This window comes from Podarcis raffonei, chromosome 5 (genome assembly GCF_027172205.1).
Source record: "Podarcis raffonei isolate rPodRaf1 chromosome 5, rPodRaf1.pri, whole genome shotgun sequence".
NCBI lineage: Eukaryota > Metazoa > Chordata > Lepidosauria > Squamata > Lacertidae > Podarcis > Podarcis raffonei.
In genome coordinates, this window is record NC_070606.1 from 65,892,205 (window position 1) to 66,033,966 (window position 141,762).

Below are 141,762 nucleotides of genomic sequence, written 5' to 3' on the forward strand. Positions count from 1 at the left end.
ACATTTTTAGCCTGTTCTTTGTTGCAGGAGACAATTTCATGGCAGCTCACAAGTAAAATATAATTTAACCATACATACATCACACTCAACTAGACAACTATCTAGAGCAGGCATCCCCAAACTCAGCCCTCCAGATGTTTTGGGACTACAACACCCATCATCCCTCGTTAACAGGACCAGTGGTCAGGGATGATGGGAATTGTAGTCCCAAACATCTGGAGGCCTGAGTTTGGGCATGCCTGGTCTAGTGGAACCCCAGACAATGGCAATGCCATGGCAATCTCATTCAGAACTGGCAATCTGCCTGATGCCCAGACCTGAGAACTACCCAACCACAGGACTGCCATCTTGTCAGGGTTCAATTTCAACTTATTGACCCCCACTTAACCCACAATTGCTTCTAAACATCAGGATCTGCGTAGCTTCACTTGGCATAGATAGTTCAAACTGGGGGTCATAAGCATATTGTGCATATCGAAATCACATCCTTGGACTTCTTAGGATGATGTGAACATTCTATTTCAATTTAATGATCTTACAAAAATATGCATGAAGAATGACGCTGTGTTATCACATGCAGAGCTGGCTGGAGAACTTGTAAGAAACCTGGGAGAGTACGCATTCATTTCATCATGTGATGTTTGCTGGTTCCTAACTATAATAGTGCCCCAGGGGAACTAGCAAAGGCATTATTCCCCATTAGTAGTGCTTCATTAATAATGTGGCAAATTCCAGGCAGCTCCTGGTTAATGCCAACAGAAGGCAAGCCCTTCTCGTAATAAAAAAAAACAAAAAAACAATTCTGCATATATTACCTGCAGACAAAGTAGGTGGGACTATCCATACACACGTCTCTAAGAAGAAAAGAAAAGTACCGGTATATTTGCTTTATACTTTTGCCCATCTCAGAGCAGCCTGGGTTGATTTCAGTGAAGAAGGTACTGTTTCTGTGCTCCATAAACCAAACCATGTGCAAACTTACAAGAACCTGGATCAGGTAAGTGACTTTACCTTAAATTTTATTGCTGAAAAAAACAATCTAACTATGGGGAAGGAGTAAACTTGAGCCATATGGCTCTGACACAAAGTGCTGTTGTGTCGCATGCTGGTGGTAGAGAGAAACTCGGCCCCAAGCTATAAGAAAGATTGGGGGGGGGGGTTGAACTGGAAACATTTTAGAGTGATTTCTCACTGCAAGGGAGAAAATCTAGGAAGACTGTGAACAAATAAGGCCCAATAGGCTGTTGATGATAGAGCTATTTCTCTGGATACATTTTTTTACAAGCACAGTGAATCTTCCTTTTGGTTTATGCCCTCTGTTTCATTGATGAAAACCTCATCTTCATCATAGACGCTCTAGGTTTTCCTTTAAACGTTTTTAAAAATAATTAATTATTAATATGCAAGGTGGGCAGAGAAAATAGATTATGGTTACTACCTAGTTCCAGCTACTTACCGGAATTCTTACAAAGAAGAAAAGAGCTGGATCTGACTAGATGCCACAAAGCATTTCTTTCACATTTTAAGCAAAATGCATTCACATGATTCAGTGTGTGTTAACTATGAAAATATATTGTGTATGCACACACATTATTTGAAAATTAAAAACATGTCATTGAGATTCTAGTGGTAGGAAAAGTAGAACACACAACCAACCAAGTAGAACATACAACCAGAATGGGGTGTAGGGCAGAGCTTTCCAAACTTTTCATGTTGGTGACACAGTGATTCAGTTTTACTAGCAAACCGGAGGTTAAGCTAACCCCTTTCCAACCCTGGGAGGAGCGCAGAGAGCATTCATTTGACACACATACACACGGCAGTCGACACACTAACATGTTGTGACACACAGTTTGTAAAGCTCTGGTGCGGGGTGTTCTCTACAAAAGAATTGGTTCTCTCATTAAAAAGAGTTTTACAGGGCACAGTAGGAGATCTTATTGCTGTTTCCTCCTGATTTCTGCAAGTTATCCTTCCCTCAGCCTGTCTGTCAGTTATTATTTTTATTCTGTTCTGTTTAAGGTATTTGTACACGGATTTTCAGACAGAACTCACAGGTTTACATAAAATTATTGAAACAATAAGCATCGAACTGTTGTTGAAGAAGCTTCATCTGCTCTTTAAGAAGATCATCAGATGGCTTCTGTGAGAGGGAGGAGCCACAGCTAGGAGCTTGATCAGGCATAGGCAAACTCAGCCCTCCAGATCTTTTGGGACTACAACTCCCATCATCGCTATCTTAACAGGACCAGTGGTCAGGGATGATGGGAGTTGCAATCCCAAAACATCTGGAGGGCCAAGTCTGCCTATGCCTGAGCTAGATAGTGGTTGCTCAGCAAGCTATTTCTCCTCTTCTCTAACAAAATGGTTAGCGATTTACAGCACAATCCTATACAGTGGTACCTCAGGTTAAGAACTTAATTCGTTCTGGAGGTCTGTTCTTAACCTGAAACTGTTCTTAACCTGAGGTACCACTTAAGCTAATGGGATCTACCACTGCTGCCGTGCCACCACCGCACGATTTCTGTTCTCATCCTGAAGCAAAGTTCTTCAACCGAGGTACTATTTCTGGGTTAGCGGAGTCTGTAACCTGAAGCGTCTGTAACCTGAAGCGTCTGTAACCCGAGGTACCACTGTATACATGTCCAGTAATTTTGTGTGAGAGAGTCAGTACTCATGGGTAAGGAATACCATCACCTCTCTCTCTCTCTCTCTCTCTCTCTCTCTCTCTCTCTTGCTGTCCATGGAGCCATTTTGTGCTGGCACCCACAACACTTTTTATGAAGATATGAGTACTGCATTAGTAGTGGATTTACAGTGGACAGTGTGCACATCATCACACTTTTTAAGTTGTTTTGTGATGCTTCTTCAATGCTGTGGCATCATTGCTGTCAGGAGGGGCACTATGGCGCAAGAAAAGCAGGAGTGGGGAGACCCCAGAACACTGGTGATATGAAAAGTTACAAGATTTATTTTTTTACAGAAAACTATTGTACACCAAGCAGTGTGACTGCCCCCACAACTTGTGCAGACGCAAATGGCATGATTGCATATAACTGCCCCAGCAACATAATGACCCGAAATCACGATGGGTGCTCAATAAAAGGGACATCTGGAAATCTGAAGGCTGCTACAGCAGCAGAGAAAGATGGTTCACTATGAAGTCATATAGTCCTGGTACACTGGGAAACTAAAGTTGAGCTTCTATGTTGGAAGAAGTTCAGAAAACGCCCACTGACGGATTCTGCCAGCGACTGACACAGCCATGGAGAAAGGGCTGTCCAGCCAGGGAAAGGTTTAGCCAGGCAACGTTGCCTAGAGCTGCAGCACCCTTTACGCACAAGCAACCCCCAATTCCCTTTACACTTATCATGCTTATATCTTGCCCTTCCTCCAACGAAAGCACAGAGCATAGAAAATACAGTAGGAATTAGAGCTGAGGGAGAAATTTGATTCAGTTCATGTTTCAAGGTGAAACTATATTATTTGCAGTTTCCAGACCAAACCACAGCTGTGATTCAAAATTTACACTTCTCCGATTTTTGCAGCCAAGCAATATGTGTATAATAGCTATGCATATAGGTGTTAAAATAACATACAAAAATGCATGATATTGCAAAAAAAAGCTTTGCAAAATATAAATATGAGACAAAAATGCACACAAAAATGTGTATATTAGAATAGATTTACACTGAATGATTATGCATTTTCATGACAATTTAAAATAAGCCAATGGATGTATAAAGGTGGAGAATTGAATTTAAGCCTGGAAAAATGAGAGACAAATTTACATATTTGCCCATTCCTAGTTTAATCATGTGCTCTGCCACTGAGCTGATGTCCTTATCCCACAGTCATGCAATCTGCAAAGGAGCCCTGGGAAGACACAGAAGCACAACCTCTCATGCTGTCTTCTTTGTTTTCGTTTTATGGTTTTGCTACCCCAGGCAGCATGTCTTGGGCCAGCCCTGGGTGCAATTCTTTCCCAGGCAGAAAACCTAACTTGAGGCTATTATCATTCTCTCAGATGCTTTCCCAACTCTGTTTCAAAAAGCAAATTGAAATATGCACACTTAACTTTTATTTAAACAGGCAAACAAAACTGCTTATTGAAATGTGAGATTAGGGTGCTAATATTTCAGTTACAGATGATTCAGAGCCAATGCACACAATCCTTGTTGTAAAGGATGAGCTTCATTTAAGAAACAACTTAAATGCAATTCAAGCACAAAAAGTGTGTTCATCTGAGCAGTTCATCCCAAGCACGAGACACAGTTTTGTATAACTACAAATCTTCATCCTCCCACAAACGTCTTATCTTCACTACAGCACAACACAATGTTCAGGACTATGGTGTACCTTACCCTATGTATATATCTATCTGTATCTATCTATCTATTTATAATCTTAAAAATAAAGTTTTTTATTCAACTAACTGCTACTCAGAGTAGACACACTGAAATTAACTTCAGTGGGTCCACTGAGTAGGACTTGCATTGGATACAATTGAAAAATTATGCAACTTATTAAAGGTTGCAGGGGCTGATGGGAGTTGTAGTTTGAAACATCTGAAAGGTGCTAAGTGGGTGAAGGCAACCTTAAAGACTAGCATATGTATCATCACATAAGCATTTGTAGACTAAAGTCCACTTCATCCAATACAGAATTTTCTGGTGGGTGGAACTTGCTGCCTGTAGAAAAACACAGTAAGGACCCAAAACACATACGGGCGGGGACTAGAAAGGCCTGGGACTTTCTTGCTAATGCAAATTGCGGCTGTTATCATAGGACAAAAATCCATCGTCCTTGACTGTGTGTAAACAGGGGTTCCCTTCTCTGAGTGTGACCTTCTGCTTACAGAAAGTGCATGAAAAGAAACCCAACCTAAGCCTGCTTGACATTTGCTCTAAGTCCTGTCATCTTAACTTAAACTTGTGCCCATTACATAAAATGCAATTTCTTTAAAAAATCAAAAGCCCAGATTATTAGGCTGATGTTTTTCCTTCTCTGCAGGAAATGGAAACTTTCATGTAACAGCCAGCTGGGAAGACTCTGGGTTGCCCTTTTGCTCCTCTTCCTCCTCTGTCTCATACTCCAAGTCGCAGAGAGGTTCCAGTGTATCAGGTAGGCTCAGTGGGCCCTGCACAGGATAGCAAATGCTGTATACATATTTTTTCCAGGAATACAGACATGGAGCTGCCCAGATACTAATGCTTGCTTGCTTCAATCGGCCACCAGTTCAGTTTCATTGGTGGCACTATCAGTGCTGGTTGGATAACTCCCTTCCAGTGAAGAGAGCAACTTCAGTCTAAAGGTGTCAATTTTGTCAGAAACACAGCAAGGGAGTAAATGGTTTACTCTCCCCCAACCCTGTTGCAAATTTAAAAGCTTATGCCATAATAAATTGGTTAGTCTTTGACGTGCCACAAGACCTTTTATCAGAATAAATGTAGACATTAAAATACCTGTCATTATACAAAACTAGTGTCAGTGTATGAGAGAGGGAGGACTCCTTAGCTCTTGTCAAAAACTGATATCCAGGAAGAAATTTAAATGTTCAGGGGAAATTGCATTGGTGACATCTGAAAAAAAGAATTATTATAAATAAATTACATTGCCTTAATTTAGAGGGCCCATGGATTTTGCAGTTGTATGGTGGGGGAAGTCCCTACTGAACGTAAGAGTTGGCACAGAATTACTGCAATGGGTTATACATAGGGCTACCTCTGAAGACAAACAGACTCGGAAACTTCAGCTGGTGCAGAATTCAGCAGCCAGGTTGCTCAACAGAGCAAGACGGTCTGAGCATATTACACTGATCCTGGCCCAACTGCACTGGCTACCAATTAGTTTCTGGGCCCAATTCAAAATTTTGACCTATAAAGCCTTAAACAGCTCAGGACCGCAATACCTCAAGGACCGCCTCTTTCCATATGAACCTTCCCAGACCCTGAGATCACCTTCTGAGCCCCTTCTTCATGTGCCTCCTCCTCAAGAGGTCCGGAGGGTGGCAACACAAGAACAGACCTTCTCTGCAGTGGCTCCCTGTCTGTGGAATGCTCTCCCCAGGGAAGTTCGCCTAGTGCCTTCATTATACACCTTTAGGCACCAGTCAAAAACATTCCTTTTTAACCAGCCCTTTGGTTGACCTGATCAACATCCTATACCCTTTTAAAATGTGGCTCTTTGGGGGGCAGTATTATTGGCTTATTGTTTTTATTTTTTATATATATATTGTGATCCTTTTTGTGAACCGCCCTGAGACCTTTGGGTATAGGGTGGCATATAAATTCTAATAATAATAATAATAGTAGAATTTCATGCCAGCAATTATTCAAAATCACGCCCAGATGTGGGTAGCAAATGGGAAGGGAAGGCAGCCATCAGGAGCATAGTCCGGTGTCCCAGGGCTCCCATGCAGTGGCAATGCTGTCTGTCCTTTAGCCCCTTGTTCCTTCTCACAATCTTGTTTTGCCTGTACACTGAGCCCCTTCACACCCAGCAACTCACAAGCCCAAAGCACACAGGGTGCTTCCTTTAAAAGAAAACAACCAAGTTTCACAGATCATTTACAAAATGCAAATAGCAGCCATGAGTGGTGGAGGTGGGGGAGACATCAGGTATAGAGAGGACCATGGGAAAAGGTAGTTTAATCCTTCTTCTCCCACCCCACCATCCAGCTGCCATAGTGCTGACTTAACGCCCCCCCTCCCCGCCCAAGCTGCTATTTGCATTGGGAGGGCAGCATCCTGTGTATCTTGGCTCACAGACAGTGGACAAAAACATTTGTATGTCAAGGAACACTGGAGAAGCTGTCTAGATTTGTTTATAATAGGGGTGGGTGATGCAAGAGAAGTATGGCAGATGATGGGACCAAAGAGTTCTGTCTATATGGGGAGAATTATAATGTTACTGTGTGTACATACAGTAACAACCATGCTATTTTATTTTTAGATTTAAAGAATGGAACACTTACCTGCAGTAGTGACAATAGAGTCCATATAGAAAGGAAATGCATGTGAATTGGGTGGAGTGGAAGGGATCCAGGGAAATCAAGCAATAGGTAGTGGTTTTTGGAAAGTGGACACAGAGCACAGGAGATGTCATTTTCAACCCCATCTGAAGGATCTGATGTTTTTTCCATAGCAATTGTAGATGCGATTTCAAACAGAATCAGCTTCCCCTTGAAGAAAACAGAGCCGGTGAGAATTCCATCCAGGTTCAAAGGAGCCCAACTTATGCTCAACTTCTGCAGAAAAGCACCGCACAAAAGGAGACCAGGTCCAACCCTGCAGAGAAAAAGAGGCTAGCCACAAAACTGAACACAGCCTTCAACAAAACCAAACTGCTGGCTGCCAGCTTCGGCAGCGAAGAAGAATTCTGGCAAAACCCATTTGTGGAGGGTGATGAGAGGGTGCAGGCTCAGCATACAGCAAAAAGACTGAGGAACTGGTGGAAACACGGCACCCCAAAAGATCCCGGAGGAATCCAAGTAGCGGTGAACTTTGCTGATGATCAGACATCTGCTGCTGCAACAAAGGTTGGAAGTTCCCTGATCAAGGTGGCAGAACCCACAACAAAGATTTCTGCAGAGGATCAGACAGCACATGTCAAAGACCCCGAAAGACGCCCCTTTCCGAAGCACACAACAATGACTCAGTCAGAGGCCTTCAGTGCTGCAGGAGACAGAAGAACAGTTGGGATGGTGTCAGCAAAACCACCAACCATGAAACTACCTCCACCAGAAAAAAATATTCTTCCCAAATTTGGAACAGCAAAGGAGAGAGGGAGCACTTCCAGCCCCTCTCAAGGTTCAACATGCATGCCCAAGACCCACGTTGTTTTCCTCAAAGTGCACAAGAGTGCCAGCAGCACCGTCATGAACATCTTGTTTCGCTTTGGCGATACTCGCAACCTTTCCTTTGCCTTGCCAAGCAATGGTGGCAGTCAATTGTTCTATCCTTATTATTTCACGGCAGCAGCTGTGCAGGGGTTTTCTCCCAAAAAAGACCCCCAGTTCCACATTATGTGTCATCATATGAGGTTCTTTAAACCAGAGGTAAGAGCTGAGCAGCTTTTTTCCTCTAAAATTATGGGCAGGAAACTGGTTCTTTCTAGAGGTGAACAAGAATAGATTTTGTAAGGAGTGGGAAGGGAAGCTCAGTGGGGCAAGGGAGGGATGCTGGAAGTCATGAGTGGGTGAGAAGAAGGACTAGGAGTGCGGCCACTTAGGTGCAGAATATGCATCTTTCAATTTATGAAAATTTGACCAGCCTTATTCTACACTGAACAGGATGCCATCATTGCAATGTAAAGTGTTAAAGGCCATCAGTCTCTGTTAGAAAAGACTGGTGATAAGGTAACAAGATCATACTGAGTCCCATGCTGATTACAGGGGGGGATCAACAAGGTGAAACACGCAAGCATCTGTAGGATAGCAGGCAAATTCCTTAGAGCAGGGGTGAGCAGAAGCTAGATCAAGATGCAATGGAAAATCTCTGGGTGCTTTGTAGTAGGTTAACAAGGATTTCCAAATCCTAATTGTTCCACAACAGCAACAACAAAATGACACACACCTCTGATCTAGTGGCATATTTTGAAGTGCAGAATCTCATCATGACAGCCCTGATATTCACAGCTGCAAGGAGAGTTTGAAATGCATAAATCACACCCACACATCAAAGAACTTAGTTCTGACTGCATAGGTTCAACTTGGAGTTTATGGGGTGTTAGATGAGGGGTAGTACCTCTGGTAAGGGGAAAAGTTGTGTTCCTTCTGGGGTAGGTTGTCCACCTTTGGTCCCCACCTTGCACTCAGCTCTCACCTGTGGCTCCTAGAAGCTGTCAACACTCTGGGAATGGCCTTGACTGGCAAGCTAAACCAGTCAAAGATAGTCGATGGGCCTCAAACCCTTGGTGAGTTAGAGACTGCATGTGAAGACTGGCAGGTTGAGCGGACAAGACCAATAGTTGGTTCAAAAGGTCAGGAAGGCAGTTTCCACACATGCTGAAGGGGCTTGTCATCCTGTCAAGGTAGCCCATATAAGAGAAGGAAAACTCTGGTCCTAAATCTCCGCTGTCTTGCAAGATATCTTCAGGAGAATAAAAAGCTAAGGAGTAACACTATACAAATCTGGAGAGGCGTCTCTAAGAAGGTTGAATGGCACCATGTATTCCTCCTTCCAGAAACTCCTGCAGCCAAGCTGGTGCCAAACAAATTGCTCTGCTTTCTTTTGCATCCACATCAGGGAGGCCAAGAGTGGGGGTCTTGTTGTCTGGGCAGCCCAGGACCCCCATACACACTGCCCAAGCTTGCGCCCCAACACTTTGGTGTTGCTAACACAGTGTTTTGACTTCACCCCCGAAGGCACACTCCATTGTCTCTCGAGACAGATGGATGCCAACAATTAGGTTCAACTTGTAAAACACATTGAGCTCGCTCAAATGCAACCTTCAACTTTTAATTGGAAACACAAACAATCTTGCAAGGAGTTCTTACCATTTAAACTGCTAGCAAGAAGAACTCTGGGCCCCTCCAGACATGCTTTTTATTGCACATTCTTGATGATTTGTGTTCATGATGCTATTGGAACAGTCACATGCAATCCTGTTTTCAGTACTGTTTATTATTTTATTTTCATTCTTCATTCTTCATTTCATTTCTATACCACTTTATATTTTTAAGCGGGAAAATCTCAAAGTGGTTTACAGCCTACATTAAATAAAACAATCCAGAAAAACATATTACAGGAACAAATCAAATATTAAGTATACATTCAAAGCAACATCATTAACAGGAAACTAAAATACTGTCTTAAAGATTTCAAAATAAAACATTACAAATGAGGTCAAGTCCCTATGATGTCTGAGCCTGGAGAATGGTTTGTTTATTAACTAGCTAGTCAGCACAAGTCAGCATCTGAGAAAACAGTTTGTTTAATTAATTTTGTGGGAATCAAGCAACAGTTTCTGAGTTCAGGTATCATAAGGGGAAATGTGGTTAGTGTAAAACTGGGAACAGACAACCTTGGTTTCCTCTTCTGGTGTACAAAAGAGAGGGGAAAGGGAAGTATGCAAGGCTGGTGTTCAGTGCAGCTTGTTCACATTGTAGCGGGGAGTCAGTTTTCTGTTATGGCTAAATCAGGCAAATGTAGTTTTTGTTTCCTTGTAGGTATCAGTAGGTCAGCTGGGCATGGGTACTGCCATTACAGTGGTACCTCGGGTTAAGTACTTAATTCATTCCGGAGGTCCGTTCTTAACCTGAAACTGTTCTTAACCTGAAGCACCACTTTAGCTAATGGGGCCTCCTGCTGCTGCCGCGCCACCGGAGCACAATTTCTGTTCTCATTCTGAAGCAAAGTTCTTAACCTGAGGTAATATTTCTGGGTTAGCGGAGTCTGTAACCTGAAGCGTATGTAACCTGAAGCATATGTAACCTGAGGTGCCACTGTATATGCTGAATACCAGGAGTACATACCCTCCACGGGCCACACTCCCATACGAGATCACATCTCCGGAAAAAGCACCTATTGGGGGGCAAGATTGCATGAGATTGTGGCACCCAAAATGGCTGCCATGCTCTCACATGAAAAAACAAGATGTCCCCATTTTATCAGAACAGTTGAGGGCAGGGCTCTCCCCCCCCCCCAGCCGGAACTCGCCGGAACTCAGTTCTGGCACCTCTCAGGTGGGCACCATTGCCTTTATAAGAAAACAAGGAAGGCATTCATGGTGAGTTCCAACACCTCTTTTTCTAGAAAAATGAAACTGGTTTGAGGGGTATGGGAGTAGACAATGTAGTGCCCTCCAGATGCCACAAGACTAAAACTCCCAGAATCCCTGACCATTTGCTATGCTGGCTGGGGCTTCTGTTGTTTGTTCCTGCAAATGTGTCAGGGTGGTCACACTGCTTCATTTCCAGTGTGCTTATGCTGTAACCTCCTGCTGAAATCCAACACATTTTTATACCACAACTACTGTGGTTTACTTTTTTGTACTGCTTTTCTTGCACTGTAGCCCTTCCAAACAGCAATCATGTGGCAGCATTGGGGAAGCTTCACAGAACAAGGTAAAGCAGAATAAATTCACCACTGATGCACAATTATTGTATCAGGATCAATAATAAGTTGCACAACACACCACCATTAAAGCAGCCTGGCATATGGGGACCAAGGAGCTGTGACAAAAGTTCAATGAAAAACGTGATTTGGATTATTTTTAATATTTTAAAAAATGTTTCCTCTGCTTGCAATCCCAGGTTGCTCGAGTCATGCCAAACACAAGCTTTTACTTTTCTATCCTCCGGAATCCCATTCATCTCATGGAATCATCCTTCGCCTACTACAAAGGGTCCTCTGCCTTTGCCAAAGCCAAGAGCTTAGAGGAGTTTCTCAACGACACCTCCAAGTTTTACAGTGCCTCAACCAGTGACAGCCAGTATGCCAAAAACCTAATGACGTTCGATTTTGGCTATAACCACAACGGGAACTTATCCGCAAAGAATGTCCAGCTCATGCTGAGAACCATTGAGGCACAATTTGACCTTCTCCTCATCTCAGAGTACTTTGACGAATCCATGGTGCTGCTGAAGGAGGCCTTGTGCTGGGACCTGGATGATGTGGTCTCTTTCCCTCTCAACAGCAGAGACAACAGCACAAAGTCCCACCTTTCCAAAGACACCATAGAGAAGATAAAAAGCTGGAACAAGTCAGACTGGGAACTCTATGTGCATTTCAACAGGACCTTCTGGGAGAAGATAGACGGGCACATGGGCAGAGAGCACATGCAGCAGGAAGTGAGGGCACTGCAGCAGAAGCGGGAACAGCTGGCCAAGATTTGCCTTCAAGAAGGTGGCAGCGTCGCCCCTATGAAGATCGCAGACCCAGCACTGGCCCCGCTGCAGTATGGCAAAGCAAAAATACTAGGCTATAACATAAAGCCTGGGCTGGATAGGGCAACAAGGCAGATGTGCCAACATCTAGTGACACCTGAGCTTCAGTATAGTAGCCTCCTGTATAGGAAACAGTTTCCCCAGAAAACTTTGACACCCAGAAACCCAGCTCACTTGCCAAATCTATACAACCGCAGGCAGTTTGAGAACAAATCTGTGAGACACCTAAGGACAAGGTTCTGATCACAGTCGACATCAGGACTAAAGCATGGTCTGAAGGATAAAAGGCCAGCTGCAAAATATGATCATGTCTAGCACAAGTCACCTATTACCAGGACCTTTAAAAACGGTATTTTGATCCACATGGGAATCAAAATCCACATAGTCCTGTGCTGCCTCCCACCCTTCATCTGTCCCTACAACTTCCCCTCTTCTAAAGAGCCAGTGTGGTGTTGTGGTTAGAGTACTAGACTAGGGCCTGGGAGACAAGGGTTCAAATCCCCACTTAGGTGGTCTTGAGCCAATCACTGTTTCTCACTGTAACCTATCTCAAAGGGTTGTTTGGGTGGTTAAATGAGGAGGGGGGGAGAACCATGTCAGCCATCTTAAGCTCTTTTGAGAAAAAACTGGGCAATCAATAAGCAAGCTGACTGTAGGAAACCACTATACAAATATAAAAGAATACACAATAAAAATGCTAGAAGTAACCAAGCAATAATTAATTCACATTAAGTTGAACTGAACAAAAATCTATTTTATTAGCAATTGGCTTATCATCAAACATCAAGCACTGCCAATAGAGAAGGAATTTCTAATAGATATAAATAATACCCCCCAGGCCCAAATCCTGACAACCAACTTGAAATTAAGTTTTGTGTGGGTCAGTACGTTAAAGGATTTCTCATCATGTGTGGCCAACTCTACTCTGAAGACTACTTCCCCATCTGCTATTAGAGTATTGGTTCTATTTGACACTTTCAATATGACCACAAGGTCCTTTTAAACTATCACAATCATGTCTCTTGGGGGGGGAGGGGGAGAGAAAGCAGACACAACATGGAAACGGACACTTTTCAAAGGCAAACTGATTTCAAGGACAGAGTTAAGAATGGATTTCCATAGATAATCAGGGCTTACTCCCCCCCCCCAAAAAAAATATGCAAAGCAGGATTGTAGTCTTACAGAACAATCTTCAACATGCTTCATCAGATGCAGAAATGAGCCCTATTGAATTCAGTGGGGCTTCTAGCCAAGTATGTGGAGTTAGGCTTGCAGCCTTAGTGCTTAATTTAGCTGGATCATACTTCTAATTTGTAACGAGGGCAATCGGTTGGCATTTAAGCAATTGAACAAATTGTTTACCTTACTCATTGTTTACAGAGAGAGATGTGCTTTCCCCATTGCAAATGGCTTAATTCAGATCAGCTGATAAGAACACATTGTTAAGAGTTATGCAAGGAATATATTGAATGATTGTGTATTTATTGTCCCTTATGTACTCAAGGGTAGAGAAAGTGAGGGTGCAAAAGGATACAGGGTAAGTTCAAGGTGCAACACAGGTGCAAGGGTCAAATTCCAGATGGAGTGTTGCTTGTGAATCGGGGCTGTTCATTGACTTTCAGCGTTGTCTATGTGATGTCGCCATACCTGTACTCTTCCCCCTGCCCAGATTGAATATGGATTTCCCTTTACCATGAAAAGTCAGTCAATATTAGTTGACAATACAAAAGAAAGAAAAAAGTTTGTAATATGCACTGGTATTTTATGTGGATTCTTTTTGGAAATTTAATAAAAATACTTTTTTTTTAGCCAGTAAGTCAGCTGTTGTACATCTGCTGTCACCGTTGGAAGCTTATTAGCACATTTTGGGGTGGGAGCACTCAGTTCTCTTGACTGTGGTTTGTTTAAACTAATTTAAAGATTGTGTTTTTAAATTGCTGTAACCCACCCTGAGACCTCATGGTAAAGGGTAGGTGAAAAATCTAATGAATAAGCAATTGCACACACAAAAAAGCTGTTGCACACTTCCAGTGCATTACACAAGTGCAAAAAAATACCCAGGGCTTTTTTCAGCCAGAACTCACCAGAACTCAGTTCCAGCAGCTCTCTCATGAAATCATATGATTCATATGACATCAAATATATGATTTAAGTGCCAAACCCTTATTAACACCTATGGAGGAATCCTCACTTACGCAGGAGTTCTGTTCCAGGCCGCGATATGAGTCAGTGGGATGCATGTAAGTCCCTTCTGGTCCGATCTGGTCTATTTTGTCCCCACGCTACCAAATTCTGATCCTATTCTGCCCCCACCAGCTTTCAGCGCCAAAAACGTCACACATGTGTAGGGTCCCTCACGACTTGAATGCATGTGAGTTGCGAGTTGCCTGTACATTCAAGAATGCCAAAGATCCCACCATATTATATAATGGGGCTGGGGAACTTGGACTACAGCTCCCATCATCCTTTCCCACTTTGCCACAGTGGGTGGGGCTGATAGGAGCTTGGGTCCAACAACATACAGAGGGCCACAGGCTCCTCCCTTATTTATCACATATCACAGAACATAAAGATAGCCAGTGCTTTTTTTCTTAGGGGTACTTTCATTTTGACTCAAGAAAATATTTCAAATCGGGGAAAATAAATACAGTAAATGGACAAAAGTACAAAGATTCATAAAATGTTTTGGGGTATGCGTACCCCTGCATACCCATAGGAAAAAAGCACTGAAGATAGCTAACTTTCTCTGGGTGAGGGCCACAAGGTACTACATCATCCCACCCATTCATAAGAATGCTACAGAATGAAAAATATCCAGAACAGGGCACTAAGAAGACAACCTGAATGTATGGAATGTTAAGGGTCTTACTTCTACAGACCTTTGCAAGGACCTAGCTCAACGCAATACACTGGTGATATGGCAGCACATGAGAGATGACTTTTTGTCCCTCTTTCCAGCCAGAATGCACTACAAGCGACCTCAGGAACACAGAGAGATGCTCAAGGTCTTCTTCCTCATGCCAAATAATAACAATCAAAGACTGAAAGGACCCCCAGTGCCACCCACCAATGCCAATCTCTTTCACTCTGTTCTGTCAGATGGTCCTGAGCAGCTGGTCGCCTTCTGTGTTTTTGGCTGTCTTTGTTCAGCACCAGACACTGAAATTGCTTTTCCCTTGGGGATCCTGTATTTGTTCTTTTGACTGTACAGCAGGTTTGTCTGAAAGAGTCGTGGGATGTTCCCCCGATACACGAACAGAGCTACCAGCATCCCTGGAAGAGAGTCAATAACAAGGAAGACTTAATCAGTCTGCACAAAAAGTCTGATCAGCTTATTGCTAGAATAGCCTTATAAAACCTGCAGGGATTGCAACTATTTGTGAAAAGATTCTGAGGCCTTCATACAAGGGCACCTTCACTATAGGCAAGCTTGCTCCAGATTAGAAGAACCTAATAGGGCATCAAACACATCTTATCTTGAATTAGAGAAGAGAAATAAATCTTTCTGAACTGCCATTTTGTCCCCATTCATTTTTTATTTCATTATATTAGTTTGCTTTTGTTTTAGAAAACAGTATGTTGATTTTGTCAAAGACTTTCTAAGACAACATTGCTGGCAATTAAGATAAGAACTATAAACTTGCAAAGACTTTCAAGGCAGAACAGAACAATGCTGTTTATGTTTTGTTGCTGTTGTTGTTTAGTAGTTTAGTCGTGCCCGACTCTTCGTGACCCCATGGACCAGAGCACGCCAGGCACTCCTGTCTTCCACTGCCTCCCACAGCTTGGTCAAACTCATGTTCGTAGCTTCAAGAACACTGTTCAACCATCTCGTTCTCTGTTGTCCCCTTCTCTCCCCTTCTCCTTAATTATAAAAGCAGCATAAAATACGGTATAAAAACATGAATAACAATAAAATTCAAAAATCAATTAGATAATCCCCAGGGCTAACTGAATTGGTCCTACTTGGGCCAGCGAGGCGGCCAGGGGAGAATTAGTTGTGGGGTCTCAGAGTGGGTGATCTTCATAAAAAGGGAGGGGGAGGGAAGAGAAGGGAAATAAAAGATCAGGCTGAATTCAAATTAAAGGCCAGGCAGAATAGCTCTGTCTTACAGGCCCGACGGAAGGAGGTTAAATCCTGAAGGGCCCTAGTCTCATGGGACAGAGCATTCCACCAGGTCGGAGCCATCACTGAAAAGGCCCTGGCCCTGGTGGAGGATAATCTGACTTCCTTAGGGCCTGGGACCTCTATGGTTATTCATGGACCTTAAGGTCCTCTGCGGGGCATACCAAGAGACACGGTCCCGTAGATACGAGGGCCCTAAGCCACAAAGGCATTATTTTAGGCATTATTCGTCTGTACTACAAAATTTTGTCACAGCTGCAACCATAGTTGTATCTTCCACTGTCTTGAAATCTGACTTACCTGCAGTGGGCCCCAACCAATACACTTGCATATACTCTAGTAAGCTGTTCCCAGAACAGGAAAAAGTCACAGCAAATGCCAGGGCAGGGTTAAAAAAGGCTCCTGTGAAAGGTGCAGCTGCAGGAAGAGAAATGCAAACAGTTCAATCCACCTAATCAAACTGGCTTAGACACCAACATGTGCATGATAAGATCTATTAAACTGACATGATGAAAGGTGTTTAGTTTGAAACAAGAACAGAAGAATCTGGGAATTTAATCTGAAGTATTGAGTTGCAACTCTGCTAGGTAGCGACTCAGGAAAGCAATATGCCCTGGGCCAGTGCTGTCTCTCTCTGGGGAGATCCATACCAGACATTTAAGGCACATTCAACCAACCTGAAAGCACATGACATCCCCCAAAGAATCCTGGGAATTGTAGTCCCACCCCCACAGAGCTACAATTCCCAGCACCCTTAAACTACTTTGCCACACCCCATCTCCAATTCCATGTACAGAAGCTGACAACAGTCATACCCTCTAACATTCTTCAGATGAAAATAGGAACATTTCTCACTCCCTGTCCAATTGACCCTCTTCTACCCCACATTTTGTGTATCACCCCTGCCCAAGAGCATTTCTTATCAGGAGAAGTGTAAGTGCCACAAACACTACACCAACAGGACAGCACACACACCCTTCACTGTCCTGAGGAAACCCCGTAATCCTGGTTTTATTTTATTCTTTGGTAGATTTACAAAAAGAAAAATGCACAGCGATAAATAGATTATAGAAAGGGGCAAGACTGGACATGGACACACAAAGCGTTAAAAATAATAATAATCAAGATTCCTTGCGCTCTGCTCCCCCTTTCTTCCCACCCAGGGTGTCCTTGCCCTCTGTCTGCCCCTCAGAGTCAGTGCATTATGTAGGGCTGGCCGGCAGCAGCCTCTCCTCCCACCAGGCGCTGAAGAAGGTTGAGGAATAGAGATAGAAAGCCCTCTACTTTTGAGCACAGAATTCATTCACAGAGACCCAGTGCAGGGTGGAGGGAAAGGAAATTCTAGTTCTACAAGGACCTAGACCTTTGATGAACAAATAGAGAGCAGTAAGACCAGCGATGTTGTATCTTCAGGAAGCCGTGAGTAGAATGGGCACTGTGAAACATCTATCCTCAGCAGCAAGAGATGCTACAGCCTCCCATTCTTCGGTTAGGAGCCGTTTGAGAATCAATGAATCAAAGAGCAAATCCTCCTGGTCCCATTTTTCAGATCCCCTATAACTGTGATTTCTAGCTGCCCAGCTGTCCTCTATCACTGTCAATTTCAAGCACCACCTTAGCTTCTTATTCCCAGCATCTCACCCTTTATACTGCCCTTAGGCATAATGATAATTATTTGAAAATATAGGAGGATATTAAAAGAAACCTACAAATATGGGGTAGAATGAAACTTGCATTGCTGGGTAGAGTGTCGACTATAAAAATGAATGTATTACCAAGAATGTTAGTTTTGCTTCAATCAATACCGGTGACTGGCAAGACAGATTGTTTCAACATATGGCAAAAGACATTTCTAAATATATCGGGCAATGGGAAAAACAGAGAATATGGAGAGATGCAAAAGAGAGGTTTCCCCCTGCTGGATATGAGATTATATTATGAAGGATCTTGTCTTTGCTGGTTGAAGAAATGGTTGATATTAAAGAATCTGCACATTTTAGATTTGAAAAGTCATGATAATATTTTTAGTTGTCACACATATTTGTGGTATGAAAAGGTGAAAGTACATATAGGATTTACAAACCATATAATTAGGAAAAATCTCTATAGGGTATGAGATAAATAAAAAAATCTATTGGAGACCAAAATACCACTCTGGTTTTCACCACTGGAAGCCATAGTGGTGAAGAAGAATATGATGGAAGGTTGGGCAACTTACAGAAATTTATTAAGAGAGGAGGGTGGGAGAATTTAAATTAAAAGAGTTTAAGGATCTATCAGGAATGTTAACAACATGGATACGATACCATCATTTGAATGAAGTATTTAATAAAGATATGAAACATGGGTTTGGGCAACAATTATTACAATTGGAGAGAGACCCATTAGACTGTAATGTTAAAGTGATGTCTAAAATGTGTAATATTATTGGAATGGGAGACAAAAGACAAGCAAGTGAAATCTTCAGTGATACATTAGGCAATAGATATTGGTCATAATATAGAAACACAAGCATGGGAACAATTATGGACTATGGATATAAAATTTACAGCAAGCTATGGTTTAAGAGAAAATTACATAAAAATGTTATATCTAACACCTAGTAGATTGGCAAAAATGTATAAATCAAAATTGAGTAAGTGTTGGAAATGTAAGGACAAAGGCACATTTTTTCATATGTAGTAAGGTTAGGGCTTACTGGGAAATGATACGTAACAAATTGAAAAAGATGGTAGGGTAACATTTATTTTTTTTATTTTTTTAAAAAAGAAAATAGAAGCATTTCTCTTGGATATTATAAGAGTGGAACTACCTAAACAGTATAGAAATTTATTTACGTATGCAATGACAACTGCAAAAATGTTATTTGCCCCAAAATGGAAAGAAGTCCTGACGAAAGAAGAATGGCTACAGAAACTTGGGAAGAATAAGAAATCAAGACAAAAAACTTTTTATAAGGGAATGGAAATGGTTTATTGAATATTTACAAATTGTAAACAGATTAAGACATTGGCAGGATTACTGTAATAACTTGCAGTTTCAAAAGCATATATGAAAACAGATTAATAAAAGAATAAGTTAAGATAATTTGGAATACGTAGGAAATGATGAAAATAAATTTAAGGAACCACAGAAAGAGGAGGAAGTAAGTTGAGATTTGAAATGATAGAATTATTGTTGAACTTTTGTTGAAATGTATATAAATGAAAATTATAAATAAAATTATATTATTTTTTTTAAGTCACACAAGCAAATGACCCTTATTTACCGCATGGCCAATTCCATTTATATACAAAAGCACAGCACAGATTAAATTGTTTGGTTAAGTTTCTGAACATATAACATTGGGAAGGGGAGGAGACTAGCTTTGAATCCTTACCTGTGTAGGCCAAGGCAGTAACAGTGAGTGCAATGACAGGGGCTGTGTACATGGGAGAACTGGATCGGAACCTGAGAATCGCTACGTTGAAAAAAAATGAGCATGTGGCCTCCACAAAGATGCCATGGGAGACAGATGTTCTGAGCGATGAGCTGCAGTCTTGGGCCATTAAGTTTTGAATCATGTGGAAGTCTGTCAGTTCCCTGGACCAATATAGCTTGGTCAAGGCACCAGCTGCCATCATCCCCATAAACTGGACCAAGAGTTTGGCAGCTGTGGCCACAAAAGGAGAATCCAAAGCTAAAAATTCCTGGAGTGAGACGGCAGGGTTGGCAGAAGCTCCATCAAAAGAAGCACCATGAACCAAGAAGAGAAGGAAGAGGAGTGTGAAGCTCACATCTGGGCCAAAGCCACCACCCCATGGACCAATCTCCACAAGCATCTTTAGCTCCAGGCAGCAAGCACACAGCTGGAATGAGCTGGCCAGTTCGCTAGCAAAGCACGAGTACATCTTAGGTGGAAAAATTCTCTTGGAGAGCCTCCTGGTCACCTCACAAAGGGCGACAATGGAGAAGAAAAAGGCTATGGAGACGTTCAAACCAGCCATGCTGGAAGTCACACAGGAGATGGGAGGTGCCCTGTAACGCAAAGATCGGCACTGCTTAAAAGAGGGGGAGGGATAAGGATTAGCCCACACCTGCTGTTCTTCCGCAGAAAGGCATTTTTAAGCAAACGTGGCAAAAGCTGACAGGTCAGTAGGGTCACAGAAATCTCTGGGAAAACCAACACATTTTGACACCATAGTGCAACTGCCTCGGACAGAGCTACTCCCTTAGCACTGCCACATCAGCAATCACCAGGATTTCATTTTGACTCTTCAATGATTACCACCAACCCAGTCAAAACATATTAGCTAGAACACAAAGAAACTGGTTCGGAAAGCAGTAAAACCAGTAAGTAATTTGATATTTCAATCCAGCATCGTGACTCCAGGAGCACATTTGAAATATTTGCTCTTGCAAACAAAGTTAATTTTTTACAGCTGAGGACGATATGCTCCTGGGGCTCATTTACCTTCATTCTTACTGCCCGAGTTATTGGGTAATATCACCAGTTACACATACACACAGCCCAGGCTGTTCAATAGTATTTAGGTTCTTTGGACTGTGGCGTTTATTTTTAGTTTGTCTCTGGTCACCTTCACGATGTTTTCTTCATACCAAACCAATAAGACACACAACTAAGCATGAAGAGTGAATAAAGAGATGAATTATGGACCCACAAAATTCAGGCCCTTGAGTAAACAGGAAGGCAATCTCATGCCATGATTAGAGTGCCTGGCTGAGCAGGAAGATCCAGGTTGAGATACCTACTCCGATATGAAGCTTGTTCTATCTCACACTCTCTCAAGGAACCAACCACAAATGGTTATTTTGGGATTTATGTAGAGGGAACCACATAACAGGACACTAGGCTCCTTGGATAAAAATGAAACACATGGAACAAAAATGAAATATGTAGTAAGAAAGGTGCAGCTCTGTAGAATTCGCCTGAGGGGTGAAGCAAGACTAACTTCTAGTGATTGTTCCTCCACATGATTCCAGCTCCGAAATTCTTCCCCACTTTTCACACTTCATCCTTCTTATCCACCTCATTGGCAATTTATAGGTATTCACAATTTTGGGCACCATAAAGCTGCCCCCTCCAGTGCTTAGTGTATGTTGTAAACTGAGAGAACACCTTGTAAACATGACTAAAAAATAATGAATTGCCAATGCTAAAATCTAGTATTTTATATGGTTTCTACTCTTCATTTCTCCTACCTCGATTAAAGTCAGTGGAAGCGGGTCTATTAGGGCAACAAGGGCTTAGCCCTACCATGTAAATTATCACACAATTTTTAAGACTTTCCATCAAAATCTCAAAGCCACTCTTCTGTGAATCTCCAGTTCTCTGGTCAATCAGTTTTCTGCATCACCCAGATTCTCAAAGCAAAAAAAGCATTGCTATGACCAGGAGGCTCCATCCATTTATCACCAAGCAGGAATAAAACATGATAGTAAATCTGTATAGTAATAATAATAATAGTAGTAGTAGTAGTAGTAGTAGTAGTCGTCCAGTAGCACCTTAGAGACCAACTAAGTTTGTTCTGGGTATAAGCTTTCGTGTGCATGCACACTTCTTCAGATAACTTCAGATACCTGTATGTTAATGGAGCTACTAGCTCTTAGCCCTAATTGTGTAGTTCTCCTGGATCGCAATCCAGCCACATTAGCAGGTTACTTTTCTGGTAGATACAGGAGCCAATGTTCTGAGCATGCTCAGAACTGTTTCCTTAATGGCTACACTTAACACAGTAGCAAAGCTCAGAGAACCCAGATTCCCGTTTGATTCTTTATTGCCCTTTTCAGGATCTTGTTTGTAAAGCAATTAGATTGGTTTGTTATTTTTTACTTATACGTTTTTTTAATGGATGGGGATGGAGATAATTTACTTTTCAAAAAGTGCGTCTGCCACATTTCCTGTAGCAGTTAACCTCATTAGAAGCTGATGACGTTAAGAAGATCACATAATAATGCTAAAAAGAGGGGGAAGAGGATAGAAGGAAAAAGGCAGCAGGCAAGCTTTCTTTCTTTAGGTGCATGGTAGGACTTTTTTTTTTTTTTTAGCTATCACTGGATGCTGTGTGACTTGCATATTTTTTTGTAAAACTTGGACTGGAGCTGCTCTAGGCTCTGGTGAAGTAGAATGCATAAAACACTGGATTCCTATAACATTACACAAATTCCCTTAACATTACAGTGACTACTATCCACTGGTGCTAGAACGACTTGTTTGGGGTTGGTGTCCCATGGCATTTTGGTAAAAGAATGGCAGTAACTCCATGTATCACATGACTGACACAGGCAATGAAGGGTTGTATCTAAAGCAGGTCCTAAGTTAGTCATGTTCAACAATTTCAGTGAGGCTACTGTAAGTAGGATTAGCATTGGATACAACCCAGTGAGTTTATATTGTAGACTGAAGCTACCTGTGGTGGAATCATTTTATTAAATATAAACAGATTCCTCATTGGGAAGGCAAATGCACTCTGGGCATACTTGTTCAATTTATTTCTGAGGGTCAACACTGTAGGAGCCACATCCAAGTGTACAATCTCTACACACTCAATTATGAATCAAGTAATTGGTGTTGGGTTGCAGACCCATCCAGAGTAAATCCAGAAAGGGGACAAAAGTCTAAGCAAGCCTGGGGTAATCACATGGTGCTTTATCTTTTCTGACATCTTGAGCTGGTCCCAGGGTACTAGATACAATGGATACTCCCGATTCTTAACAAATCTGACAGTATCCAGAGGCAAAGGTGTGTGGTTGACTGTGAACCCTAACAACAGGATCATACACAAAACGTTGTAATCAAGTTATAATTTTAAGCACATCTGCAAAATATCTAAGTTGCCAAACAGATGGCTAAAATTCATCTCCATAAAGTATCCATAAGGACTTTTTATACAGATGCCGAAGAACCAATTTGATCCATCAACTTGTATAACAACCTAAACAGCACAAAAAACATGGGAGCGAAATATTCATGGCTGTTTTTACAGAATTGCTTTGAAAACAATGCTTAGTACGGAAAAGTTGCAGCTGCTCGCTGGGTGTTACAAAAGCTTTGAAGACAAATGATAACTAAGCTGCAAGTCTACATCAAATGAACCATCACACTATATAGTACGAAACAAAAATTCTTCTCTGTCCCTATTAACTCAAGTAAGCCTCTCTTTTGGGGGAGGGTGGGAGAGAGAATGAGAACCATCAAGCATTTTAGAAATGTTTATTTCTAGCCCTGAAAGAACAAAGTCATTAAACATAGTCAAATACAGTAGTTAATATTGCAGTAACAATTAAATAACAGAATGGGATTAAATTAAACAAAAGGCAACAAAATCTGAAGACAGGGGAAAAAACCTGAAAGCTTGCACTACTTTCATTTCCATCTGATGAAGTGAGAGAAAGGGAACAAAGAGAAGGAAACAATTTCAAGAAGATGTACTTAATTCCAGCTACAAAGACAAAGAAATTCTGTAACTCTTAACAGCAGAGTTTAATTGACTCCAAACTACTCCAGAGAACACATATGGTGATTGCTTAAGTTAATCAGTTATATTCTCAAGTTGTTAATGTCTCCATTCAAACCAGCAAATGCTAAACTTATTTGTGGTAAGTAGTTGTGTCTATTTCAACTGGATTTTTTTGCTGGGGGGGGGGGGCCGAATTGGGAACTCATCATTCCAGGTAAGCCTGCTTTCATGGAATGAGATACCCTTCTCTATCCTTCTCTCCTCCTTGTAGGTTCACACCAATAACCATAACGTGCCATTGCAAACATGCCCAACACTCAAAGACTGATTCAGCCAAGAACTGGGGGGGGGGGGGCATTTTTTGTAAGCCCAGACTGAGTATTGAAGCTATGAAGTGGTTGCCCTGAACACTTCAATACATGCTCAGCTATGACCATTTCAAACTCTACAAAACAGTCTTTTGCAGCAATGCATTGAATTGGGATCTGGTACGATGCTGGAGTATTCAGGATACTGTTTGAACAGCTTAACATCTAATCTAAGATGACTGTGTGAGTAAGCCGTGAGTAACTATGTGAATCGATCAATATTTACTCACACTGGTGCCTGGATATTTGGTTAAGGCATCTTTAGCAGGAAGAGCAGTTAGGAGTCAATAGCCTATGCAATTTTATGCTGAGTGTTCTTACTCCTGTGCTCATAAGCTATACTTCCGTGCCCAGAGGATACAATCTTGAACATTTAAACCAGACATTAGAGGGGACGGGGAGAAAAAGACTGCCACTTTTCCACTTCTAAACCAAGCTTTAAGACATTGGCAATACATGTTCAGTCCTTGTACCATACAAACCACATGCATCACTGCGCAATAATCAGGAACTTCCCGATGGCTCGCGTTGAACACAGAGTTCCCATTCAGTTCATGTCTGTTTCTATCCCTAACCCTTTATTGCAATAGTGGACAGGGAAATTAGATGAACGCACTGCCGTAGTACAAAGCTGCTATACTTAAGAGCACCCATGCAGACATGCTGTGATAGTCATGATCATGACTGGCACAAGAGTTGCCAGTGGGTCCTGCTTCAGCCAAGTCCTGAGCCAACCCAAATTGTAAGCAACTTTTAAAGGAGGATTTGAGAACCCTCATGATGAGGCAGTCAACTACTCATTTAAGATAATTTTTAATCACCTTAAAAATCAGTAAATGCTGCTTTTTGTTTATTTCAGAAGTGTTACCTTTAATTGCTACCATAAAAACAGCAACATACACTTATCTCACAGCAGGAGTCATGGGTTCCACATATTCCATTGCCAGCAACAGACGACAGCTCAAAGGTAAGAAAAGGTAACTGTAGAGAATCCTTTAAATCTCTTTGTTTGACTCACATAAATCAAATTTAAGAGCATGGCTATTCTATACTTTATAGTAACTGTATTGCAAGTTATGGCCAGAGGAAGAACACCACCTAAAATACCACTCAGACCAGGACACCACATTTCTTGGACTAAACCAAAACACATTCAAAATGCTCTGAAAGCAACTGGGCTGCTTTGTTACAGTTTTCAAATGAATACTTCTCATAGGACACAGGACTGGAGGTTGGAGTATGGCACTGCTTTCATCAGCATTAATAAGGCATTTGTTGGTACAGAGCAGGGTGCAAGAAGCTCCAAGATCTGAGGGAATGGAGCCCTTTGCGATGCAATGACTCAGAACCCAGAATTTTGCAAACCTGTTCATAAAACCCAGCAAAAATTATGCCCTTATGTCAACACATATTAATATTGTTCACAGGTAAGAAACAGGCTTTTCATTGACCATCAGGCATTAAAGGCATTAAAGACTGCCTCTTAGCTAGGGTTTTAAAATGTTCTCCCAAGAATACCACATAGGAATGCGACAAAGCTATAGCACCAAATTAGTAAGTCTGTTATGTTACTGTTTGGCACATCACTTGGCAATTCTTGATAAAGAGCTGCACATAAAACACAGTGCTTCTAGAAGGCTGATGTGACTGAAGAATCCCCACGGTGCACCTGACCACCTCAACCAGAGCTTCAATTCCTCTACAGCTCCAATTACTTTCTTTCATTTAGGGAGGCACTTTATCTTGTGTTTGTCTTCAGCCATAACAGTTGGTAAGTCTTTCAAGAGAACCATGAGAAGGCACGGTTCTGCAGCCACTCACAAGCCAATTCAAATAATGTTGAATCTAGACTACTTTGCCATCTCCAATTGTTTGTCTCCACAGAATAGCACTTTTGGTGTTCAGAAGATTCAGTTGGCTGAATTATACAAAAAGTCTTGGATCTTCTATTTTTGAAAATCTGCTGGGTCTTTGTTAGTAGAAATGGTGAAGATATACATTTTTATACATATAAAAAGGAAGAGAGCTCTAATACTTAATCCTGACAGCTCCAAAGTTGCTTTGGAGGGGAAATGTACAACATATACAAAAGGTACTTAAGACAAAGAAGAGCAATTTAAACATTCAGAAGGCACCAGCATAAAGCCCAAAGCCCAAGTCAGAACATGGATACAACACTTTGCTATAAAACCACACACTTTCAAGACATCCCTTTAAAATGTTACCAATAAGCCTACACAGGCAAGGAAGGAATGGAAGACAAGTCATAGGGATGGAGTTCTCTCCCCGAGCTCACGGGATGGTTTGAACATTAACCAAGAAAAGAAAAGCAACACTTTTTTCCTCTTCCCCACATGTATTCAATCTCCTAAATTCAGAGGCATCTTTCCCTTATGTTAAAAAGTCCACGCAACAAAATTATGAATCAGACGTTGCTGAACCTTCTTCTTCCCCTCAACTCATGTTCTTCTGTCTTTAAGAACAGTCATTGAAAAAAATTACAGTTCCTAGGTAGCTGGGTGGTTAATGCTACAATACAGTTATAGCTAAATTGTATGCTAAGAGATAGGTGAATAAGAGGAATTTTCACATTTCTACCATATCTGCCTTTTAGTAACTCAGATGTTGCAATATTTTGAATGACTGACAAATGGAAGGGGGAGGGGGGGAAGGTCAGCAGATCAAAGTAATGCTTCCCTCCAAAAGCTTGAATCTGTTGTTCAAGTATTGAAAGTGCCCAACAGAGCACAATGAATGGGATCTGGTACAGCAAAGTCATTTAAAAAAACACCTCCCAGGCATAGGAAAATACATCGGAGTTGTCTGCAAAAGTGGTGAAAAGGCCAGTGATTCAGTTCACAACTTCTTCCAGAAGAGTTCACTACTACCACCACCATTTTTTCTTCTCTTGTGTCTTCCAGATGAGATTTTTTTCCCTTTTGCAGACTTTCAACCTCCCTAACAAGAGCAACAATTTATATATTATGAAAAACTTTAAAAACAAAAAAACCAAAATGATGAAGGCCACAGCAGCAATGCTAACGATTACTCTTCATTGCTTCTTTGGCTGCTAGGATCAACGGCGTCAAGCTTGACAAAGGTTTGGCCAGTTTCAGGAAAGGATGCTATCAAAAAAGAAAAGAAACAACCTTTTAATGAAAGAACACTTAAAAGGAAACTTCAGCAGCAGCATTTTGAGTCATACACTTAGCAAACAATGCAAAGGAGAGATGACCAGGGAGACAGGTTACTACTGTGCTAAGGTCATACTGAAATATAATCAGTATTAGTGGGTGGTATTCAGCCAAGTCTTACTCAGAGCAGAGCTATTAAAATTAACTTACCAATGGTCATTGCCTTCAACAAGTCTACTCTGAGTAAAACTTAGCTGAATCCTTAGTCAATATTTTGCAATTATTATTATTATCATTATTACTACTACTACTATATTTTACTACTACTACTACTACTTTCTTTTTAAACGTTGTCCAGGGAACATGCATTGATGAGTGGTCATATAAATCTACTAATAAAATTTTAAGATGTGCAAAGATACTAGGTTGGATTCAGCTATCCTGGTACAGTAACAGAAGCCAGTTAAAAGTAACAGAAGCCAGTTAAAAGAGTCAGGGAACCCCCAGAACAACGTAACAGGGCAAGGAGAAGGGAGATTCTTCCACCTGGCAAAGAGAGAATGCTTGTGCTGACAGAACCACTGTATTAGCATAATGTGGAATTCGACCATTCTTTTTTACCTTTATGTTCCCCGTTCTATCCCATTTTTTTCTGAATTTGTTGATCATATATCAGTCTTCCTTTACAGTAGCTTGACTTGTCAACAGAAAGCACTGCCTACAACTGATGCCATTTGCAAGATACCAGCGGCTTTACCTGTAACAGTTCTTTGGCTGACCCTCTTTTCTCTACATCCATTTCCAAACAACTATTTAGAAAGTCACGAAATATTGGGGACAATTTCTCTGGGTTCTGCAATTCTGGAGTGCCGTTTGTTGCTATTAAATATAATGCCTGCAAGAACGAACGAACAAATAAACAAACATTGGCATTATGAAAAACAAAAAATGTGGTTGTATGAGCACCTGAGTTTAAATCAGAACTGAAAAGGACCTGAAAAATCATTCAAAATTTGTGGGTTTTTACTGTGTTTTGCTATGTTCCAGGAAATCGAGAGTATCTTGAAAACTTATGCCTTACCCTCAAAGGGTTTTCATTGAGATATGGGGGCTCGCCTTCAACCATTTCAATAGCCATGATACCCAGGGACCAGATATCCACTTTGGGGCCATAGGCCTTTCGTGTGACCACTTCAGGAGCCATCCAATAAGGTGTTCCAACCATAGTACTACGTTTGCTCTGTTCTGGAGTAATCTGTGCACAGAAACCAAAATCAGCTACAAAAAAGAAGAGAAGAGTGTAGTTATTGGAAAGTTAAATTAGTAGTAAGTCCTACACTTTGTGTATATCCCTGTTACCCAATTCTGCTTCCAGAAAAAGCTACAGATGTCTCAGTGCTCACACGATGCTTCTTCAACACCCTCCGCCCCCAGAAGGCATCCTTTTAGCAATGGAATCCACCACCAACAGTGGTGCAGTTCATTCTACCACTTATTGAAACACATGTAGCAGAATGAGGTGGCAGAGTGGACTGTACTACTTTAAATTGTGGGTAGCAGATTCCAGATTTGAAATAATCCCCTGCATATTTTTTTTCTTTTAAAGCCTAATACATTAAAGACACAGTAGCAACAACCCAGAAGACAGGTTCTAGCCCAGACCACTCCATGTGTGCTAGTTTTGTACTTGGCAGGATCCTTCACAAAGGGGGACACTCACAAACGTAACCTCCGCACACACCTGCAGTGAGAAATGGTTTGGCCCATTCTACCACTTCATAGATTTACCATCTTATTTATACCTCACACTATTGCACATTCAGCCCAGCCATGTTATTTCTGCTGCTGCTGCAACACGATGCAGTGAAGGAATTCAGAGCTCAATTGATCAACTGTCACAAAAGACATGGGACTTGTGAAAAAGGATCTCATTTTAGTGCAAGCCCCCACCCTCAGTGAAGTTTTAAACTTATAAGACACATTTTTAATGGAATCTGTGGAGTTATTGACTAAGCTCATAAATCTATGATACAGCATATTTGTTTTACTAATCTATTATTGTAGCGCACGAGTTAAAATTACTGAAGGCAGCTGTTGCAGTATTTAATATTCTGTACTTCTGGTTTCTTAATTATCCCAACCTTGAGCCTTAGCTTTTGTACTCAAATCTAATTTTAAACTGAAGCGGAAGAGAAGAATGCTACTGAGTACTCTGGCCAATTGAACAATTTCAAGGTTAGTCTAATCAAGACTGCCATCTGCTGGTTTTAAAAAATGCAAACTTGTGTGCAAAACCAGAGGTCAGCAAACTTTTTCAGCAGGGAGCCGGTCCACTGTCCCTCAAACCTTGTTGGAGGTCAGACTATATTTTTTGGGGGAAAATATTAACAAATTCCTATGCCCCACAAATAACCCAGAGATGCATTTTAAATAAAAGGACACATTCTACTCATTTAAAAACACACTGATTCCCAGACCGTCCGCGGGCCGGATTTAGAAGGCAATCGGGCCGGATCTGGCCCCAAGGCCTTCGTTTGCCTACCCATGTGCTAAACAATGCAGACTGTAATGGTAAGCTGCTTTACATTTGTAAATGGAATCTGTTGTTTAGTTTAAAGGCAAACAGGTACTCTGCCATACCATCTACAGCTTTTACTCTTATCTAAATGACACAAGAAGCCAGGAGTCCATGAAAATGCAATTAAATGCTTCCAAAGCCATATTGTGGGCATTGGGTGGAGGAAGGAGTGTGTAAGCTCATGCATGTGGCACTAAACCATGGTTTAACATTATGTGTGAATCAGTCCATTGTGTCAGTTTCAAAACAAGCCTATTTCAAACCATGGGTTATGAAGCTGGCTTAGTTTAACGTACTTTATACTGCAATCTGATCTATACATGCAAAAATATTTATGTGGCTTCCAAATAATATATTCTCCCTGTCTTCTCAGCCACATAGCCAGTCTAGTGGCAAAGACTTGTTGAGCCCAGAACTATATTTGTCACTGCAGCTATTACACTAAAATTCATACCAGTGAATTTTGCTGTGAAACTTATGTGCAAAGTAACACCACCCAACTGTTCAGCCACATATTTCACATTTTGAAGTAACTGACATGCACTTACTCAGTTTAACTGATCCATCCATTCCCAATAGTACATTGTCACTTTTAATATCTCTGTGGATAACCTGATTGGCATGCAGGAATTCCAATGCCTGCAAACACTGTATGGAAACAATGGAAGGGATATTGTCTAGACATGTTCAAAATTCACATTGGATAGAGACAGTCTAGTAACCTCAAACTATGCTTTACTCACTAGGTAACAAATGATTTGTATAGTCTAGCAATTTTAAAAATTATGTTCCATAGTTACAATCTTAACAAGTTTAATACACACAATATGTCCATGATATAAATCTTCACTCTTTTTTAATATCAAAAGAGTTTCCAGCTAAAAACATCAAACAAAACCATTAATAAACATTGACATAATTAAGGTCAATCCACTGTTTTTCAGTGAAGGTCTTTCATATGCTTACTTCAGAAGGAAGCATGTTTATAGTACAGAAAAATACGGTGCCTTTCCAGTGGTCTATAAAATAATGTGCAATGGGGCACCCTCTATCTCAAAACTTGATTTATGCTGTCTTCCTTCTCTTTATCCAATACACTTCGTTAACTTTTGTCAATTGTGCCATTTGCCAGACTTTGCTTAGTCATTCTCGTCTTTAAAAAGAATGAAAGAACTAATCGCCAGCTGAAATCTCTGCTGAACCTTCTCCATAGTTTTTGCACTTCATTGATCTCACAACAGTAACCTAACAATAGCTGCATCCACCAGAATCATCACCAAACTCTTCAAACTACTAACCTCTGTTTTTATGGAGAGTGCTAATGTATTCAGTATGAGTTAAATCCCTACAACTGGATCAGCAACTACTCTTCTCCAACACTATTCTCTATGTGTTCAAATTTTTTTCTTGTGTGAAGAGCATTTCATTATATAAGCCCTCCCGTGGTCTGAACTGGTACAGACTAGATACGGGGATGCCACCTCAGTGAAAACTAGACAGTGTGTACTCTTAAAATGTTGTGGTTTGTATCTCAGAAGATGAAAAGACTTGCATGGTCACTGCTACTTTACAAGGCTCAAACCCAAATGCTGGGCTACAGGCTTCCAGCTCCCAGCCTTGATAAACCTACCTCAATAATGTAAATGCAATTATAATAAAAGTCAATTAGCTAAGGGAAGCAAATTTTCTCTTTCTTCAATCAATCACCTACCTCTCGACAGACAGCGGCAATCTGTGCCTCATCCATGCAAGTCTCCGTAACGACATCTGTGAGGGATCCACCAGCCAGATATTCCATTATGACAAACAATTCGTCTTCCATTAGGAAACTGAAGGTAGAAATTGATGAAGTTCAAACATAACAAATTATTGAGACAAAATAATTATTACCGTTATTACAACTTTATGTATCACCATGTACAACACAATCTCAATGTGATGGAGAAACAAGCCTCAGAAGCCGTTCGACTTCCAAGGCACGTTCGAAAATGGAAGCATTCACTTCCGGGTTGCCAGTGTTCAAAAGCCGAAACGTTCGACTTCCGAAGTGTTTGCCAACCGAGGTTCCACTGTATATGGAAAAGATCCAAAATTGAAGCAATATTTGAAGCAGGAAGGTCTGTATGCATGTTTCCAGGAACATCAGTCTTGTATCAGACACTTCCCTTGTCTACAAAATATAGGTCTGGTACATGAAGTTATTAATATATAAAATATCTCTATTATCTGGACTTCTTAAGAAGCTGAACTGATAACCCGACTTATGACAACAAATGATACAGGGAATAAGGAGTTATTTCAGGCTATATTACAGAAGTATCAAATATTTAAATGTGTTCTGTACCTCAGGAGAGAGGCCAGTCTACTATGTATTGCATATTTATCCCACCCTTCTTCCAAAGACTCAGAGAAGCATCCTGGTCTCTCAAAATTTGCAAGAGATAGAAAAAAGGCAAAAGCGATTTGTCCAAGGATGTGAACTTCACAACCTAGTAAGGTGTTGAAATTGGGTTTTCACGTCCAAACTTTCTAGCTGCTATAGCATGTGCTTTGTTACCTGTCCAAAAAGTTGACTATGTTTGGGTTCTTCAACTCTTTCATTACCAGGATCTCATTGATAATTAACTCCTTCTTGGGTTGTTTCTGAAGATTTATCTGTTTAATAGCAACCTAAAAGGGTGAAAAGGGATTCAACAGAAGTTTATATTCAAAGAAAGACAATTGTAGTATTAACATTTTCTAATGTTACAATAAAAAGGCAAATGGGTATTTTCTTTACACTCCTTTTCCTGAGATAACCATTTGGTTGCCGTTGACAGATCAACTGATCCAAATAACTAACATAATCCTCAAAGACAAAAGTTGGCAGGACATTTTGGCAGCAAAAGAAATGTTCACTAACAACAAAGTCTGAAACTATGAGAGCCCAGAATGTGCAGGGGTGAACATAAGGTAGCTTTATTGCATTCAGAAGAATGAAATAAAAATAACAGCAACAAGACTACACAATTAAGCCTGATAACGTGTAATGCTGTGGTTGGAAGTGCAATATTTGGAAGAAAGGAAGCATTTATGATGTGTAATGAGCCCAGTACTAAAATTAGCTCTTATGGTTTGAATCTGAAACAAGGGCACCAGACAGCCAAAAAAGAGATATAGTGGTGTGTGTCCATTTTTTCTCATCCCAAAAATGGGGTCTACAGTAGTTGACACCAATTTTGATTCACATTTATTTTCAAGAAACTCAGTTTTCCACATTTTAAAAGTCATTATTTCAGTTCTTACTAATTATGAACTAACAGTGACAGATAAGGCTCTATTGCAAAAGAAAAAAGAAAGCACTAGCTCTCCCACAAACTTGGGAAAGGGGCAGCTCTCACAAACATCATAGTCACAAATGAAGGCAGCATAACAAATTATAAATTATAATTTAACTCTTTAAACAGGAGCAGCTTTCTATGATAAAAACATGGGAGAGTTTAATTAACAACTTAACTTCCTTTTGGAATTTCGAACAGCCTTCCCAAACGTGGTATCCTCCAGATGTTATGGACCATAACTCCATCAGTCCTAGACAGCATTCAGGGATGATGTGAGTTGTAGTCCAGAAGATTTGGAAGCCACTTGGTTGCAGAAGGCTAATTTAGAACCAATTCCATACATCTGATTTTTGCAAAATGTTATTTTAAAATTTATCATCTGATTCTACAGTACAAAGCAATTACTTCTGCACACAGCTATGAGGAATTCACTATTGGGAGATGAGTCTTTTTTTAAAAAAAAAAAACCAAACAAACCAAAGCACAGTAACATTTGATTTGACCACTCTAAAAAGAAAATTCAAGGGTGGTAGAAGGTATATTATTCCTACCTCCTGTCCTGTTGCTACATCAATGGCAATGAAAACTGTACCTGAAGCCCTATGAAAAGAAAATACACAATTCTATTAACATTCACATCTCTAATGCATATGTGCATGAACAGTTAAAGAGGCTGCACTAACTTTCACTGTACTTTGTTTTTATTCCAGTTCTAGGTTAAAAAAAGTCAACAGAATAAAATCAATGCCTATACAGTCATACCTCATGTTACGGACGCTTCAGGTTATGTGTTTCTGGGTTACGGACCACGGGAAACCCGGAAGTACCGGAACGGGTTACTTCTGGGTTTCGCCGCTCACGCATGCACAGAAGAGCTAAACTGCTCTTTGCGCATGCGCAGAAGCACCAAATCGCACCAGCACCTGTGCAGACGCGGCGCTTCAGGATGTGAACGCTGCGGGTTGCGGACGTGCCTCCGACATGGATTATGTCCGCAACCCGAGGTTCCACTGTAAAATAAGGAATAGGAAAAGCAAGACCTTCCTTTTAACAGAGCATTTTGCAATATTATCTAGACACAGACTACTAGTCAGATAACTGATGCTTAAGATAAGTTAATTCCATACTCCACTGCCCCAGTAACAGTCCAAAGATAGACAGCAAATAAATGGCAAGCTGACTGGAATTCTTTTTCAAATGTTCCTCCTCATCCCATAAAGTAAAGGGTAAGTAGCAAAGCACTCAAAATAATTGTTTCAAAATTTCTACTTCTGTTGGAGGTTTGCATCTGGTTGTTGTTATTATGTATACTAATCTATTGTTGATACTTCTGGTTTTGTAAACAGAAACCAAATGCCAAGTAAGACAAAGAAAACGGTACTTCCACTAACTCATTTCATAGTCAGTACTCACCCCTGTCCTATTTTTTCGTATCTTGTATATTTTTTCTTGGGATCTCCTATACTCACAATAGTTCCTAAAAAGAAAATTCCATGTGGAGTATTATAAACCAACTAAGATGCACTATTGACTTTCACTGGAAAGCTAATACATAACATTTCAATCAATAAAACAGTCAACACTAATTCAGTTCCTAAGTTGTTCCTCTGTTCAATTAAAGGGGGCGAGGACTTTCATCAACTCCCTTTTCAACCTGATGCCTCCTGAGCCATCCCATATCCCACATCATATTCCAAGGATACTCCAAACCTCAGGAGCAAACTTTCAGGAGGTACAGGAGGCAACAGAAGGAAGGAGGAAGCAGGAAAACCTTGTTCCATGAATGCAAAGTTCCGTTCACAGAAGGAAAGTTAAGATCCACACCATTTTATCTTCTTCAGTGATGCAGCAGTGATCTAAACCTTTACAAGAACCTCAATTGTACATATCACGCATGGCATATGTTGCTTCATTATGATTAGCAGGTGTAATTATGAGCATTCAGAAGTCAGTTTTTGCTTACTTTACTGCTGACAATGGAAGTAGTATGAGCAACATATACATGCCTAGAAGATATTGAAATGCTGAAACTTCTATAAAATCCCACAACTATTCTCACAAATCAAACCACGCAAGTTATCATTTTAAACAGACAAAGACTCTTCATGATCATCTCAAGCACACTGCTCTAAGCAGCTACCAAATGTAGTGTAACAAAATATTGATAAAAGCCTTTCCATTAAATATTCACACTCTCAAAAGACAACATAATAAGAGTATTCTGGATAATAAAAGCAGTTTTCAACATAGTACAAACAGCCACTTTTTCATTACTTTCTAAAACACTGTCATATCTTGTCCCTATCCTGGATAGGAAGAGCTGTACCTATATAGGTCTATTCATACAAAAGTGTTTGCTTCCTGTGAAAAATAATGTGAGAACAGTGCAAACACAGGATATGCTCCTTAACAATGCATCAGCTATAAGTTCCTGCTTCAGCATTTCCTCAGCTCCTGGATTGCTAGCTAGCAATAACAATGCTCACACCATTCACACAATGCCTCTTTTCAAGAGAATCTGCTCACAATTCCTACATAGGGGTGAAAAGATGTCAAAATAAGGTTAAATACAGTGTGCGACTAGAAGGGTCAATGGCTGATACACCATACAGAATACTCAGTACATATGACTTTGGGCTAATCATATACATATCCCTAGTAAAGAGCTGACTTAGAATTTCAACTTACGCAGCTTTTCCGTGATTTCTTCATCTGACATCTTAACTTTCTTCTTCTGCTTATCTGCTGATTTAGCAACTGTGTCACCCGTGTCACCAGAAGGTGCTGGGATGGGATCTATTACGGATCGCGTATAAATCTGCAAGGAAATATCATCATTATAAAGCCATTATATTACTATTAACAAATCTCTTTTCAGGTTGAAACTGCCACAAATACTTAACATCTCTCATGAAAGATTTATGGCTATCCTTTTAGTCAATGTGGCTCCACGGCTACTACAGCCTATAAGCTGATATGAATATCTAGATGTTTTTGTAGCATTAGGGACTTAATTACAACAACTGACCCAACTGACTACTGTATATTACAGTAGCATACAGTCGTATGAATCCTTTATAGAACTAAGCTCTAAATGGAGTATGGTAGATAATAACTTTCCTGAACAATTTTGGAAATTACAGTAACATTCCCTTGTATACAACTACTAAAACATTCTTTGCAAACTCAGAAACAACTATTCAAGCCAAGCTCTCACTGCACAAGTAATGGTGTTTCAAAGTAAATCCCAGTCGCCCCCTCTAATAGGAAACTCAAGTGGGGAGTACTGACGAGAGATGGAACCAGAGTGGAGGCACTGAACAACAAGAGGCAGGTATCAACATGCTCAGCAAAACAACCCCACCTCCCAGCTCAATGGAAGGAGAGAGGTAGAATGCTCAGTTTGGAGGAAATGGCTGGCTGAAAGCCTCCACAAAGAGTACTGCAATTATGAGAAAGGATTCTACCACTACTTTACATATTTATATAGCATTGGCGCCTCCCTTCAAGAGCTTCACATATACCACATAGGTCAATATTATTTCCAAGCTATAGATTACGACCACTGCTGAAATCTAGGGATCTTTTTTTTTCTGGCTAAAGTGAGATTTGAATACGAGATTCCCAAATCATGTCCCCGTTGTACCTGCAGACTGGTAAGTTATGGACAGAAACTATTAGGTGAAATAAAACGACTCACTGATTTTGTATGATCTGGTCGTGGGGCAATAACAGGAGGAGCCACTTCGTCATCATCTTCCTCTTCAGGTGCTGCAGGCTCTGACCCTTTTGCATTGGGCTAGAAGTTTTGAGTTTTGTTTTTTAAAAGAAAAAAAGAAAAAAGAAAGAAGTAAAAGAAATTAAGCCCTACTATAGAATATTTAGAGAGTTCACTATAAGGAAGTATACAAAACTATAAGATCAGAATAGTTTGGAGTGGGAAACTATTTTTTCTGATGAGGGTTGCATTGCCTCTGAACTAATCTATTGCGGATGGTATACCTGCAGTTGGTGGGGCCAGAGCCACCACTTCTCTCTTTTCTCCATTGCCCAACAGGCTGCTAGGAGAGAGGCAGATCGCTCTTGCCAGGGGTCTGAACTGATTGCTTGCAGAGACCTTTTAAAATTTGTCTAGGAGTTGCATGCAGCCCTATAGCCACAGTTTGTCTATCCCGATAAGAGCATTTCAAGCAGCTCCTCACTGCTACTGCCTTTGAACTCCCTCCACCCACTCCCCAAGTTCTCTGTGGAGTGAATAAAGGATATAATCTCTCCCCCTTCCCTATGGGCTTTTGCAGGAGGCAGTAACAACAGCACACGAAGCCAGCAAAAGCACTGGCCAAAGAAGCCCAACTCAAAAGGACAGAAAATAACCTCTCAACGGTCAAAATGAGGAAGGAAAGGAGAAGCAATGTTTTGATGCACACTGCACCGGGATGGGGGCAGGTCTTGCTATTGGCAAGCAAGAGAGTGGATATATGGAACTTTGGTTTTGATACAACAGCAGCCTCTGAACTTGTCAACCACGTGACAAGTGACGTAATAAATTACAGGAGTGGACCAAGAAAGAATCCCATCTACCGATGTATCCAGCTTTAATTTTTTTTAAAAAAAAAAGTCAGGTGAAGTGTCTCTCTGGTGACTCATACCTCAAACCAGACAATACTCAAAAAAGCAAAGCTTGAAAGCTACTGTATCTCACTAGGCTTGATTCACACCAAGAACTGCAATAGAGCAGTATGAATACTTCTGAGAAATGTAATAAAGCACACTTACTGCTGGTGCTCCTGAGGGGAATCCATCTTTGTCTAAAAAAAGAGAAATTTGAAAATTTAACCAAGAGAAACACCAAAAGATTTTAAGGCATTTTACAATAGGAGTAACAATGCTAAATGAAAAGTATTGGGCTCTTTCTATAGGAGAGATTGAAATGTGAGTTAAGAACTCTATTCTTCTTTCATGCTCTCAGTAGAATAGGTTCACTTTTTTTAAAACCGAGATTTCTAGATAAATGTGGATATAATCGGTGCCTAAAACATTTAGAGCCAGTTTTGTTATATTAAACAAAACCTCTACATAAACAGAAAGTCAATACCAAAACTGTTACATCAAAACTAAGGATAACTTGGAAAAGCAAAGTTTTATACGTGTAGGTAAACTCAAACTTGTTGACCCTTAACTAATGTGAATTCAAACTCCAAATTAAGGGAAGCCAAGTCTTCATCTCGTTTTGGTATTATACGCCTTGTTTGTCTGTTTTTTTAATTTACATGTTCACATTTGATATTAGTTCGCAGTACTTTTGTGAGCCTATGTTAAAATTGTGTGATATCAAATTCATTAGTAATGTGAGAATATTCCAACTATTCTGAAAATCTGTCCTCATCAAATACAGAGAATACCTGAAAGTATCAAGTAGCATATGGGTTCTATCCAACTCAACACACTCAGAGCAGAGTGAAATGCGTAAACTTGACTAACTGCACTGATTTTTATGGGTTAACTTTGAGAATGACTTAGGGTTGTATCCAACTATGTCTGCCTGAAAGCTTAGTTAATGAGCTTTAGAATTTCAAGACCCTTCCCCCTCAATTTTGTACAAGGGCTCACTACAATTCCCCATCCTCCTATTAATGACAACGTATCAATATATACAATGATTCTTGCAAGTTTTTACAGCCCTTCTTCTAAATCTCCATCCTTTGGGAATCAATTGTGTGTAACTCAGTTTAACTTTCTACAAAAAAACAAAAAACGTAAGAATACAAAGATAGGGATCGTAGACTCAAAAATGTTTAAGAAAATGAATGGATATTACTTATTCTTTCATGATCAAGTACTTCAAATAAACTTCTTCTAACTATTTAAACTAAAGGGGCAGTAATGGATCTTATCCATCATTAGAATTTTGGCTTACTGAAAGCTGGTGGCCCACACTGCCATTTCTCCAAAGCACTATAAATTGAAGAGTTTCACTGCACTGCTTCTTCATTTTAGAAGCAAATTCTTTAACGCTTCTCAAGAACAATCTGAGGCTCCCCCTGAATTTTCCCACAGTATTCTAAAGCTTACCTGTAGCAGAAAAACTCAAATATTTCTGTCTTGCTGTGTCTTTAGAATCATAGAACTTCAGCACATCAAGGACAGCCTGAGGATTCTTCTTCTGTTCTAGCTTGGTGATATTTGATGTCTGTAGCAGCCGAGCCCACTGCTCTGGCATTCCCTAGGAAAAGAATACAAAATTACATCTAAAGTAGAAAATCCACAAGTTTAAATAATTCACATGGACACAGGACAAAATCACTATTTCAAGATTCTACAGACAATACAATGAAACAAGTCAGCATAATCAAAATTTCATAAAGAGGTCCAGTTTGTTGTTATAATGAGAAACAGTATTTTGCAATATAACATCTATTTTAAGTTAAATTTACCCCATTTCATTATTTCAGTTTTCTACAGCTTTCCTATTGGTGCAACAGGAGAAAAATGTATTGAGAATGTTTTTCAGTGATGAAATACACTGGTAGCAACAGTGCTTAAAAAGAAAATATTATATTTCTTATCAACCATAAGTTAGTACACACTGAACAGAGAGAAGCTTGGCATACTTACAGTGAATTCTCCTGTAACTGCATCAAAGCCAACATGAATGGTATGTTCAAAGTCTGACGGAGGAGAGATTTCAGGCCTTTCTTTTTCCTTTTTCCTACTCCCTACAAGAACAACAGAATAGTCAGCCTAGGAAAACAGCTGTAAAACAGCTCTTTTAAAATTTAGTAAACCTAGCCAGCAAATATTCTTTAAACATAACTCTTAGGTGCACAAATATGCCCCATGATTCTAGTAACCAGGATGTCTTGAAACAGACATGTAACAAATTTCAGCTAAGTCATGTAGAAGAAAACTCAAACACCCATCCTGGCACTCACTAAGCCGCCCAGCCTCTCTCAAATTTTTATTTTAATTGAGGGCATTTGGTTGTTTGCAGGAGGGGGCTGCCTGCTTTTTTGGGTCTGCATTTCTTGCTTGGTAGCGTGAAGGCATTTTGCCTAGATTTTCCTGCATCTTTGTGTTTGCAATTCAACCTGGAAAATGACCATTTGAAACTAGTTTCTGCATGTTGGCTCTATAACATTGTACTTGTGTGAGCTAAGTACATTTGCAACCTATATTTTTCACCTCAAGTCTAAGCTTACAATTAGGTGAGCAGTTAAAGACTATACCGAAGATTAAGATGTAAGCATTTTCATTTCCCCCGGCCATTTTCTCCAAAACATTTGCCTAATTTTCTCAAATCCTCCAAACTTTCAAAACATTAAAGCTGCACAAGCCTGTAACACAGCTCTACTAATTTTAGTCAAAAGTGGGCTTGGTGAAATTTACAGGACAATCCTAACCATGTCTACTCAGAGGTGAGTCCTGTTAAATTCAACAGGGCTTGCTCCTAGACGAGTGGGATTAGGATTGCAGCTGTCAGTGACAGTAGGAAATACTGCGCTAGATGGGCCCATAGTCTGACTTCAGTTATTAAATTTAACAAAGATGAATCCAGGGAGGATTGCCTCCAGCCAACTAGACAAGAGTGTATGGTATGTTCAGTTGCATTGTAATTCTACAGGCTGCTTCTCTTCCCATTCCCTCGTAAAAAGGAGGGTGATTCTCCATTTCATAGGCTGCATACCAGTCTGTCTCTCTCCGCCTCCCAGAGAAGGGAGAGGAAGAGAAAACATAACTCCAATGTGCTGCCTCCAGGTAGACCTCTGTCACAGGACTCTATTTGGATCTACCCTGGCTGGAATGGCCTGCTTTTGGCCAATCTCTTCCTAGCAGGAAGAGGGACAGAGAGAAAGCCTGCATGTACTCAACCAGATTATTTTCCCCACTCCTAGGGAGAGGGACCGAAAGAAAAAGAACACAAACCCAAGGAGTCCCACTGCATTTGCCCAGCTGAGTAACAGTGAAGCTGGTTGCTACTTTTTTGTGTGCCAGTGCAATCACTGAAATGAGATCCATGTTGCACTGTTCTGTAAGTCTTGTGTTTCCTAGCTAAAAGTATGCATATGGCACAATGGAGTTGCAAAGGGAAGAAGGTCTTGAACCCACACAATGCAGCATCTTACCTTTTTCAGTGCCAGAGAAAATAGAGATGATTTTGTTCCTAGGCTTTTTCTCTTCTGGAACAGAGGGCAGGGGTTTCAAGCTATGATTAGCAGATAATGGATCTTTCCCTCCTGAACTGAAGATAGTGCTGCTCATCCGAACAGGTGGAGCTGGTGGCTTATCTTCGAGTTCTCCGTTGTCAGACATGATACTTAATGGCTAGTCAATGCACTGCAATTAAATAAAACACAGAGTCAGTAAAGATAGAAAAGGCATGTTACACCTTGTTTACTCTTCTTGAATTCCAAGTCTTGCACACATTGTTAATATTCTCTATAGGGGAAAGAGATCTTATTAGAAATGTGCAACAGATTCAAATGAATCCTGAACAGAAGCATGGTGTTTCAGACAGATTCGGGCAAGTAGTATCTTCCTGAGGCATCTTAAACCAAATCAGGGACCTCTGAAGGAATCTGGGGCATCTTGGAAATTCATACATTGAAAAAAGCACTTCAGATAGTACACCTGCAAAAAGTGAAACATTTGTACCCAAGTTTGCACCTAAGAAAAATACTTGGGCAGAGCAGGATAGGGGTGGGGGAGAGATCTCTGTGACTAACAATTCTAGTCTCTAATCAACGATACTGTACTTATTCTATCAGGGTTCTCCAGTCACAGTGTTTTGGGGGTGGGACACTGAAACAAGACATCACCTTGATCTTTTACCAATTCTGCTAGCTTGCTGCTTGTTTGGAAAATGTTGACTCTTCAAGTCCTTCTGCCTCTGTCACATGCCCTCACATCTACTACTGTCAAATCCATTTTGCGCTTAAATTTCTATGCCTTTTGCTGCCAACTGAGCAAAGCATACGCCTGAAGTTCATTTTCTTCCCTTTCACCTTGACTCACCAACCCTTCCACCTACACTTCTGAAATTTTAACATTCTTTTCCTGGTGGCCACTTAATATAGAATTCCATTTTCATACTAACATCACTGCCCACAAAACCACAGAAAGAGAAGAAAATGCCTTTGAGTTCTTCCAGCACCACAAAAGCATCAACTTTAAAGATGCATCAGACAACACACACACACTGAACAGAATCTAGATTTTATTCTTTATGTTGTAACCTCCCAAAGAGATTATTGACACGATACAAAATTTGGGTACCACATTTTTTGGCAATAGAGGTATTTCTCACTGCAGCACTTCATACCTGCAATCCTCCCATAATTCTGCAAAACAGCAGTGAGTAGAAACACACAACTTTGATCATTCTGCAGCAAAAAGGTAATAAGGCAGGAGACTCTGTGAAGCAAACAGAACTGAAAAGAGCCTAGGAAATGGCTTGCAATTAAGTCTCTTTATATTTGCTTGATGGTGGTTTTCCAGTGCTTTGTTTTGGGTGGATGTAACATGACCCCTCCAACAAGGAAAGGTGCTATGTCACCCAATTAACACAGCCCAGGAAATCTTCTTATTCTTTTGTTGTTGTTTTTTAAAATTATCTTGCTAAATGAACATCAGGCTGGATGCAAAATAAATGTGTATATATATTTAATTGTTTCAAACAGGTAATTTGAAAACTGTTTCCAGCATTTGGGTCACTATTCTAAAATGTTTGTTTCAAATATAGAATCTCCCTTGCTGTCATGGGGCTCATTATTTCATTTAACTGCCTAATGGAAGTCACAGGTGCACAAATAATTACTACTCATCAAACAAGACTATTTTGATTAGAAAGGTGACTTAATTCCTGCAACCAAATAGTTACCAGGCAAGTTCAAATCAATGTGAATGAAATTCAGCACTCTGAAACCACCCTGCCATCAAAAACAATAGATGCCAACAACTGGGATATTTCTGATCCTCCCCTCTTCCTGTTACACTCCTGGAAAATAAGCTATGGTCTGGCTTGTTGAATCATGCGACTTAGGTTTGCAATTTGTTTCCTCCAAACTACAAACTTTAAACCAAAGACCAAAACATTGGCTTCTGTTCTGGTTTGTCTAGAGAAAAACCAACCATGAGCCTGAATCTGGATGACATTTCTCAGCAGCACAACAGAAACGGGGATTAAGCTAATTGCCTATTATTCTGGAGTGTGCACCAGCATTTTGCTCATTCACAATAAACCATAGCTTATTTTAACTATGGTTTAATGTGAAGCATGAACCAGGCCATTGGATTAAAGGAGTGTAAATGAAGAACTAATTTGATCATTTCTCAAACGTGAGTAGTTACATTCTACCTAGTAAATATAGGCAATTCAACTTCATTGGATGAAATGGTTATGCCAGTAACCATAAGACTTTTATTTTATTTTATTTATTTTAAACTGCACTGGTTTAAATCCATTAATCAATCTACCTTGCTTGCAACTCCTGCTGAATCCCTCCTGACTTTAGGCCCTATTTATAGTTTTCCCCAAGTCCTTCTAGTTAACCACACAGTTCTGCCTCCCTGCTCTTTGGACTGACCCACATGCAGCTTTAACTCCAATCTATTCTAACTTCTTTCCACAGAAGCTGAACTATAAACCATTTAGTTCACTGATCATTCCATCCCACCACACCACCTAATTCCATATATGCCAGAAGCTTCACTGTCATAAACATATCAGATTTTGTTTATTCACTGTCTAAAGGAGTCGGAACAGATTTAAGTGCTTTAAAATGTCCCCAAATAAGAAATGTCATGACTAAAATACAATTAAATTCTGTGTTCAACTTAGCATTTGTTAAGAGTGCAACTGAAGTGCAATCTAGGCACGTCTACTCTGAAGTCAGTCCCACTGAGCTCAATGGGAGTTTATAACAGGACTGCAGTTTTCCTGTTAACAAAGGAGCAGTTTGTCCCTCCAGGCTACACACCTTTTAGTAATTCCATTCCACTCCTCCCATCTCAACCAGCAAAGAGCCAAGATGAAAGGTTACTTGATATGACGTTCTTCTGAGCTACTTAAAAGGCACTCTGGCTTACAGCAGGAAAGGTATTTCTTTGTTACTGGCACTGGTGAGGATTTACTGAATGATGATACTTGCTTAGCATTATCTTTCTTTCTATTTTAATGCAAACTCATAACAGTTCTTTAGCAAATAATGTACAACTTAATAGCTCCTTTGGTTCCTTTTCTCTCAAGTGTCTCTCCAGTAGATTTAATACGATGCAGCTTACAACTGCCCTGTTGAATTGTTACCTACATGAAAACCAGAAACTTATTACAAATAAATATTAACTGATTAATTGTAATGAATTCTGGTAAAAGCAAGAAGCATATTTTCTTCCATTTCTGGAAGAAATGTGTGAGTAGCAAAGCAGGAATCTTTAAAAAAATTAAAAAATTAATTACCTCCTATTTTAAAGGAAAGGGAGAATACTTTTTAAGATGTTTGCCACCTACAGCTTTTGTAAGTATTTCTGTTAAAAATAAAAAAGTACTACAGTCGTACCTTGGAAGTCGAACGGAATCCATTCCGGAAGTCCGTTCAACTTCCAAAACATTCAAAAAACAAAGCACGGCTTCTGATTGGCTGCAGGAGCTCTCCTGCAGCCAATCAGAAGCTGTGGAAGTCCCGTCCGATGTTCAGCTTCCAAAACAACATTCAAAAACCGGAACAGTCACTTCCGGGTTTCGATTGTTCAGGAGCCAAAACGTTCGAGAACTAGGCTGCTCGACTTCCAAGGTACGACTGTATTTGGGTACTTGACAGCATTTCTCTAGTTGTTGTTTTTTTCAACTAACCAATTAACTGATTAAACATTGCAGCCCTACAGGAAGTACAGATAACCTATATACATTTTAATGACTTACTGTTTGAAAACATCATTCTAAAGTTTAGAGTAAGCAACATTAGAGGTATATTTGCCCGGTTTTGTGCAGTCACAAACAGCCACCCACCACAATATGCTTTAATTTACACCAAGGACTACCAGTTTATTCAGTGTGGCGAGCCTGATCTCTTACCAAGATCCTCCCTCAGTCATATTATTGCTGCTTCAAGGCATCCTCACCAGGGATGGTCCAGCCCTCACTTCACAAAGGATTCTGGCAGGTATTCCTCTCAGTACAAAGCAAAGGGATGCTCCAGAGGCCTCTTGGTTGCAGAAACCTGAGGGTGGTCCATCTCAGGCTATGTTGGGATAGTGGGGTAGGAGAGCTTGGGGGGGGGAATCACATCTGGCAACCAATGCGCCCCTTTGGTTTCAGATAGTACATGGATAGGGGAGTCCAAAAAGCCCAGGACACAACTTTTCATGCCCCTCTTGCAGTTATGGTGGCTCATTTACCAGAAGTAATGTATTTAGAATTAATTCTGAAAGTGTATACTCGATTCTGACCAAACTAAGCCCCACGCTTTTTTTACTGGTGTATCCATGTACTATTTGAAACCAAAGGGAGTACACTGGTTGCCAGTTGTGAAGTATATTGGCATTATTTTCAGCTCTCCAGCCCCACTACGAGAAGTACCAGCTAGCTGCAAGATACACCAGTACTGCCTGGCCGGTAGCCCTCCTGAAGCTTTTCAGGGACAGGTGTCTGCCTGGCCAAAGGGAGAGATGTGCTTCCCTGCTGTAGCACATGCACACAGTACTAACAGGGAGGAAGGAACACAATGAGGACCTTCTTCAAATCAGCAAGTAGAGACAATATATCAGGGATTTCTCCAAATCAGTTGTGGCTCAGCTGGCACTAGAGAAATAGTTTCTGCTTTTATCCAACAATGAGATACATTTAAAAGAGATTCTGAACTTGACCATGCTGACCAAAACACAGGGCAAAATCAAACAAGGCTCCCAGATTCTGTATATGTTTTGATGGAATAATTGTTACTCCATTGACCTCAAACCTTCTCCCTTAAGGATACAAGGAGATCTCCAGTTTGTCTGGATTCAAATTTAATCTGTTCAGAATTGTGCAACTACCCATAGCTTCCAGACATGTTTTGTGCTGAAGAGTCACACTATAAACTGGGGGTTATAGTAACAGCAGCAGTCCTGTAATTTACAAGTAATTATCCAGTGACCAGAACAAACAGACATTGAAACAAAGTGCACTAAATGTTTAACAGAAAGAGAGTCTCTCACATACTTCATACCCAATATGGCACTGTATTTCTGACTCGGCTTTGTGCCTGCAGTGAAATAGCAAATGATAGTTAACATTCATCAGAAAAGCGAGTGGTAATTTGTAGAGAAGGAAAGGGAGCATTTGAGCCCATGGAACCCTCTAAAACCAACCATGTCAACCTAGAATTATACTTCCATTCCAACTTCATTTTTTGAGAACCCATTTACAATGAACCTAGACAAGGCAGAAACTTGGCCTGCTTTGAACAAAGTTATCAGACAGTCTTGTTAAACTTGAGATATTGACTCAGCAAAGCATGTGCAAATTTGTAGTGACATAACCAGAGGCTAAAAAGAATAATCCGGGATTAATTAAAGCAATCTTCACGCCTGGGAAATTAGATGAACAAACTGTGTAGAGCAGGGGTAGGCAACCTAAGGCCCATGGGCTGGATGTGGCCCAATAGCCTTCTCAATCTGGCCTGCAGACGGTCCAGGAATCAGCGAGTTTTTACATAAGTAGAATGTGTCCTTTTATTTAAAATGCATCTCTGGGTTATTTGTGGGGCCTGCCTGATGTTTTTACATGATTAATGTGTGCTTTTATTTAAATTGCATCTCTGGGTTATTTGTGGGGCATAGGAATTCGTTCATTCCCCACCCCCACCCCAAAATATAGTCTGGCCCACCACATGGTCTAAGGGACAGTGGACCAACCCACAGCTGAGAAAGGTTGCTGACCCCTGATACGGTAACTTACACGGAAGCCAAGTTTACATTTAAGGCAGATTCTCATTTAGCTTCAAGCACTTCCAATACACATACCTGAGGTCAATAAAGATTTGGGCCTGGTCAAGCATAAAATATACAGGCATTCTTTTCACCACATTCCTTTAAAAACATACACATAAAGGGGAAATATCCAACTACACAAAGGAGAATCTGAACCATGATTCGGGGGTGGGGGGAAGCAACAACAAAAAGAGGATTGCTCCTCCTATTCAATATTATTGTATAAATGTATAAAAACATTTATTTAACATCCCCTTTGGCATTACTGTAATACACCTCAAGAAGAACATTCAGGCCATAATTGTTCAAATAAACAAAACTGCAATTAGATCAAGTCAACAAACATTAAGGATCTGGTGGAACAAAACTCCCCTAACCGCCCACCTAAAGGACAGCAGCAAGTAGCTGTTCTGTATTGCCGTTTACCTTATGCAAGAAAACTGGCAGGCTATTTCAGGAACTCTAGTTTTCAACTTCTCTGTTAGTCATTGCTTGAGTATCTGTTAGTCACTGCTTAAGTGATTATTCATAGGCAAGCTCTTATTTCAGACGGAAACAGAATGGTCCCTAGTTCCATAAAAATACAGAACAAGGATGCTCTCACTAGGAACACAGTGAAGACACATGTGAATCCAAGTTAGAGAGTTATTCTATGTGCATCTCTGCTCCAAAAACAAGTTCAGAGAACTCAACAACATTAACCATATCCCAGATATATTCCAGGGTTCCAACTAAATTCTGTTTGTAATGGGTACCTACTTTCCCCCCCCCTTTTTGAAAGAACATGGAGAAAACCAGATTTCATGAAGTACCAAAAATCTTAATAAAGTTGTTGGCATCTGTCAGTCTCGAGAGACAATGGAGAAGGGCACCTTTGCAGTCAAAACAGCAAAGTAATCCTAACTCAAATGGGTTCTTCCCTCTTCAATAATTATGCACAGAGCAAGGAAAATGACAAGAAAACCTGAACCAAAAGCATTAAATGCTGAAGTATAATGGCCTATGAGAACTGGCCAGTATAATGGCCTATGAGAGTTTGCCCAGTTCTCATAGGCCAGCTTACCCCCTTCTCCTCCATTTTAGAGATTTCTATAGAGGTGAGCACACACGTGACCAATTCCAGCTACACGTGTCTTTCAGTTTCTCCACTGAACTCTATGGGCTATGTCTCTGGGAATATTTTATAATAGCCTCTCAGTCTCAACCAGAAAGTGAGTGATCTACAATGAGATGGCACTTTCCACTTTTTTCATATCTGTGTGTCTTCTCCTTTCCTTGCCACTACTCCATTCAATTTCCCCTTCTATCCAGTTACCATTTCAGCCCCCCTCAGTCTCACAAGATTTCACGGCATTAAGTTCTTATGTGACTGTTTTGAGTCCCACCACCCAACACCTTTTATACTCCCCCTACAGCTTTAGAGAACGTGAAAACCTTGGGGTGACACTGAATCTACTGATTCCCTCTCTCATGCATGGGTTTTGGCTACTTAAATATGGGCACAAGAACACTTAATGTGGTCCAGTATTAAAAAGAATTATGTTTCTTAAATTAATGAACTTTTAAAGTGCAAGCAGATCTCCCCTAAGGAAGTTTGTGCAGCGGCTACATTAAGAGTACATTATTTACCTCTTTCACTTGAAGCTGTATGGAGAGCTAACTCCTTACTTTTCAGCAAGGACAGTTAAGTAATCTCTATCCATGCTCCGCTTTCACTGTCTAATGGTGCACTGGGAGAAATAGCAACTTCTGCTTCCTGGTTGTCTACACTCTGGTTTCTTTAAAAAGCCTTTAAAAAGCCCTGCATGAAACAAGCCAAACTAACAAAGTGTTTCCCTTTCAGCTGCTAGGTTTGAGATATGAAGGTGTGTGGTCCACCAGTCTCCTTTTATTAAAACAGGAGCCTTAGAGCATTTGTCTTGACTTTTGACAAATTGGAACCCTTGCTTTATGAATGCACTACTCAAGATGTCCTTTACTAAGCTTGTTCATGGTGTAAGAGGAAATCCTCTTTTGTACTTTATAGTCATGTTTAAAACAGGAAGTGAATTACTGCAAGCCATTTCAAAACCAAAATAGAGCTGAATTTTTGCACAAAGCATGGCAGCACTGATTAGGCATACAAACACCAATTAACAACATCTCACAATTATATAATAATAATAATTTATTATTTATACCCCGTCCATCTGACTGGGTTTCCCCAGTCACTCTGGGCGGCTTCCAACAGAATATTAAAATACAATAGTCTATTAAACATTAAAAGTTTCCCTAAACAGGGCTGCCTTCAGATGTCTTCTAAAAGTCTGGTAGTTTTTCTCTTTGACATCTGGTGGGAGGGCGTACCACAGGGCAGGTGCCACTACCGAGAAGACCCTCTGACTGGTTCCCTGTAACTTGGCTTCTCGCAGCGAGGGAACCGCCAGAAGGCCCTCGGCACTGGACCTCAGTGTCCGGGCAGAACGATGGGGGTGGAGACGCTCCTTCAAGTATACAGGACCAAGGCCGTTTAGGGCTTTAAAGGTCAGCACCAACACTTTGAATTGTGCTCGGAAACGTACTGGGAGCCAATGTATGTCTTTCAAGACCGGTGTTATGTGGTCACGGCGGCCGCTCCCAGTCACCAGTCTAGCTGCCGCATTCTGGATTAGTTGTAGTTTCTGGGTCACCTTTAAAGGTAGCCCCACATAGAGCGCATTGCAGTAGTCCAAGTGAGAGATAACTAGAGCATGCACCACTCTGGCGAGACAGTCTGCGGGCAGGTAGGGTCTCAGCTAGCATACCAGATGGAGCTGATAAACAGCTGACCTGGACACAGAATTGACCTGTGCCTCCATGGACAGCTGTGAGTCCAAAATGACTCCCAGGCTGTGCACCTGGTCCTTCAGGGGGACAGTTACCCCATTCAGGACCAGGGAGTCCTCCACATCTGCCCGCCTGTCCCCCAAAAACAGTACTTCTGTCTTGTCAGGATTCAACCTCAACCTGTTAGCCACCATCCATTCTCCATCCGCCTCCAGGCACTCACACAGGATCTTCACTGCCTTCACTGGTTCTGATTTGAAAGAGACGTAGAGCTGAGTATCACCCGCATACTGATGAACACTCAGCCCAAACCCCCTGATGACCTCTCCCAGTGGCTGCATGTAGATGTTGAAAAGCATGGGGGAGAGGACAGAACCCTGAAGCACCCCACAAATTCATGGATATCAATGACGCGTACTATTGAATAGACATACATAGGTTTGTCAGAGACTGTAACACTCCAACAGAGGACTTCCACCAAAAGGTAAACAAATACCAAATCACATATTTCAACAGTCTAGAAATGGGGGGGGGGGTGTTACCACAGATTCATGTAATAAACACACATTCCCAATCAGGCATTGCGACTCATACTCCCTGTTGAAGAACAGCAATGTTTAGGTCAGCAATAGAGCATCCTGGGAGCAAAATGTTCTCCCACTGATAACTGCCATGATATAAAAAGTAAAGGTAAAGGTACCCCTGCCCATACGGGCCAGTCTTGACAGACTCTGGGGTTGTACGCCCATCTCACTCAAGAGGCCGGGGGCCAGTGCTGTCCGCAGACACTTCCGGGTCACGTGGCCAGCGTGACATCACTGCTCTGGCGAGCCAGAGCCGCACACGGAAACGCCATTTACCTTCCCGCTAGTAAGCGGTCCCTATTTATCTACTTGCACCCGGGGGTGCTTTCGAACTGCTAGGTTGGCAGGCGCTGGGACCGAGCAGCGGGAGCACACCCCGCCGCAGGGATTTGAACCGCCGACCTTTCGATCGGCAAGCCCTAGGCGCTGAGGCTTTTACCCACATCGCCACCCGCGTCCCTGCCATGATATAATCATAAACTAACTCTTTTCTGTAGACAATGACTTGTTTCTCATGTATTGATAGTAATAAGAATTATTGGCAGGTACTATCACTTGCTATTTACACTTTTTTCTCCATGACCCATATGTACACATACAGTGGTACCACAGGTTAAGAACTTAATTTGTTCCAGAGGTCGGTTCTTAACCTGAGGCGCGTTTTCACTAATGGGGCCTCCTGCTGCCATTGCGCCACTGCCACGCGATTTCCGTTCTTATCCTGGGGCAAAGTTCTTAACCTGGAGCAACCACTTTCTGGTTAGTGGAGTTTGTAACCCAAAGCATCTGTTACTCAAAGCATCTGTAACCCAAGGTACCACTGTATATACATACCCCTGCAAACAATATATCATAAAGCTTGTTAGTTCATAAGGTGCTAAGAGGTTTTGCAGCAAAAAATCTTAACTAGGCAATTTTGAGACATGTTACTTCAGGAAACTTCAGTCTGGTTTCTTCTAGATGCATTGAAGGTATTCTGTCAACGATAATGTTACACGCACATGTAAAAGATCAAAAAATGTAAAATGTGAATGTGACAGAAATGTGACTGCAAATACACACATATCATGTAGCAGATACATCAAGAAGCAGTAATAAGACAATACACACAATAGGGAGCTTCAATCAATAGCAAGTCATGGTTTACCTGTGTGTAATATATGAAGTAGCATATTTTCATTAGAATATACTTCAGGAAAATTACAAGCAAGTCAAATAATCACAAGAAAGTGTTGCTGTCAATTTTCAAGGCACACAGTCCCATCCTCACCCAAGAAGATCCCTCCATGCAACCCCCATTGAATGTAGAGCACAGGCAACTCCCATTTTGTGTGTGTTCAAGGCATGTGCAACCACTGACATACATGCCATTTTCAGCCCTGTAAGGGGGTGGAATGGGCCAGGCTAATGCGCACTCTGCTGACATACACTATGAGCCGGAAGGCAACCCCTGAGCAAATGGGGAGTTGCCTGTATGTTTCTTTTGCTTTACATAGTGGATAAAGCAAGACCAGCTTGGGGGGGGGGGAGCATCCCTTATATGTTCTCTTTAGGACCACCACAACTGTTCAACAGAAGCCAGAACAAATTACAGTAGATAGAACAGCACTTCCATTTCGTATTCCAAAACGTCCCAACTTAGGTGGCTCAAGGTGGAATATAAAACCTGTTAGCATATTATACACAGAGCACTATTTCCAGCCTGCAGAATAGTTCCCATGATTCCGACAGGAGTCAATTTTAACACAATTATCTTTACTGTTGACTCAACGTAATGTCCAAGCTTCTATGACAAGATTTATCATAGCAACTCTTTATTTGGCCTATTTTGGGTTGTATCCACTGGCACAATGGGACTTCCATTTCCTCCCCTTCCCCTGTATGCCCCCAAAATCTGTTCTGGAGGGTCCCCAAGCCTAGCGAAGAAGAAAAAGCTCTGTTCTGTGGACCAAAGTCCATTGAGTCAGTCCTTTGTTGTTTGAATACAGCCCTTTGTTGTTGCTGTTATTAAACACATGAAGTTGATGCAAGTATGCAAAGCCAACAGAAACCCGTCATCTTGCAAAATACACCATCCACTATTATTCAAGCAATTGTAACTTAAACCTCTTCAGTATTTTAAGTAATAGATTAAAAGGAATTTTAAGCATACCTCCAAAATCATATTGCTATCAAGTGCCTTAACAGAATTCTACCAATGTTTCCAAGTAGTAAATGAATCATCTGGAGATTATTTAACTTATGATCTATGCTTATTTTATGCGCTTCTAAGTCTTTCATCTTTATAAAATTACTGCTTAACTCTAGAGATTTAACTGCAGATATTTTGTTGCTCATGTCTGAAAGGCACTATATTTAGAAGGCTTAAGATAAATATGAGCTAGTTACAATGGCTCCAGACACTAGATAATTAGTACTTAACCTGTATACAGTAACATAAGACTGATGTTTTGATATACAACTAGAAAGGGAAACATTATTATTACACAGTAAGAAGCAACCCAAGATGGCAATGAAAAAGAGAGGTGACTTCTCCCCAACGCTACAGCTACCAAAACGCCATAATATTTTTATGGAAATACTTAGACAAAGCTCTCAGTCATCAGTAGCAAGGGGAAAATTACTTCTACAGTACTTGTCCAAGGCCCCTGAGATGGAGCAGGATACAAATATATTATCAAAGTAGCTTTGAATGCCATTTCTGCTACTGCTACTGCATCCTGCAATACAGTGGTACCTAGGGTTACATACACTTCAGGTTACATACACTTCAGGTTACAGACTCCACTAACCCAGAAATATTACCTTGGGTTAAGAACTTTGCTTCAGAATGAGAACAGAAATTGTGCTCCGGTGGCGCGGCAGCAGCAGGAGACCCCATTAGCTAAAGTGGTGCTTCAGGTTAAGAACAGTTTCAGGTTAAGAACGGACCTCCGGAATGAATTAAGCACTTAACCTGAGGTACCACTGTAATGGCAGTACCCATGCCCAGCTGACCTACTGAGAACAGAAATCATGTTCCGGCAGCGCAGCGGCAGCGGGAGGCTCCATTAGCGGGAGGCCCCATTCGTGGTGCTTCAGGTTAAGAACAGTTTCAGGTTAAGAACGGACCTCCAGAACGAATTAAGTACTTAACCCGAGGTACAACTGTATATGCTACTAATCAGCAGGTAAAATGACACAAACATCATGCCAACATTCAGAAGTGCTTCAGAATGATGTTACCGGAGTGAAACCTAGGGCCGGTCCAATAAATTTTGCTGCCTGAGGTGAAGGACAATATGGATCCTACCCCTCCCCCACACCCCATATAAAGTGGACCCTCAGGTTACGTACCTCTCTGGATATGTAATCTTTGGGTTGCGAAAGCGGCAAACCTGGAAGTATTTTTCCAGGTTTCGCTGCTCATGCCTGCGCAGAAGTGCTCTATCACACCATGCACATGTGCAGAAGCGGCGCCTCTGGTTACAGATTTTTCGGGGTGCGCACGGACCCCTGGAACGAATTAAATCCATATCCAGAGGGTCCACTGTACCGAAGTCAACTGGACTGGTAGCTGAATCTTACTTCAGCACTGGTGACAGGTCAGCATTCTCCACCACAATGAGAGCAGCAGGCTAGCTTAGTGGGTGCAGAGCATGCCAGGTGACACTCACAGCTCTCTTCTCCTGCACTGCACTACTAACCACCCACCCCAGCAACTGTCACCGAAGAAGGCTGCCTCATGCTGTCTAATGGTAGGACTGGCTGTGATGAAGCAACAGAACTGTGTAAAAGAGAGAAAAGATGGGGAATGCTGTGGGGGGTACACTTTACAGTGGCTGGATGGTACAAGGCTGATGCTTCTTTAAAACATACCCACATCCAGCTACTTCCATAGCAGAATGGCATTAACATAGATTTTTACAATATGTTTAAATAAAAATAAAGCACAGAGATGTTGATACAGAAGCAAAAGAGTTAATGTTAAAAAGCACAAGTGGATGTAAGGGAAGAAATTGTCTATGCTTCCTGCTTAATAGTAGCTATTTCAGGAGGGTGTCTATTGCAGGCGGTTGTGAAATAATTTCCCTGGTTTCAGGTTTCTTCTTGCCTGTGGCTTCCTCTGAAGCATACAGTAGCAGTCATTCTTGAAGTAGCACTTGTGACTAAATCAGCTACTGATGATTAAACTATTGTGCCCTATTTAATTTCACATAATAGGTTGCCATGTCAGTCAACTGATTGGTCAAATATTGTCAACTGATCAGCTGCTATCTGATTGTGGTCAAATATTCCAAGACTGTCACAAAGTAGAGGGCAGCTTATTATTCTTTAAAAAGAATAAGTATGCTGTCATTTGTTAGCAAGGGAAGGAGTGAAGACAGCTTTAGCCCCAGCCCTGCAGCAGTGGGGGAAACCCAGTAACGCAGAAGAGCATCTCCATCTGCTATAACTGTAGGCATCTCTAAAATGGAACACAAGCATGCATCAGTTGCAGAGGTCCCTGCCTAGGCAGTAGATAGTCAGACTAGGACCAAAGGTACCCAGGTTGAATTCCTTCTTCAGCTATGAGGTTTACTAGCTGAAATGAAGCCGGTCACATACACTCAGTCCAACCTACCTCAGAATTGATGCAAAGATCAAATGGGTGAAGGGCAAGGAGAAATGTATATTACACTGAGCACCTGGAATTGGGCGAGGAAAGGACCCATTTAAAATGTAATAAAACTAAGAATGAGAGTCAGTGTGGTGCAATGGTTAGAATGTTGGACTAGGCCCTGGGAGACCAGGGTTCAAATCCAAACTCAACTCTGAAGCTCTCTGGCTGACTTTGAGCATGTCACTGTCTCTCAGGCTAATGTACCTCATGGCATAGTTGTGAGGATAAAATGAAGAGGGAGAGAATCATGTGTGCCACCTTGAGTTCCTTGGAGGAAAGGTAGGATATAAATGTATAAATGTCATAAACAAATACTTTATTATTTGACCAGTCAGTTAACCAAATACCTTTTGATAAGTCAAATGCCCATTACTAGGAAACAATCACTTAAAATAAGAATCTCCCAGGTATTTAATGGACTATGATCCAGCTGTGTCAAGGCTGTATGTTAATGTCACTCCAGATTGTTGATAATTATGTAATGATTTGTTGTTAAATGTTGATAGAAAATGGTTAAAAATAACACCTTTGTTTTAAACTTGATTGTAAGTTGCCTGGAAACAATCCAGCATTGTTTCTGATTAAATAATAAATATAGTAACATCAACATTACATGGCAATGCCACACCAATAGTCACCTAATCTCACTGAGATATAGGGGCAGTTCAGATTAATTATTTTAAAATTATTTTACCAATTTACTTCATCATGTCTCCCAATCACAAATTACAGACATGCTATTAAACTTCCAAAGAACTCAAGTTACTTCCATCCCTAATTTACTAGCAAGAAATTAAGGCAATTAGACACTGGTGCATATCTTGTTCAACAACATACTTAACCAGTACAACAAAATAAACCATTATCACAATAATTCAGGGGGTGGGAGGGAAGAGGTGGGTCTTCAGCAGACAATCCAGTCTCAAAGATTAGAAACCAGTGTCATAAAGAATCAATGCATGATAACCAACCAATCTTTTTCACAGCATCAACAAGGCAATTATAAAATAAGCAGGTATGGTGCCATAGACCACAGAAGATATAAAAACAAATTCAGTATGGAAATGATTACAAGCAAGCAACAGTAGGTAATCCTGTAAAGGTTATACAGGAGAGTATGCCATCACCTGTTCTATTCACACATTTTGGGCAATTATCTAACTGTTGCAATCTGTTTGCACAACAGACTTGTGATTGCACAAAGTGGATTTTGTTTTTCCTTCCTCCCCTCTACCTCTTCATGCCACCAAATCTGCCCTAGAGAGTTGAGGGCTCTCTGGAATAGATGGGGGGGGGGCATAGGCAGAGGGAAGGAGACCTTGCGTGCACTGGCACACATTGGATATCTCGCTTTCTGTGCAGGAGAACTTACCCACTTTAACCCATATGAAACATTATGTTAAGTGAAGCAATGTGATGATCTCTTGGAGTTCTCCATCCTGCTTACTAAAGGAAGTAGCCTCTTTCCCTATGACTACGGCATGGTCTAATAATATTCACAAGAGCATTTTACAGCAGCGATATAAAAGAGCCCCTTATTTTACTATCCCCTCACTTCACTCAAAACTTACGAGCAGCACAGCACATTTTGCCTGCAAAAAGAAAAATGTGATTCACCTTCTGTTTCTACATAAATCAGACACCTAATCATTAAAGCTTTCTACACAAAAATGGGTCTTAGGCGACAGTATTTTGCTCTATTCATAAACCAATTCCATCTCCAGAATTTAGATCTAGGCCTGACAAGTGCATGAAACACAGCCAACACTGTGAATGCCTTGTTCTGAGTTCCTTAAAAGGAAGAGCAGTCGGATATGTACTTATTTTATCAGGGGTATTATTTTCTTACATAAAATAGCAAGTAAATACTAGTCCCTCTTTTAAGATCATATCACCATTAAAAAGCCCACAAGCAAATAAAATAAAGGTGACATAAAATAGAGTAAACACATTAATACAAAACAGATAGTACTAAAATTGACAAAAATGTGGAATTATTAAAACATCAAATGCCTTGACAACTGTTATTTATAAATGTAATAAATATCCAATACAGCCTGCAAGCAAGAAAAAGGCCAAGGAAGAGGACTAAAACACTGATAACGGGAAACAAACTGGATGACGGTGTATCTAATGATCTTATTTTAAAATATATATTATCCATAGAGTAAAGATTTTCAAGCTGTGTAATAGGCAATTCTGAGGTCCTCAGAGAAAATAAGTGATGGTGGACAAGTTTTGCTGGAAGAACACTTTACTATGGCTATAGGTCTCTCATCACAATACATAGTCACTGAGGTGTATTCTAGAGCATGACAATAAGACAGACTAATCAGTGCTCTCCCACCACCAGTGATGATGCACCTTACAGCATGCCACCGACTCCTCTGTAATGGGACTGAGAAAGCATGAGTAATCAGGGATAATCTCTCTCTACTACTTCTGCTGGACATCTCAGAAAAGTTGGACCATATCAGAAAGATGAGAACTGACCTGCAGTGTTCCACAAGGATCAGTATTAGCCCCAGATAATGCTCAACATCTCTATGAAGCTGCAGAAAGAAACCATCCAGAGCTTTTGAGTTAGATGCCATCAGTATGCCAAAGACATATTTAACTACCGGTAGTTATGTGTCTAGGAAGAGGCTTCATAAGTCCTGAGCTAGTTAGTGTCTAGCAGTTGTGAGTAAGTGAAACAATCAAACTGAAACTGAATCTAGACAAGGTAAAAATGATGCTACAGAGTAATTGCAATGCACAAGGGAGTTGTTATACCTATTTTAGAGGTAGTGGTATTCACCCCATTGCAACAGCTTAAGAGCCTGGGGGTGCTTTTGTCCCAATAAGCATGTACTGGCAATGGCCAGGAGTGACTTTCTTCAGCCACACTTGTTGAACTGGCTCCATTCTTTTCCAAAGCTGTGAGGTCAAGTCCTATTGATCTATGCTTTTGTAGATTCAAAGATTGGCAAGAAGCCAACTGAGTCGAAGACTCAAAGGGTATAGCCGGCTCAGAATGCCACAGTTCACCTCCTAATGTGTAAGGACGGATGAACATGTACAATTAACTGTTTTAGCAACAGCACAGCTGCCTGTGAATTTCTGGGCCCAATCCAAGGTGCCAGTGCTCATCTTTGAATCACAACACAATTTTGGTTACAGATAGGTAGCCGTGTTGGTCTGCCGTAGTTGAAACAAAATTAAAAATTTCCTTCCAGTAGCACCTTAAAGACCAACTAAGTTTGTTACTGGTGTGAGCTTTCATGTGCATGGTATCTGAAGAAGTGTGCATGCACATGAAAGCTCATACCAATAACAAACTTAGTTGGTCTCTAAGGTGCTACTGGAATGATTTTTTTTTCAAACACAATTTTGATCTATGGGTCACGGGTTGCCGACCCCTGATCTAGAGCTCACATGGAAGAAGCACATGGAGAAGAGTTTCAGACAATAACCACAGGTTCTGGGCCAGTTAATGTGGGAAAATACAGTCCTTGAGGTAGTGGAGTCATGAGCACATATGGCTTTACAGGTCAAAACTAGCACTTTGAATTGAGCCTGGAAATTATCTGGCAGTCAGTGAGTCATGCAAGAATTGGTGATATATGTTTAGACTTTAGAAACTCTCTAACCCTGTATGGAGCCCTACACATCTGCATATTGCAGAAAGCAAGATCAGCAGCAGCTAGAAACAAGGTTTCCTCTACAGTTACCTCAAAACTCTTGAATAATTTCCTGAGAGAGGTCATGAACTGTCTCTCTCGGGGGAATTCTGGAGGGATCCCAATGCTCATTTATTTCCATGGCTTTCAGCAGCCAGGATGAATATGGCCAAAGTATGCAAACTGTACTAGTAGGCTGTTGAATTTAACTGAATCTGAGTGTATATATATATATATATATATATATATATATATATATATTTCAAATGCAAAAACCTTATGCAAACTCCTTTTGTGCTTAGGAAACATTACAATAAAATGTATTAAGTAAAATGGCCAAAAGTCCAATGGTAGGCAAGTGTTGACAGGAAAATTATTATTATTTTTATTAGTTACGTTCCTAACAAAAGTGACCCAAAACAACTTACAGAAACGGTATAAACCAAATTATAAACTGATAATAACAAACACAACCAATAAAAGCCTATAAACACATCTATACAAATAAGAAAAGTCTTACAGATCCTACCCCTCTAAAAGAGGCCACAAATATCTGAGACACTTCAAATTAAGGAAGAAAAGCCCAGATTTTTAAAAAGGAAAACTTTGTTTAGCACCTAAAAACAGATAAAGATGTCACCAGGTGTTTCTCTTTGGGAAAAGCATTTCAGAAGCAGGGAGCCACCACTGAAAAGGGTCACTCTTCTGCTGCAACCATCTAGAGCAGGGGTCAGCAAGGTTTACCTCCCCTGGGCTGGTTCACTCCTGCAGAGATCGCTCCATGGGCCAGATCGCGTCTGCACAGACACGATTTCCAGCGCCGCAGAAGCAAGTCCCCGCTCCGCGCTGCAGCGCGCGGGGATTCACTGTGCAAGCGGCTCGGTTCAGGGGCAGCTCGTGGGCCATTTAAATGTCCCCCACAGGCCGCAGGTTGCTGACCCCTGATCCAGAGCTCACGTGGAAGAAGCACATGGAGAAGAGCTTCAGACAATAACCACAGGTTCTGGGCCAGTTCATGTGGGAAAATACGGTCCTTGAGGTAGTGGGGTCGTGAGCACATATGGCTTTACAGGTCAAAACTAGCACTTTGAATTGAGCCTGGAAATTATCTGTTAGTCAGTGAGTCATGCCAGAATTGGTGCTATATGTTAAGACATATATGTGCTAGGCAACAATTTGGCCACTAAATTCAGTATCAGCTGCAGTTTCCAAATACCGTATTTTTTGCACCATAACACTCACTTTTTTCCTCCTAAAAAGTAAGGGGAAATGTCTGTGCGTGTTATGGAGGGAATGCCTACGGGTGGCATGCCTACGGATTTTCCTCCTCTAAAAACTATGTGCGTGTTATGGTCGGGTGCGTGTTATAGAGCGAAAAATACGGTACCTTTCAAAGGCAGCAGCATGTATAATGCATTGCAGTAATCCAACATAGAGGTTACCAGCACATGGACAACGTAAGTTAGGTTGTCCCTTTGTCTTCTCAATGGAGAAAGTTTACTAGTATAGTGGTACCTCCGGTTACAAACTGAATCCATTCCAGAGGTCTGTTCTTAAGCCGAAACCGTTCTTAACATGAGGAACGCTTTCGCTAACAGGGCCTCCCACTGCTGCCGCACCACCGGCATACAACTTCCGCTCACATCCCAGGGCAAAGTTTGCAACAAGGAGCATCTACTTCCGGGTTAGCGGCACTCGTTACCCGAAGCATTTGTAAAGAGGATGGTACATAACACGAGGTTCTACTGTAGTAAAATGAGGCTTCGAAAAAAATATGCTCTGATTTGTCAGGGCAATCAGGAAGTTGTTAATAACATTTATGGTGCTGGATATATGTTTTCAAACCATAGCAAATGGTTCACATATATTCAGAAACTTTTTGGGGCCAAATATTCTTTTAGGAACTAATTTCTTGTCTGACTTTGCTGCCCAAATTTCTATGCCACTCTTCATCCGAGGATCACAAAGCGGTTTGCAATATAAAAATACAAAAATAAATACCAAAGTAACAAACAAAAACAATACCCCCACAGTTTAAAAGGCCATAGATCGTTTAATTACCAGTGTTTCTCAAACTTGTGTCTCCAGCTGTAGTTGGGACTACAACTCCCATCATCCCTGACCACTGGTTCTCCTAGCTAGGAATTACAGGAATTGTAGTCCAACAACAGCTGGAGACACAAATTTGAGAAACACTTAGCCAAAGGACTGGGAGAAAAGGAAATTTTTTTGCCTGGCATCTAAAGATATGTAACAAAGGAAGTGCCGCCTTGCCCTGTTCAAGCTATACCTGCTGCTGCTGCTGTTTCTCCACCCACCCTGCCACCTCTACAGCTGGCAGAGAAGTGGTGCCAGCACTGGCACTAATTCTGAGCAAGTTCTTACCAAAATCTGCAGATACCAGTGCTGCTTCTGCACCAGCAGCAGGATACTCATGGGGATGCCGGCAAGGGTGCTTCTGTTGCCTGAGGCAGCCACATCAGTCTGCCTAACGGTTGAGCCAGTTCTGCCCAACACACACTGCTAGGGTGTTCAAAATCCAGAGAAGAATACCCTTTCCATTTGATAATCTGAGAGCAAGAGCTGATATGACACTCCCATTCTCTAGTGATAGGCTTTGTAAGCAACACAACAAATTTCAGCAAATGCAATGCAAAATTATGAGCAGTGATCTTATTTTAAGAAATAGGGATACTGCAGATATTTGAATAGGGAAGAACCTCAGCAACATTGCTTTGTGTTGTCCCCGCATTCAGTCCAATACTCATCATGCCACCAAGAGGGCAACAAAGCAGGCAGAGGTAACAGAATGCAAACACACTCTCTATGGGCAGTGTGGTGTGGAGAGAATGATACTGAGAAATATGGAGGGGTCACCCGACATATCAACCTGCAAAGGCATCCTCTTTCTTCTTCATGATACTTCTCTCTGTGACTCCAAGAGGAACAGTGCAGGAACAAAAACTGGTAGTCAGCTGTTCATATAAAGCACAGCCACCTCACCTTCTTGCTCATTTACCTGCACTCTTCCTCTGAACAGTACAATGACAAAGAATACAACCCATCACTTAATACTCCCTACCATGCTAGAATACCCACAGAACAAGGGGAACTAAGCAAGAGGTGGAAGATCCAGCAGTCTTCTTTTCCCTCCTAGCACAGCATGGAAGTTTGGGGAGGTGATGTTCTTCTCTAGAAGCCTCTACTTCCCTGTTAGCCATATTTCTTTCAGCAGAGCGACAAGGAGGATTGGGCCCCATGAGGCTGCAACCACATGTTCTGCTCGCTTGTCCTATATCACACTCACTCTGGATGAGGTAGTAGGAATGATTGAGCTTGCTGGGCCAATCCTTACTACTACACAACCCAAAGAAAGATCACAGAGAATCCAAGCCAGAGGTTGGACAAATGTGCAAACAGCGAATTGCCCACTTGCACGCCTGTGTTGCTGAGAGCGACAAGAGGGGGAGAGAGCAGACAGGAAAGCGAACAGACAAGGGCAGTAGCCCAGGCTTTCTCAACCAGACAGTTAAGAGAGAAGTTCAGCGAGGAGACAGGAGGTACTACTGAGCTCTCTGATTCTTCATAGGCTCTTCCTGGGCAGTAAAACTGGTCACAGTTCTCTGTACTGGGTTTGAGAAGAGAGGGGTTGGGAAGGCAGAAGCAGGAACCGCCCCCACCCCCTCTTGCGCGACCTTTACCCCAACACCTGCTGGAAGGAGCGGGCAGGTGAATAGTTGGAGACAACAGCAGCAGCCCTGTGCCTCACCTGCGCTTGGGGTGGGTGCGGTGGGAGACGGAAAAGCTGCTCTCAAGTGCACAAGCAGGGACACCCAAGCGGCCTGGCCAAGAACTCAAGATCCCCTGTGAAGGAAGCACCAAAGGCCATGAGGAATTTGCCTGCCTGCTTCTGGGTGGAGAGAGAACTGATTAAGAAACATCCTCCTCCCGAGCCCGTTTGAAACCGCGAAAGCTCTAGGAAGGCGTCGCCCCGAACCGGTTTGCGCCTTTTCAACGTTACCGAAGATGTTCCCTGTGCAGAGGCGACCTCTGGGGCGAGCGCCCTTTGTCCGCCAGGTAATGGGGAGCTCCTCCGCGGCCTCCTCGCCCACCTGCTCGCCGCGCCGCAAAGTGCAGTAAAAAAAACAAACCCCTTTGCCTTTCTTCCTCCCCGCGGCCGCTTCTCCACCGCCCCTCGGGCACTTCCTCCTCAGAGCTGTGGTGGGAGCCTCCGGGAAGCGCAGCCTCTGGGCCTGCGGAGCTCGCTCTTCCTCATGCGAAGACGAAGCGCCAAGCGCACTCGCTCGCTCCGTCACACACACACACCACACACACTCGCCTCTCCCCCCCCCCCACTCCGCGCCTGGGTCTCCGCTCCTGCCCACCTCCGGCCAAGAGCTCCCGCAGCCTCCAGGCCGCTTCGCACGCCTCAGGCACCAGCCGAGCTCGTCGCCGCCGCCGCCGCCGCCCCGTTGGCTCGCTGGCTCGAGATCTGCAGGGCAGGGCGCGGCCTCCGACAATGGCGGGGAGGGCCCACCGGGCGGCCAGAGGAGAAGCAAGCGGAACCGCCGCGCGTGGCCACAGCCCGGGAGAGGAAGGGGCGGAGCTGGCCAGGCGGCTCCTGGCGCAGGCGGCGGCGCGAAAGGTGGGCAGGGGCCACCGAGCGGGCGTGGAAAGAACGGCGCTGAGACCACAACTCCCAGCATGCACCGGGACGCAGCGGCGCTCCGCTTCGCCCCCGGGACGCCTGTCTAGAAGCAAGTCTTTGCGCAGAGGAAAAGAAAGCTGGGAGGGGAGATGCGCTTGCCGGTGACTTGGGGGTCCTGGAGGCAGCTTGCGGTTTGGGAAGAGCAGAGTAGCGGGTCTCTTCCCTCAGAGCGTGTGTCTGTTGCTTTTAAACTGTGTTTTCTTTTTTAAAAAATACAGTATTTTTTTTTAAATACCATTTTTAATTTTTATTTATTTATACTTGCTCTTGCCCATTTTAAATTTAGGACATTGCTGGATATTGTTCAGTAAGAATTGCAGTATATTCGGTGTAATTTGTAGTAGGAACTGGTCAGTGTAGTGTTTCCGTTTGGTTCTTGGGGAAAGGGAAGTACAGTATATGGGACGAGTTGGAGAACAGCCTTTACCAAAGGTGTCATGGGCTTTGAAGACACTTGAACTCAGGACGCAAAGGAGAAACGTGCTAAGAGGAAGGCACGCTTGGCAAATCCACACCGTGATCAACTCCCACCCGGAAACCAATGTCCCCACTGTGGAAGGGCGTGTGGATCCAGAACTGGCTTCCACAGTCACTTATGGACTCATTGTTAAAACCGTCTTTATGGAAGACAATCTTACTCAGCTACGAGTGATCGCCAAAGAAGAAGAAAAAGAGGAAGCTCATTAAATTAACTAGAATTTGTGTTCATTACCTAAGTTGCAACTTGAGCTTGTTTTGTAAACTTCCCTAAAAATGTTACTAGGGAAGCAGGCAGGGGAAGCACCTCAACATCAGACTTGTAAGGAACAGCGCTTGCTGAGCAGCTGTTTTTCTTTCAGGCTCTCTCCCTTGGCACAACTCCAGGGCAGCTTTTGATGCAGGGACAACTTTATTAAACTCAACACATACAGTAGACTCCCTCTTGTGTTGACACAGATGACACCATGCCTCCTTGCTCTCACTGAATTGTCTGTATTATTATTAACTGTTCTTGCATCTGGCCCTTCCTCACAGAGCCCAGGATGGATAACAGACATAACATTAAGAACAAAGTTGAAATCATTATCTAAAAAGCAGTAATGTACTTAAAAACATTAAAACCATCGGAAATTAGTTATACCAGTACAGTACTTTCATTCTTACTAGGCACCCAAGGCTTGCACACACACAAAAAGGTCTTGAGCTGTTGCCTCTGCAAAAATGATACGGGATCTGCAGATATCCACAAACCTAGTTCTTGCCTTCTTCCATCCTCCTAGCCCTCTTGCTTCTGATCAGAGCCAGAAACCACCAAACATTCAAGCATTTCCCATGCCCTCCTTACCCATACAGTATAGCATGAAAGACTTATCTTCAAAAATGAACATTCAGTATCACCATTTTTATTTAAAATACATATATGTATCATTTTACCGTCTGTAAAGTCATTCACATCTGCTGAACGGAAAAGTATTAACCATAAAACACAGAAGCCTAAAACAATGCCAACATACCATTAAATTCCAGATAAAATCAGTGATACACTTCAAAAACAATTGCAGCACCCACAATGCCAAAGCAATTACTAAGTGATTGACTCAAACCAGACTGGAAAACAAATTAAACCCAACCCAGATCAACAGGAAAGAATTCCCCTAGTACCTGGAATACAGTCAAGGCAGTGCCAAATCAATCTCCTTTGGGAGGGAGTTCCATAGCAGGATGCAACCAGCTAAAATCTGCCCCCACAAAACAACCAAGTCAGTTTCAGTTCTGGATGAAAAACCAGATTGAAGTGGGTTTACAGTTTCATTCAAAACTCTTAGGATGGTATATGCTAAAGTGCATATGTTCATGTTTACTTAACACTTAGCAGTTCTTGTATCAATACTGAGAAAGTCATGATGGGAAAAATAAAGGCCTAAAACCCTGGCTCAGTCCACATTTGGCATGTTTCTCTGGCCGCTATCACTATATGTACTGATTTCTGCAAGCCAAACCCAAAGAAAGTTAACAATGAATCATCCTCTAGGAATCAGAAAAAGCAGTGGGCACATGCACCCCTCCCTAGTGACTATACAACATGTAACACTAAAAAAACAGAACTCATAATACTGACACTGCAGCGTCTCTTTGCTTATATAAACACCAAGGCCAGGCTGCCATAGAAAAAAACATTTGAGGGTACAAGAAATTTCCCATGGGACAAGCTCTATCTTGTATGATCAGCTAGAAAGAAAAAACAAGCAGAGAGCTTGCTTGCCCATTCAGCATTTCCAGCTCAAGGCACCAGCTAGTGCTGCCAGTGGGACTCTGCAGCAGCATATTATATTCCCCCCCCCAGTTCCTCCTTTTGTGGAAATATTTAAAAAGAAACATCCATTCCATTTTTAATATAAAAAATAAAGGGTCATAAAAATATGCTTGTTTTTATAAATTAAAAGAACACTGGTCCTTGAGAGAAATTTCATAGCTCTTTCTTGAAAAAGAACAGTCTCCTTGCGATAGATGGTATCTGTGAAATCTGAGCCTCAGCTGGACTGACCGTACACTGATGATACATCAAACTGGCTGCAAGCTAACCATCCACCCAATATAGTTATCAATATATACATAATTTAAGTCACCTTCTTCCAAACAGCCCTTTTAATGTTATCACTTTAGTACTGCAATTATGTTTGAGTGGGTGGTGGAGAGAGATGCGCAATAATTGAATGGGAGCCAGAGCAAAGAGTGCAAGCAACAGCTTTATGTCTGTCTTCCAGCTCAATACAGAAATTGATGCTGACAGCTGGAATCCTTCTATTGACCTTTCATGCTATTTACATATCCTGAGGCTTGGGCCTCTCACTTCACCTCCAGTTCCATACAACAGTTGTTATTCCGTTAAACAAAACTAGAATCACCACCAAAAGACAAAGCTATCTGCAAACCCTTAGATATCATTCCTAGATGTCCAGGGACATTCCAGTAAGTCATAGAATCATAGAGTTGGAAGAGACCACAAGGGCCATCGAGTCCAACCCCCTGCCAAGCAGGAAACACCATCAGAGCACTCCTGACATGTAGTTGTCAAGCCTCTGCTTAAAGACCTCCAAAGAAGGAGACTCCACCACACTCCTTGGCAGCAAGTGTAGCAAGTGTAGAAAATAAACTAATTTCCAGTAGGTTTCATCCTGTTAAAATAATGTACACAGTGGATAAGCCAAGCAACTTGCTTGTACACTGTACATGTATTCTCTAGACAGACTCAACACACAAATTCTGCCATTTTTCCAGGACATAAGCTATTATGTGTTGGAAAATGTGCTTGTGATGTACCGTATTTTTCGCACGATAGGACACACCGGACAATAGGATGGACCTTGTTTTAGAGGGGGGAGAACAAGGAAAAAAAATTCTCCCCCTCTCTGCCCAGTGCCCCTTCAGCGAAGCTAAAGAAGCTCCTCCTTTAGCCCCACGCACGCTCTCCCAGCTGGAGTGGTGGCGCGCGGCTAAAGAGGCTGCTGCCATAGCCGCGCTTCACCTCTCCAGCTGGGAGAGGGTCGCAGGGGGCTTCTTTAGCCCCGCGCGCGCTCTCCCGGCTGGAGTGGTGGCGTGTAGCTAAAGAGGCTGCTGCAATAGCCGCGCGTCACCTCTCCAGCTGGGAGAGGGTAAGCGGGGCTTCTTTAGCCCCGCGCGCGCTCTCCCGGCTGGAGTGGTGGCACGCAGCTAAAGAGGCTCCTGCCATAGCCGCGCGTCACCTCTCCAGCCGGGAGAGGGTCGTGGGGCTATGGCTTCTTCGCTCCATAGGACGCACACACATTTCCCCTTCATTTTTGAAGGGGGAAAAGTGTGTCCTATAGAGCAAAAAATATGGTAATGTTGATGCACATTCATATGCTTTTCCTGCTGCAAATTCACAGATCCAACTAGCAAGGTACTGAAGGACCTGTATTGAGAAATATAATTGTGCAGCACTTTTGAAAAATATCTTTTGAATAAATCTATGACTTCATGGAGAACTATCTTCATGCTTTTTCTATACAATTTTGTTAGGCATGCTTCCATTTTGATTTTATCAATATAATTTTTTTCATGGAATTATTTCTATTCCATTATACCTAATGAACAAATCCAGACTTGCAGTTCAAAAGTCTTATGTCTCAAATGCATCTAATCTTACCAAAAGGGGAAACATTTAAACATGTACCTTCTTGATGACATGATCAAGAAGACCAGCTTTGGATCCATAGTATGCAGTATAAAACTGTCAAATTGACATTAAACTAAAAGGAAACAAGGATAAGATAAACAACTGAAGCTCACAGCTGTCCTCCCATTATGTGCTACAGCTGCTCATATATGGAAAGTTGAGAAACAAAAATAACCCATCTGCAATTGTTTTCTACAGTGGCTCCCTTCCCCCAAACAGATGCAGAGCAATCTTCACAGAGAACCTGAGGTAGTAGCTGAAGTATTGCCTCAGCGATCATCATTCAGCACTTTGTACGGGGAGAACAAAAGACCAGTGTTAAAAGCATCTCATCAGCTAGCGAAAGATGCCACAAAACAAGTCTTTGATATAGTTTTAGTGGAGACCCAAAGAAAATTCTTGATAATTCAGAGACAAGACCAGTACAGGTAAGAAACAATCAAATCACGTAAATTCAGCCATAAACTGCAGCTGTACATTAAAAAAGAGGTACCGGTATTTTCTTTTATTTAATTTATGAATTGGTATTTTATGCTGTCCACAAATATGGAAAGTGGCACATCTTTCCCTCTGAACCTGTTTTGCATACTAGTAGATACTTGATGTGTGAAGTTTGTTGACAATAGAAAAGTTAAGAATCTTTGGAGCTGCTCAGTTTTTCCATTAATGAAGCAATTTCCTCCCTGTATTTCCTTGTATTTTCAACGCTAATGATTTACATCCAGTGTTTTCTCAGAACTTGGAATAATTCCACCTGTTCTGTTATCTTCTGAGACATATTTATCCAGTTCATGGTTTAAAAATGAACAGTTTATAAACTTCCTTCCAAAGTATTATTGCCACTTATAATTGTTTCTATTTGTCTGATATCTATGATTCACTACACATGAAAAAAGAATCTGTGTTTGGGTTTTTTAGGGTTCAAAAAATTATCCACACCCCCCCTTTATTGGTGATATCAGAATTGTTAAGTTAGGCAGGTTTCACTATTTCAAAATTTGATTACATGGCAATTTTGAAGGCACATATTTATCTGGTACTAGATCAGCCTATTCAGGAAACATGTACAAAGTTGTGGGGAGGAGACTAGAACAGATCAAAAGCAATGCAGCCAAGCATATGATACCACACAGTCAAGTAAGAGGCACTTGGCCTGCTCCCAGTCTGATGCTGGGCCAATTCTAAACCTTTTCTTCTGTTCCTGTCTCTGGTTTGTCTGGTGTATTTAGACAGTTTTTCCATGATGATTCAATAACCTTGTTTGGTTTTACTGTGAGCTCTGAACAAAGGAGAAGCATCCATGCTTGAATAAAGCTGAAAGGATAAGACTGGAACACAATATTGTGGTAGCAAGAGTCCCTGTGCATACCAACATAAGATGGTGTTTGAGCCCAACTGGTATCTGCAGTTTCAGTTCTTTGGTTACCTACAAAAGAAGATTTGCACGTTAGAAGTCAAATAAGGCCACTTTCATTCAAAATGTATATTCACAATTTAACTGTAATCATTTCTCTTCCTATATTCTTTAATTTAATATGTATTGCAATCCAGCCGTCCCATACTTTTCAGAGCCTGGGGCAGCTGCTCCCTGCTTCCTTCAGAAGCAGAGAACGTACCGGTAACCTTCTTGGTCTTCCTTGTCAGACCAGAGAAGAACTGCTCACATCATAGGGAAGAATAGATAATCCAGCCTACCACTCAATTCCAGTTACTTTATCCACATGAGAAAATATCTGCCTCTTTCCCCTTCCCATGATTCCCTCTGAGGTTTATTAGCCACCAGGAACAGTGTGGAAGTTCCCATCTTCATATCAGTCCCACCCTTATCTACCTACAGCCTATACTGGCTGCTTTCTGGTCAGGTGACTTGCAAGCAAGCAGCTTCTTAGCCTAGCAGTCTGTTTCAGCATCTTAAAAGTTGCCTTGCACCAACCAACTTTACAGCGCAATCCTACACATGACTATTCAGGAGCAAGTTCCAGGAAGTCCAGTGGTGTTTCATCCCATGTGCAGGGAACGGATTGTAGCCTTAAATCATTTTTCCATATAACAATGTGGTGAAAAATTTGAAGATTAGCATTTCCAGCCAAACAGCCTTCTCATCTGGAAACAGGAGCTACAATCTTATGAACGTTTAGGCTACTAAAATCCAAGTGGAGCCTATTTACCAGAACCAAGCAGTGACAAAAAATTAAAACAGATGAATCAAAATTGTTACAGACAGATCTATTTCTAGTAAAACTAAGAGATGTAAGAAGTATGAACACACATCTTTGAACTTCATGCTATCCCAGTGGCATGTGTGTATATTCTTCTGAGAACATGGAGCTTCTATTTCAGTTTCTTTCAAACATTCCAGTGAAAGGAAGACTAAAAGAGAGGGGGAAAACAGAACATAAACTTAATATTCAGGAAAGAGATCACTCATATTTTTCATGAAGTATGTCTCTCAACTCTGTATCTATCTTTACACATCTCCTTAATGCTTCTATAAAAATATAACATTTTATCCCCAAATTTTTAATGATTCTATATTGCCCTGTTTTTATTCTTCTTCCAATTGTTCCCATTCTCATTCCCCAAAGAAGAAAAGTCAGTCTCGCTTACATTTTTGGCAATGCATCAATAGATCTGGACTCTTCAGTACAGTAGAGATTTTCCCATCATTTTCTGCTGGCCGATGATACCGGCAGTGCAGAGGTAATAATGCTCTAAAACAGGAAAAGCATTCAGGGTCAGGTCTCATATAAACGAGGACAGAAACGTCAGCAGCTAAGTACTCAGGAGCTTCCAAATCTATGTTATCTGCCATCATCAATGCCTGTAGAAAAAGTATAACAACATAATTAAAAGCAGGGCATTATTTCAGAATATAATCCCATTATAGGCAGTAGCACCACAGCCATCTTGCAGAGAAGCCCCAAGGCTGGTACCAGTGACTTATTCATGTACAGTACTTGTCTGTTAGTAATGCAGTACAGGTGACTCCTCACTTATGTGGGAGTTACAGTCTGTGAAAATGTTCATAACTGGGAAGCCCAGCGCAGTATCTATAGTTTCCTGCCCAACAGCTGTTGAGTGGGGTAGAGTGGCAGAAGGGGGAGCTCCTGTATGCCATTTTTGAGCCTTTGGAGGCTTTTTTTCTGGACTTCTGGCTCACTGTCGTCCTCTTTGGGCTCTGGGGAAGGTCTCCTTGCGAGCCACAAGGACTTTCCAGCTCTCTCCCACCATTTCAGGTTAGAGTTTGTTTATCTGTCTGTCTGTCTGTCTGTCTGTTTGTTTCTTGGCACTGCACATATATGCAGTTGCACATGAGTCGATTGTGTGTAAGTGAAGGGGGGGATGCTTGTATTGTGAAATAATGTTCTTAACAACAACTTAACAATGCAAGCGAAAATTGTCAGGGGTGTCAGTAAAGTAAAATGGAAGTTAAAAACAACGTGAGTAATAAAGACAACTTCAGAAAGAAGCAGGGGAGACACTGTATTGTTTTTGGCAAATACCCAAAATAGACTTTTGTCTAGCCCCTTATGTGATAAAATCTCATCTCCAATGGTTTCTTAATCGAGTGCCTACTTGTACCTTTAAAACATGAACACAGGAATGTAACATTACAGCTAGCACTTACAATAACAGTTCCAAGGATCCAAAAAGCTATGTAAAGCCAGTATGATTTGGTCTGTCTTTGATTATCAAGCCTTTATGCCATAAGTAGCCAACCTGGTGCCCTCTAGAAGTTGTTGCACTACAACTCCCATCATCCCTGACAATCCTATACACACTTACCAGGAAAAGCAAGTCCCACTGAGTTCAGTGGGGCTACCTTAAGAGGAGGTATGTATAGTATTGATCTGCCACAGATAGAGCAGTTAGGCTTATAACTGTTTGCTTCCAAGAAGGGACAGGTGCTTCTATGCCATTAGAAGCCTAACTTTATGCACATCTAGTTATTTTGTGCCCTATTAGCTTTCCCTGCCCACAAAAGTCATCCCAAAAACCTTACCTCAGTGAGATTGTGCTTTTGTAAAGATGTCAATTCATAGGGATCCACATATAGTCCTTTTGGTAAGTGTACCCTAGTTGCCACCATGCAGCTTCTGAGGCTTTCGTCAGCTGTACTGATATTTACCCGAATCAGCAGATTTCTAACATTTAAAACAAGAAGCTTTTACAACAGAATGCCATCAAAATATACCAATCTCACTTGTGTATAAAGTACTTTAAAAGACTGTGTTACTGTATTTTTTAATCTGCAGATTTTTTTTTCCTATGGCTACAGGGCACCACATACTTGGGTCTGCGGAAACTGAGAATGTTTCTGAGAGATTTATCACTAACATTCAATTTTATTTGTTTTAATTGTTGGTTGTAAGTTGTTTTGTGTTGCCCTGGGCAAGTTAAAGCAATTTACTAACTAACTAGTGTTTTACTTGTAGCTGTGTGTCTTTTTCCATATTTCTGCTCTGAGACCATTTTCTGGTATGTGGCAATAAATAAATGGTAATAACCCCCACTGAAACTCAGAAGAAACTCACAACATATAACTTTTTCATCTTTGTATTACTGGACAGTTGAAGCTGAGAAGTCTCAATCTAATTGGCTCTACATTGCTTTAATTGGAGTAAGATTCAATACAACTAGGTATTGGTCCAAGTCGTCTATGAATCCATGTGACTTAAGATAGACTGCAACTTTTATTAACAATTGTTCAATAGAGTACCAGCATCCCACAGCATCCATAAACATGCCACTAGTACATTTAGTTTAACATATCAGTTCACTTGACTACGTACATAGTGCCATGGTAAACCAGATGCAAAAGAACTCATGTCTTATTAAGACACTAATAACAGAACCACTAACCAATATCTGTTTATCATAAACCCACCTGTGAAAGCCATCCTTCAAAAGCTGTTGCCTGACCTCAGGACACATGTTCTGTGCATCTATAAAAACAGAAAATACATGAGAAACTGACATATTTTCAAGCAATCTAAAACACCATTTCAACACAGTCAGAGTTTGTTCTTCTGTTCTTTAGGAGCGCCTTTTACAGGACAGAGAAACTGAAGTATTTTTGATCAATAAAAAGATTATTCTCTCTTGAAGCCATGGCAGACAACAGACTTTTAATCCAGTCTTGCAATTAGTTGCTGACTAATGGCCTAAATAACCCAGTGGCAACCACACTAGCCCTACCACCAATTCTAGAAGGCACAGCTTACAGCTAAAGAAAAACAAAGGATCTATGTTTGCAGTGAGCCTCCCACCACAAAAAACTGAGCCTTCCAACAACCAGAACACTCCATTGTTTCTGGCAGTGTTCCCTCTATGTCAGAGAGAGGGAAAGACGCTAGCAACAATCAGAAATCATCATTGTGTTTCCCTGGGTAGAGAAGCAATGCATAAATCAATGGCTGCTGATTTCTCCTCAAGGTGGAGGAAGACATTCAAATGCAGCAGAAGAAGGGATGTGCTAGTCGTAGATATCAAAACACTTGTTTCTAATTAGGCAGTTTAAATATTGCCATCTAACCACTCACAATGGTCCTGAGTTACTCCTGTGGACTCAGTGGACTGCTCAACAATGTAAAATGATTTTACATAAAGGAAAAAGACATAACATAAGCTTATTGAATGTGTTAGAATATAGTCAATATGGCAGTGAAGTGGATTTGCATACATATATTAAAAATGCAAACACAGTATCAATAAAGGACAGTTAAGCACTCTGCAACACATATGGAATCCAAGAAAAAGAATAATGTACAACATTTGTTCACCAAATAGCTTCGGGAAAATAACATGGATTTCAACTTACACAAGCATTTTGGTATGCACACACAAAAAATGATCCAAAATGAGTGCATACTGGTCTGAAGAAGCACATTCTTTTCCTGCTGAAACATCTCAGAATAAAACTGCAAGGAAAAACAAACCACATTAAAGAATAGGAGCTTTTGTCCATGGCTTAGAATTTGATTTGTGACAAAACTGTATGGAAGTAACAGTAACAATTAATTCACTCTAAGACAGGGGTTGTCAACTTGGTCCCTACTGCCCACTAGTGGGCGTTTCTGGATTCTAGGTGGGCAGTAGGGGGTTCTACAGCACAAGCTGAATCCTCCTTCCATCGAGCACTGGTGGGCAGTAAGGAAATTTTACTATCAAGAAAGATGAATTAGTGGGTGGTAGGTATAAAAAGGTTGACTACCCCTGCTCTAAGGTAAGTCTTTAAATGGAAATCCCCATGAAAGAAAATAATAAGCAAAGTGAAACATTATTGCTTTTAGGGTATGTGCATTTTTCCAGACCTTCTCAGGATTGTATCACAGCATGCTTTGGCTCAAACTATGAATATTTGTGCCCCAATTACACTGAAAGCCTGAGATAATGTAGAGCTTTACAACAATGAAGGAATATAAGATATACACTGCCATGTCCATATGGGCCTTGCAATTAGCCATCTGAAGGGCATGTTTAAATCAATGCTATCCCTGCTCATATGTCTCTGAAACCCAGTGTCTGTAACAAAATTAACAAAAGTGTAACTTAGAATCACTTAACTCAGTCATGTGAATACTCTGATCATAATTATAAAAAAACCCTCTGCAACCAAGCCTGGAAAGTTAGATGTCTGTATTTAACTTATCTAGCCTACACTGCATTGTTCTAGTTAAAAATTTATTGTGTAGTAAGTGTTCATGATGAGCAATGCACTCCCATCCATATCCTCAGACAAGAAAAGATAATGTGGCAGGTGGGTGGGGAAGTGACTCCTGCTTGGAGGTGGAAATTGGCACTGTGGGAAGATAACCAAGGAGAATCAACACTCTATTCATGTCACTACAACATATACAGGCATATGAAGTTGAAGCGGCACCTAAGCCATCTTGTCACAGAATCAGAGATCACAAGTGTATAGCCTGTGAAGAGAGCTGTGTATTCCCCTTTCTTTCCCTCTTTGGAAGAAAACCAGGGACATAACTACTCCACCCTACAGCCTTATCCATCCACTGTTGTGAATGCTCTTTGAAGATGCCTTGACAGAGATACTGTCCATGTATATAATAATAATAATAATAATAATTTATTATTTATACCCCGCCCATCTGGCTGAGTTTCCCCAGTTTCCCCAGCCACTCTGGGCGGCTCCCAATCAGTGTTAAAAACAGTACAGCGTTACATATTAAAAACTTCCCTGAACAGGGCTGCCTTAAGATGTCTTCTGAATGACAGGTAATTATTTATCTCTTTGACATCTGATGGGAGGGCGTTCCACAGGGTGGGCGCCACTACCGAGAAGGCCCTCTGTCTGGTTCCCTGTAGCCTCACTTCTCGCAATGAGGGAACCGCCAGAAGGCCCTCGGCGCTGGATCTCAGTATGGATTATATGGATTTATAAAGCCTTAATGTGGCCGAACAAATCATATGTATGTATGTATGTTACTTTGTATGTATTATTATGTATGAACTGGCACTTTTACAAGCACCACTTGCAAGAAACCAATACTCCAGTGTGACAGCACCTATTCTATGGAACTCCCTCCCCACTGATATTAGGCAGACACCTTCACTGTATTGCTTTTGGCACCTGCTAGATTTTTTTTTTAGGCAAGCTCACCCATACTTTATTTAATTATGTACATTGTTAACAACTGTTGGTTTTACTTACATTTGCTCTTGACATTCAATTTTATCAATACTTTAATGAATATTTTTGTTCCGTTTATCATTTATTTCACAAAATTTATATACCACTTGATTGTAACCACCTAGGGGTTTTGGATGATTAATCAGTATATAAATTCTGTTAAATAAATAATATAAATAATGTGTTTCCAATCTCATGCCCACTATATATTTATATCATCCATAAAAGAGTGCTCCTGTTTTTGCCAACTATGTTCTCTTGGGAGCTTTTTGCTTCACAGCCAAAAATCCTGCCCGAGCCATCAACAGACTTACAAGGAAATAAGCCCCAGTGAAATAATATATATTTTTCCTCCGCATAGAGCAGGAACCATATATATATATATATATATATATATATATATATATATATGAAGACCCTTCTACTTGTATTAAAGACACTTCTGTCAGCAGTTTGGACTCTTTTAAGCAAATTAAATTATTTTGCAAACTCGCACGAGGCGGGAACATTCAACCTTCCGAGGAATACCTATCTCAAGCATTTGGGGGCACAAAGGGAAAGAGGGGAAAGCAATCCGAAAACTAGTGACGGCGAGTGCAACTTTCTGAAGCAGAAACCACCCGAGGCTCCCCCGGAGAGGAGAAGATCTAGCGGCGCCCCAGGACGCAGCCCTTTCTCTTGGTCTAAATGTCACTCGAGGCGACGCTGCTAGGCGACCATTCCCACGACCCGAAGGCTGGCGCCCGCAGGGCCACTGAGCTCTCCCACCCGCTTCCCGCAAGCACCCAGTCGAGAGTATCCCCTCGGAATATGCTGCCTCCCGGGCTGAAGATACGAGAGCGGAAGGGCCAGCTCTTCCCGCACCTCGAGAGGGCCGCGGGGTCTAAACCCCACGCAGCCCAACGGTGCCCCCTTACTTCATGCACGCGCCGCCTCTTCCGCCCACAACCAAGGTCCTCCCCTCTTCCAGAGCGTCCTCATGGGCGCCTGACTTGGAGAGCATAGTAGGACTGACCTGCACCTAGCCAGGGCCTCCGCCTCCGCCTTTCTCAGGACCATAGGGAGAAGGAAAGGATACGAGGAAAAGCAAAGAGAAGCTCCGCGGAACCTCTGCGAAGACGTCCCTTCGCAGGCACGTTCAAGGACGGCAATGCCGAAGGGGGCCTGATGGAGCCACGGCGGCGGTGGCGGCGCCGAGCCGTTGTCATGGTGACCAGTTGGATGCTGGCGCGCGTGCGCCGCGCTGCGGCTGCAGCCGATGCAGAGGAAAGTAGGAAGCAGTGAGGTCCTTGGGGCCTCGGAAGGAGGGAGGAGGCGCGGTGCGTGCGCAGGCCGGGCAGAGGCCGGGACTCGGTTTCTCCTTCGCCTGCCTTAGTCGCCCTGCTCGCTTTTGGAAAACAAACTGTTTTTAAAAGCTGAGGCGCTGAATGGGGTCTGAGAGGGATCCTCTCCTAGGTGGCGAAATACGAGTCTCGCTATTCAGTGCACAGTGCCACTCAAGGATGCCGTTGTGAAGCCACTGGCAGGTTTTAATATCTGAAGTGGGACCCTGTTTCATAAGCGGTTTTAAACTTCTTGGTCCTTTTAAACACCGCTAACGTGTCTCAATAGCTTATCAAAATAAAAAGTTGGGTTCACTGGGCATGAATGAATGTGGTGTCTTCTGACTGAGCCTACAGCAGGATGTCTTACGTGGCAAAGAAGTGCGGCATCAAATTAAACCCTCCCTCTATTGTTTTAATCTATGAAGATCAGCTCAGGAATAATATACGCAAGCGCATCATGCCTATCCGGAATTTCTCCAAGTTCTCAGGTATAGCATGCTTATTTTTCTAACCTATCGCTGGTCCCTTCCCCAAATAGGCAAGTTCAGATACTGCTGCCACCACAGGAATTTGTCTAGCACAACCTTCACCAAACTGGTGCTGTCCAGATTCTTTGAACTACATTTCCCAGCAGCTCCAATGAGTGGCTGTTGGCTAAGGCTGATGGGAGTTGTAGTCCAAAACTTCTGGAGGGCACCAGGTTGATGAAGCCTGATCTAGCAGCTCAGCATTGGAGATGGTGGACAATCCAATATGCAGGGGGAAAGGAATAATTCCTTAAGCACAGGTGGGAATAGTGGCAGCAATCTGTAAACTACACATTGTTTAGTTATCATTGAATGCACGTGACCACATTCAGGATTGCATTTGAGAAAGATACTGCTTCAGCCATTTAGGTAGTTCTTAAGCTTTTGTGCGTTTTATAGTGGAATTTGGCTTTTCACTCTACAGAAGGCAGCAGGTGTGATATATATATATATATAGTCCGCATCTCCCTCTGTTCCTCACAAATAGGTGGGAAAGAGGTGGGAAATAGTCCTCAGAGACATATATTTCCGGATTAGCTTTAGGAAAAACATTTTTAAATGCATATTTACAAATAAACAAAATTATGATTTTTTTGTTACCTGGACTTTTTGTCTTTTCATTGGTGCAGATTGCAGCAGGGCAGCAGAACAGCTAAAGAATAATCCTCGGCACAAGACTTATTTAGAAGGTGTCTCAATGGAACAGCTACAAAAATTACACAATTTGCTGAGATGCCAGTTGGGGGGACAAAATCTGACTCAGGGTCTGGAGCAAATTCAGCGGGAAGAAACAATTGACCCAGAAGAGGACCTGAACAAACTAGATGACAAGGAGCTAGCCAAAAGGAAAGAAATTATGGATGCATTGTTTGAAAAGAATAGGAAAAAGAAAGATGACCCCGATTTTGTCTACAATGTAGAGGTGAAGTTCCCACAAGAAGAGCTTGAAGCCTGTGAGTGGGATGATGAATCAGATGATGAGTTTTGATCTATAATCAAGCCATGGATTGATGAGTCTTCTCATATTGGGAATATATATCTCATGCCCCTTCATATTTTAGGAACCAAACTTGAGTAATCAGCTGCTACATTTTATACTGTGAAATTAGATCAAGACTTACATTTTTTTTAAAAATGTAAACATGTTAATGAAAAAGTGTTTGGAGGTGCTTGATGAAAAAGATACAACCAGACTCAAAAGAGTTTTATATATATGTATGCTAGTTCTTTGCCGTTGTAAATAAAACAATGGATCTACTTCAGTACTTCACACTGCAGCATTAACTTTGCAAAAAAATTAACTCTGCAAGTAATTGATGTCTTATTTATTGTTTTGCAATGTTGTTTAATTACCAGAGGTACCAGTTTGTTCGTTGAACTTCCAAACTTTCAGTTACCTCTCTAATTTTTTTTTAATTGCATCAGAATATGAGCTGCAATATTTGATAGTTGCAATATTACTGTTTCACACTAAAGTGATACTGTTGTTTTTTTGTTTTTGTTTTTAAAGAATTGCTTTTGGGGAATCACAGTGAAACCATTTATGTTTAAGTATGCAGGGCTGTGTTGAAACTAATGCTCTTAAGTTATTGTTAACATGGGGTTTTTGGGTTGTGATAAATAATGATTTAGAAGTCAAATTAATGAGCAGTCCTAAAGCCAGCTGAGAGGCCATTAGAAACATTAAGCAGCATTCTGCTAGCAAAGAGGGAGTCCTTACAACACTAGCAGAAAGCACTGCTAGCATATAAAAGTAATAGGGGAACAGGCGGGGGGGGAAACTGCTCTCCCCCTTTCTACCTTGATTGGAGTGAAGGAAGTGATTATTCTTTTGCCACAGAATCAAACAGACACTAACTTAGGATTGTTCTGTTTCAGTTAGTCTTTTATGTGGTGCTAATAATGGATGCGTTATTGTGATACTGAAATGATATGCTTTCTGTTTCCATTTTTATGTAGTCAGACCTAAAGAAACAACTGTCCAATAAAGTAATTTTGAAAAACTGAAAGAGTCGGTAATGTTGACAGAATTAAATGATGTCTGATAACAAGAATGACAGGTGTATGAAATCATGGCAACAATAGACTGCTTTTTAGAAAAGGTTATTGAGTCTGCCTAAAGAATGTGTTAGCCACTGTATTTTTTTTTCTAGGGGCCCTGCAGGTGGGCTACTAAATAGTGTAATAAATGTGCACTAGTTTTCCCTTCTCAGTTTCACCTCCATAGCTGGGAGTCCAGCTAAAACAATGTGAAACTGAAAAGGCACTTCTGATGCTTCACCACTGCAGTTCTTTTGTTTATTGATCCTGTTGTGGGTCCCATTCTGTAGAAATTTAACCTAGTTTGGGAATGGGTGTGTGCATGTGAGTTGGGCTCAGATAATATACGAAGACACCACTATATATATATATATATATATATATATATATATATACACACACACACACACACACACACACACACACACACACAAGCAAATTCAAAAATGTACCCCAAGACACATGTATGCAAACTATAAATTTCAAACATATATAAAATTTGGTCTCCAGAGGGCAATGTTTTATTACTTAACTACTCACTTTTGGCAAATTTCTTCACTTTGCAGGAACCTCAGAACATTTAAAAGTATTTCTCCAGGCACAGAGCAGCTTAGGAATAAGTTGTATGACTCCTTGGACACTGTACACTGTCTAGTGTTTGGAAAAGTATTAAAACTGATTAATTGGAATTCATTTATTTTTTAATTTATTTGACAGGAGGCCTTTTTCAGTAAGACATATATGTGTGATAGAAAGTTTTTTGTGAAGTCAATTACATTCTAACTACAACATGATAAAAGAAATGAACACTAGATGCTGGACCTCCTTTTTAATTATAAAAAGAGTACATCTGGGAATGTCAGCTTCCTTCCTATTTTATGAGGCCAAAGTTTAAGTTATATTTAAAATGTCTGATAGCCAAATCAGAAGAAAGACAAAGAGATACAGTATTGTGAAAAATTATTATTATCCCAATGTATGTATTGCCGTTACAGTCTTCAAGGTCATCCCTTGCATGTACTGCATTGAGATCATTTTTCCAAACCCAGATGTTTAAATTTTGGAACACCATCCAATCAGCATGCAGCAATGGTCAGATATGTTCCCACTTGGTCGGCCAGCCACAGAATTGCTAGGCTGCACTCAGATGAGGAATAAATGGAAGTAGGGTGTGAGGATATAGCCTGCTCAGAAAATGATCACCACAAACACAAAATGTGTTAACAAGCTTCTATACCTACAGTGATTGTAGATGTATAATAGGTTACTTTTTATATTAAAAAATTGACTTTTCTGCAGTAAGGGGAAATTAATTGTAAAATATGTGCCAGCTGGCCGTTTGATGATGGTGTGTGGATGCTGCCAAAAAGTGCATGCATAAAGAGTACCAATTTCTCAGTAAGCTGAAATCCATAGACTCCTTTCCCCAAAAATATTTGCAGCACAAATCCCGTTGTTTAGAGTAGGGACCTATGAATCTGCCAGTTTCAGTTGTCTTAAGTTTCCCCTTTTTCCAAACTTAAATTCAGTTCTCTACATTTCCACAGCAGTTTGTGATTTTTTCCTTTAAAAAAAATCTCATGAACACTTACCAGCATTTTAGTGCACGTTTCTCATAATACATGTTTGGAAGCAAATTACCCCTTATATAATGCAATTATATACGTTATTTTAACTCATAAATAGATTTTTTTGTACATTTTCCCCTAATATATGCATTTTTTCCATATTTGGTTGGAGAACTGCATCACAAAATTTGGAGAAGTGTGAATTTCATAAGATAGTCGTGTTTTGCTTTGCATATTGGTTGAAAAGTAGGAATTGGATAGTTTTTCATGAAATTACAAACAAATTCTCCATCAGTTCAGAGGAGCAAGAAACTGACACGAGGGTAGCAATGAAGCAGAAACTGGAGATAAGAGGATGTGGAGTGGAATGGAAGGAGGGATTAAGGAAGCAAGTGGTCCAAATAAGGGATGCTTATAAAACCATCCAAGAGGCCTAGGAATAGGGTGCAGGTACGGTAACAAAAGTCAGAGAGAATGACTGGGAGAAGCAAACTGGGGGCTGTGGGGGTGGAGTTTAACTGTACCTTCCGTTATCCTGACAAAACTATCTTTGCATTTCAAGGGAGGCTCCCATTGCTGCCAATTAATGCATTCACACAATTAACAGGGCATCTAGTTTGGTCCTAAGCCAGCAGGCAAAGGCTGGGATGAAGGAAAGGGAAAGGAGGGAGATCAGAGCTGACTGAGAACACAGAAGGGAAGCTTGGCATTCAACCTACTCACTCCTACAGCCCACATTATTGGCTATATTTCCATATGCATTCCCATCATTTGGTGTGCATTGCACTAGTGGCTAGAGGGTGGGACACAGGCATAAGTATGGAAAAATAATTATTTTAGGAATTGGGTGCTCTATATCACATTACAGAACTATCGAAGGATTTTGTGGAATCCTTATCAATGGGGAGGGGGAAACTAGGCTGATCAAAAGCAGCCACAAATCATTTGGGATAAATCAATCTGTCTGTGAAACAGATGAAATGGAAGGGGATTTGCCAGCTGAGCCACATTCTTTAATGGTATTTTAAACCTATAGATAGATAGATAGATAGATAGATAGATAGATAGATAGATGATAGATAGATATAGTGCACTGCTTTTCCTTGAGGCACTCCAATCTCTGTTCCATGCCCCTCCTCTCACGAAAGATTCTAGAAATGGACCACATAAAACACCAGCAAGCAAACTTGTGGCAGAAAGAAAGTGCAGCAACATCGTGCGGCAGAAGGGAAAAGCCACTGAAAGAGCATGTAAAGAAGCATTGAGGTAAAGGCAGCTGGAGGCTAGCCAAATACACGAGGGTAAGCTCAGCTGGCTGAATATTGTTGTTGCACAAAGCAGGGCAATGCACTGATGTGGCCCACACTGTAGGCTCATGTTGAAAACCTAGACCCCATATCTGGGTTGCATACATGCCAAGCATTTAAAGTGCACAACTCCCCCTCCCAAACTATGTGGGGAACTATAGTTCATTATGGGTGCTGGGAACTGTAGCTCTGTGAGAAGTAAACTACAGTTCCAATAATTATTTTGGGGAAAGTCATGTGCTTTAAAATTATGGGTTATCAGCTGATCATCAGGGCTTATGTGCACAGTGCCGTGCAAGAACAGCTCGCCTGACACCGCTGCAGCATCAAGTGATTGGGAGGTGGGGAAGACAAGGGTGGGACCTGCCAGTTGGATCCAGTCCCGCCCCCGCGATCTAGAGGACTGTAGGAAACTGGAGGTAGTAATATAAAGGCATGTTAAGGCTGTTAAGTAACTCTGTGAGGGGAAAACTACAGTGCCCAGAATTCTTTGAGAAAGAACGAATGTGTTTTGAGTGTACTTTAAAGGTATAGTGTGTACACCTTGAAGTCAAACATGTGGAGCAACTTCACTGAAAAGTGCTGTGTTTGAGGTTAGCAGAAAATTGTACCCGTGGTGGTTGACTGGTGGTGCCTCATTCACACATGAAAGCTTTCAGTGTGCTGACCTCTAGGCTCAAAAAGTTCAAAAGGACTCAAAGGCTAGCCAATCTACACCAACTCCTTGTCAAAAACCTGGGCCATCCCACTCCCTAGCCCCCTCACCCCAGATCAGGGTTTCAGTCTGCGCCACAAGCTTGGGACATGAGCCCAGGCCTTCAGATGATTCAGCTCCTGCCTTCACAGAACTTCTTTTAGCTTTCCTTGTAACTGATGTGGTTTCTCCATCGGTGTACTTTGATCAGATAAAACGCGAAGTTAATTCCTTTTTCTCCCTAACCACCTACCAATTTTCTGTTGGGCAACACCCGATGCCGATTCTGCTAACCACATCCTGAACTGAGTAATTTTTTTCCCTCTAACAAAAGCAGAACCAGTTAATCTTCACTGATCGTACAACAGAGGAAGCTAAGACATCTGCCTAATACAGGAAAAGAGGCACAGTCATTTCTGGCATCTCCCAGCACATAAAAAATAACAGGGCATCTTGTAACACCATACTCAGTTTGGGGAGAGCAACGATGAAAACATTTGGAGGAACAGATGCCAGCAATTACAGTCTATCTTCTTTTCAAGGCACCTTTTGCAGTTTATTAAAAGTTTTAATTAACCTAACCAATCCAACAGTTAAACATCACAACCATCATGTTTCTATATCCAGGAGTCTGACTTGGCTCCCACAAAGCATTTTTTTCCTGGCACTCCCAAGACCCCACCCATTTTTGTAGTGGCAGAAAAATGAGAGGAGAATAAAGTTGGCATGGTGCTGTGCTGGACAAAGACAATTAAATATCTCCAGATGTTTGGTGGGGGGCTGCTTGTCAGACTTTGTGTGTCTGTGTCCTGTATGGTTGCGCATGTGTATGTGCAAGAGTATTCATGCAATCGTGTGGGGTGACTACACCCATCACTGGCATAAGACCACTATTGGTCAAGGCTGAATGTGTCTCTCAGGCCAAAAATATTTAGCCACTCCTGCCTTAGAATTTATTCACTATTTACCCTGCACGTAAAACAAGTAAGTCTCAGTCACAGTAGCCTAGTGGTGCCGCCTTGAAGACTGTGCTAATTATGCATGACTTTTCACAGGAAACAATATTCTTCTTCATGAGGTATGTAAAGTGGATAGCTCTGCACATAATATTTAGGTTGCACTACCTCATGATTGACATGACGTGAAGTGAAACACAAGCATCTGAAACTGTCCTGTTCTTTCATTTGAACTGTGCATTACTTATTGGTAACTGAAACCTGACCCTACGTTTCAGAACGAAAAGTCGACCAAGATGCACCCACACATGTGCAGGGTGTGCAGGCATCAGACTCAGAACACAGCCTGAGGTTTTCGCAGCATGTGGTTTTCCTGCCTGTAAACCTCTACCACAGGGACACCTCAAACAGCTAGCGCTGATCCACATACATACCAAAAACAAGCTGCTTACTAAGAGAATGCCAGTTTCCTCTGGTACAGCAGCCCTGCTCTTGCCCTGTGGCACCCACTTCCATTACATTGTTGTTACTGCTGTGAATCTCAGACCACACATTAGTTGTTGTTTAGTCGTTTAGTCGTGTCCGACTCTTCATGACCCCATGGACCAGAGCATGCCAGGCACTCCTGTCTTCCACCGCCTCCCGCAGTTTGGTCAAACTCATGCTGGTAGCTTCGAGAACACAAATTAGTACAGTTGGTCAAAGGTCTCCTAACAACTTTAGCAGGCCACACATTTTACACAGCAAGTGGGGAATGAACTAGAAACCTTTTAAAAAAAAGAAATTCTGAAAGATCTTCAGATGTTGCCAATCTCTTTGTGAACTGATGCATTTTTGCTATTGACAATGCTATCATAACCACCCTGACATAATGCACTGAGGGCCAAGCCAGACATACAGGGTCACTGTGTCTATGCTGAAATGTGCTTGCCCCACTCACATATCAAATGGGTGTGTCTACTCTACACAAAACGAAATAAGCTCTTACCCCACTGCACTTTGTAGCTCACTTCTGGCTTGAGAGATCAGTCAAAGGGGATGGACCACTGCACTGGAGCACAGCATGGTAAGGGGACGAAGGGGTCCAGATTTTGATCTGTTCTCCCCTTGCCCTTCCTTGTGTTGCAACCATAGCAATTTCAGCTAATGATCAAACAGCTGTCTTGGAGCATGTAGGCAGCAAGATGCTTGCATTGCCACCTGCATCTCTACTCCAACACAACGCTTGGGGGTCAGTTGGAGTAAGAAGTGCCAGGTTGGTAATCATTTCATATAGTCTTCTACATGCCATTCACATCTGCAGTGAAGTTATGGCTTCCTTATGCTGCACCATCTCATTTTATGAATTGCACCGCCTCCACATGTTGAGAAGCTGTGCTGTAGCCAACACTGCTGAGATGGTCTTGGAATGCCCCTCAGTGTTCCCTCCAACATTAGGTCTGTCATATGAGTATTTCAACTGGCATGTGGATAAGGCCCACAAATGGGGGTGGGGGAAGTGTTCCTTCTGAAAGGGAAAAAAATTAGTTAGTGCTTGGCCAAGAAGTTACACCTGTTTGGGAGCTGCATTTATTCAAACATCATGGTTGGTTCCCAGCATCAGTCCCTTTCACTCGTCTTTCATGTTTATAAAGTCCTTTTTCTTCCTATTGTGAACATTAAACAGGATTACTGTCGTGCATTTGTCTCTGCACAGAACTGTGTGCTATGCCATCCCTGCCAACTACATACGAGGACATTTTATTACACACATTGGGTAACTCCATATAAAGCATTGCCACACACTGTGGCTTCCTGGAGCCCCATTCATGGATGCATTATCACCCAATAGAATTTCCCAGCCCTACCTATGCCCATTCTGGAGGGTCCGAGTGGCTGTTTTCTTCACACCATCCCAGAGTCAATAAGGGCTGGACCTTCTGTACCTGCTCTTCACCATTTGAAGAATTCGTTGCCTGAAAGTCAGAAAGATGATAACAAAGGCAACTAGCAGGGCCAAACAGGTAGGAAGAACAAGGACCAGATGCAGCAGAGTCATATCTGCCGTTAGCCACTTGCAATTCTGGATGACTGATTCAGGCAAATTTGCTACACGGATGAACTTAGATGAAAAGTTGCAAGTGACTTGATTCCAGTCTAGAATGCGTACAGTGCCACGGTCATGCAGGACATCCCACCAACCCAGCTGGCAACAGTCATAGGAATTCTGGCTGAGGTAGATCTCATGTAAGCTCTTTCCAAGCTTCTGCATGGCATGCTGAGGTAGGGCATGGAGACAATTTCTCCTTAGATCCAGAATTTGCAGTTCCAGGCCTGCTAAAGATTCAGGGAAGCTAGCCAGAGAATTTTCAGATAGATCTAGGTTTACCAGCTTCTGAAAAGCAGAGAAGTCCATATTTGTCCTTGCAGCAGAAAGTCCAGTGTTCCTAAGATAGAGCACCTGCAGTGATTGTGCAACATCTTTCAGAGGTCCTAAGCCATCAAGTAGTGACCTGGGATTGTCAGAAAGGTCTAAGTGTGCTATAGAAGTCCCCTGAAAGATGTGGGTGTCCAGTATTTCTAGGTCACAGCCAGACAGGAAAAGATTCCTTATGGTGCCAGCATTACTGATATCTATGCAACTGGGACTTCCAGCAGCATGTGAGGCACAAAGCTTTATAGGGTTTTTACTGAGGTCAAGTGTAGTGATCTTTGTTGTGTGAGTAAAGATTTTAGCAGGCAAGCCACGCAGTCTGTTGGTGCTCAGACTCAATGTTCTGAGGTTGGCTAAGCTGCTTCTATGGTCCAAGTTCATCTGCAGATCCTGAAGTTGGTTGTGGCTGAGATCCAAGTCAACGAGAGTGCTTAGCAGGTCACTCTCCTGTATCTGTAATGTCTCTAAGCAGTTGTGGTTGAGGTTCAGATGAGCAAGAGAAGACATGCCTTCAAAAAACCTTTCTGGAAGGTACCAGAGCTGGTTCCAACTCATGTCTAGGAACTGCAGGGAAGAGAGGTTGCTATGATGGTTTTCTGCCCAGAGGTCAAGGGTGGTGATGTTGGTGATGTTGCCATCCAGGAATAACAGCTGCACTGTGCCCTCTGAGTCATTGAAAATATTGTTGTAGAAGTTCAATTGGTTGTGCATCAGCAGCAGAGTTCTCAGTTTATTTTGCTTGGGCAACAGCGGGAAGAAGAGGAGCTGGTTGTAGGAAAGATCTAGTGTTTCTAGTTCAAAGGCATCATCATTCTCTGCAGCCAAGAACCACTCGATTTGATTGTTGCTGGCATTTAGCATCCGGAGTTGGGTCAGGTCAAACTCCACCATGCAAGGAATGTAGTTGTAGGCCAGATTAAGCTGCTGTAGCCATCGCAAACCATCAAAGGCACCAGTCTCAATCTCAAATATGTAGTTCTGCTGCAAATCTAGGTTCTGAAGCCTGGGCAGATTTTTTAAGTGAGAGTCATCCAGCCTCATGATGGAGTTCCGGGCCAAGGACAAAGATTCTAGAGAGGACAAATCCTGGATCAAGGTGGCCATCATAGCTTCATTGAGCAGATTTCCAGATAGGTCCAGCTTCCTCAGGGCAGGCAAAGTCCCCAGAGCAGCTGCTGTTGCAGAACAGTTCACAGAGAGGGCATTGTTGGCCAGAGATAGACTACTGAGGCTCCTGGTGCCAAGGAAAGCCCCAGGCTCAATGAGCTCCAACCCATTCTCACACAGACTGAGGCTCTGCAGGACTTGATACCTTACTAAAGATGCATTCTTTAGGGTCTGTATAACATTTGCATCCAGGAAGAGCTCCATTGTTCCAGGAGGCAGGTCTTGTGAGACAGAGCTCAGCCTCCTGCCTTTGCAGTCTGCAGTTCTCTCTTCCTGCAGCAGAAAAAGAAAGAGATGTATGAGACAAAAAAAGGTGGGCCCAGCTACTAAAGCCATACTGCACTTCAAATGAGCACAGTAAACAAAGGGCTTAACTCAAGCCCTGTAGATTCCAAGTTAAAATGCTAGGGACTGAGCACATATTTGGCATGTAAAAGATCACAGGTTCAGTCCTGGCATATCCTGTGAAGTATCTCAGGGAGCTGGGAGAGATCTTTCCCCGATATCTTGGAGAGTTCCTGCCAGTTGGAGTGGACAATATCGGGCAAAGATAGTTTAATGGATAAAACACTTTGACAGTAAATATTTTCCATAACAATATTTTCAGAGCTGTATGTGCACTGCACTCAAAACAAAACAGAATCTTCATTATGGTAACCCACCCAAGTTTGCACAAAGAAAAACAAATTCTGGGAACTAATATTCATGATACAAATTTGCACATTTAATCTAAAAAGGAAGGAGCTCTGATGTTTGTGGCAACACTGAAACCTGTCTCCTAACCATAGAAAATCTCATTCAAGCCACGCTTCTAGCTTCTGAATTTCTACCAGCCATTACCCACCTTTCAACCCTACATTTCTTTCCCCAAGGGCTAGAAATCTTCTCTTTTAGAAATGAAAGCTGAGAGTCTCAAGTTCTGTAGTCAGAACCATTTCTACCTTTTTTTCTTTGCCCATGCAGAATTTCTGAATACACAACAATCCTGACTTCTGATCTTTTAGAAACATTTCTAAGGATGATCTGGACGAATGCAGAGCCAGTTATAAAGTTTCAAACAATACCACCCGTCATGAACAGCACAAAACAATCTAAGGTATCTGCTTTTTTGTGCCTATGGACAAACTACCAAAGAGAACATTTCTGCTACTTCGTTTATTGTAAACTCTATGGCCCTGTAAGAATTAGATTTTTCTCTCTCATTCTGAATAACCATGCAAGTTTGAATGGTGTGGAAAAAGTGATCAAGCTATTATCAGATTATGGGAAATTTGTAACACTTGCTCTGCTACCAGGGCCGTCTTTAGCATATGCAAAGATCCACCCAGCACCCCTAAATTTAGTTTAGATGCCCCCAGATTTTTTTGGGCGGGGCGAACTCAAAGTTGTTGACCTTTTTCGGGGGAGGAAAATCGCTCATCTGTAACAACAACACAGCAGAAATAAGTACTTTTGTTTCATAACACTACATAGCAACAGAGTGACGGAGCAGGAGGGTAGGGACTTTCGGTCCACTGCTTTTCACTGCCACTGGTGGAGAGGGTCTGGTATATAGTAGGTATACATTTGGCGCGCCCCCGAATACATTTGGTGCCCCCTAGAGTTTGGTGCCCAGGTGCACCTCACCCCTTGCACCCCCGGGTTAAGATGGCCCTGTCTGCTAATGTAGCAGAAGAAATCAGAAGTAGATTCAACCCGGCAATTGAATTTCTTGTGATTCTTAATATTGTTGTGGCTTGGTGGGGGAACAGAGGTTGCCAGGGCAATGCAGACGTGATCTGTGACACATATTTACACCTAGAGCCACCAGAGTGGCTGGGGCAACCTACTCAGATGGGTGGGGTACAAATAATAAAAGTTTTATTCATTATTATTAATTACTGTATTTTTTGCTCTATAAGACGCACCAGACCACAAGACGCACCTAGTTTTTGGAGGAGGAAACCAAGAGAGAGAAAAATCTGAATCTCAGAAGCCAGAACAGCAAGAGGTATCACTGCACACTGAAAGCAGCAATCCCTCTTGCTGTTCTGGCTTCTGGGATAGCAGTGCAGCCTGCATTCGCTCCATAAGACGCACACACATTTCCCCTTACTTTTTAGGATGGAAAAAGTGAGTCTTATAGAGCAAAAAATACGGTAGTTGTTGCTGTTGTTAAAAACATAGAAAGATCTATCATTAAATACAATTAAACATTGATAGAATTAAAACTATATACATATATAAAATCTATAACAATAATTACGATAAAAATAGGATAATATTGGGTTGTATCCAATGAAGTTGTCCAGTTGGCACAAGGACTTCTAGATGCACAACGGGACTTTCTCTCACTGCATGTCCCCCATGCCTCCAAAATCTTCTTGGAGGGTTGGGGAAACCCCCAGAACAGATTTGTGGGATGGGTAGGGGGCATGCAGGGAGAAAAGATGGAGAAGAAGTCCTTTTTGCACAGGTGGAAGCCCTTGTACTAATGGGAGAAGCTTGGTGAATACAACCCAGTGTCATTTGTGGACCCCTGGAGTTGCTGACACATGGTTCAAAATAAACGAAGAAAAGAAAGTTGATAGAAGACAGACTCACCAGTCTGCAAAGGCTGTGGTAGGCTGAAGGTTTGCTTCCCCATCCTGTATCTAGGAAAGCTATCCACACGAAGATACTCAGGGCTATTAGTGCCATTTCAACAGCAGGACTCCTGCAAAGAGACACAAAGCAGGGCAAATATATGTTTTAAAGGGCAGTATTGACAGTTTATTGTATTTTGTATTACAGAAAGAACCAGATGCTTACCAGAAAGCAGACATCCCAAGGCTTCTTCCACGCAATTTATGCCATATGCGTATTTGTTCTCAAACTTTTCATACACCAAAATCTGTTAATTTATTTGTGCAATGCACATGCCTTCCCCACATCTGACCCTCTGCTGTGCAAGCACACTTTTCAGATCACATTGGCTATTCTTAATCAGTTTTTGTGCACAAGTGGGCAGCTGCTTGCTTTGATCAGGAATGACTGCAAAGGCCTTCCTTATAAACCATGAGTTGCCAATGTGGTGCCCACGTCACACAAGCACATGGAAAGACCTTCCCTGGCGCATAGGAGCCCCTACCCTGCCTCTTCTCCTTGGGTTTGAAAGGAATCTTGTATTGTAGCCAGCAGAAGACTTTTTAGAAACCTAATTGCTGGTGGGGAGTGAGTGAGTGAGTGAGTGAGTGAGTGAGTGAGTGAGTGAGTGTTGGTTGCAGTGTGTGTGGAGTTGTGGTATGTGCATGGTGCCCACAGGCCCAGAAAGATTAACCATAAACAGCTTGGGGCTGGAACATTAATTTTAAAGAAGGCTGTATACCCGTTGCGATTTACTTCGGCTCCAGTACACTCCTACTGTTGCCGTTTGAACCCGAGTACACATAACGCTAGCCACAATCCATTTGTCTCCTGTAGCTTCTTGAGAAACACTGTTGTTTTTCCCAAACCAGCTTCCATCAGATTTGAAAACATAAGTTGCGGCTAAGCTAAGGTGTGCACATTTGAGACAGCAAGTGCACATGCACAGGTAAGTGGAAGCTTTGCCAAATAGGAGTTCGGCACGGGGAAACAAATCAGGTAATGTGCATCTGGTGTGTACCACAATGTAAAAAAGCACTAGAAGCACAGCAGGGGAAAATGACCTCACTACATTTTAAGCCGCTAATGTGTGTGTAACCCAAGTTAAAGGTGATTTGAAGGAGCCTTCCCTTCCCAATGTTATGCAGACCAGCATCAACACCCACTGTTCTAAGGCATTTGCTGGGGCGCATGTGCTGCTACCGCCACCAGCAAAGCTTGCAAATATGGGGGGGGGCTGATTGTGGCGGCAGCAGCAGCAGCACCATGCCCACAGGAGGCAGGGTGACATAGCAGCAGGTTCTTGGCAACAGGTCCGGTCAGCACTGGGTGCTACTAAGGGCAGCCTGCCCAGCTTCCCCCCAAATCTGAAGCTGGGTCTGATGTAAGGTAAAGGTAAAGGGACCCCTGACCATTAGGTCCAGTCGTGACCGACTCTGAGGTTGTGGCGCTCATCTCACTTTACTGGCCGAGGGAGCCGTCGTACAGTTTCCGGGTCATGTGGCCAGCATGACTAAGCCGCTTCTGGTGAACCACCGGAGTGGTACCTATTTATCTACTTGCACTTTGACATGCTTTCGAATTGCTAGGTTGGCAGGAGCAGGGACCGAGCAACGGGAGCTCACCCCATCGCAGGAATCCGAACCAGCGACCTTCTGATCGGCAAGTCCTAGGCTCTGTGGTTTAACCCACAGTGCCACCCGCGTCCCTTGGGTCTGATGATGTGCACATATATTTTGTCTAGCCAGCTGTCACTTCTGGTCAAGTGCGTTTTGCAAAACCTGTTTACTAAAGGCAAAAGTGGGGCACATTCTGTGAACGCTTAGCTCTCTGGAAATGATCTTGCCTCCAAGTGGAAGTATAAGGCCAAACCCCATTTGACATTAGAGATCCATGATTGGATTTGACATGTTTAATTTTACTGAAAGGTAGCTGTGGGTGGAGGGGCTGCTTGGTGGAGCAGAGCAGTGCTGCTGAGGGAGGGGGGATTAACCCTTTGTTCTCATCATACCATTTCCTCCATCATATTTGTCCCATTCCTGAAAGTACTCATAGTCCTCTAAGAGGAAAAGCAAGACTGATTTTTTGACCTAGTAAGGAGATTTATTTCTAAGACTATATATTAGTTAGGCATGAAGCTTTTTTAATTTTACAAAGTGTATTGACTGTCAAAGCAGGGATCCCCAGCATACTTTCTCACCTTGCCAATGACTAGCGAAGTTATTGACCCCAAGTTCCTCCCCTGCTTAATGACCTTTTTTCTTTGCCATCACAAAGGCCTTTAAGGACTTCACTCACCATCTGTCCTGCCTTCTCAGTTTGGTCCTTGCGCTCTCGATGCCCTGTAACTCTTCAAAGACGTTGAGTGGCAGATGCCTTGGAGTGAGACTGGAGAGTTCTCAGCTTCCACCTCGCTGCCTTATCTCTCCTTCATATATCTATTTCATGAAGCACCTCTGTATTACAGAAGCCTCCATCGTGTACTCCCAGAACCACACCACATGGAACTGATACACGTTCTTGGTGAGCTCAACCACGCCGCAAAACACCGACTGCCTTTTTGCAGTGTAGGTGTTCAGAATGAAACAGCAGCTGTTGAATGGTTCCTTTTGGTTACCATCACCCACCCACCCCCGCACCCCTTTTTCAGGCAAAGAATGGAGGCAAATCTTGAGGTTCTTACTCACCGGGGGTAGGAGCAATACGCTCAGCTCTGGGATGTTCATTCTGCTCCAGCCCGTGCCCTCTTTTCTTGCTGTATCTCTACAAATAATATTAAAATTAGCTGTTTGCCCTCTCACTTAATATCAGATTATTTTAGAACTTGCGGAAGGAACTAAGCAACGGAAACTGCAGTCACATGGATCACAGAGCCAGTTGCTTCACCCAGCAACCCCCAGCCAGAGCTCAGCAGTTGCACACTGAAAGGTCGAGGCTGTGCAAGCCACTCGAAAATGAGAAGGAGCTGAGAAGAAGGGAAATGAGAGGAAGGAAGCTGTGCAGGGCAAATCTTTGAAGCCATTAGCAACTGCTGCTTTGTTATCGATATAGAAAGAAAAATAAGAGTCCTGTGGCACTTAAAGACTAACAAATTCATTGCGGCATAAGGATTTGTGGACTAGGGACTACTTCTGCAGACCAAATTTTGCTGTAATACATTTTATGGCATAATAATTCATGTGCGAGGGCTACATGCACACCATACATTTAAAGCAGATTTAAAGAACACATGCCCCAATAATCCTAGGAACTGTAATTTGTCATGGGTGCTGAGAATTGTAGCTCTGGGAGGGGTAAATTAGTTCTCAGGATTCTTTTGCGGGAGAGGGTAAATGTTTCTTTCAATATGTGCTGTGTTGCATGCAGCCTTTAAGGTGCAATCAGGCTCTTTGTTGTTTTTGTTCCTATCAGTGTTGATTGGGAGGAGGACAAAAAGTGTTGCCAGAGTTCCAAAAACATCATTAGGTGGTGTCTCCAAGAAGCTGTAAAACCCTGACCAAAAGGAACAGTCCCTGTAATCATACACACCGTAAGTTGAATGTAGCCACTCTTTGAACATCAAGATGATTTCCCTCAGTGTGTATAGTAGAACCTGAAAAGACACTACCTCTTCTTTTATTTTATCCATATTTTGTCCCCAGGGATAAAATACACCAGCTAAGAATAGCACAAGCATTTTTTACAGTAACATTGCCACTCCCCCCCCCTCAGCAAAACCCACAAAAGCAGATTCCTGATCCTTTCCCACTTGCTGCTTCTGTGGATTTTCCCAAGCAAAACGCCATTCTTCATAGTTAAGAAGATTTGCAAGGATGTCCATCCCAGAGTACAAAATGGGAACTGAGATTCAGCCCTCAGAGAGAACGTGCCCATGAGAGAGTGACCTCCACCTACGGCAAGCATGCCTTCAAGACAGATCGAAATCCTAGCACCTCTCATTTAGAAATTAAGTTAGCGGCAGGGCCCACAAAGGAAGGGGGGGTCAAAGGGTGTGAAGTAGTTGTTTCAGAACATACGACCCATCCTAGTAAAGAGAGAAACACATAAACATGACATGTTTGGCAATGCATAGTTTCTGTTTCTTAGCTTGATTAACAGAAGTAACTATTCTTATGAACCTCTAAAGACTCATACCCTCTTCTTGGAATGGTGGCAAAGAGAATTGTGGTGAGGCAGCTGCAAGTACTCTTGAATGACGCAGATTATTTAAAACTGCTCCACTCTGGCTTCAGTCCTGGCCATGGGGCTGAGTTGGGCTTGGTCTCCCTGAGAATGGGACGAGAGGAGTGTGACCTTGCTCCGGGTTCTCCATCTGTTTTGGTACCATTCCCCACGGCATCCTCCTAGACCAGCTCTGCGGAGTTGGAATTAGGGGGCACTGTGTTATAGAGGGCCTGGTCTACCCCGCAGGACAGTGTCCAGACAATAGCACTGGGGTAGTGCTATGGGGCTCTCTAGTGGTTAGTCTAGTGGGATGCTGCAGGATACTATTCTATCCTCAATGTTATTTAATATCTACATGAAGCCGCTGGGAGAGGTCATTAGGAGGAGCTTTGGGGCAAGGTGCCTTGAGTACACTGATGACACTCAGCCAATGCTGGATTTATGTATAAGCTAAACAAGCTATAGCTTAGGGCCCCACTCTCTTGGGGCCCCCCAAATAAATTAAAGGGGGAAAAACTGGATGTACATTTCCAAAATATAAGATAAAAAATAAAATAAAATAAAACCTACATACAGCAACAGTGTTTTGTGTTGTGTAGGCTCCTATGATGTAAGTAATGGGCTCCACCTGCTAGCCTGCTCCCTAAAACATCACTGGTTTGCTCATTTCTACATATAGGGTGCCTACATTCTGCCTGGACTGGTTGCATGGCAACATGTGCAAATGGCTTTAGATACCTATTAGGTCCATAAATTACCATATAGCATATATTCAACACAAAAAACAGCAACAATTTGTTGTTGACAAGGGACAGCTGGACATATAAAGGGCCCCATTACCTTCAGTAGCTTAGGGCCTCATCAAACCTAAATCTGACCCTGCACTGAGCTCTACTCCTCCATAACCTTTGAGTCAAGAAATGCTCTGCGGGCCCTGGGCACCTGGATGCAGTGGTGGGATGGGTGAGAAAAAATAAGCTGAGCTTTAATCCTGGCAAGACAGAGGCACTGTAAATGATTCCAGTGTCTGAGACATCAGTTGATTGCTCAGAGATCTGTGCCATTTGCCTATTTGCTACTGGGCCACATTACCTTGAGGCCAGTTTACACCTTACCCCACACATGCCCACTTGATTGCTTCAATCTGCAGAATGGGCACTGTTTTGGAAGTCACACAATACTTGTTCTGCCCATGTAAAAAACCAATTTCTAAGTGTTGCAGCCCTACATTTTGGAAGCCCCTGCTTATAGGCATCAGGCAGGCATCTTCACTGTAGTCTTTCCAGTGCCTGGTTAAAACATTTTTGTTTAGAAAAGCCTACCCAGACATGCAAAAGTTACATCTTGTTATTTTAGCTACTGTTTATTTTAATAATCTTTTGAATATTTTTAATACCCATTTTAACTGTTTTATTTATAATTTTAATATTTATTTTATGTTATTGTAAATCACTTGCCTTTCTTTTAAACAGGTATATAAATTTTGTCAAACAAATACCACACTATGGAAGTGGTAGACTCACTTTCTACAACACTTTGAGAATTGTGCTTTCTTTAAGTACCATTTACAGAGTAGCTAAACAGGGCTGTTCTGCCTGTAAAGTTGCAATTGGAGATGGCCTGTTTTGAGTTCTCTAGTTGTTTCCTTAAAATTCATTTAAAAATGGTGGAGGATTAAGCCATACTACACATTCATGCAATTTTTTAAGGGAACTCATACTGCATCAGTTGCTGGAAACCACAAGAGGGGAGAGAGTGTTCTTGTGCTGGGGGGGTTTCCCACAGGCATCTGGTTGGCCACTGAGAACAGGATGTTGGACTTGATGGGCCATTGGTCTGATCCAGCAGGCCCTCCTTATGTACATCAAGGTTTTTAAGACATCACACACAAAAATAGCCTTGCTTCTGAGTGCATGTAGTTTTTCCTCTTTCAAAAACTATTCAGCCTCTCAAAAACAGTAGCACTTACTTCCCTAAAACAGAAACAATAATTTTGGTTCATGTTTGTTTTGCAATTAGAATCCTTGCAAGTTATTGACTGCCTGTGAAAAACTCCACCTCCTCCCCTGCCCACCAAAGTAAAGGAGTAACAGTGGTACCTCGGGATACATACACTTCAGGTTACATACGCTTCAGGTTACAGACTCCGCTAACCCAGAAATAGTGCTTCAGGTTAAGAACTTTGCTTCAGGATGAGAACAGAAATTGTGCTCCGGCGGCGCGGCAGCAGCAGGAGGCCCCATTAAAAGTGGTGCTTCAGGTTAAGAACAGTTTCAGGTTAAGAAAGGACCTCCAGAACGAATTAAGTACTTAACCCGAAGTACCACTGTAGTTTTATACGTGGGCTGAGAAAAAATAGCCCATATCCTGCTCAATGGAGCTGACTCAAGAGTATGGACCCACCCGGGTTTGAGCAGCATATTAGACTTCTTTCCATCTGATTTTTTTCCATCCTGCTGTCCCACATTCAATTGAATACCTGTTCAGCCAAACCACCCTCCCTCCCAGCTTAATGAAAAATATTAAAGCTATTTTGCTGAGTGTTCTTACGGAGGCTTGCAACGACTACTCAGTGCTTGAAAGGTACTTTGCACATGGTCAGACGTTATTACTTCATGTTTCCAGAACTGAACCATAAGGCGATGAAAATACATTCTAACAAGTAAGCTCTGTACAAAACTTCGTGCTGCATTCTCATCTTCTAATAGGAGTGCTCTTGTTCAGCGTTCTGGTGGTCAGTAAGTCAGATCCTCTTTCAGCAGGTTTTTCCACCTGTTTCTGTTTTTCATTTCCAACCACCTTTCAACTTTCTATCAGCACGCTCAGTCCTCAGGTGTTACCATGGCTTGTTATTTCTTTATTAAACAAATTATACCACTTTTTATTTACAAGTGTTTATATATCTGCTAATGAAAGATATACCATGCTGCTTAACATTTGAGGATATTTGGTTACTCTGTACTATGCTTAAGGTTTCATTTGGCCTTCCTGCAGCAAACTGCTGTCCCCTGCTGTTAGGAAATTAGGGCTGCTTTCCTTCTTCTCAATATTCACACCCAAAACACATAGTGATTAGCTTTTCTTTCTTCTTCTTTTTACATAGCTGTCGTTAGCACATTTCTCTGGCAGAGGCACACACATTAAATTGCTCCCTTCCAGGAATTCACATCTTCCACCCTAATCCGAGTAGTTTACAAAGAATCACAATTACACAAACAATTTTAAAACATAAACCTTTAAAGCAGCACGATGTAAAAGAACAGTATAAAAAGTACCGTAAGTAACATTAACTCTTTGGAAAAAAGGATAAATTGTTATTCACCTTCACAATTTCAAAAGCTCCAGATGACAAATGAGAGATCACTGCAGACATATTCTATATTTGTAAAACTTGTTTTACTTACAAATATACCACTAAAGCATATTGGAAGCAAACAGGCAAGCAGACACCACAGTTGACAGTCCTGTATCAGTTTTCCAAAGAAAGCTTGTGGACTCCAATGATGCTCCAAACAACACACAGCTCTCTCTACCTTTCCAAGTTTTAGATGTTTCTCCCTGTGCCCATTTCTCCAAGTTGGGAATGTGGGAGAGAGTTGTTGGGTCTGCAATGCCACAGCTCGCAGTGGTTCTCAACCTGTGGGTCCCCAGATGTTGTTAGACTACAACTCCCATCATCCCTGAGCTCTGGCCTTGCTAGCTAGAGGTGGTGGGAGTTGTAGTCCCAAAACATCTGGGGACCCACAGGTTGAGAAAGGCTGGTTAGAGGCTCATGTAGGAGCAAGAGGCACCACACCTTCCCACTCAGGCCCTGATTCAGACAGGTGCTTCCATTTGCTTTTCCCTCCTTCTGAGTAGCCTCGCGTGCAGCTAGGCAAGCACAGCAGCAGTGGCTCTGAAACCAGGCTTCCTCAACCTCGGCCCTCCAGATATTTTTTGGCCTACAACTCCCATGATCCCTAGCTAGGAGGACCAGTGGTCAGGGATGCTGGGGATTGTAGTCTCAAAACATCTGGAGGGCTGAGGTTGAGGAAGCCTGCTCTGAAACTCTTGCCTGCCTCACTATGTATTCTGCTCCTGTGACCCTGGAAGAGATGGGGGAGGGGGATTTCAAAGTTAGCCAGAAGCCCAGGCAGCTCCAGTCATAGGCCAGGGATATCTGGATCAAATGGTTTTTTAGGGTCACTTGCAGTGTGGAAATCTACTGGAGGGTCCTGCTCCCCTTGCTCTTACCTCTGAGAAGACCTCAGGTACAATGTCTGGGCAGGCAGTACCCTGACACATTTACTGGAGGGTGTCATATTTCCAAACTGTGCTGGGTATCACATTCAAAACCAGAACAGAGATTCTCAGGCTGCCAGATGCACATCTCCCGTCATTCACTTTCAGTGAAACATGACTTTAATATAAAAACATAACACAAAGACTTTGTGTGCAGACTCACTAATACAGCCTTTTAACACTCCTACTGAACTGTACAATGGTACCTCGGGTTAAGTACTTAATTCGTTCCGGAGGTCCATTCTTAACCTGAAACTGTTCTTAACCTGAAGCACCACTTTAGCTAATGGGGCCTCCTGCTGTTACTGTGCCGCCGGAGCCCGATTTCTGTTCTTATCCTGAAGCAAAGTTCTTAACCTGAAGCACTATTTCTAGGTTTGCGGAGTCTGTAACCTGAAGCGTATGTAACCTGAAGCATATGTAACCCGAGGTACCACTGTACCTCTCTTGCACTGAAGGTAAAGAGAATGCACAAACATTATATAATCAACACTCCTGAGCATTTACACTGTCAGGATATTCTAGTTCCATGAAGACAATAACTTTATCTCTTGGGTCTGTTCAGTGCCTCTCATGGGACATATGAGGTAGCAGTTCCACCATGTAGAATTGTTTATAATTTTCCTACTTGTTGCCTAACATAGACATTCTACAGCAAATTTAATGGACTTCCACCATCATTTACACCTACTACATTAGGCAGAACACTGAGCGAACTTAGTTTGTGATCAATAGACAAACCTCAGATGAAGCTGGACTCAACTCGAATCTTAGTTAAACGCACATCAGTTCCAATTCTCTTCATGAGGCCTACTCCCCAATCTACTCTAGATTGCAGTATGCCTGCTTACTTCAGTGGAGCTAGGGCTTCAATCCTATCAGCATTTGCGCTGTGGGTTAAACCACTGAGCCTAGGGCTTGCCGATCAGAAGGTCGGCAGTTCAAATCCCTGCGATGGGGTGAGCTCCTGTTGCTCTGTCCCTGCTCCTGCCAACCTAGCGGTTTGAAAGCACGTCAAAGTGCAAATAGATAAATAGGTACCGCTCCGGCGGGAAGGTAAACGGCGTTTCCGTGTGCTGTTCTGGTTCGCCAGAAGCGGCATAGTCATGCTGGCCACATGACCTGGAAGCTGTCTGTGAACTCTGGCTCCCTCGGCCTATAGAGCGAGATGAGCGCAGCAACCCCAGTCGTCCGCGCATGGACCTAACGGTCATGCTATGGCCACACTGCTAATGCAATAAAATCTATTGACCTAACGGTCAGGGATACCTTTACCTTTACAGCCTTTGTGCTAGAGAGTCAGCCTCTCACAACAGAATGCAACTGTAATCCTTTTTGGCAATTTGCTGCCTGCTTGTAATTTGAAGTTGCTGCTTTGTTTTGTTTTTAAACCTAACCTTAATCCACAATTGTTATACATATTACAGTTGGAATTTAATTCTCCTTTCCCTCTCCTGTTTTCATCATGGTCATTGCCCTCACGCAACACGGAATTAGAGACCCATCAGGAATAATGTAAACCTACACTAATACTTCTGTATAAGGGCGCTTGGAACCCTTCTCCTAGTCCGCTAGTGAAATGACGTACAAGCCACTCATATGCATGAAAGGGAAAGACCAGCAACCAGAGCATGATAGCTCTCTGCTCTTAAACTTGCATCATACAACAGTGCTTCTGCTGAAAGAACTCCAAGTGCTTCCTTTCAAGAGAAATCCTGTCCCTATTGCGTGTGGCAGCATATGGAGACTTGATCAGCTGTAGTCACCACATTATAACCTCAGTTGATATTTCCTTTATGAATTACCATGTCTCACCATCCACCCACAGCTGAAGTCGCAAAGCAACTCATTTAGGATGTACAGCATTAATAATAGTAGTTCATTTTCCAAGCATGTACACTTTTACGACAGTAACAACTGCAGTTCCCATGTGCCCTCTGGAAGTATCCAAGCTTCATCTGAAGGCCAGTTCACACACTGAATGTTTAAGGAATACTCTCAAGATGGTTTGTGTCTGCACCTAAAAATATAAAAAATCAATGCAGGTGATGCATGTGTTATACTTATTAGGGAGCTGAAGTTTACTGGTGCATTCTACTGAGTGTGTTCTGTTGGGAAGACGGACAGGATTTGTATCTGTATAGTTTTGTGAAATAGCCCTGCCCAAGTCAGCTGTCTTCAGTTTCTGCTCCACCCCAGAATCTGAGGGCTGAGATCCAGTTAAACACTCCTCACAGACCTTGAACAAACTCCCAGACAGCCTGTCTCTGCAAAAATGCTGAGACATCGTACCTGTGTGAAATGTGTATTTTGCTACAAGGTTTCTACGAAAACAAAGGCTTCTACGAAAACACCACCATTTCCATCAGGGAGAGTTTACATATACAGTAGTCCAGCTTATCAAAGGGGTTTACATATTTATCTCCAGGGAAAGTTCACAATTTGACATTAGTCAATCACATAAATATTGTAAAAAAAATCTGTATTCCAGTCAAAAGAAAATCACCCAGTACTAATAGGACTCAATTATAACACACAATAATACAGATTAGTATATTTATGTTTTAACAATTTATTTCAGTTGTTTGTACAGCTTGGAATTGGTCTTCAGGTAATAAGTTATAAGAGGTTTATATACATATTTGTCCCCTGTGCCCCAAGGAATTTTTGACCACTTGGCACAAGCAGAATGCTATGCCACATGTAAGGGTAAAGCGAGCAAGACATCCTGTATAAATGGAAGTAAAACCTAGCAAAAATTTCCCTGACACAGTTCTTAGGACCAGCTCTCTCTACTCAAAAGTCCATAAATAAGCGCAGAGGGTAATCCATCCGAGACTGCACGGGGAGACTCTATTACTCTAACAAAAGCTTCTTTCCTTTTAGTTTAGCTCATGCCATAGAATCTTGTAGTGATATATTTTATAGCATAGTATACAGTCAACGTTTTCTGGAAGTGATACATCTTTCCAAAATCATTCATTTCTTCATAGTACCAGTGTTGAAATGATTCACTTGCTTAATTTTAGAAAGAGACCAGGAATGAACTTGTTAAGCGGCATACTACACATAGAACAAATATTTTGAAAACATTTATTCACACATGCAGACCTCAAATGCAGTTCTGCGGAATCTGAACATGGAAGGAACGTGAATTGAAGATCTAGGAAAGCCTGAACAGCTGAGAACATGCAACATAGACTCCTCCAGTACAGTCACTGCCCTCTTTTTTGAATCCACATTTTATCCCTCACACTTTCAGCAGCCTCATAAAAGAGCCTCTTTCTGCCTAGTGTGATGCTATTCACTACAGTCCTGTGCCACCAACCAAAGAATACTAGCAGTCCCAAACCATTAATCAACCATAACTTCCTTCTGCAACTTCTACAAGGGAGCAGAGGGGTTTGGAAACAATAGTAAAACAAGATGCATTAGTATGTCAAGATGGTAGGACAGGTAACATGATGGCTAAGCCTACAGCAAGAAGGCTAGGTTGCTGGAAAGGTCATAGCATGACCAATTTTTAAGTATTGAGGACCGATGGCACTACCAAAGATACTGGATTGCCACTTTAAACCTTGCATGCAGCAAGAATGTACTCTTCAGCCTATTAAAAAAAATAAAAACGTAGTGTTTAGCAGCTTTCCCTGGCTTTAACAAAAATAAGAATGCCTAAGGGAATTGTTCTCTTTTGCACATCTAAGGAACTATATGTCTGTGAGACAGCATAATTCTGATTATGATGTAAAGAATGTAAACAATACCTCATTTCCTCCCAAAGGCCACAATCCTACACATACTTACCTAGGAGTACATCCCACTGAACATAGTGGGGTTTGCTTCTGAGAAGAAGAAAAAATGCCCAGGACTGCGCGGAAAGTGTTTTCTCACACTACACCAAATAAATAGATGTCTAAGGCAGAACAAAATAGCACTTTAGTACCAAGAACCAGCCTGTGGACTTAGACGATTAAGACATACAAGCTGTGCAGGATATGGATGCCAAAGAATGGGGAAATGCAGTTGCTCCATCATCGGAAGGTGCTTTCTTTATGCACAACAAATTAGCTTTGTAAAACGTTTCTCAGCAATTAATATAACCAAAGGACAGACTCCATAATTGTGCCAGAAATTTGATTCCTGTTTGAAGTTCAATTTATTTATGCTAAAGATTGAAATATGTTAAAATATTTTTCTATGCAATTTTAACATGGTATGTATTTAGGTAGTACTTTGGAACCTATTTTTCAAAATATTTAGTTAAATATGCAATACTAGCAATCTAATATCTATACTGGGAAGAGAGCAATACATTTGGCAATAGACCAAAATGAGGGGTTGGGGTACTGCAGACCATAATGGGAACAACCCACCAAGCATGGCCACCCCACAACCACAATACAATTCTGATTAAAATGGGTAAAGAGCAGCAGTATTTGGTGGACGGCTCATAGTTTGCAAGATTAATTTTAAGTCTTACTTTAGAAGGTGGATTGAAAGACATATGGTCATTTGCAACACACACTCACATTTTAAGTAAAACAAAAACACTCACATTAGAAACTGACTTTATCTAACCCTAACCCTTCCACCTGCACGGAATTTTCAGCTATCAAATCTAAAGCATTTTACAATAAACATTCATAGTTTCTTTTGTCACATGAGATGTTGTACAACAAAACAAAAGAAGTGCACTTGTATGTATGCTGTTCAACTGGACATATACCAACACCTGATATGTGTGGGGGGGGGAGGTTTCCAATTAACAAAATTACATCCCAGGGAAAGCAACAGCAACCCTTTGTTTTGTTCTGGTTTTTAAAGTGTTCTGTACAAACTGTCTTTAAAACACACTTTAACATAACTGCACAATGTTTTGCTCTGGAGAAGTGCAATACATTGTACTCCTCATTACACTAAAAATACATTAAATAAAATCCAACCAATTTCAGTTACCTTTGGTAAAACACACTGGATCAAAGGCAGGAAGGAAACAAATAATTTTAAAAATGAAGTCTTTCACAGAACACACTGCTTACAGGTCTCAGTCAGCTTTCCTCAACCACTTCTATACAGGAGTCCCTTAAGTATGGTATGTACACGATTCCATTCTGCCACCTTTGCAGTGAAATCTTATGCAACATGCATGTGGTTAGCTGCCCATTCAACCAACTGCAACCCCCTGAGAATTTTTCTGGTCCGGCAGAAAAAGGAAAGGTAAAACTCTCTTCCGTACAGCTGGCCTTTTGGATCGCAAATTTTGGTTTTCCTTGATGTTTCTTGGATACGTATCCACACACTTCACTCATGCTTCCCTATTAACCCACATGCAAGTTTCTCCATATTGTCAACTTGATGTTCACGTCCCAGTTAAAAACAAAATGTCATCCATCTAAAGGTTTTCCCAGATAAACTAACGTCACTTCAGTGTTTCCATAGACAGCAGACACTGCTGGATACAGACATGTCTTTGGCAGTCCTCGGAATGCAACTCCTAGAAACTCATAGCCTCGCTCAAAAGCCAAAGTCTTGTCTTCCATGTCCAGGATGACACGAATTCTCTCACCTATCTGTAAACAAAAATAAGACTGATTGAAGAAAAGGGATAATGAAAAGACAAGACAAAGTGAAGGTAAACAGATGCTGAGACAAAATAACTTGGGGGGGGGGAGGATAATTAACACAATTAACATACAGAAAAGCCCTTTGAAGACATTTTGTGCTTATCAATGGTAAAGCTAAGATTCAGTCATGGGGCTTTGAACAACTACACTGGTTAAACAGAAATATTCTTCAATTTGATGCATGCCTTACTGAATTCAACTTGGCTAACTCCCAAGTTAGGGATGTTAGGGAGGAAGCCTTACCAGGGAGTAAGCCCCACTGAACAGATTGGGACATATTTCCAAGAAAATATAAATAGAATTGTGCCTAAAACAGAATGTGTCAGTTTACTATACAAAATTCTGGAATGTATAGCTCAGGGTGGTCCAACATGTGGCCCATGAGTCCTTTTTTGGTGGCCTTTGCCCTCAGACCTGTTACTACTCTTTAGCGACTCTTCTGCCTTTCCTGTCCTGAAGAGCAAGAGCTGGTTGGTTGCTTCTCCCCTCAACAGCAAATGAGCACGTGAGAGTATATGTGGTGGGGAGGGATGCTTGAAAACCCACCAATAAGGAGAAAGGGAGCTGGGCGCCAAATTTCCAGATGTTTGAGGTTGCACCTTTTGATTGGTGGACCGGCATGGCAACATGGAGAGGGAGGTGTGGCTTGGTGCCAGCAAAGGAACAACGATAGTGATGGCAGAGAGAGACAGAGCAGAGCCGCCAGGCCAGAGGGAGGCCGCAACACAGCCCAGGCTCAGCAGAGGCATGGTGTGCAGCCAGCCAGCAGGAGGGAAGTGGTGGGGCCTCTCCGCCCAGGACTCTGTGAGACTGGTGGGCTGCCCCTTGCCATGGAAGCTTTGCTGCTCCCCTGTTTGACAGATGGGGAGGGGGTGACTTCCTGCCAGGGACTTCAAGGGGTCTGGATACATTACTCTTGGGGGTCCCCTTCCAACTCTACAGATCCTTCCCCCCTCAGTCAACAACCAGCCTGAAGAGGTGGCTGTGGTGACTGGCTGGCAGGTGAGGAGGATGAGGCAGCTGTTGCCTGCCCTGCCACCCCACCTTATGCTGTCTTCTCCTCCATGGGCTGCATTTATTTAATGGCTTCACAAGAGGCTCGAATCGTTTTGACTAGAAGTCTTCTAAAATTATTTTATTTTGATTTATATCCTACCTTTTTATCCTGACAGGGACTCAATCTATCAATTGTGTATTTAATTATATATATATTCAATTAAATATATTAATTGCTTACATTAAATATATTAACTATATTGTGTACTCTTTAATTTACAATATGGAAATTTAATTCAGTGTGTGGCCCACGGGTTCTGTGTCAAAGTGGTCTTGAGGAGCACTTGGTCTAAGTGGTTGGACCGCCCTGGCATAGCTCTTCACAGATCCAACAGTCTTGTACACATTCCAGGTTTCACTCACTTGATATTTGGGGGCATTGTTGCACTGGGGGAAGCTGCCATTGACCTCTCCATTATGTAACAAGTTATTGTCCACCAAATTCCAGCCCCAGCTCTGGTCATCACTGCCCAGGAGTGCCACATAGCCCTGACACTGCATGGGAGCTCGTTTTGTAGCGATCCCAATTACTGCCACTGTGCCAAGAGGGCCTTCCCACCAGACTTCCCAAGCATGACGGCCTTCACTGAAACCAATCTTGGTCCTTGCTCCATCTGTACTCTGTGCAATGGGATTCCGATGCAAAGTAAATCCATTCTTCTTAATGTAGACATTCCTAGAACAATCATTGGTGCTGAAAGCATGCTGAAAGGCGCGTACCTGGAACAGAAGGTATTTTTTGAAAAAGCAAAGCTGGAGATAAGATTACTAAACGAGGCAAGGCTATTAAGACAGCAGCAGCAATAACAACTCTACACACCTATTCTTAATAAGGTATGGTAAACCCAAATAGATGTATAATTAACCCATCTGTAAAAGAATGCCACCCAGAGTAAGAACACCTTGTGATTTCACAACCTTAGTCCTCACCACCTGCCCAGCTGGGCTAGTATTGGCTACCTGGCTCAACATAGAAAAACAGGCTTGCCAAGGTCTTTTGGAAACATCATTTCAACACCAACTATTCCAGGCATGCTGGAGGAAGGCATCAAACCCAGGGGGGTCCTCAATCCAGCTCCCAAATGGTGTCTTATTGAGCACTATACCTTTCTGCAACTCCTACCATGCAAAGCATCTGGGCCATAGGCAGCAGCTGCAAAGAGGAACCACATCTAAACAACATGTACTCAATGAGTGTTTCCACCAACACTGGTATGCATATATACACGTGCAATTGGGGGGGACGGGGACGACAGATGCAGGTTGCATTTTACTGGAGCTAGGAAACAGCCCAGAATCGTTGCCAGAGTTCTGTCTTGGAACAAAGTAATCAGCAGCCAGTGCTTTTGAGCATGTGCGTTAGTGCCTCTCTTTCCCTCTCTCTCACAACACGGAACAATTTCCTCTCCTCCCCGCACATCTGGGTTTAAGAAGAAAGAGGTCCGGCTCACAAAACACAGGAGACGAGACCCTCGGCACCTCCAGTATCTTATCTCGTGCAAGGGATGTAAGGGCAGAGAAAGGTACCCAGATTATATATACTGTATGCATTTCCTCTTGTGTTCCCTCGCGCGCGCAAAAAAGGAGGGTCGCTCCCTCCCGCGCGGGGCCATCCTGACCTTGCCCTTGTAGGTGGGCACGTTGCAGAGGATGTCGGTGCGCAGCGCCTCCTCCGCCAGGCTGCGAGCGGCCAGGCTCCGCCACACCTCGCTGTTCTCGTCGCCGTGCAGGACGCGGCACCACAGCTTGCACACCAGCGCGCAGCTCCGAAGCTCCCGCAGCTCCAGGTAGGAGAAGACGAACTCGAGCACCCGCCCGGGAAGCCGCCAGCCCCCCGCATTAGCAGCCGTAGCGGCGGCGGCGGCAGCAGCAACAGCCACCGAGCTCGGCGTTCCTCCGCCGCCGCCGCCGCCGCCTCCGCCGCCGCCGGCAGCCGCCGCCATAGCCTCCGGGCGACCACCGAGTCCCCGCGTCCCGCGCGCACGCCTCGTCAACCGACCGACCCGGCCCAGGCAAAGGCGGTGCGAGGCCGCGAGCCCACCAGGCAGCCAACCGGCCAATCCGGCTCACGCCGTCAGCGAGGGGAGGGAGGGAGGCGGCGCAGCCGACGCTCGACGTCCTTCCCACCAGCTGCCGGCAAGTGCGGGCGGAAGTGAAAGCTTTAGCCTGGGCCTCAGGAGGCGTCGGAGAAAGTGCGGTCTCCCCCCCCCCTCCACTGCCTCTTCGGTTCGCGGTTGGAGGAGCGGTGAGACGAATCTAGGTTTCCTGTCGCGGGTCTCTCCGACTGCGGAGCTTTTATTCGTTTTTTGTTACTACTATTGTGGCGGCTGTGGTTGAGAGCTAGGCTCTGAAGGTGAGCCGACCATCTTGGGTGAGGGCAGAGCTGTCAAGGGGGCTTCTCTAAATCCATGCGCGAAAACCTCACCTGTTAATGTAAAGAGGGGGGGAGGTGATAATAGGGTGACGTAATTTCTCTTCGCCGGAAGAGGACACTGTCGCATGGAGAGACGGCGCGACGGGTAAGCCTGGTTGAGGTAATTCGGTTATTTTTTGGGCTCCTCGATATTAAAATACAGCAGTAGGGTGGCTTGGCTTGAGGCTGTCACCCTATTGCGTATTAACTTGGCAGTAAGTCGGACTGAAGTGGTGTACACGGGATTAGGGCTGGACTGTAAGGGCTGGACTGTAGGCGTGTTTCTGACTGCTTTGGTCCTCATAGCTATGAAGAATGCTCACCCATCTCCCTGTTTTGACGCCTTTTCTTTTCCTTCCCCCACCCTTCACCGAATGTTTCTGTAGTCCGGAGTATTGTTTGAAGGCGCTTTTCCCCGTCTTTCCTTATCAGTACTGGTCTGGGCTAGTCAAATGCCAACCACTTCTTTGCCTCCATTGACACCCTTGTGATGATTAATGCTCGTCTGTTAATCCGTATAGAATGTCCCCAAGCATATTTATGAAGAAGTAATAATAATATTTTTTTATTTCTTATACCCCGTCCATCTGGTTGGGTTTCCCCAGCCACTCTGGGTGGCTCCCAACAGAATATTAAACAGAATAAAACTTCAAACATTAAAAACTTCCCTAAACAGGGCTGCCTTCAGATGTCTTCTAAAAGTCAGATAGTTGTTTATTTCCTTGACATCTGATGGGAGGCCGTTCCACAGGGCATGCGCCACCACTGAGAAGGCCCTCTGCCTGGTTCCCTGTAATCTCACTTCTCGCAGTGAGGGAACCGCCAGAAAGCCATCGGCACTGGACCTTAGTGTCCAGGCTGAATGGTGGGGGTGGAGACACTCCTTCAGGTATACTGGGTCATCTCCAGGGAGCTAAATACATACTAAGGAATACCATTTATTTTCAAAGACTTTCTTTCAAAGAACAGGTATACTGAGCTTTGTTTTCCAAAATGTCATGCTACGAACTTACTGTCAGTGATTTACTTTTCCTCAATCCTATTTTGCCATTCAGATTTCTGATTGCAGTTCTCTGTTAGTTCTGTATGACCATAAGGTATATAGGCATATTCATCATGGGTACATTAGTAAACCAGACAAACTGTTGTGGGCACTGCTTATGCTTGGTTGTGGTGCCCATATCACAGTGTATTCTGTTGACTACTGCAGAATGTTCCTTTCAATCCCTTATTTCAGTAGGAAAAGGGGATCCTGTGGTGCCAGGGAAGGCATCTGTGATTTCATGTGCACTAGCAGGTGCCATGTTGGCAAGCTTTGCTATAAACCAATTAATTGAAGAGAACAGAGGTGTATATTGCATGCCTTAACACATGGCCTCTCATTTAAACAAAATCAGATTGATACTTAAAGTTGTTTTGGTTCCAGGATTATAAATTATGGTTTCAAAGGTGGCATTAAAACATACATTCTGTCCATGCAATGAAGTGATGCATCCTGCGACTTTTGAGGAATTAGCTATACCAAAAACAACTTCTGTCTTGCTAATCAAGTGTTTGTGTTTTTCAGACTCTCCTACTATGGCGGAGAAGTGGGCCAATGGACACTCTTCTTCAATATTATGTTTGAACGTGAACAAAGATGGTCTGTTGGCTTCAGGAGCAGAAGGAGGGGAGCTAACCATCTGGAGTGAGGAAGGGACTCCATTAGAACACACACTTCTTCAGAAAGCTGATGATGTCACCAGCGTTGTGTTTTCTCCCACCTGTTCCAAAAGACTATATGCTTCTCATGGAGAGACTGTTAGCATTTTGGATACTAGATGTCTCAAAGAGCCAGTTGAACATTTCCATGTAAATGATGAAGAGATCAATTGTCTTTCAGTAAATGAAACAGATAGTTTATTAGGTGCTGCAGATGATTCTGGAGTAATAAAGATTATTGATCTGGAAAGCAAGAAGTTAAGCCGCTGCCTTAGACGACACTCAAATATTTGTGCATCAGTTGTGTTTCGTCCTCAGAGACCTCAAAGCCTTCTTTCATGTGGTCTGGATATGAAGGTGATCAGCATAAAATGAAAGCTTCCTGTAGGGCACACACCAGCAAAGATCTTTGATACATGTTTCTTTCCTCTCCTACTATATGTTAATTTGTCTATGAGCCTCCTATGGCATTAGAGGAAGTAATCCTCCTCTATATGTATTGATCAGGAATTAAGATAGTCCCTTGTGAAAGACAGTATGAGTGCCAGCCAAGGTAAAACAAGCAGGCAAGATAAAAAGGAACCATTCTTGAAAAGTTGGCTTCCAGGGAGCCCCAGTATCAATTAAATGGCTAAATCAAATGCTGAAGTAGTTTAACAGAGGGGACATATTAAGTAATAAAGAATTCAACTGAGGGTGAGCAAAGTGCCCTTATGCTACTGAGTATAGACCAAATCCCAAATTATTGGGTTTTTATGCTATGTAGAGATATCCAGGTTCATCGTCTTAAATTTCTGCTGTGTGAGAAATTCTTAAAGTTAATGTGGTGATTAAACTTCTTGATTATGCATGTAGGGAAGTAAAAATGCAACAATATTATGGCTATACAGGCTCAAATCGGATATTGTGTTTCCAATCTCCAAACAGTGACCTAGAGATTGGGAATGTGTTGCAGGCTGTCATGGTCCCTGCTTCCCTATTATGCACAGATTTCCCTCTCTCTTCCACAATTTGTGGTATTCGTTATATTCAGATTCAGCAAACTAAGATTAGCACTCATAGGGCATCTCCTCCAAAACATGGTTTGAAGCAGGTTGGCACACAGTGTTTGGAGGCACATCTGGTAGTGCTAACCTGTATTTTGTTAGATTCTGATATTGTTTTAAACCATAGTTATCACAAGGTGAGAAATTTGCAGTTGAAGAAATGTGAGCCTGTGGTATATTCCCTATCTTCAAATTAATGACCTGAAATGTGATGGTTGATGAACCAGGGAGTCCTGCATCACACAAGCAATTTATGATGCAACTTGAACCATGTCTACTCAGAAATAAGTTCTTTGGAATTCAAAGGGACTTACAGATAAGTGAGATAAGGATTGCAGTCTAGTTTGGTTTTTGCACAAGCCAATTCTATTTTAACCAACACCCATCTATAATAAAAGCAGTATTGAACTATTTAAAATGAATAATGGTATCCATCTTTCAGTTCTTAGTTTCTATAATGAGGCTTCTGATTTAAGAAAGAAATAATTTTTGCTCAGTTTTTGGTTACTGGTCATTGTAATTAATACAGCATAGAGGTCTGGGTGTTGTCACAGGAATGCTGATGAAGTTTTCACAGCTTAGATAATGCAACATTTTGAGAACCTCTGTTTCTTTGGCACAAGGTAATTTGTTCAGCTTGGTAGATGGATATAATAAACAAATGTAGTAAAGGTACTCTTAAGAAATCTTTTGTGTAATTTGTTTAAAACTTCTCAAAGCTTAACAGTGAAACATGCTACTATATAAATGATAGTAAACTGTTTTTTCCACTTGATTTATAGACGCAGGGAAGCATCAATTGGTGACAGCTACCTCAATTTATGACTCTGGGAATAGAACAACATAAAGGAAACTTAAAATTGTGTGCAAATAGGAACATGAACTCATTTAGTGTGTGCTAGTATATGCCCTATACAAAGAAATAATTCTGATTTGTTCTATTTGAAGGTTATGATGTGGAACTTACAGAAAGCTCGCCCTCTGTGGATTGTGGACTTGCAAGAGGAGGAAGTCAATGAACATTCAACTGGTCAGCTTTTTAACCCTCCATTGGCCCATTCCTTGTCTGTTTCTGCTTGTGGCAATGTTTTTGGCTGTGGAGCTGAAGATGGTAAAATCAGAATCTTTAGGGTAACAGGTACCAAGTTTGAGCAGGAGGCAGCATTTAAGGGCCACTCCTTAGCAGTGTCACAGATTTTCTTTCTACCAGAAGCCTACCGGTTCATTACAGGAGGAAATGATGGCAGAGTGTTGTTGTGGGATGTCAGCAATGAACTAGGAAAACAGAAGAGTCCAGTCAAATCCATCCACAGAAGGAGAACTAGGTTGCCCAACACCACCAATAAACTTGACAAAATAAATGCAGAGTGTTCAAATGAGCATATGCCAATTTTACCAAAACTAACGATTGAACATGGAGAGAAGGTGAACTGGATTTCATGTGCAGAGATTAAAGGCTCTAGAAGAATACTGGTTGCTGATCAGAGTACCAGTATATCAGTCTATCCTATTGCTGAAGCTTAGACATGCCTAACCGTTAGTCTGATAACCTTTATTAGACATGCCTAACCTTTATTACCCCCAATGTGTTATAAACCAACTGCAGCTTTTCTGTATATTGCTAAAAATATTTATTTTAGCAGTGGATAAAGTTTAATTCATTGTATCAGTAATGGGATATCTTATGATAAACCAGGTATTAACTTGCTGATGAGTTTGAAATAAAATTCAGTTGTGAATGTGTGAATGTGTGAATAACTTTTTGACAGGAGGAAAAAAATTGCATATTGGTACATGCTATTGTAAATTCCAATGCCATCAGAAGACTTTCAAAATAATTTGTGCTTATGATTTAGCTTTGATCTTCCAGATCCCTTCATGCACACTTAAGTCAGCCGAACTACATCTACCCAGTACAGTGGTACCTCGGGTTACATACGCTTCAGGTTACATATGTTTCAGGTTACAGACTCCGCTAACCCAGAAATATTACCTCGGGTTAAGAACTTTGCTTCAGGATAAGAACAGAAATCGTGCAGCAGCGGCAGCAGGAGGCCCCATTAGCTAAAGTGGTGCTTCAGGTTAAGAACAGTTTCAGGTTAAGAACGGACCTCTGGAACGAATTAAGTACGTAACCAGAAGTACCACTGTATTTGGATTTGAGCTTTAATGTATAATTTATCCATGAGTATGCCTGAATTTCTTCATGGTGGATCCTAGAAGTTGTATTTTCCTCTATTGTGGTTCAAAATCAAAAAGCTGATTCCAAGGAATCCTTAAGTCTTAAATTATGCAGCACAATCTAGGTTTCTTCTATGAAGAAATCAAATATGAGTTCCTAATTAATTTTTTCAACCTATTGCTACGTACTGTTGTTATCATAAAATGTTATCAATATGCCCAGGTTTAGATACTTCTGCCTAGTTTGTTTACATTAATATTCTTTTGCTGGTATTAAATCACAACTTCTTACAATTTACTTTTACTACACAAGCTGAAAATGTAAGTTTTAAAAGAAAAAACCAATATGCTAAATTTTCTGCCAATAAAGCAACTTTCCTTTTATCAGGGAAGTATTTCTTTCATAGCATAGTGATTCCTGGCTCATTCTCATCCTTTTGTTTGTAAGAGCAGAAGGTGTGATAGATATTGACAACTGCATGGTACAAGGGATAGTAGCAGCACACTCTAAAATCCTGGGTTTCTTCTTGATCTTTTCCTATTTATGGAGAATAAAGCTTTAACTGATAAGGCTTTTGTGAGATCTAAGCTGTGTATACAAATGGTGACTTAAACCTTTTATAAGAGCCTAATACTGTTTCTGGTCATTTTCTGTAAAGTAGGAAGTTTTGGATGATTAGAACAATTAACAAAAGTGTTAACTTTTGCTTTTGACACAGTACCAAACTTATGGGTATGCAATTGTACTGGCATCTTAAAATGACAGGCAGGCATTGACCATGCTATTCAAATCAGCAAACTCTGATTTAGAGGGTAAACCATGCATTTCAAGTATGGACTGCAAGAGCATAGTTTGTTGATCTGGATTATTTAGCAAACATGGAATGACAAACTGAAAATGAAGCTGTGTGCTTGAGGGGAAGAGGAGGTACCCAAGCCTGCAGTTCATTTCTAAACCTCTAAGCAATGGTTTGAGGGATTGGATGAACTGAGGCATTGAATTACATAGCAAACATTTCCTGTGCCCAAAATATTTACTTATTTGATATAAACTGCCATATATTCTGAGCAAATTGCTGCAGAGTTTTGCAACCACTACATATTTTTCCCTGCTCTGCTTGCTATACGAATGAATATCTTATAGGTTTAGTAGCTGCTTCTTGGAACATATTTTGTCTTCTGGTTCTAATAACAGAATACAGAAGTCATTTGTACTCTTGTGTCAGGACTAGGACAAATGAGATCAATGCATCTATAAATAGCTAGTTTTTTTACTTTAAAACAGATGTGTTCCTTTCACATATTTCGTGTATGTGTAGGTATAGATATGTATATGTAAAGAGGGGTGGCAATTTCTTCATACATGTTCTCTTTGTACCTGATGTGACTCATGTATATTGCTACAGATGGGTATTGGGAGCTGAGCAGCAACTTGCCATAAATGATGTAAATGAAAAGAGATGTATTTAACATGGGTGGCAACATTAATATTTTAAATACATAAAGACTGAAGCAGTAAGCTGCTGTACCTCCCACATAGCAACCCAATATGACTCTAAACAGACATAAATAGAAAATTAGTAATTTAACAGGTTAGTGTAGTTTGTGTGAAAATAATTCATTTATCTTCATGTAAGCAAGAGAAACTGTCGCAACTGATCCACTGTGGTTCAATAAACAACGTGCTTGTGGGCATGTGTTAATAAGCTAAACTTGGATGTCCTAGCTGGCTATAAAAAGATTTAAGTGAAATTGACCTTCAGCACAAGCTGGAACTCCTGTTATATGTTTGCTGTCTGCTGCAAAAGAGAAGCTAACCAGCATTTAAACATACAATTATTTTTCTCTCCCTGAAGATGGCCAGAGAAGCTATATCACTGTGTGCTCTGAACAAGACATTAAACAGGTCATGAAGGGGAAACCAATCTGCTTTGTTGGGGATAGATTGTGAGAAACAGCAAAAAAATTCACACCTTATAAATTAGATGTTTATAATATTGATACTGTTTTTCTGCCTTTATGAATCTCCAAGGCAGCTTACAAAAAGTGATATATAATACATTATTTTGGAAGGCAGCAGTTACTACCTTTATATAGTAATTGCCTTTATATGTCTGGATGATGGTGGAAAATGTCTACTGTCCAAGCTTTAAATACTGTATTGTTGAATATGCTGTTACATATTCGTTTATTTCTAATGAAATTATAGAAATAATGAAAATATTAATGACTTGGTTTGCAGAGTTTACAGTGTTTCTTCCTTACTCTTTTAAACACCACCAGGTGTTTATTTTTGGACTGGGGCCCTGCACACGTATACTGTATTTAGATATAAAGGTCCGTGGGTTGACATATTGGTAAATGTATTTAGGACTGAAGTTCTTGTATGTGTTACAATATGCATCAATTATCTTTGCAGTAATTCAAGGTTAGGGAATTGTTTCCATATTATATGTTGATTAAAAAGTGGTTAGCCTGTGATTTGGACTAAAACATAGCTTTCCATGTGGCTTTGATTCTGGCTTTTCTATAATAATAATATAATAATTTATTACTTATACCCTGCCCATCTGGCTGGGCGGCTTCCAACAAGAGATATTAAAATACATTAAAACATCAGTCATTTAAAATCAAATTAAGTTGGAATGCACTTGCATGCTCACTGTGTTATACATAAGACTTTGTAAGTTTTGGACCCGCATTTCTGGAATATCCCTATTGTGCTACCATTTGAAGAGTACCATCTAATGTTGATTTGCTGTACCCAATGCTAATTTTCTAGAAAAATTAGTGATCAGCATGAATGCCTCCCTTGTTCTCTTATAATGGCAATGGCGCCTACCTGAGAGATGGCGGAACTGAGTTCCAGTGAGTTTTGGCTGGGGGGAAAAAGACCTGGTTATACCCCAAACAATGAATAAAATTCTAGTTCTTAAAGGGTCTGTGAATAAATGAAAAATATGTGATGCTGAAAACTAAATCCCTTTCAAAGGGACCTTCTGATGTTAAGATACCCATGAAATATTTGATCACTTGAAACTGAAGAGTATGTCCTTTATTCTCCATTAAATCTATATATAAAAGGCAGTGAATAAAAACTTGGTTGTGTACACACTGGTGTACATATTTGCTTGAAAATAAGTGTACGTGAGCTCAGTATGATTTGCTCCCAGATAAGCACGCATAGCATTGTAGATTTAATATTGCTTGGTATCATCTTGCTTTGTCATAAGTTCAGTTTTTCACAGTGGCAGCAGCCATAATGCAATACGGTACAGAGTTTAACAAGCTTCTTGATTCAGAAAGTGTATTGCTCCAGAGCCATATGCTGATTAAATTCATCAAGTGATTACAATCAACTTGTAGATATGAGTCTTGGGATATGCTACAGAAGTGGAGACTCCTGACTAACTTGTTCTGACTTTTAATAACTTCTTCTGGCTTTTAAATCGTAACAGAGTGGAGAACAAACTGCACACTTTAGAGGGTCAGTTTACAGTGCTAGACTCTAGCATTCAGAAATTAACAGAGAAGTTTGAGTTTCGGACTACAGTAATGGAGCATCAGTTCGACCAGGATGAAATGTGGTCATCACTGCTAGAAGACAGGTGAGAAAGAAAAATCAAGGGCAAAAAATCTAATAAAAGTTTTAATAATATTAACTTGGCTGTAAAGTGCCCGATAATGGTATCATAAGATTCTAACCATCATTTGATAGGTTTAACATACAGGCAACACATGAGGAGAGAAATAATACCATTTAGGACTTCTGAATAAATCTTGAAAACTTTCCAACTTTATGTCCAAAATGTAAACCTAAATGCTGACTTAGCCTTAGTTTTAGGGAATTACTTCAAATAAACATTTTAGGATTGGGCTTAATTATCACAAACATGGTTTCTTTTGGCTCGAATTAAATTTCCACTAGTTCAATAAAATACACACCTTAAGAAGTGTGGTCAGGATTGTAGCTTTATAATATCTCCTGTTACCTAAATAGCAATAAATCCTGGTCCTGTTGACTTTAATTATTTGAAAAATGGGTTATATTTCTATATCTTCTTGCAGATTCTCTTCTGTGGAGGTAAATCTTTTCTACAGCTACATTTGTGAAACTATTCGCTGCTTACATTCTGAAGTGGTAGAAATGCTACCAGATCTGGCAAAAGCCCTTCCTACTCTGTCATCTGTTCTGAGGCGAAAAGGCAGAAACCAAAGAATTAGGCTGGCCTGGGAGTCTGTACTGGAGAAACTGGGGCTGCAAGAAGGAGATGTTAAAGCCCTCTGTGCATTTTTCATTACAAATTGTCACAATGCCTGCTACTATCCTGCTGATCAAAGGCAAGATTATGCCAATGACATCAGCTCTATTATAAACAACGTGGTGAAGAACCCGCTGCTTCAGCGAAGTCTGCTGTCTGCTATTTGCGTAGTGGAATACAGAAAAAACTGAACACGCTTGCAAAGAACAAGAGACACACCCTAAAGGATTATAACCTAGAAACAAATTGTCTCCAAAACTGCTTATAACTGCAAAGTCCTTCCTCAGTAGCTTTATGCAAGACTTCCTCTCAGTCTTCACCCCATCTTTAACAGAAAAAAGTTCCACTGTACTGGCCTAATCCACAGAGAAGTTGTACAGATTATGAAGATTGCATATGTGAAGCATGACTGAAGCGATGCATTATTATTACTGCTAATATTAACAACTCCCATTTTGCTCCTATCTTTTGAAATCTATCACCCAGATCCTACAGTAGAGTATAATCTTGAAGTTCCCCTTTTTTGGTTTCTCACTTGAAATACAGGCCCCATTCTTGAGAGGCAGGCATAATTGCATATATCACAAACATATGTCTTGGTGCGAGTGTAATGTACATATTTGCTGGGTCCTGCTGCATACTTCAGGGAGTGCCTGCTCCCAATTTGTTGATCAATTTTCTCACAGTAAAAAAAGTGGGGTATAAAGAGGAAGTCCTCCTCAGGTGATTTTTAAAATGCATACTTATTTACTTGCAACCTCAAGTGCACTAAGCCATCTGTGATTGACCATGATTAGCTTGACTTTTGTTCATTATGTATTCCCTCATAGTTCCTATGCTTTCTTTTGCCATTTAGAAACATAGCTGCATGTTATTATCTTCTTCTCTGTTACCAATGTGGTTAAAAGTTAGTCACCATGTCTTATTCAGCCCCATTTAAAAGCAAATTGACACCAGAGCACACTCTAATATGTACTGTTTGCACCTGATGAAATCACATACTGCTCAATAAAGTGATTCATAGTTTAAAGAAAATATTATGCACACTCATGTCTAATGGCTGGGCTGCAACACTTCATTATTAGCCATTTTCAGTGTCCTCTTCGTCAGCAGAAACTACTTAAGTTTTGTTTGGAGCATAAAATGGGTAACGGGTAATCTATGAAACACACCTAGGGGCATACCTTTACATATCCATTTATATATGCTGCCCCATAACATAACATTCTCTATGGGTTAGATTAATATAACTGAAATATATCAATTTTAAAAACTAAAGGAAAAAATGGAGAGGGGAGATGATGACAACATGGCTTCCCACTTTGGGGGGGTCCCTGAAAAGCCCATTTCCTCCTGCTCATACAGCTCTAATTAGACTGCATAATAATTTCAAAGAACAGAAAGGTATTCAGTTGGCAGCAAAACACCCACTGAAATGGCTTCGAGTTGGTCTCTCTGAGAAAAGCATTCCATAGCTAGGCACTACTACAGTGGTACCTTGGGTTAAGTACTTAATTCGTTTCGGAGGTCCGTTCTTAACCTGAAGCACCACTTTAGCTAATGGGGCCTCCTGCTGCCGCTGCGCCGCCTGAGCCCAATTTCTGTACTTATCCTGAAGCAAAGTTCTTAACCTGAAGCACTATTTCTGGGTTAGCGGAGTCTGTAACCTGAAGCGTATGTAACCCGAGGTACCACTGTACTGAAAAGCAAGTTTCTTCACCAGGGCTGGCCCATGCACGAGGCAAGGTGAGGCAACTGCCTCAGGTGGCAGGATCCAGAGAAGCAGCAAATCTGGTTGATTTTTCTTCTCTCTCTCGCTCCTGATGTAGATTTTCTCTCACCCTTTCTGTCCTGGTGGGTAGGGGAGTGCTATTTTAGGGTACACCTCGGGTGCCAAAATGTTTTGGGCCAGCCTGGGTGGAGGCACCAACAGTATGCCTCTGAAGAGGATCAAGCTCTATGCCCATTTCCATCACAGAAGGCACTCTTTCAGGTAAGCTGGTCCCAAGTCGCTTATTGCATTTATATACCACTCCCCCCCCCGGACCTTATGGTCCTCCAACCTCCTCTTAAGCCAAAAACGGTTGTCTAAATATAATTAACTGCAATCTTAAAAAGCAAATAACGGTTGGTTCGTTTTCTAAAGTCGTTGCCCAAACAGACTGAACCAATTGTATAAACACTATGGGGGGGGGACAAAACACTTGAGCATAAACACAAAAACCTCTCAAAATGAGTAAAGCAATCTTGCAATTATTAGTGTTTCATTATTTTATACATTGTGGCTCAATAAAACGCTTTCCCCCACCATAGTACTCAAAAGCCTGCGGTGCTCCGAATCAAACAGCACACCCGCACTGGCCCTCCCGCACCAGCTGCAGTACTGCAACTCGATTATTCCACGCTCGAAGCCTGCGGCAAGACTAAGCGCAGAGGCAGAAAGGGGCGGGATTTCCCTCCGCGCGCTTGTAGGCGCGGCTGTACAGGAGTTCTCCTGGCACGCATGCGCGCGTCGTCTGCGCGCGCTGAGGCAGCTTAGACGCCTCTCCCGCTTCCTCGCCCTTTCTCGGAATAAAAGATAGCCGTTGGGCGGGCTCTTTCGCGCACGCGCGTGGAACGGGAGGGAGGGGAGGGGGGAAGTGGCGGGTCAGAGTTCCGAGACAGGCGGACACCGAGTCGCCGGGCTCGCGCGCGGTTTCCTCTTCCGGGGTCTCCATTTTGGCGCCTAGCAACGGGAAGTCAAGCGTCAGAACGGTGAATCGGTTCTGGAAGCCCCGCGGCCTCAGGCTCCGCTTAGTTCCCACTTGTCAGCCGGGGCCCCCTGAGGCGAATGTTTCCTAGGCCTCTGGCCTAGAAATGTGGGGCGGACGTCGAGAGGCTTCTTGGCCTTCGCTCCTGACAGTGGGGAAGCTGAAGAACTTTTCTCCAAGTGTGTGAGAAGGAGAAGAAGAAGAGGAGGACGAGGAGAACCAACAGCAGTAACAGTAGGACTCGCAACTCACTTTCCCGTGTATATTCACTGAAATGTTCGTGGAAGGGAATTGAGCACACATATCTCTGGCCAAACTTGCTGTTGTGCGCGCACACACCTGTAGTCTTCGGGCAAAAAAAAATCTTATTAAAACAAGTTGGGAACCAGAAAACGGTGCATGTAGGTGAGTTTCGGGTTAAATGTGAATAGGATATGAAAGGTGATTCTTACTGGTTTGACCCGACATACCTTGAGTAAGCTTTTGTATGTGGGAGTGGTCTCTCACATTTTTCTGTTTAGAAATTATCGGTGCTTTTTGAATTGACCTATGTTCCTGCACCAGTATCCTATATCTCTGCACGTTGTTTTGTAAAGTCATTTTTGTATCTAAATTGGCAAGCAGCTTTTAAGAAAAAGCTGCCTACTTGTATCTTAAACATCATGATACCTACTTCTAATGAAAATACTGTTTTATGCAATGTAAATGCATGTAACTACACTACTCAGAAGCTTGCACTGACTGCCCATATGCTACCAGTCCAGGTTCAAGGATTTTGTATTAATTTACAAGGCTTTTAGCAACTTGGACCTGGGATACCTCAGGGACTGACTGATCCTTTATATTCCTAATCACTGGGGCCATCAAGGGAGTTGCTGTTAACAAACATCACTGCCCCATGGCTCGGGTGCATGGCTTGTACCCACAAGGAGCCTTACTGTCAGTATTTTGGGCCCCCTCCCTGTTGATCTTCTTGTGTTTACTGAAGATGTTTTTTATTGCAACAAACATTTGTAATGAATTCTGATTGTATAGCGTTAATTGCTGAAATTAACAATAAATACTAAGCAGGGTTCTTAATAGAATTTTGAGCTTCACAGGAACATGTGAAAAGCAGCTGCGGGTTTCTCTTTGGACTGGAAAGTGGTATTTCAATTCATTTCAACCAATTTCAGTTAGTAAAATATGAATACATGCTTGTTTTCATCCCATTTAACAAGTGAAGATAAGGACTTATGCTGTGTTCCTCCATATACATACATAGAGAAGACCGAACCCAATAAGGCTGGTTGGTTGTTTTGACACGGACTACATTTGGTTTTAAACTAAGATCTTGATTCATATGTAAAGCTGAGCTACAATTCTTTAGTGAAACTAAACTTTGTAGAAGTCCTCCTCTTGCCCAGTTGTAAAGAGAGGGGAGCATGCAAGCCCAGGACTTCTAATACCTCAAGCTGTAAATTGGCAGAGGATATCATAAAATAAAGCAAAGCACAGGCTCTTGAATGAATACCAAATATGTTGATGCAGGCTCATAGTTGATAGGACTGCTCTATGTAGAACTTAAACAGCAGGGGTCGGCAAACTAAGGCCCCCGGGCCGGATCAGGCCCACCTGGCTCCTAGATCAGGCCAGCGCCGTGAAGCCAAGACTGCCGGCGATGGCGACGGAAGTGGCCGAGCGGCGGCAGCTCTGCCAATCAAACGCGTTTACCTCAGCTGTGTTTGATTGGCAGAGCCGCCGCTGCTCGGCCTCTTCCTCCTGCTGCCGCCCTGGTGCTCCTGTGGGCCAGAGAGCGGAGTGGATGAGCTCGCTCTGCCTATCCACTTAACGAGAAGTGGCAGTGGTGGTGACAGCGGCGGCAGCCCCTGGGAAGGTAAACACAGCGCCTGCTTTCTCTAGGTGGGGAGAAAGCCCGTTTCGCGCTGCCACCGCCAGCCCTTCGGCGAATGAGGCAGGCGGCAAACTGAGAAGGTGGCTGGGGCTGGGAGGAGGACTACTTGCCCCTCTCGCAGTGTGCGTAGGAATTCGTTTTATAGATAGATAGATAGATAGATAGATAGATAGATAGATAGATAGTCTGGCCTTCCACAAGGTGTGAGGGACAGTGGGACAGTGGACCGGCTCCCTGCGGAAAAAGTTTGCTGATCCCTGTTATACAGCGTGCACATCAAACATACACCATGGGAGAGGTGTGATTAAAAAGGTTAGATCAGAGAAGGATGTTGAGAACATTGTAAGGTAAAGAGCCAAATAGCTGAGCCAATACTGATAACTTTCTGCATTTTTGATGATTCTAAGTAGATGCTGTGTCATGGTTTCAGATGCTGATGATGCACTAGTCACCTTCCCTTAGACAGCATGTCGAAGAAATCGGAGGCTCCACTGTCCTTATCTGACTGTCGCTGTAATATCTGCATGGAGATTTTACTGGAACCAGTCACGCTGCCATGCAACCACACTCTCTGCAATTCCTGTTTTCAGCTTACAGTGGAAAAGAGCAGCCTGTACTGCCCTTTCTGTCGTCGGCGAGTCTCTTCTTGGGCACGATATAATGCCCGCAATAACACTCTTATTAATTTGGAATTATGGGAAAAGATTCAAAAACATTTTCCAGAAGAATGCCAACGCAGAATTAGTGGACAGGATGTAGAAGAAGATAGTGAGTAAACCTGGCATATATGGCCTTATAAATATGTTACAAATGTTTAAAAGGTTAGAATAATGCTTTTGGGAACACAGTAAAATATCTAGGCACCACCTTGTGGTCTGGAGAAAGTAAAGATATCTTCCAGGTGGCGAGACAAGGACACATTTGAAAGCGCAAAGAGGACTGCTTTGTTGGGGAATGCTTTTTAAGGCATTGGCATGCCTCCAGTGTGGATAGTGGACAGGTGGATAGTAAAACATTTGTGGGTACCAGCATTTTCTGGTTTATTTGCAAGGCTGAAGTAATAGAATATGGAAAAGTAACCATTGCTGAAAGTGAGCACTACAGAGTTGGAATAGTCTTGTCTACTTGAATGGGTTTGAAACCTCTGGGCCAGAATTTAGTTTTATACTAAGAGCATGTCCTAGCCCAGTGAAATAATAATAATAAAAACTTTCCTTTGACCATTAGCCAAATTATATTTTTTTTTAATCTTCCTGCTATTTCAGTAGCATTTAAAGCCCTTTTGGATTCACAGAACTAGTTGTGTAGTTCTATGGAACTTAGTTCAAGAATTTGCCCATTACTAAAGAAGTCAAATCAAAGAATGCAAGGGCTGAAACAAACAATTGCAGTTTCTTTTGAAAAACTTTGAAGCCTTCTTTTACTTATTTATATTGGAGGATTACTTAACCCTTTAGTGCCAAGGAAGTCAGAAACTGTCAGTGACAGAACAGCACTTAAGTGATCAACTACATTTTGATGTGACTTTAGAAGTGTATTCTGTCATATAGTACTGAGATTAAATTGGAACTTGATGTTTCTTTATAGGAAAACTATAGTCCTTAATTGGTTCATTAATAACTATATTTCTCAAATCTTTTCTTTTCTGGATAGTGTGCCTACATCAGCCAGTGCGCTGTTTAAGTAAACCTGGAGAATTAAGACAGGAGTATGAAGAAGAGATAAGCAAGGTAAATCTAGAAAGCTGTTTTCAGAAAAAAACACAAAAGCTGCAGTCAAAAGAAAAAGCTTTTGGCTAAGGTATTCAGTCTCTAAACTGCAAGAAAAAGTCAGAAATAAGTTATGATAAACTCTTACTTCAGGCAGAAGCAGAACGACTGGCTCATGAAGAAGAAGCAAGCAATGCAAGCAAAGAGTATATTCAAAGGCTATTGGCAGAAGAGGAAGAAGAACAGAGGCTAGCAGAAGAAAGGAAAAAACAGATGGAAGAACAATTACTACTAGATGAAATATTGGCACGGAAACTAAGTTGTGATCTGGTAAGTAGCAGCTTGATGGTAGACAACTCAGTTCAATTAAATTCTCAGGACAGAATACGCCCCATCAGTTGAAGCCCTGCATAAGGGCTTTCACTTATGCAGTGAGGCATCCCCGCCTGCCCCCAGTGCCTCCTGGCTTAGAGGGGATCAAAAGAATACCCCAGAACAGTGCACAGAGCAAGGAGAGGGGAAGATTGTTCCATCTGGCAAGCTATAATGCTTGTGCAGACGGGATGTTCCAAAAAGTGTGACTTAGAATACCATCAATTTATTTTCTCAAGCCTTAAAATTTGAAGGTACATACCAGGCACCTTTTCAATGTTACTTATCTAAAGAAGCTATATGTGCCCCAAGATGGGGCTCATCAGCATGGGAAGGCAGCCCATCTAGGAGAGGGAAAACTGATCCTAAACCTCTGCTGCCTTGCAGCTATACTCATTTGTGAGAAAGGCTTTGGGAGTAAACCCAGAGCAAAATACCTCTACCTGCTACTTTGTGGGACATCTTTGGGAGAAGAAAAGGCTAAGAAGTAAACAGTACATAGATTCAAAGTCCTTAAGGCAGTTGGATGGTGTCTTGTATGCCTCTTTCTGGCAACTCCTGCAGCCAGAAAGCTGGTACAAAATGTATTGCTCTACTTCCCTTTGGACCACATCAGCGATGCTAAGAGAGGGGGCTCTTATCATCTGAGCAGCCCAGGGCCTCCATGCATACTGCCCAGGCTAGCACCTTGGAGAGGTCACTTCTGTGCTGCTAATGCAGTAGAAACAATGCGGGAGGCAGCAGTTAAGAATTACCGATCTCTGCAGCCACAGCAGCCGCTATGATTCTCCAGCAGTTTGACATCACCTCTGGAGGACTAATCCATTTTCTTTTGAGGCAGATGGATGCCAACATTTATCTGCTTTCTGCATAAAAAGTAGATATTATCAATGTATTGAACATTTATTCTATGTACAGTGGTGCCTCGCAAGACGAAATTAATCCGTTCCGCGAGTCTCTTCGTCTTGCGGTTTTTTCGTCTTGCGAAGCACGGCTATTAGCGGCTTAGCAGCTATTAACAGCTTAGCGGCTTAGTGGCTATTAACGGCTTAGCGGCTTTAAGAAAAAGGAAACAAACTCGCAAGAACTCGCAAGACGTTTCGTCTTGCGAAGCAAGCCAATAGGGAAAATCGTCTTGCGAAGCGACGCAAAAACCGAAAAACCCTTTCGTCTTGCGCGTTTTTCGTTTTGCAAGGCATTCATCTTGCGGGGCACCACTGTAGTCTGCTTATTTCACTATCCCAATGTAACATTTCCCCCTTGTTTCACAAGACCTACCTCCTTTGACCATTCTGATTAATCTGGAATTGAAAAAAGCTGTGTTAAAAATTAAAAGATGTAACTTGGAAGAATTCTAAGTTTTGAAATGACTACAGATTACACATTTATATTACAAATGCAGGAAATTCCAACCTATTACTTTTAATTTAAATTAGTGGGCTTCACTTGTGAACATTTTTCTTTAATATTCCTACTTCTAGTTAAGAATCTAATGCCTGTTATGAATGAATCTTAAGATTAAACCTAGAAGTGTTCCTAGCGAAATGAGCACATATTGAACCAGGTAAAAGCCAAAACCCATTTTCTTCCATGATGGGAGGTGGTGGCAATGAAAACCCACTGGATTCTATTGTAGATGGGAGGAAAGTTCCACCTGGGTTTGGTCTCAGTAACAGTGGTTTCTTTCATTGGTGTTTTACATTAGAGCCTACTCAGAGATTCTGTCCCTGAATTCTTCAGTCAGTTGTTTCTGAGGGGGGTGGGTTCTGCCCTCTTCTATCACAATATGCTTCTTTTACACCTCCCTCTTATTAGGGAGATTTGGTGGGTGATGGCCTCATGATAGCATTTTATTTCAACACTCTGGGAACTCTGTATGATATAAATAAGGGCTCTAAGAGTTTCCTTTGTTGGGAACAGTACGGATATATTAGAGTTTGTTTATAATGGTTTAAATCATTTGCATGTATTAGGATTGTATTAAATTGTGCCAAAAGACTAATGACTGTATAAAAACATGTTTATTTATATTGATGTGCTTTTTTGTCAATACAGAACAGCTCTGCTGAGGAGCAAATGAACAGCAGCCTGTCACATGGACCCTCCCCCTCTGATTCTGGCAAAACATCAAAAAGCAAAAGCTGCAGTTCTGTGGACATTAAAAAGTAAGTTGGATCCAGTAATTTGTCTCTTGGTTTCTTGGTACATAATTTGTTATATACACCATGGAAGGAGAAATTTAACAGTATGATAATAGGAGCTTTATGATATGACTTTATTTTGGCAGTTTTCAATTGATGGGGTTGTGGTTTTTTAAAAAAAACAATATGAAGGTGGTGCATTTTCTCATTTTGGAAAACTTGGCCTAGTTTGGACTTCCCCAAGCTGGTTCTGACCACATGCTTTTCCACCGTCGCTCCTGGCAGCATAAGCAATATAAAAAGCTTAGTTTTATAACATTTTGCCACATGCTCTGCTCTTAGACTGCAGTCTTAGTCCCGCTTACCTACTGACTTCAGTAGGACTTACTTCTGAATAGAAATAGGATTGCATTAAGTTAAGAATTATGCTGACTTTGCCTTAAGACTTTGTTCTTCACATGCTGTAAAAGTGTACTTATGTTCCTTTTTCCTTAAGGTATTTGTCTCCAAAGCCCTTTAATTCCTTGCCTCCAAAGAGGTGCTTTAAAAATTGGCAAGAAGAACATTCTGGCTCCTTTTCTGAGGTAATGTATACATATATTGATTCCTGTGGAGTATAAAGATTTCAGCATTCTCATATAAGTACATGTGATATCTATGTGAATTTTAATATCCCATACATTTCCATACTCCGTATTGCCAATATGAATGCCAGTTCTTTTTCATATTTATAACATGAGTACATGCAAAATCTTTTGGGAATAGTGAACTGTATTTGACAGCTATAATTTGCACATTTCTTTCTTCCAGGAGAGCAGCAACACTAAAAACATCTGTACATCAAGAGAAAAGGGAAGAGAAAATGAAATGCCCACACTATCTCCACAGGCAATCAGGGAGGCAAAGAAAGGTGCGGATGGTTATGACTATAAAAATGAGAGTTTTACAATAGACATGCAGTTGAGAACATCTCAAGAATCCTTCCCTGAAGCAGCAGTTGATTCATACTTAAATGATAAAAGGAAAAGAACTTTCTCACAAACTGATGATGAAGAAGAGATGGATGATATAGAAAGGCAGATAAGTTTGGAGCAGCAGTTTTATGAAAGGCAAAAGCAAGAAGAAGAGGATAGACGTCTGGCTCTGAAGCTTCAGAGGGAAATGGACAAAGAACAGAACATGCTAAATCGCAAAAAAGGGTCTCCAGATGAATACCATTTGCGTCCTACAACATCTCAGTCAGTAAAAGAATCTCCAGTTGCAAGGAAACGGAGCAGGCTTTCAAAGAACTCAAAGTCTTCAAACAGCCCACTTGAAACAGAGAAGCGAAAACTACACAGAAGCTCCCACAATGAGAACTGGAAACCCTCTAACCAGCTCCAGGCCAAGTCACCTTCTGTAAAAGGAGGAAATGTTTTGAATTGTGTCAACAGCTCTAACTCAAAAGATGCAGAAGTGCTTTCAGGCAAGCAAAAAACAATTCTTCAGATGTTTAAGAGGCCTGCAACAAACTAGATGAACAGTAATACTTTCATGACATTGATTGGAGTTAATGAAGGGGCACTGTTGAAAAGCTGACCTAGTCAAACAATTATTTCTTCAGGGATCAAGTGCTCTCAGAATTAATGTGAAACTTGATTGGGAATCAGTTGTGCCTGCTGTATGCCCACTTGCTTTTACTTGTTGCAATTCACTTCTTTAACGCATGCATGGTAACAGGTTGCTCTGAATGTCAAGAGAGATGTTTGTTTAAAACCATCATGCACTACAGCTCATGTAGTGTTCGCTGTGTAATCAAACCAGTTTCCTATTACCCCCTCCCAGTTCCCTACCACAACAATAGTAAGAAAATTTGAAAAGATATGTAAACTTGGCTTGAACTGAGACATCACTCTGTTTGATGGGTCAGTATAACCTTGACACTGTTGATGATGTTGATTCAGACTTACATTTTTGTTGCTGGAACACATAGTAAATGACCCAAATGTCATCCTTCACATTTCCCCTATATATATATCTGCCCTGAACTTAAGAATTCCTATTTTTTTCCCCTAGTGTCCCCCCCCCTCTATTTCTTGGAATTATTTGATTAGAACATAATCCATTAAAATGGCTTTCAAGCTTCATGAGAAAACTATCCTACCATGAATGAATTTCCACAGTTCAGTAGGGGATCTTAACATATATTCAAGTAATGTCTGAAGATGGAGCCTGTGCATATTTCCCCCCCATTAATAATTAATTCATATTTTTTACAGTAATAAGTACATTTCCCATAAAAAACGGTGACATTAAATAATTTCCACAATATATAAAAATGAATATTTCATAGTCTAAATTTCATAATAACCATCTCCTGAGCAATATTTTTATAATGTCCTACAATCTCTAAACTAGTTACAGCTCTGATAAAAATGAAACTTAAAGACCCCTTCCTGAACCTCAGAGTTAGTTTGACGAAATGAAGATTACTTCAAAAATTTCCTGGCCAGTGTTATGTAGAAGACTTCTCAGTTATTTTCTCCTTTTTTGGAATATTTGCTGCAGATAGTATATTAATCAGAAGTTAAGATCATCTAGAAAGTAAATCTTCAGATACAATTAGAGTAAGTAATCTCCTTCCTTCCACAAACACATTATTTCAGACTGTTTGAATAGTACAGCAGCTCCATCACATTTACAGGCAACTCCCCAATTGCACACAATCAGCACACATCCTCTCACTGACTTGCACACCAAAAATGGTACCAAAAGGGGGTGAAATGGGGGCTGAACAGGGGAATCCCTGTTTGCAGGCATCCCGGAATGGAACTGCTGCATAAGTGGGGGTTCCCCTGTAGTTTGCTCTTAATTTGAAGCACTGCCAAGTTGCATCCAATATTGTATATATTCAACTGCATTAAGGTACACTTTATAGAAAACTGTAAAAATAACTTTGTAGTTCCAATTGATTAAATTCACTTTAAAAACAAATTTTGCACATTTCAGAGAGATTATCATGGGGGTCTGCCTACCATTTTTTAAGAAGCTTTTACTGCTTTTATCATACTGAATTAGAATTGTGGAGTGTTCCTGCTCAGTGTTCCAGTCAGCCATACCCTCTTCAATGACATTCTAATTGTTATTTATAGGTTTTTAAAAATTTCATGATACCCCATTTGATATTCCCTAACACCCATTTTTCCATTTTTCATCAACAGTATTCTGTGACCACTGAACATGTTCAGTACTCATTAGACTATTCGGGGGGGGGGGGTCTTCTAAGATTTTCAAACCTCAGAGCAACATGCTGATACCACCATTTTGTGCATGGATTGTGCTGTTTTAAGCAACAGAACTCACTTCCACATCAGAAACATAGTTGACTTACAACTTGCATGCATTTAACTTGCACAATCACAGCTTTACGCGCTTGGTGGCCAGTCAGAACTCAATTGTACAGATTGCACACTGGGTTTCTTCTGTGCAGAAAGAGCTTTTAAGCTCTCTGACCTCTGGGAAGGTCTCACAAGATCTTGCGGGACTGTCCAAAATCTCACAAAGGCCTCCAGAGTCCATGCAAGACCTTCCCTTTCCCTGCTACTTCTACCTTTCACCCTGGTTGGTGCAAGCACGGCTGGATGTGCTGCTCTATCATACTTCCACTTCTTCCAGTCATGGATTAGGATTGTAACCTAAACTAGGAATCAAATTGACCTGATCTAGCTTCAAAACTCACTTCATGAATCAACTAGATAGCCGTAGGTTAACTACTTTAAGCACCAGTCCGTTTTGCAACATGGGAAATACTGACTTACCTTATATGATGATGCCTATACAGCAGAGGTAAGCAGAAGTTGGACTACAATTCCCATCAGCCCCAGCCATGATGACCAGTAAGGGATGCTGGGAATTTAGTCCAACAGCATCTGGAGGGCACCTGGATGGTTGTCCATGGCTTACAGGATACAGTAATTATAAAAAATGTAGTAGTGCACTTTGGGGCATAGGTCCAGCAGGAGGAAGAGCAAATGTATACATTTACCTAAGTACTCCACTGATACTAGAACAGATACTGCATGAAAGCGATATACAAAAATGATTGCTATCATTTCCATTCCAGATTTTTTACCTAGCTCAGCTGGACATGGCTGTGCTTATGTGGTCCACCAGGAGAGGGTGCAGGTGCATCTGGCTTGTCTTCAAGGTGGTGCCATGGGGACTCCACTCGAAGGCAGTTCATGTCAGTCCCACTACTTTCTGTGGCTGTGCGTTACTTTCCATGAAGCGGTTGGTGATGACGGCCCATTCTTTATTATTACTATTATTAATTAGATTTGTATACCGCCCTTCATCTGAAGATGACAGGGCAGTTCACAACATAAAAATACAAAACGAGAGCAGAAAATATGTAACAACCTCCCCCCCCAAACCAATAAACCCCACTCCCATAAATATATTTTAAAAGGCCTAGTTACTGAGAAATGTTTTTGCCTGGCATCAGAAGATAAGTAATGAAGGTGCCAGGTGAGCTTCCTGGGGGAGAGCATTCCACAAGTGAGGAGCCACCACAGAAAAGGCCTGTTCTTGCATTGCCTCTGAAGAAGGGCTTCCACTGATGATCACAGGGTCTAGGCCAGTGAATATGGGGGGGGGGGAGGCGTATTTTTAGGAAAGGTAAAGGACCCCTAGACAGTTAAGTCCAGTCAAAGGCGACTATGGGGTGCGGCACTCATCTCACTTTTCAGGCCGAGGGAGCCAGCGTTTGTCTAGAGACAGCTTTCTGGGTCATGTGGCCAGCATGACTACTGGCACATGAGAGGACCGTGATGGAGCGTGTGGAAATGCCATTTACCTTCCCGCCTCAGCAGTACCTATTTATCTACTTGCACTTGAGATCATAGCTGTCAACTTACAGATTTGAAAATAAGGGACCAGCAGCCTCAAAAATAAGGGATCAGCAGCCAAAATAAGGGCTCAACAATTACTTTGATAAAATACATATTTTGTTGCATGCAAATGGCTTTAGATACCTATTAGGTCCATAAATTACCATATAGCATATATTCAACACAAAAAACCGCAACAATTTGTTGTTGACAAAGCACAGCTGGACATAGAAAGGGCCCCATTACCGTCAGTAGCTTATTTAAGGGACATCATCAATAAAGGACAGCAGTGGGGCATGGCCCTGGGATAAGGGACTGTCCTGCCAAATAAGGGACACTTGACAGCTATGTTTGAGATGGTCAAGCTGTCTTGCCCCAGTGAGCAACCTGGCCGCCGAATTCTGCATCAGTTGTACTGAATTAACCCTGCATGGAAGCACCATGCAGCAGTGCTTCCAATATCTACCTCAGGGAACATGGCATGGGCATAGCGAGGATTTTGTTGAGTGGGGGGGAGAACCTCAGCTAGCTATTTGTTTTTATTGACTGGGGGGGCAGCTGCCCCTTCCCTGCCTCCCTTGGCTACGCCCATGCCAGGGAAGCAGGACTTCGCCACTACACCTGACGGTATTATTATCAATAATAATAATAATAATAATAATAATAATAATAATTTTTATTTATACCCCGCCCTCCCCAGCCAAGACCGGGCTCAGGGCGGCTAACACCAATTATAAAAACAAGTTGATTGAAATACATAATAATAATAATATATCGCCCTAGACACAAGTAATATATGCATTACTTGTGTCAATAATAATGACACAACCCAGAAATTGCAACAGGCGTGAGCTGCCATGAAGCGCCTTCTTCCTCCCCCGAGTCCCGCGGGAGAACTGCGCTGCCACTTCCTCGGTTTCCACTTTATCTCCCAGCGGCTTCCGCCGGCCGCGAGTTTAAGGGGAAATGCAATCCGCCGGCCGCTAGAGGGCGTCGATCGGCGACTGGGATGCCATCTGTTGGGGGCGGACGACAGGAGCGCGAGCACCGGCACACAGAACCCCTCTTCCTCTTCCCTGTGTCTCACAGCGTCGCGCTCCCAATAAAGCTTGACTGTTGAAGTTGAAAGCGAGCAAGGGGAAACTGGGGTGCGGTGATTCTGCGCCTGCGCACTGCAGCCGGCAGGTGGCGGGTGTTGTTGTTCGGCGGTAGAGGCGGCAAGATGGCGGCGCCCGGGGGCTCCGCTGCCGCCTCAGCGTTGAAGGGGTTAATCCAGCAATTCACCGCCATCACGGGTGAGGCGCGCGAAAACCCGGAATAAGCTTAAGCGAGGGCTGGAGCCGTTTCTGCTATGGGGCGGGATGTAAGGCTGGGGGAAGAGGGGCTTTGCTTGGGGTCGGGGGAGGAGAGGAGAGGAGGGCGACGTCTGTGACGGAGTTGGCGGCAGGCAGAGAGGAGAGAGAGACCCAGAGGGAGCGGGCGGGGGGAGCGGGGAGGGGGTGGCGGTTCTCCTGTGGAAAAGGGGATTGTGTGGAGGGAGTCGAAATAGGGGCCCGGGGCTGTGCTTTACCACGGGTAAGGGCAAGTACGATGTGCAGCGGGGAGTTGAGGGGGAATTCCTTTGTGGAGGAAGGTAGGGGAGGCATAAGATGGGGTCGAGTATGCATTTCCCAGAGAGCGAAAAGGAGAGCGCTCAAGCGGGCCGCAGTGTGACATCCTCCAGAAGGAGTTGGGAGTTGAGGCTTGATCGTTGCCTTTGGGGGGGGGTGGAGGGAAGAACGAGAGCTGACGCTTAGAAATGCCCGTCCCGTTTCATTTCCTGAGATAAAAGCTCCTCTCCCGACCTCCCTTCTTTTTTGGCTTTCTGTGCTTATGGGTTGAGTCATTATTGACACAAGTAATGCAGTAGAGCAAAAATCCATTTTTAATAGACTGATAATGAGATAAGGAAGGGTATACGTAGTCTCTACAGTTGTGAGAGGAAGAATATCCCACAGAAGTATTCATTCTTATCAGATACTTACGAAACAATTCCTACAGGACCACTTTATATCTGGGTATTTGAGAAAATTTGTAACTGCATGCATTAGGCAACGCACATAATAAAGACAACAAAATACAGTTCTACTAATGTAACATGCACCCTAGCAATGGATGTTTGAGGAGATGGGGAGAGGCAGCTAGTGGTAACACATTAATTGTTTCTAAGGTTAGTGACCGTCTTGTGGCAAGGCATTTCATAGATTAATAGTGAACTGTTTAAAGAAGTCCATCTTCTGTCTTGAACTTACTGCCTGTCAGTTTTTTTTAATGATCTTGAATACCAATCTTGAAAGAGTAGAACGTCTGATAATACTGTCTATATATTGTTCATAATTTTACAAATTTCTCTTAGGCCACCATTTAGCAGTCTTCTCCAACCTTCTTCCAGCCTTTTCCTAGATGAAGTTATCCCTCTCTATGTTTTCTAGGACTCACTGACAAATCAAGGCTGCAATTCTATATGCACTTATTTCTGAGTAGATGTACATAAAATTGCCCTGTAAACTTTGTTAGATTACATGAACGGTTTAAACTGGTGCTGTAAGAGGCAGATCTTTGTTTTTTGTTTTCATAATCTGTTGCACCAAGTTAAATCACCTTGCTTTAATTGGTCTGTGCTACTGAATCCTTAACGTCAAAGTAACTTTACTCTAGGGAAGCTAATGTACCTTTGAAATGTGGTGTTAGAACTCCTAAGTGACCATAATAGTATTGAGTATTCCCTTTATCCTAGCAAGGTATTGTTTGTTAGGAAGGTTTTTTTCACTGGCTAGTCTACTGATGTAATTGGAACTTTCTGTTTGCCTCCTTTGTGGGGGTGGGGAACTAATATCTCTAAAAGTGTGTTGAAGATACAATTGACTGTACTTTTTCTAACTTCTTTTATTGTAAATTCAGATTAACTGTGTTTGGGACAAAAAAATTACAATATTACTACATTGTATAGTTGTAAATCATTCTGGTGTTATTACTTGCTGCTGTGTTAATTCTGTAGTGAATACGACAGGCCTACATCAAGTATTGTGGCTGAGAATAATTATTTTACTAAATTCCACATCTTAAAACATATTTAGAATGTAGAATTAAGTAAAGAGAGGAAAACAGAATCATACTGCCTTTTTAGTAAAAGGAAAAGGTCAAGTTCACTATTTAACTTCCTTTCAATGTAAGGAAGTGCATATCATCTATTAAAAGGAGACAAATGTATCTTAGTATATACCAAGAAAATATTTATCCCCTGTTATCAGTCTGTCAGGAAAAATGTCCCTTGGGAAGAGTTCTTAATTGGGATGCATAATCCTGTTCATCAACTTTCTCATGTCCGTTGAGATAATAAAAGTACACAAAAATAGTTTTATTTGTTTAAGGGTTAATGATGAATTCTTAATTAGGTGAATTTGGCCATATTTAAATGAATGTTCATCATACATGATCCAAAGCACAGAGATGTAAAATGGAAGACTGTTTAGATACAAATATAAATTGTTTTATATCTGTTTTCAACTGATGTATGAGCTGAAAATAAGTTTTGCAGCTGCAACCTCGATATGTATGTTAATGCTATGCTGAAGTTCTAGATAGTACAAACTAGAGAGTGTGGCAGGAATCTTAAGCTCTTTTACTTTGAAGCATATCCACTTAAATCAAGAGACCTTATTTGTTGGGAAGGCATACTAGGATTGGTTTAACTGTTTAGCTCGTGGAAAGAGGAGAGATGGTGCACTGAGTTGAATGACCCCCTATGCTTGTGGGGTATTTTAATATAGCTAGGAGTCCTTCTCGTCCCAGAAAAAAGGCACCTTATCTATGGGAGGCGCCATATTCACTTATTCCTTTAATTTCTGCCTGGACTACATGGGAGTGAAGCAGAACTGACCACCCCAGTTACTTCTGATTGTTCCGCCTTGTTTAATGATGATCTACCCCACTGGATCATCACCTTGTCGTGATGAGTGGGCTTGCACATTCCTATGACCCTTGTGAGTGAAGCTGTCGGGAGTCTTGTACTCCCAGTAGGGTCAACCAAGGCGGTAAGGTCAAAAGGGAGGAACTAGACAAAGAATGATCCTAGAAGTCCTCAACGACAGAGCAGGCAAAAGATAACAAGCAGTATGTTACAACGGCTGTGAAGGCAGATAAAGGCTGCAGCAGATAAAAATCTACCGGTCATCGTGATACTCATGCCATCAGAATACCTCGGGTTAAGTACTTAATTCGTTCTGGAGGTCCGTTCTTAACCTGAAACTGTTCTTAACCTGAAGCACCACTTTAGCTAATGGGGCCTCCTGTTGCCGCCGGAGCCCGATTTCTGTTCTCATCCTGAAGCAAAGTTCTTAACCTGAAGCACTATTTCTGGGTTAGCGGAGTCTGTAACCTGAAGCGTATGTAACCCGAGGTACCACTGTAGAGCATTATTGTGAAGACACTGCGTTGGTCAGCGTGCACTGATCTACACACATAAAACAAATTATGCACAGGCATCATCCAAAAACCGATCCCAAACCCAAAAAAGGCCCATGGCGATTGGCAAATGGTAATGGGGGCAGGATCATGAAATCTGGAAGTCCCTAGTCATGAACCGGCAGATGGGCAGTAGATGCAGATTCATTCATTCTGACTCAAGGAATGAGGCAGTTGAGTAGTTCAGCAGCTGTATCCACAACATAGCAGTCCTGTTTAGGATCCACTCTGCTCACCCCAAAAAGGGGGAGGGCTAGAAAAGGTGCCGTTAGCATTGTCTGCCTCCCCAGTGGTCATAAAAGACAATTAAATTTTGGAACATGGAATATACAGACGTCATTAGACAATACAGGTAATGAGCATCCCAAACGCAGGACTGCCACCATTGCAAGAGAATACTTCGATATTGCAGCACTTCAAGAAACTTGAAGATCGGATGCCAATGAAGACATTAAAGAAAATTTTCATTCTCAGCTGGATGCCATCCTATCAGAAACATCTAAGGGGGATAAAATTATCCTCCTGGGTGATTTTAATGCAAGAGTTGGGTGAGATTTTGATCTGTGGCCTGGGACTATTGGGAAGAAGGAACTGGCAACAGCAACCAGAATAGAATCTTACTTTTGGCTATATGTGCAGCACTCAACCTTGTTATTACCAACCCACTCTTGCAACAAAATAAATAAATTTAAAACGCCATGGAGGCATCCTCGGTCAAACCACTGGCACCTCTTAGACTATGTAATCATCTAAAGATCGCCACAATGTGCTCCTTACCAGAGCTATGACGAGTGCCGACGACTGCTGGACAGATCACTGATTAATACATTCCATCATGGCTATCAAAATTATACCTCAATGCTGGCTTCAAGGAAGGAAACCAAGGCACAAAATGAACACTCAAGACCTTCAAGCTCCTATTAAAGTGGGATTGCTTCCAAATGACTCTTAAGGACCAGCTTCTTTCGGAGTTCCCTGTTAACATCTAGGAACACTGGACTAAAAACATCAATTATTGCAGCCTGTGAACAAACTATTGGATACCAAACCAAGAAACACCAGGACTGGTTTGATGAGAATGAAAGTGAGATTGAACACATTATTGACAAAAAGAAAGGCCTTTCAGATCTGGCAAAGAGATAGAAACTGCGCCACTAAGAAAAAACCCTATGCCAATGCTAAGCCTGAGGTTCAAAGAAGAACCAGAGAACTAAAGAACACCTGGTGGATAAAAAAAGTTCAAGAGATCCAACACTTAGCCAACATTCATGATGCACAGAGCTTCTTTAAAGCCACAAAGATAATCTGTGGGCCAATAAATCATGGCATATGCCCCCTATGCTCAACAGACGGTACCACACTTCTAAAAGATAAAGAAGCTATTGCATTGCGCTGGAAAGAACATTACCAGCATCTCCTTAACAGCAACTTCCCCGTAGCTGCTGAGGCCCTCTCACAAATTCTGCAAAAACAAATTAGAGATGAGCTTGCAGTATCTCCAAATCTGGGAGAGTTGTGTACAGCTATTAACCAAATGAAAAACAACAATGCCAGCAGACCTGATGGGATACCTGCTGAAGTCTTCAAAGTGGGTGGAATTGAACTTACACAACAATTTCACACGCTCATTGAAAAAATCTGGGGGAGAGAGGAGATCCCAGTAGACTTTAGGGATGCCAAAATAATCAACCTTTTTAAAAAAGGTGTTAAAACGGATTGCAGAAACTTATCAAGGCATGTCTTTATTAGCTGCGGCCGGCAAAATTGTTGCAAGGATCTTAGCAAACTAACTCCTAACTACTGGTAATCTATTTCTGTCTCATTCATTTGTGTAGGCTGCTGTTTCAGTTGGGTATTTCAAAGAGCATAACATGCAAAGCAAATGTATTATGAAATGTCATTTTATTTAAGAAACAAAAAAGCTTACCTTTCTGATCTCATATATTGTCCAATTTCTTTTTAAGATCTGAGCACTAACGTTTTTCCTTGTATCACAGGTGCTACTGAAAGTGCAGGCAAGCATATGCTTGAAGCATGCAACAATAATCTGGAAATGGCTGTCACTATGTTCCTTGATGGTGGAGGGATAGCAGAGGAGCCCAGCACTAGTTCTGCAAGTGTATCAAACCTTCGACCACATGCAGAGTATGTAACTTTGTGAATAACCATAGGATGTATAATTTGCTTTAAAATACGGAAATGGCAGATATCAACATGTTTTTTTGTATATGTTCTTAGTTTCAGTTACTAAACTCCTTGCATCTTACTGTTGTTCTAGAAACCCAACAGTTTCGTTCAGGTTGCAATTTGCACATGTCAGAAGTGGGAAGGCAGATGTGCAGGCAGGATACAGTTCATACAGTGCTATATTTAGCACTAACTTTAATCAGTTCTCTCCCCCCTCCACTTGTAGACAGGCTACATCTGTTTACAGTATTAACCTTATATTTTAAAGTTGTTTCAGTTGAACATACTGTTTGTTGCCTAAATAATCTGTTTTATAGGGGGGCTTGTAATACATTTATTTATACGTAACACTTGAAGTTTATGTTTTTAGGACCCAGCTTATGTTTATGATTGCAAGTTGTGTTACATTGTTTTAAATATTGTGTTTTAATTCTGTAACCTGCCCTACGACCTTAGGAGGAAGAGCAGGAAATGAATGAATGAATGAATGAATGAATGAATGAATGAATGAATGTTGTATCCAACTAAGAGTAGACTCATTGGAATTAATAGACCTAACTTAGTCACATCTATTATTTTCATAAGTCTACTCTAATCTTAGGGACGCGGGTGGTACTGTGGTCTAAACCACAGAGCCTAGGGCTTGCCGATCAGAAGGTTGGCAGTTCGAATCCCCACGACAGGGTGAGCTCCCATTGTTTGGTCCCTGCTCCTGCCAACCTAGCAGTTCGAAAGCACGTCAAAGTGCAAGTAGATAAATAGGTACCACTCTGGCGGGAAGGTAAACGGTGTTTCCGTGCGCTGCTCTGGTTTGTCAGAAGTGGCTTAGTCATGCTGGCCACATGACCTGTAAGCTGTCTGCAGACAAACACCGGCTCCCTCAGCCAGTAAAGCAAGATGAGGGCCACAACCCCAGAGTCATCCGCAACTGGACTTAACGGTCAGGGGTCCCTTTACCTTTACCTTTTACTCTAATGTTAGATGCAGTCCTAAATAAATAAATTGAAGTACAATTTTGGCATTATATGGCAAGAAGGGAAAAGTTGATTTTATTTATAAAAGAAATCTTGCACATGGACAGAGGCAACCAACACAAATTAGAAAAAATATTTCATGTATTATTCATACTCCCAAACAAAAAAGTGGGTTTAGAAATAGGGACTGGGTCCAGCAAGACCTTTGCAATTACAGGTGTCCCCCAACCTGTGCATGATTGACTAACACATGAACTTATGTGTGCTTGGCGCTGGGACATAAATAGATTCAAACCAGGAAATGGTGGGAGATTGCTGCAGAGTCCTCATGACTTGCAAGGAGATCCTCCCCAGAAGCCCAAAGAGGACTTCAGTGAGGGTGGAGGAAGTCCCAAAGAGACTGGAGGCATAGTGGGGCTTTGCTTAGGTTGCTCATCCCCCCCCCCCACTTAACAGCTGACACATGGTAACACTGCAGCTTCTGTCCTACACATCCTCCAGCCAGCCAGAGAGCTTCAACTCCAGTTGAAGAGAGAGTTGTGTGGAGAGAGAGCAGGGAAGAGAACAGGGGGAAATGGTGTTTGGAGGCTTTTTAGAGGGTGCTCCCCACTTAGGCATATTTTGCTTATGCACGTGGGGCTCTAGACCCTCCGCCTATGTCGGGAACACCTGTACATGCACCTACGCTTTCCCTATATATGTGATTATATGTGCAACTTCCTTATATTCCTCATATTATTACCCTCCTTCCCCACTACCTTTTTGTACAACTCTGAGCATCTTGAGCTGTCATCCCCATTTAACAAGATATGTTAGCAGCTCCTTAGATACGGGAGCTAAATATTCCATATCTATAGGTTAAACAGAAGAGGTGGCTCTCACAAAAATGTGTTAACTGTTAATTCCTTTTTATAAAGAGTATCTTTACTTTGATACCTACCAGGAATATCTCCATTCCAATAATACACTTTCAAACCTTGTACAACATAGTTAGCACCTATGTTGTTCTGCCTCTACTGCCTTGTAGACCCCAAGTAGTGGTTTAACTAAATGAATATAGTCCTATTTTGGGCATGTAGTCTAGCTCTTGCTGTTATATTCAAAAAATCTACGTTTCTAATCCTTATAGAGATGAAGTAAGAGCACCTATTCCTCAAAAACAGGAAATTCTGGTAGAACCTGAGCCTTTATTTGGTGGTAAGTAAGCTTCATTTTAATGTTTACCCTTCCAAATGTTGTAGTAAGGAAAGAAGAATTCTGCCAAACTGCCTTTTGTCTAGGTTGCTCATATCTATTGCTCTCTCTATAGTTACAGCATGTGCTCTTGCAGTACTGAAGTATTTATACCAAAGTCATATTCCCACTACTGTCAACTAAGCATACATAATTGGTACTCCTGGGAATGATATTTCAAATACTCATTGCTGCTGCTATTCTCGTTTTCTAGATAGGGAACGGTGCCAAAATGTCAATGCTAGCTGCTAAGTAAATTTCTAGTAAAATTTTTGCAATAAAATATTATAGTAAAATATCCATAATAAAATACTCTGTCTGAAGGGCTGCAAATAAATAGTAATTTATGGTGTTAACATGTGTTCATAAGAAATTGCAGCTATGGAATGTGTGCAGTTGAGAGTTTTTAGAAACCTAAATCCAAGATTTCCATGATATTTCAGCTTCCCCTAAATATAGTTTCCAAAATTATGTACTGATAGATTTTCATTATATTAACAAGTTAATGGGGAACTAATTAGCTGTATTCTTAAAATCTAGTGGAATAGTTAACAGTAAATGCTGCCTGCCTCTTTAAGGAAAGGCTGCTACTTTGGGATATAATGAGAAATGCATTTTCTAGAGGCCAGTTGGGTTTGATGACTGGAAGCCATGTGATAATTATAAGTTACACACTGAAAAGTATCTTTGCAGTAATAAGTCAACGTAAGATCTGGTGAGAAGCCCTTGAAGTTACATGAAGCTGCTTACTCAACTGTAGGAAATCAGCAGACTTGGGGGCGGTAACTAACATTTGACATAAGATTCATCACATAAGATATTACATAAGATGCACCTCAGTTTTACAGGTGAAGTGCCATAAATAAATTTGTTGCAGTAATGTATTGAATACATGTTAGAACAGTTGCCATGTTAGCCTGCTGCAAATAACAGCAAATGGGTTCTACTACGCAAAAGCCTAAATCATAATAAATGTGTATTTAAGGTGCCCCAATAAATGTGTATTTAAGGTGTCTTTGCTATAAAGCATCTAAAGTGGCAAAATGAAGTACAACAGTTAGAACATAGACATTCACTGCATGCTTACAATCTGGTTAACGTATGCTGTTCACTTGAATGGGATAGCCAATAAATTTATTTTTAAAAAATTAATTTATGAAACAAGATAGGTCAAGGGTCACCCACATGGTGCACCACGGGCACACGTGGCAGCAGAAATCTTCCCATGCATTTACAGCATTTCCTCACTCCACTGAAATTACCATAGATTTTTAAAAAGCATTATATTATAGGCAGTGTTACAGGTCCATGACATGTAGTGTGTTGTGTGTGTTGTGTGTGTTTGGTGCCATTACTCCAGTTTGGAAATGTGTCCACAGGCCCCCCAAAATTGGCCACACATTGCTTTGCAGATTGAATTGTTATTAGAACTAATCTCACTCTCCCTAAAGCTGTCATCTGCCATTTTTGACACAATTTTTGGGTGCAAAATGCTTTGAGTGCGGCAAATGCTTTCATTGGCTTACCAGCTATGCTATGCATTATAATCTACTGCAAAAGGTGTCCTGTTTCAAGCATAGCTTAATTCCTGATTCTATGCACTTTGAGAAATTGCCTTATCAAAATAGCATGTGCTGAACAAATAGGACAAAATCATGCTTTTACCTTTTTCTGGGAATTGTTCCTCCATTAAGCATAGTGAGATCAGGTCAAGCAGCATATGCTGCATCTTGCCATTATCAGAAGTGCAGTTGGGGGTTACATGGGTAGCACCCAGTTAGTGCTAGCACCCAGATAGTGTTCCACAATCTACCCTACAGCAGGGGAAGAGGACACTCAGGCCCAGAGGCTGAGAGCTGCTTTCTATGGCTCTCTAGCTGACCCCTGGAATTCTCCCTAGGCTACCCTTCCACAAGCCATAGTCTTCACTTGACCTGCTCCATATCAACCTTGAGTGTTTTTGCTTGGCCTTAATATGTCTTTGAAGTAGATATTGTCTCTTTCTTGTTTGGATGAAGAGGAATACTTGTAGAAACCTCTGACTTTAGTCTACTGTACATATTAAAAGTCCTATCTGTTGCTCCATTCAGTTTGCCTCTGCCTCCAATACTGGTATGCAGCCCCTGTAAGGTTGCCAACGTAAGAATGCAACTCTTGGATAGAAAAGGGTTCCCCATTCCTGTCCTAGAGCTTCGTGTTGGAGTTTTCACCAAGCTGGGGAAACTTTATTTCGCTGTACCACTGGCTTTGGATGAGGTTTTTTTTACCGCCTGGGTCTTTGCTGCTGGTTTCTATTGCTATGTTGCGTTTTGCTGATATATCTCGCTGTTCCAGGTGTTATTATTTCTATGATACTTTGTTGCATATTTTTGTATTTTAGTTGTTTTTATGTGTTTCAAAGGCCTTCAGGCAGAAAAGCAGCCTATAAATTTAAAATAATTTAACATCTACAAGTACCCTGATAACCAGGAACATGGACATCATGTCCTGATGGGCACATGTGTGTAACAAATTAACATAATGCATTATTGGTATTCTCAAATCACCTGGTCAGCATGAGTTCAAATCTGTCTTGAAGCTTCAGCCTTTTCTACCACAAATCAGTTCCATTGAGAGGTTTCTTATGACTAATATGAGTTTTAAATTCTGTTCTTGATAAGCTCCAAAAAGACGCAGACCTGCTCGTTCAATATTTGATGGTTTTCGGGATTTCCAGACAGAAACAAGTAGGT

General features: G+C 41.8%; 11 protein-coding genes across 22 annotated transcripts in view; 6 read left to right on the plus strand and 5 right to left on the minus strand.

The window, feature by feature from the left end:
* The first annotated feature begins 968 nt into the window (after positions 1-968).
* Positions 969-12,521, plus strand: LOC128413409 (galactose-3-O-sulfotransferase 2-like). Its single transcript, XM_053387440.1, has 5 exons — positions 969-997; positions 2,023-2,145; positions 5,014-5,124; positions 7,147-8,059; positions 11,258-12,521. Exons 1-5 carry the CDS (start codon positions 969-971, stop codon positions 12,131-12,133), a joined length of 2,052 nt encoding a protein of 683 aa, XP_053243415.1. The 3' UTR covers positions 12,134-12,521.
* A 6-nt stretch (positions 12,522-12,527) lies between these two features.
* Positions 12,528-21,066, minus strand: LOC128414505 (aquaporin-12-like). Its single transcript, XM_053389886.1, has 3 exons — positions 19,396-21,066; positions 16,317-16,433; positions 12,528-15,163 (listed from the first exon to the last, which is right to left on the minus strand). Exons 1-3 carry the CDS (start codon positions 20,000-20,002, stop codon positions 14,973-14,975), a joined length of 915 nt encoding a protein of 304 aa, XP_053245861.1. The 5' UTR covers positions 20,003-21,066; the 3' UTR covers positions 12,528-14,972.
* Positions 21,067-23,215: 2,149 nt separating this feature from the next.
* PAK2 (p21 (RAC1) activated kinase 2) lies at positions 23,216-63,168 on the minus strand. Its single transcript, XM_053389871.1, has 15 exons — positions 62,920-63,168; positions 41,000-41,210; positions 39,492-39,592; positions 38,949-39,099; positions 37,653-37,684; positions 36,577-36,675; positions 35,565-35,694; positions 34,290-34,353; positions 33,428-33,476; positions 32,114-32,226; positions 31,268-31,385; positions 30,105-30,204; positions 28,060-28,256; positions 27,736-27,873; positions 23,216-26,969 (listed from the first exon to the last, which is right to left on the minus strand). The coding sequence occupies exons 2-15, from the start codon at positions 41,184-41,186 to the stop codon at positions 26,883-26,885; spliced, it is 1,566 nt and encodes a 521-aa protein (XP_053245846.1). The 5' UTR covers positions 41,187-41,210; positions 62,920-63,168; the 3' UTR covers positions 23,216-26,882.
* A 4,731-nt stretch (positions 63,169-67,899) lies between these two features.
* Positions 67,900-76,242, minus strand: PIGX (phosphatidylinositol glycan anchor biosynthesis class X). 4 transcript variants are annotated; one of them, XM_053389881.1, is made up of 7 exons: positions 76,086-76,242; positions 73,238-73,337; positions 72,305-72,362; positions 71,420-71,561; positions 70,024-70,237; positions 69,686-69,786; positions 67,900-68,842 (listed from the first exon to the last, which is right to left on the minus strand). In XM_053389881.1, exons 2-7 carry the CDS (start codon positions 73,323-73,325, stop codon positions 68,684-68,686), a joined length of 762 nt encoding a protein of 253 aa, XP_053245856.1. In that variant the 5' UTR covers positions 73,326-73,337; positions 76,086-76,242; the 3' UTR covers positions 67,900-68,683. The 4 variants fall into 4 exon arrangements, with proteins under 4 accessions (XP_053245856.1, XP_053245857.1, XP_053245858.1 ...); XM_053389882.1 differs by lacking the exon at positions 76,086-76,242 and adding an exon at positions 75,988-76,068; XM_053389883.1 differs by lacking the exon at positions 76,086-76,242 and adding an exon at positions 75,935-75,989.
* Positions 76,243-76,279: 37 nt separating this feature from the next.
* On the plus strand, positions 76,280-78,931 carry CEP19 (centrosomal protein 19). The gene is made up of 2 exons (XM_053389885.1): positions 76,280-76,883; positions 77,552-78,931. Exons 1-2 carry the CDS (start codon positions 76,754-76,756, stop codon positions 77,908-77,910), a joined length of 489 nt encoding a protein of 162 aa, XP_053245860.1. The 5' UTR covers positions 76,280-76,753; the 3' UTR covers positions 77,911-78,931.
* Positions 78,932-85,042: 6,111 nt separating this feature from the next.
* NRROS (negative regulator of reactive oxygen species) lies at positions 85,043-92,858 on the minus strand. Its single transcript, XM_053389870.1, has 3 exons — positions 92,359-92,858; positions 89,651-89,762; positions 85,043-87,340 (listed from the first exon to the last, which is right to left on the minus strand). The coding sequence occupies exons 2-3, from the start codon at positions 89,744-89,746 to the stop codon at positions 85,388-85,390; spliced, it is 2,049 nt and encodes a 682-aa protein (XP_053245845.1). The 5' UTR covers positions 89,747-89,762; positions 92,359-92,858; the 3' UTR covers positions 85,043-85,387.
* A 7,814-nt stretch (positions 92,859-100,672) lies between these two features.
* On the minus strand, positions 100,673-106,754 carry FBXO45 (F-box protein 45). 2 transcript variants are annotated; one of them, XR_008330677.1, is made up of 4 exons: positions 106,416-106,754; positions 105,160-105,516; positions 103,073-103,686; positions 100,673-102,029 (listed from the first exon to the last, which is right to left on the minus strand). XR_008330677.1 is itself a non-coding variant. In XM_053389879.1 (3 exons), exons 1-3 carry the CDS (start codon positions 106,737-106,739, stop codon positions 103,501-103,503), a joined length of 867 nt encoding a protein of 288 aa, XP_053245854.1. In that variant the 5' UTR covers positions 106,740-106,754; the 3' UTR covers positions 100,673-103,500. The 2 variants fall into 2 exon arrangements, 1 of the variants encoding a protein (XP_053245854.1); XM_053389879.1 differs by having other exon boundaries at positions 100,673-103,686.
* Positions 106,055-111,482, plus strand: WDR53 (WD repeat domain 53). 4 transcript variants are annotated; one of them, XM_053389877.1, is made up of 3 exons: positions 106,055-106,319; positions 108,777-109,267; positions 110,905-111,482. In XM_053389877.1, the coding sequence occupies exons 2-3, from the start codon at positions 108,788-108,790 to the stop codon at positions 111,478-111,480; spliced, it is 1,056 nt and encodes a 351-aa protein (XP_053245852.1). In that variant the 5' UTR covers positions 106,055-106,319; positions 108,777-108,787; the 3' UTR covers positions 111,481-111,482. The 4 variants fall into 4 exon arrangements, with proteins under 4 accessions (XP_053245852.1, XP_053245851.1, XP_053245850.1 ...); XM_053389876.1 differs by lacking the exon at positions 106,055-106,319 and adding an exon at positions 106,494-106,583; XM_053389875.1 differs by lacking the exon at positions 106,055-106,319 and adding an exon at positions 107,199-107,315.
* Positions 111,483-111,873: 391 nt separating this feature from the next.
* On the plus strand, positions 111,874-117,477 carry SMCO1 (single-pass membrane protein with coiled-coil domains 1). Its single transcript, XM_053389884.1, has 3 exons — positions 111,874-114,043; positions 115,596-115,745; positions 116,206-117,477. The coding sequence occupies exons 1-3, from the start codon at positions 113,994-113,996 to the stop codon at positions 116,588-116,590; spliced, it is 585 nt and encodes a 194-aa protein (XP_053245859.1). The 5' UTR covers positions 111,874-113,993; the 3' UTR covers positions 116,591-117,477.
* A 1,548-nt stretch (positions 117,478-119,025) lies between these two features.
* On the plus strand, positions 119,026-128,238 carry RNF168 (ring finger protein 168). Of its 2 annotated transcripts, none has more exons than XM_053389873.1 (7): positions 119,026-119,383; positions 121,474-121,811; positions 122,697-122,773; positions 122,906-123,082; positions 125,180-125,289; positions 125,762-125,849; positions 126,076-128,238. In XM_053389873.1, the coding sequence occupies exons 2-7, from the start codon at positions 121,511-121,513 to the stop codon at positions 126,778-126,780; spliced, it is 1,458 nt and encodes a 485-aa protein (XP_053245848.1). In that variant the 5' UTR covers positions 119,026-119,383; positions 121,474-121,510; the 3' UTR covers positions 126,781-128,238. The 2 variants fall into 2 exon arrangements, with proteins under 2 accessions (XP_053245848.1, XP_053245847.1); XM_053389872.1 differs by having other exon boundaries at positions 119,027-119,554.
* A 2,943-nt stretch (positions 128,239-131,181) lies between these two features.
* The window catches only part of UBXN7 (UBX domain protein 7), a 23,631-nt gene continuing 13,050 nt past the window's right edge, over positions 131,182-141,762 (plus strand). Inside the window, exons 1-4 of one of the 4 annotated variants that reach the window (XM_053389887.1) lie at positions 131,185-131,428; positions 136,634-136,781; positions 138,927-138,994; positions 141,691-141,756. In XM_053389887.1, the coding sequence (XP_053245862.1) occupies positions 131,356-131,428; positions 136,634-136,781; positions 138,927-138,994; positions 141,691-141,756 (355 nt within the window). In that variant the 5' untranslated portion in view covers positions 131,185-131,355. Of the gene's footprint in view, positions 131,497-131,649; positions 131,709-136,633; positions 136,782-138,926; positions 138,995-141,690; positions 141,757-141,762 lie in introns of those variants that run through there. The other 3 variants (XM_053389889.1, XM_053389890.1, XM_053389888.1) reach the window with 3 other exon arrangements.

Coding starts and splice junctions, on each gene's coding strand:
- NRROS (XM_053389870.1), bottom strand. CDS start 89,746: ATGGCACTAATAGCCCTGAGTATCTTCGTGTGGATAGCTTTCCTAGAT. Junction 87,341..89,650: donor ACCACAGCCTTTGCAGACTG/GTGAGTCTGTCT, acceptor TTTCTGCTGCAG/GAAGAGAGAACTGCAGACTG.
- PIGX (XM_053389881.1), bottom strand. CDS start 73,325: ATGTTTCAGCAGGAAAAGAATGTGCTTCTTCAGACCAGTATGCACTCA. Junction 70,238..71,419: donor AAAAGCACAATCTCACTGAG/GTAAGGTTTTTG, acceptor CTTTTTCTACAG/GCATTGATGATGGCAGATAA. Junction 68,843..69,685: donor ATAGCATGAAGTTCAAAGAT/GTGTGTTCATAC, acceptor CTTCTTTTGTAG/GTAACCAAAGAACTGAAACT.
- CEP19 (XM_053389885.1), top strand. CDS start 76,754: ATGTCTTACGTGGCAAAGAAGTGCGGCATCAAATTAAACCCTCCCTCT. Junction 76,884..77,551: donor GAATTTCTCCAAGTTCTCAG/GTATAGCATGCT, acceptor TCATTGGTGCAG/ATTGCAGCAGGGCAGCAGAA.
- FBXO45 (XM_053389879.1), bottom strand. CDS start 106,739: ATGGCGGCGGCTGCCGGCGGCGGCGGAGGCGGCGGCGGCGGCGGCGGA. Junction 105,517..106,415: donor TGCCCACCTACAAGGGCAAG/GTCAGGATGGCC, acceptor CTTCTGTTCCAG/GTACGCGCCTTTCAGCATGC. Junction 103,687..105,159: donor ACAATGCCCCCAAATATCAA/GTGAGTGAAACC, acceptor TTTTGTTTACAG/ATAGGTGAGAGAATTCGTGT.
- SMCO1 (XM_053389884.1), top strand. CDS start 113,994: ATGGCCAGAGAAGCTATATCACTGTGTGCTCTGAACAAGACATTAAAC. Junction 114,044..115,595: donor CTGAACAAGACATTAAACAG/GTCATGAAGGGG, acceptor AAATCGTAACAG/AGTGGAGAACAAACTGCACA. Junction 115,746..116,205: donor TCATCACTGCTAGAAGACAG/GTGAGAAAGAAA, acceptor ATCTTCTTGCAG/ATTCTCTTCTGTGGAGGTAA.
- RNF168 (XM_053389873.1), top strand. CDS start 121,511: ATGTCGAAGAAATCGGAGGCTCCACTGTCCTTATCTGACTGTCGCTGT. Junction 123,083..125,179: donor GGAAACTAAGTTGTGATCTG/GTAAGTAGCAGC, acceptor TTGTCAATACAG/AACAGCTCTGCTGAGGAGCA. Junction 125,290..125,761: donor AGTTCTGTGGACATTAAAAA/GTAAGTTGGATC, acceptor TTTTTCCTTAAG/GTATTTGTCTCCAAAGCCCT.
- LOC128414505 (XM_053389886.1), bottom strand. CDS start 20,002: ATGGCTGGTTTGAACGTCTCCATAGCCTTTTTCTTCTCCATTGTCGCC. Junction 16,434..19,395: donor TACTGCCTTGGCCTACACAG/GTAAGGATTCAA, acceptor CTCTTCCTGCAG/CTGCACCTTTCACAGGAGCC. Junction 15,164..16,316: donor TTGGTTGGGGCCCACTGCAG/GTAAGTCAGATT, acceptor ACTCTCTTCCAG/GGATGCTGGTAGCTCTGTTC.
- PAK2 (XM_053389871.1), bottom strand. CDS start 41,186: ATGTCTGACAACGGAGAACTCGAAGATAAGCCACCAGCTCCACCTGTT. Junction 39,100..39,491: donor CAGTTACAGGAGAATTCACT/GTAAGTATGCCA, acceptor TTCTTTTCCTAG/GGAATGCCAGAGCAGTGGGC. Junction 36,676..37,652: donor TCCCCTCAGGAGCACCAGCA/GTAAGTGTGCTT, acceptor CAAAACTTCTAG/CCCAATGCAAAAGGGTCAGA.
- WDR53 (XM_053389877.1), top strand. CDS start 108,788: ATGGCGGAGAAGTGGGCCAATGGACACTCTTCTTCAATATTATGTTTG. Junction 109,268..110,904: donor CATGTGGTCTGGATATGAAG/GTGATCAGCATA, acceptor TTCTATTTGAAG/GTTATGATGTGGAACTTACA.
- LOC128413409 (XM_053387440.1), top strand. CDS start 969: ATGTGCAAACTTACAAGAACCTGGATCAG. Junction 998..2,022: donor CTTACAAGAACCTGGATCAG/GTAAGTGACTTT, acceptor GTTCTGTTTAAG/GTATTTGTACACGGATTTTC. Junction 8,060..11,257: donor TGAGGTTCTTTAAACCAGAG/GTAAGAGCTGAG, acceptor TTGCAATCCCAG/GTTGCTCGAGTCATGCCAAA.